At 41.9% G+C, this 138,036-nt stretch overlaps 16 protein-coding genes and 2 long non-coding RNA genes across 26 annotated transcripts; 4 read left to right on the top strand and 14 right to left on the bottom strand.

Annotated features, from left to right (window-relative positions):
* Positions 1-375: 375 nt before the first annotated feature.
* LOC121404659 lies at positions 376-873 on the bottom strand. Its single transcript, XR_005968128.1, has 2 exons — positions 684-873; positions 376-625 (listed from the first exon to the last, which is right to left on the bottom strand). It is a non-coding gene; the product is annotated as an uncharacterized LOC121404659 (long non-coding RNA).
* A 14,207-nt stretch (positions 874-15,080) lies between these two features.
* Positions 15,081-24,111, bottom strand: LOC111074345 (fatty acyl-CoA reductase wat). Its single transcript, XM_022367086.2, has 11 exons — positions 24,052-24,111; positions 23,547-23,992; positions 23,257-23,385; positions 21,179-21,298; positions 20,598-20,696; positions 19,603-19,759; positions 18,249-18,438; positions 17,576-17,719; positions 16,956-17,075; positions 15,421-15,684; positions 15,081-15,256 (listed from the first exon to the last, which is right to left on the bottom strand). Exons 1-11 carry the CDS (start codon positions 24,101-24,103, stop codon positions 15,145-15,147), a joined length of 1,833 nt encoding a protein of 610 aa, XP_022222778.2. The 5' UTR covers positions 24,104-24,111; the 3' UTR covers positions 15,081-15,144.
* A 2,466-nt stretch (positions 24,112-26,577) lies between these two features.
* LOC111082100 (RYamide receptor) lies at positions 26,578-43,899 on the bottom strand. Of its 3 annotated transcripts, none has more exons than XM_041594614.1 (8): positions 43,534-43,899; positions 31,944-32,193; positions 31,293-31,495; positions 29,603-29,751; positions 29,381-29,502; positions 29,068-29,294; positions 28,786-28,977; positions 26,578-27,581 (listed from the first exon to the last, which is right to left on the bottom strand). In XM_041594614.1, the coding sequence occupies exons 2-8, from the start codon at positions 32,014-32,016 to the stop codon at positions 27,072-27,074; spliced, it is 1,476 nt and encodes a 491-aa protein (XP_041450548.1). In that variant the 5' UTR covers positions 32,017-32,193; positions 43,534-43,899; the 3' UTR covers positions 26,578-27,071. The 3 variants fall into 3 exon arrangements, with proteins under 3 accessions (XP_041450548.1, XP_041450549.1, XP_041450550.1); XM_041594615.1 differs by lacking the exon at positions 43,534-43,899 and adding an exon at positions 43,238-43,321; XM_041594616.1 differs by lacking the exon at positions 43,534-43,899 and adding an exon at positions 38,265-38,309.
* A 6,029-nt stretch (positions 43,900-49,928) lies between these two features.
* On the bottom strand, positions 49,929-51,725 carry LOC111074344 (prisilkin-39). 2 transcript variants are annotated; one of them, XM_022367084.2, is made up of 4 exons: positions 51,604-51,725; positions 51,435-51,540; positions 51,032-51,358; positions 49,929-50,432 (listed from the first exon to the last, which is right to left on the bottom strand). In XM_022367084.2, exons 1-4 carry the CDS (start codon positions 51,625-51,627, stop codon positions 50,410-50,412), a joined length of 480 nt encoding a protein of 159 aa, XP_022222776.2. In that variant the 5' UTR covers positions 51,628-51,725; the 3' UTR covers positions 49,929-50,409. The 2 variants fall into 2 exon arrangements, with proteins under 2 accessions (XP_022222776.2, XP_022222775.2); XM_022367083.2 differs by lacking the exon at positions 49,929-50,432 and having other exon boundaries at positions 50,729-51,358.
* Positions 51,726-54,820: 3,095 nt separating this feature from the next.
* LOC111074348 (collagen alpha-5(IV) chain) lies at positions 54,821-68,548 on the bottom strand. Of its 3 annotated transcripts, none has more exons than XM_041594619.1 (12): positions 68,528-68,548; positions 68,152-68,293; positions 61,338-61,470; positions 59,731-60,062; positions 59,420-59,654; positions 58,809-59,357; positions 57,589-57,627; positions 57,311-57,517; positions 57,201-57,245; positions 57,084-57,125; positions 56,902-57,021; positions 54,821-56,826 (listed from the first exon to the last, which is right to left on the bottom strand). In XM_041594619.1, exons 2-12 carry the CDS (start codon positions 68,173-68,175, stop codon positions 54,923-54,925), a joined length of 3,630 nt encoding a protein of 1,209 aa, XP_041450553.1. In that variant the 5' UTR covers positions 68,176-68,293; positions 68,528-68,548; the 3' UTR covers positions 54,821-54,922. The 3 variants fall into 3 exon arrangements, with proteins under 3 accessions (XP_041450553.1, XP_041450554.1, XP_041450555.1); XM_041594620.1 differs by having other exon boundaries at positions 57,311-57,460; positions 57,622-57,627; positions 68,528-68,546; XM_041594621.1 differs by lacking the exons at positions 58,809-59,357; positions 59,420-59,654; positions 59,731-60,062; positions 68,528-68,548.
* A 10,695-nt stretch (positions 68,549-79,243) lies between these two features.
* Positions 79,244-81,221, bottom strand: LOC111081854. Its single transcript, XM_022378008.2, has 2 exons — positions 80,370-81,221; positions 79,244-80,307 (listed from the first exon to the last, which is right to left on the bottom strand). Exon 1 carries the CDS (start codon positions 81,126-81,128, stop codon positions 80,376-80,378), a length of 753 nt encoding a protein of 250 aa, XP_022233700.2. The 5' UTR covers positions 81,129-81,221; the 3' UTR covers positions 79,244-80,307; positions 80,370-80,375.
* Positions 81,222-81,480: 259 nt separating this feature from the next.
* On the bottom strand, positions 81,481-83,298 carry LOC111074346 (succinate--CoA ligase [GDP-forming] subunit beta, mitochondrial). Its single transcript, XM_022367087.2, has 4 exons — positions 83,100-83,298; positions 82,856-83,003; positions 82,684-82,783; positions 81,481-82,582 (listed from the first exon to the last, which is right to left on the bottom strand). The coding sequence occupies exons 1-4, from the start codon at positions 83,148-83,150 to the stop codon at positions 81,613-81,615; spliced, it is 1,269 nt and encodes a 422-aa protein (XP_022222779.1). The 5' UTR covers positions 83,151-83,298; the 3' UTR covers positions 81,481-81,612.
* Positions 83,299-83,355: 57 nt separating this feature from the next.
* LOC111074347 (CAAX prenyl protease 2) lies at positions 83,356-84,614 on the top strand. The gene is made up of 2 exons (XM_022367088.2): positions 83,356-83,859; positions 83,935-84,614. Exons 1-2 carry the CDS (start codon positions 83,442-83,444, stop codon positions 84,438-84,440), a joined length of 924 nt encoding a protein of 307 aa, XP_022222780.2. The 5' UTR covers positions 83,356-83,441; the 3' UTR covers positions 84,441-84,614.
* Positions 84,615-85,438: 824 nt separating this feature from the next.
* On the top strand, positions 85,439-86,882 carry LOC111074328 (bladder cancer-associated protein). 2 transcript variants are annotated; one of them, XM_041594577.1, is made up of 2 exons: positions 85,439-85,469; positions 85,582-86,882. In XM_041594577.1, the coding sequence occupies exon 2, from the start codon at positions 85,668-85,670 to the stop codon at positions 85,905-85,907; it is 240 nt and encodes a 79-aa protein (XP_041450511.1). In that variant the 5' UTR covers positions 85,439-85,469; positions 85,582-85,667; the 3' UTR covers positions 85,908-86,882. The 2 variants fall into 2 exon arrangements, with proteins under 2 accessions (XP_041450511.1, XP_022222757.1); XM_022367065.2 differs by having other exon boundaries at positions 85,440-85,522.
* A 2,165-nt stretch (positions 86,883-89,047) lies between these two features.
* Positions 89,048-100,645, bottom strand: LOC111074330 (putative uncharacterized protein DDB_G0271606). 2 transcript variants are annotated; one of them, XM_022367068.2, is made up of 7 exons: positions 100,394-100,645; positions 100,122-100,228; positions 98,013-98,039; positions 96,516-96,713; positions 90,642-90,889; positions 89,261-90,576; positions 89,048-89,190 (listed from the first exon to the last, which is right to left on the bottom strand). In XM_022367068.2, the coding sequence occupies exons 2-7, from the start codon at positions 100,215-100,217 to the stop codon at positions 89,168-89,170; spliced, it is 1,908 nt and encodes a 635-aa protein (XP_022222760.2). In that variant the 5' UTR covers positions 100,218-100,228; positions 100,394-100,645; the 3' UTR covers positions 89,048-89,167. The 2 variants fall into 2 exon arrangements, with proteins under 2 accessions (XP_022222760.2, XP_022222761.2); XM_022367069.2 differs by lacking the exon at positions 98,013-98,039.
* A 5,974-nt stretch (positions 100,646-106,619) lies between these two features.
* LOC111074338 lies at positions 106,620-108,086 on the bottom strand. Its single transcript, XR_002607807.2, has 3 exons — positions 107,787-108,086; positions 107,013-107,346; positions 106,620-106,931 (listed from the first exon to the last, which is right to left on the bottom strand). It is a non-coding gene; the product is annotated as an uncharacterized LOC111074338 (long non-coding RNA).
* A 951-nt stretch (positions 108,087-109,037) lies between these two features.
* LOC111074329 (serine/arginine repetitive matrix protein 2) lies at positions 109,038-116,011 on the top strand. The gene is made up of 3 exons (XM_022367067.2): positions 109,038-110,169; positions 110,231-114,232; positions 114,304-116,011. The coding sequence occupies exons 1-3, from the start codon at positions 109,328-109,330 to the stop codon at positions 115,373-115,375; spliced, it is 5,916 nt and encodes a 1,971-aa protein (XP_022222759.2). The 5' UTR covers positions 109,038-109,327; the 3' UTR covers positions 115,376-116,011.
* A 142-nt stretch (positions 116,012-116,153) lies between these two features.
* On the bottom strand, positions 116,154-117,880 carry LOC111074334 (cytochrome P450 307a1). Its single transcript, XM_022367073.2, has one exon. The coding sequence runs from the start codon at positions 117,878-117,880 to the stop codon at positions 116,279-116,281; it is 1,602 nt and encodes a 533-aa protein (XP_022222765.2). The 3' UTR covers positions 116,154-116,278.
* A 1,036-nt stretch (positions 117,881-118,916) lies between these two features.
* LOC111074333 (membrane-bound alkaline phosphatase) lies at positions 118,917-121,991 on the bottom strand. The gene is made up of 3 exons (XM_022367072.2): positions 121,833-121,991; positions 119,454-120,604; positions 118,917-119,373 (listed from the first exon to the last, which is right to left on the bottom strand). The coding sequence occupies exons 1-3, from the start codon at positions 121,948-121,950 to the stop codon at positions 119,029-119,031; spliced, it is 1,614 nt and encodes a 537-aa protein (XP_022222764.1). The 5' UTR covers positions 121,951-121,991; the 3' UTR covers positions 118,917-119,028.
* Positions 121,992-122,242: 251 nt separating this feature from the next.
* Positions 122,243-124,119, top strand: LOC111074335 (membrane-bound alkaline phosphatase). Its single transcript, XM_022367075.2, has one exon. The coding sequence runs from the start codon at positions 122,326-122,328 to the stop codon at positions 123,889-123,891; it is 1,566 nt and encodes a 521-aa protein (XP_022222767.2). The 5' UTR covers positions 122,243-122,325; the 3' UTR covers positions 123,892-124,119.
* Positions 124,120-125,252: 1,133 nt separating this feature from the next.
* On the bottom strand, positions 125,253-127,071 carry LOC111074336 (collagen alpha-4(IV) chain). Its single transcript, XM_041594636.1, has 2 exons — positions 127,020-127,071; positions 125,253-126,306 (listed from the first exon to the last, which is right to left on the bottom strand). The coding sequence occupies exons 1-2, from the start codon at positions 127,069-127,071 to the stop codon at positions 125,273-125,275; spliced, it is 1,086 nt and encodes a 361-aa protein (XP_041450570.1). The 3' UTR covers positions 125,253-125,272.
* A 911-nt stretch (positions 127,072-127,982) lies between these two features.
* LOC111074332 (transmembrane 9 superfamily member 3) lies at positions 127,983-130,672 on the bottom strand. Its single transcript, XM_022367071.2, has 5 exons — positions 130,372-130,672; positions 129,730-130,287; positions 128,927-129,660; positions 128,622-128,852; positions 127,983-128,550 (listed from the first exon to the last, which is right to left on the bottom strand). The coding sequence occupies exons 1-5, from the start codon at positions 130,495-130,497 to the stop codon at positions 128,406-128,408; spliced, it is 1,794 nt and encodes a 597-aa protein (XP_022222763.1). The 5' UTR covers positions 130,498-130,672; the 3' UTR covers positions 127,983-128,405.
* Positions 130,673-131,005: 333 nt separating this feature from the next.
* On the bottom strand, positions 131,006-132,174 carry LOC111074337 (chromatin modification-related protein MEAF6). 2 transcript variants are annotated; one of them, XM_022367077.2, is made up of 4 exons: positions 131,963-132,173; positions 131,688-131,901; positions 131,494-131,625; positions 131,006-131,310 (listed from the first exon to the last, which is right to left on the bottom strand). In XM_022367077.2, exons 1-4 carry the CDS (start codon positions 132,107-132,109, stop codon positions 131,096-131,098), a joined length of 708 nt encoding a protein of 235 aa, XP_022222769.2. In that variant the 5' UTR covers positions 132,110-132,173; the 3' UTR covers positions 131,006-131,095. The 2 variants fall into 2 exon arrangements, with proteins under 2 accessions (XP_022222769.2, XP_022222770.2); XM_022367078.2 differs by having other exon boundaries at positions 131,215-131,310; positions 131,376-131,625; positions 131,963-132,174.
* Between the last annotated feature and the right edge of the window lie 5,862 nt (positions 132,175-138,036).

Genomic DNA, 138,036 nt, shown 5'->3' with positions numbered 1-138,036 from the left:
TTGTTTTGAACAATATTCTCCAGGATTATAAGCCCCTATTCTTAAAAAATCGTACCGTTGGTATTCTTTGGACAATTTTATTTATTAGTAGCTTACTTTGTTAAGAATAAATGTCACAAAAGTTTCATGTCTAAAAAAAAAAAAAAAATTTGTTTTAACGTTATAGAAACATTAAAAATGGTACAAAACTTCAACTTTGAGTCGCTATATATTCAGATATACCCATTTTGTCACCTCGAATCAAAATTCATGTAAAAGATAATACAATTTTGTTATCAGCCTATTACTTTTTTTGGATATCCGCGCTACAGGTTTTGAGTAAAAATTATAAGAGTGCAAGCAGTTACCAAATTGCGTGTTTTGAATTTTTTTTTATAATTTGGAGGAAGTGATCTTCTCATCTTGGCCTATAACCTAATATTTGTCTCGTACAAAGTACATTCAAAAGTTTACCATTTGTCGCACAGTGTTATCACGAAAAACTTACATTCTTTAAGATTATTTTGTATAGGCGTTCCGGTTAGTATTATACGTTTTGGCGTTTTTATTTTTGATACGGCAAGACTTATGGCAGATTTGCTATTTTTAATAATATGTCCTTCATCACAAACGACTAAATCTGCACCTGTTAAGATACAAATAATGATTATTTTTAAATTTATGCATTATAAATAAATAATTACCAGGCTGCAATAGGTATTTATGAACTTTATCTCGAACATTTTCTAATTTTGATGAAGTCACGTTCCCTCGATATTTATATGAGTGATAAAAGACAAGTGTACGGAATGCCTCGTAACCCACTAACAAGCAGCCCGCTCTGTTAGCCGACGATAAAGACCATTCTTCCAATACCAGCAGCTTTTCTGCAATATCACTAAAAATAAAAGTAAAAATAGTTCACTAAAGAACGAAATGATGCAAGGACCTGGATCAATTTTAAAAAATACTTTACATTGTGAGTTCCCTCGAACATATTTATGGTAGGCTGAGACAGAATTAAGCAACGACGTTTTCTGTTTTTTGTTATTAATTAAAATTTTTTTTTTATTTTTACTGGAATGTTTTGGTGTTTCTACCACAAAAAGAAAATTACACTCCTCCTAGCGTCTCCTAGCACTTGCTGCTAGCCTCGGAAATCTCCATACTCCACCAAAGACCGGCTCGCGGTGGCGAGAGTGGCTTGTTTGCTGCCCTGTGCTTGCCCCTACATGCCGTTGTCAATGCGCCGATGAGGTTGATTGCGCAGTCCTTTGCGTTTCCCAGGGCCTTAGGAATGCTCAGCACTGACAAGAAGATATCTGGCCTGAGGGTTCTGGCATTGAGGTCGCCCTTGGTTGGTGAGCTGTCCCTTGTGTATGGGCCTCAATGCTGCAGATGATAGCGTTATGGTCGCTAGCCGTGTATGCGCTGCTAAGTCTCCACACTGTTCTCTCAAAGAGATTAACACCAACCCTGCTCGGGAGAAGGTGTGCTCTGATCCGGTGTTTTAATTTGCAAACAGACGATAAAAAACAAAGGGAGATTAATTTTTATGAGCACTCATTCAAAGGAGAGGCAAGTGTACTTCTATCGACCAAAAGAAGCAATTTGTTTGAAAACAAAAATATTAAAAGCGACCTATACTTATTTGAAAAAATTAGACACATCAATCTTGTTGGTCTCAAGCGCATAACCCATCTTGCTGCCACTCTTTATAAACTTTATTTCATTGGCCCTCATGAAGCCAATGAGATGGTTCTAAACGACGAATTTAAAAAATTAAACATCGATATATTTATTCCGAAAAATTTCACTGAGTCTGTGGGTGTCATCAGGGGTATTCCAACAAACATCTCAGAGATGAAACTGCTGGACAATCTTAATTCAATAATTAAGATAAACACAGTTGAAAGAACTTTTAAGAAAACAAAGAATGAAATGAATGAATCTGTGTTCGTCCCAACCGAGACAGTTAAAATTGCTTTTGCGGGTACCGAAATTCCATCGTCCGTTCAAATTTATGACATTTGCTCGCTAAAGGTTACCCATTACATTCCTGCGATTAGGCAGTGCTATAACTGTGGTCGCTTGGGTCATACAGCCTCGCGTTGTAAGTCACAAAAGCGATGCAAGAAATGTGGCAATAACACGTGCAACGAAAATTGCAATACCAACAAGTGCATCTTATGTCAAGGTGATGGGCACAATGCGTTTGAGAGGAACAAGTGTCAGGTGTGGGCCAAAGAAGGCGACATAAATAAAATCATGGCCATTAAGAAACTGGCCAGAAAGGAAGCTCTAAAGCAATTTTCCTTTCAACAAAACTATGATCAGATTCGAGACTATGACAAAAACTTTCCTCAAATGATAAATAAAAATAACAACAACAACAATTCATGTGAGCAAATACCGCAAGTTATGAGCAATAACGAACAAGCCAACCAGGTATTAAAAAAACATTCATATAGCAGCAGAGTGATTCAACGCACTGTAGGCTTTGAGAAACAAAAACCGCACTACTCACTGGAGTCATACACAAATGACTCTAGTGATCATACATATGAATTCCCAAGAAAGGAAAATCATGACACTATTAGCAGTGTCAGTAGCAGCATAGTTCAGGAAATTCTTGAATTAGTCACTCCCACACTGCTTAAGTCAGCAAACGGAACTAAAATAATTCAAAACATCAAAGGAAAATTCCTACAGAGCAGTTCGAAACATAGAAAACATGATGTTGGTAACAATACAAACCTCATCCACTAATATGTCCATTAAGATTTTACAGCTTAATGTACAATCACTCAAAAACAACAAAAATTACATAGAATACACCCTTAACTCTGGTGGATATGGCATAGCCATCTTCTCAGAAGTTTTCTCCCACGATATGTCATACAGAAATCTAATCAACTACGATCTATTGGAAAAACATAGAGATGATGGCTACGGAGGTGTAGCCATTGCTGTTAAAAAAGGCATTAAGCTTAAAAAGGAAGCCTTTAGTTCAGAGCACGATGTTATCATCGCCAAGACATCAAACCTCAATAAAAATATCATCATTGTCTACTTTGAACCCTTCATGAAGACCAACACCTTTCAAGATGCTATTTAAACCATAGTTGAAAAACTGGACGGCAGGAGCAATGTGATTTTTGCTGGGGATTTTAACGCCAGAAACACTTGCTTTGGTGACAATGTCACCAATGCCAAGGGTAGATTCCTAGAGAACTACATGAGTAACTCCGGTTATAATTGTTTGAACGATGGAAAGTGCACCTTTAGACGTCACATCGACAGTCAAAGTGGCTCAGTGTTGGATTTGACCTTTTCAAACTGCAGCGATAATGTCACCTGGAGCTGCAATTCAATTTTTGTTGGAGGCAGTCACCATCATCCTATTTCCATAGAAATTCCGGAGTGCAAAGAGAAGCCCAAGTACTTTCTTGCTAAGAATAGACTGTTTCGAAGGCTAACAGGTGCTACGCCATCAGGAGACATTTCAAACATCACAGAAAGCTTCACAAACAACATTAGGGCCTCCACCTACTCCTTGAGCAACAATAGATGCCCCAAGACTTGGTGGAATCCAGAATTGCAACTGTTGTACTCTAAATATACCGAAGCACAGATCCAGGCACAAAGAGCTCCAAGTCTGACAAGCTACATAAAAGCGGTTAACCTGAGAGTAGAATGGAAGAAGGCAGTAATACTTGCGAAAAGAAACGCTTACGCCCGCAAGATAGATGTACTTAATCAAAAGCCAAACTCAAGGAAAGCCTGGCTTTTCTTGAGAAACATTAAGTCCTTTAATGATCCCGTAAATTCCAGCTTTTATGCAGAATGGTCCTTGCCTTACCTTGAGTTTCTTAAAAGCTAAGTCTCTGTGTTGGCAAAAGTTCATACCTTCTCTGTCAGGCCAGCTTCACTCAACATCAATCCCTTTAACGTAAGTGACCTGTCTGCTGTTCTCAATAGGGGCAGAAACACTGCGGGAGGAATAGATAGAATTACATATGACATGATAAGAGCCCTCAGAAGCCCAGCACTGAACAATCTTTTACAAGAATACAACAGGTTATTTACAGAATGTAGAGTCCCTGATCAATGGCGTACAATCAAAGTCATTCCCATCCCAAAGAGGGGTAAGGATCTCCATATCTATCAAAACTATCGACCTATCTCCCTCATCTCGGTATTGGCTAAAACTCTCAATCTTATGATCAAGAGTCGCCTAGATATGTTCTTAGATAAACGTAACACCATGCCCAGACGATCTTATGCCTACCGAAAGGGTAAATCAGCAGCCATGTGCATAAATGATCTTATCAATACCATGGCCTGAGAGAAGAAAAGGGGAAAATTCGTTGCAATTGTAGTAGTAGACATTGATAATGCATATAACTGCGTTAATCTTCAAACTCTACAAATGCTAATGGATTATGAACACATTCCCACGCAATATACTGACTGGATTGTCAATTTCTTTTCGTCTAGATTCCTAAAACTGGGTAACTTCAGTAAAGAAATCAATGGTGTGTTGCCTCAAGGCTCCTGTCTCTCACCTCTACTTTTCAATCTGTACACCAAAAGACTGCATCAAATCAATGATTCACATATGTCCATTATTCAATTTGCTGATGACTTTGCCATCATCTCAACAGGCAACAACATAAATGATTCTATCAAAAACTTACAGGTAAAGATCAACGACTTTCACCTTCTAAGTCAAGATCTAGGCCTTAATTTCAACCCCAGCAAATCCTCAGTTATGTTTCGCAGTAGGGGAAGACGTGATAACATCGCAGTTACATGCAATAATATCACTTTCCCAATAAAGGAGTCAATTACCTTCTTAGGCAGGGTCATCAGTGCCTGTCAGACAAATTGCACATTGCAAAAATCAGGGACAAATCAGACAAAAGTGAGCTTTTGTTGCATGCTGTAACTACCATCAAAGCTGGACTCAAACCCAAGGTTTCGTCCAACATCTTCAAATCCTTCACCAGATCTCAGCAGGAACATGCCATTACTAGTTTTTCGAATCTAAACATTAGCAACAGCAAGTCTCTTAACACTGCACAGACGGACTGTCTTCGCCGTTGCGGGGTGTGCCTCCCAAAACATCTACGCATCTGATTTTTGCTCTTTACCTCCCAAACACAGAGCTAAAATTCTCACAGTCAGAGAACTACTGAAAGTAAAGTCTCTAAACCCGACCTTGTAAAATGATGTTATTAAATCCACTGCAAAGACTGCCTACACAGCTGTGTACCAAGAATATAGTGATCTTTTCGACAATTATAATGAAGACAAGAAGTACAAACATAGTCCCAAAGCCTTAATTTGTCTGTCAGTCTTTGACAGGAAAAAAACTGACATATCAAACGAAGAATGCAATGCGATATATCAAGCTAAGCTTGAAGAATGGGTCTCAGGTGGATGGAACATTCTTTCCACTGATGCATCCATCAATGGTGATAAGACAGGCATAGGTATCTTAGATTACCCTAGTAACTTAAGCTATATGTTTAGGACTGAAAATAGTTCCTCATCTGTGTTTGCAGAGCTTGTAGGTATATTAACGGCAGTTAAGATATCAAATATAAAAAGACACAGTAAAACTATAATTCTCTGCGATAGTCAAGGCGCCTTAAAGGCTCTGAAGAGAAATGAATCAAATTCATACTTGACAGACGAAATCCATCTCAACATGGACAATTCCTTCACGAGCAACTTTATTGTGCACTGGATACCCGGTCACAAGAACATTGCCATTAATGAAAAGACTGATATACTAGCCAAATCAGCCACTAATGTAGGCAAACTATTTAATCTACCCCTAACATTCGATGAAGTAATAAGAAAAGTTAAAATAAAAGTTCAGACGGATTGGAACAATGAGTACAAGGAAATATCAAAAACCAAAGGAATTTATTTTGCGTCAATTTACAATGAAATTCCAGTCAAACCATGGCATTGGGCTCTCGACTGGAGTGCAAAAAACATAAAGGTCATAAATAGACTGTTAATTAATCGAACCTATGATAACGTTTTTTTTACACAAAATCAAAGCCAGAAACACCAACATTTGCGAAGTTTGCAACGTTCTCGACAATGCGGAACATGAAATCTTCTCCTGCCAACGACATGCTACTATCACGAAAAAATATAAAATTTTTCATCGCTTTAAAGATCTTAAGGATCTATTGCTCACAAAGGAGCCTCTTTTTTTTAGGAAATTGGCCAAATTTATTAATGAGGCTAATTTGGAGTTGTGAATCGAAACACACTGGGTTTTATTCAGGTTAACGCGGTGCCAACGGAAGTCACCTTGAGGAGCAACCTTCTGTTGTTCCTACTTTCTGAGGCAACCTTCTGTTGCCTTACACATCTACACCTTCACATACACATCAATCCATTTCACTACTATTTTGTTAAACTCTTACACACGTCCACACTTTAAACTAAGCATCATATTGTTTAAATTATAAGAATATACCAATGCAACACCATGCATGGTCTCATTAACAACCATCGATAGACAAGAAAATATCGACAGCCCCATCATCGAACTGAAGTACCTGGTCAATGCGGACTCATCGTCGTGCGACCATACAATTTCGCGGCAGCGATTAAATACAAAAAAAAAAAAATGTTAAATATACTGACTGAGTACGGGTATAAGTAGAGTCGCGTCCCCAGAAGCGACTCGCACGTTCCTTCTCGTTGCTACTGCTGCTGCTGCCGCTGCTCATAAGCCACAGGAAAACCCGTAGGAAAACCGTCAATTCCCATAGAAACAGACCCTCCACAGACTGCAACTGACACATTTGCCAATATTGACTGTACACAGTGGACCATCCAGCAGATGACTGAACCCCGTTCTGGAACCCTCTTTCCCCCAGACCTGCTCCCTCCTGGAGCCTGCCCCTCTCTCTCTCTCTCTATAGAGAGTATCCCCTTCCCCGGCGACTTGGCTGCTCATTTCCTGTTCTTTGGGCCTATGCAAACAAAGCCTTTGGTGGTCCAGTGGACTCTCTCTTGACTTTCCGTTCGCTCTTTTTACCACTCATTAGTGACAATTTTCTTGTAGTTGACATTTGCCACGCCCTCTAGTACGTCCCTGCCGTTCGGCTCCCCACCGATTGCGGTTACCAGTTAGCAGGAAAAAGTTTTTGTGTGTAGACTTTCTCTGCGGAAAAGCGTCCGTTCGTTCTCCTGTTAACCCCTTGCCGGCTTTCCGTTTACCGTTGTCGGAAAGGGAAAAAAATAGTTAATTTTTTATGGCAGCTGCAGGTGCAGAATGCAGGATACAGGAGGGCTGATGGGGGCTGTGCAGGAGGCATGTTAAATTTTTTGATGGAAAACCAATTAATTGGAAAAATTAAAATCAAATATTTGCCAAAGCGCTTCAACAACACTTCAACGAGAAAAAACCTCCACAGAGTGCAAAAAAAAAAGAAAACGGTGGCTGCTGGTAGTGTTGCTCTCTTTTTCCAACGTCAGATCCTAAGCATCGTCCTTCATTTATCCTTTACCCCAATGTGTTGCAGGGTGTGTATGTGTGGCAGGATGTTGGGGGAGAACTCTCAATCAGCGCATGTTGGCGCCCACAAAACTCACGTGCAAACACTTTACGACAGAGACCAAGAGGAGGAGACAGCAGGAGCCGGGAGTAGGTGGAGCACTGGGACGAGGAGTACCAGCAGGAGATGCAACAGCAGAAGCAGCTGGAACGTAGGTGGAACACCAGGAGAGCTGGGCAGAAGAAGCTTTGCGTGCTCTCATTTTGAAGTGCAATTTTGCACAGCCACAGATTTTCATCCCACTCTCCAGATGTTTTCCCAAGTATGCGGTAATTAATGCAATGGAGAAAGAAACGAGAGAAAGAGGGGGAGGGCAATGTAGACAGGAACGAGAGAATGTGGGGAAATCAAGGGAAAAAGAAACGACAGAGAGAGGAGAAAGTTACGCAATGTGTGTGGGCCACAGAGTTGGATAAAAAGTGAGCTATTGACCAGATAAAGCCGGAGATAGAAAAGAGGAGCAACGCTTTCAAGTGCCATTACACCTGGAACCCTGTCTGCTTTGGAAGCAACCCAAAGGCTTGTCAGGATAGTGTGGAATGCAAAGAAGGGGATCAATTAGTGGAAAATGGATAAGATTATGTATAATCTAAAAGGGGAAAATGTATTAATTAACAGGAAATTAATAGGGAAAGAGGAAAAGTCAAAAGGTAGTTGCATTTATTACCAGGAAAATTATAAAGAAAGAGGAAAGTGGTTTTCCCTTATTACTAGGAAAATAATATAAGAAAAGAAATATTCAATAATAATATTCTCGAAGGTAAAATGTATAGCAGAAGATGACAGACATTTAAAATTAATTAATTAATACAATAAAATATCGAAAAATTGAAACAAAAAGTAAACCATTTCGATAGCTTATTATTAGTATATATTTACGATTTTATATATTAAATTTTTAAAATTAATCAATCAGTCTATACAAAAATTGAACATTTTCGATATGTGATTCCGAGCTTATAACCTGTAGCTACCATTAAATTTCTTTGATTTCCGTACAGTACTTACATTGCTGAAACGCACTGTAAACCTGCAACCTTTGGCCTGTTCTGCTCTTTTTCCAGCGTTTTTGCCCTTGATGGCAGCACAGTCATAACTCCACTTTACCTCTCGATTATTTTTATGGAACCTCAAGCGTCATTAACAAAGGTTCAAGGTTCAATGCGCCCCATAAACTGTGGCACAATCCCACACCCCAGCATCACCCAACCACTTCTTAACTTTAGTTAAAGATTTCCACAGGCGAAAAGCGAAAAACCTTCGTAAGGAAAATCTTTAAGACACTTTCGGAATGATATAAACAAACACACAATTTGCGCCACTTAGCTGCAAATGGACGAGGAGGCTATTAATAATTCCCATTTTTTTTGGTAAGGTCAACCGCAAAAAAAAACAGAGCCAGCCCCCCATCACATCCCGCCCAGATAATAAGGAAATATGACTTGAGACAGGGCCGCAGGACGGCAGGACACTGAGGCAACTTGAAGGAGAATGGCAAATGGGCGACCGCAAATGGGGTCCAAGCAGTGGGCCACAAGTAAACATAGCCGAGACGATGGGCGGCTTGTAAAACAAGCCAAAAACAACGGAGAGGTGGAGTTGGAAGGAGGGTCTCATAAACAATGTAATAATAAGGCCAACATTGTGCGAAGCGAGCGCCCTCTGGAGGTGGTGGCTGGCAAGTGGCTCCCCCTGTGGGGCATAAATCTTGGCTTAAAGCCGGGGCATTCCCCGTAATTGCAAGCCATTAGAAAAACGTTAATTGTCATTAAATGAGGATACGAAAGGGATAACCATTGAAGAAACAGGCAAGAAAAGGCCGTATAAAAAAAGAATGGGGGGAGATTCCGATTCCCCATCAGGACGGAAGGATAACGATGGAACTCCCCATGTAATAAAATTAGCACTTGTCCATTCAGTCTCTCTTTTTGCTTGGAAAAACTTCCGTTTTGATTCGATTTGATTTCGCATGAATTCAATTAAGTTTTTGTGTTAACATTATTCCATTTTTTTCATGCTTCATTTTTCTCTTTTTCCCGCTCCATCCTCCCCCTCTCTCTCACTCTCTCTCTCTGCGCTCTGTTTGACAGGATAATGAGCTGGATGGATGAACTGTCATTGGAAATTTTTAATTAAATTCCAATTTCCCATAGCTCCTGCCAAACGCTTTTCCTATTGTTTGCCTTTCTTCTGAATGTTCATGAGGGAAAAGGGAGGCATGGGAAAATATGATTGCAAATAATTGCATAGCAAAAGCATATTGTAATGAGAAAAGATTGCATGGAAAGTTTTGTCAAAAAAAAAAAAAGTGAATTATAAATTGGATAGAAATAATAAGCGTTTTTATGTAATTTTTATTCAGTGGAAAAGATTTTTTAGGTTTGAATAACTGGCTAATTATATTTTCTATTGCCCTAAAGGAATTTCCATGTGAATATTTAAATAAAAAGAATGTTAAGTATATCGAAGAAGCATATAACCATGTCAGCATCTTTATCTACTAAAACTTGTAACAATAACCCTCAACAAAGAGCCAAGCAGACCCGATCTCTTGTATATATAATATATACAGATTATTTATCAAATTTATTATGTTAAACCACTAAAACTAATATTTTGGATTAGTTTCCAATTAGCTTTACTTTTGCTTGAAATGTTCGCCCATTTTTTCCAACTATTTCCAACTCTCAAGCTGAGAACTCGAAATAAATCGATAGAGCCTACATCCGTTCCCTTTTTATAGAGAGAGAGAGTTTATCATACGAATAACACTCGAAGGACTCCCACTGGCCATTGACCATAATTGCTAAGCGTCTATAAAGTTTTCCCTTGCTGTGCATGCCACTCCCCCAACTGCACTCCCCCAGGCACTTGCCAAAGGCCAAAAAGTCGGCTACGTGTTGGTTTACCACAAAAACAAAGTGAAAAAAAAAACCGGAAAAACACGGGGGAAAATTCAACTAAAATAGAAGCGTTAAAATATTGCCAACATTTCCGCGCTTTTCCCCAAAAAACAAAAAAAAAATGTGAAAAATCATGGAAGGAAAAAAAGTTTATACGGCCGTCAGGGGGAGGAGCATGACCTCTGACCAGGAGGAGCAGCAGCTGATCCTCGCCAAAAAGCTTTTACAGGCAGACTCCCTATTTGGGAGTCTTGGAGCGGAAATTATGTAAATTTAAGTGTTGCTGCCTCATCCAGCCCAGCCCCCTCTGCACCCGCTGCCCACTGTGTTTGAGGCAATGAAAACATGAAAGGAAAAACGGAAAAAAGGAAAAGCGCAGAGAGATGCCAACAAATAACCAATAAAAAGCAACAAGCAACGGCCCGACGAACCAAAAAAGAAAACATCACAAAGTTTTGGGGCACACAATTTCCCACATTTTGGGTGGAGCCTTCCACCCCCCCTCCGCCCTACACTCTTGTTTTTCCAGGCAACAAAGTTTTCCGTAATTGTTTTTGCATTTTGTGGCGCACACATCGTGAGTGTATAGAGGAGGAGATGCGAGGGGGAGTGGGCAGGAATAGGAGCACAAATGTGTCCTTTGGTGTATTAAAAAGTTTCCCATTTTTTTTTGGTTTTTTTTTCAGTGGGAAAGTCTGGCGGCTGGCAACTGGCACTGGCCCAAAAACATTTGCCCAGGGTATGGGTCCGTGGTCCATTGCCCATTAACATTTTATATGCAATTATGATTATTTTTCCCATTGTGCATTTGCGGTAATCTTTGGGGAGCAACTGTTGAAAGTTGAGGGGGCCAACAAATTTAATGGGCGTCCACTCCGGAAAACCCAGAGACAGAATCGATAAATGTTTGAGGGAAAATGCACTGCCGCCGAATCCCTGCCACATGTTGCAGAATGTTAATTGAAATGGCAAAATGAGGAATTTAATTTCATTGCCAGCACCAGATGATTAAAGTCAATGATGAATTCAATTTCAAGTATCCGATGATTGTTTCCCCTGAATGGACGTTTTCCTCAATTGTTTCTCTTATTTGTGAGGTATTCCGTTGATATTCCATGAGCCAAAATTGATTAAAATATGTCGAAGAAATCTGAGCAATATTTCCGCAATATAAGGCCGAAGCAATCTGTTGTATTTTTTTCTCTCCAAATGCTTTTTCACTCCTTCCCAGAGTACCAAATGGTTCTTTGTTCTACCGCCTCTGGCATTATTTTCTTGGGTAATATGATTTTGGATTCAAGCCATCATTCATTTCATTCGATTTTGCAGTCAGAAGGAGAGACCTTGTCATCACCTGAAGTCCATGGGCTGGCTAGTCCATGCCTGCGTCAAGCTATATTGACCCTCAGCAAAGACCATTCTGTGCCTCTGCCTGTCCCATCCTATTTCTGACCCTTCCCTGTCCCTGACTGACTGCAAGCAGCAGCAGCCATTCTGTGGTCATTAGCCCAAAACCAAACTTGACTTTTACTCCTGGCCGAGATTTTCTGCAGAATTTGCAAGAAAAAAGCCAAAAATGGAAAGGAGAAACGAATGCGAGACGAAGGCAGGACCCAAAAATGTATCCACAAAATGCGGATGGCGACACAAATCTTCTTTATTGCTTGCTACGTTTTGCAATGCACAGACTGTCCTGTGCCACATGCCTCCTGCCTCCAGCCTCCAGCCTCCTGCCTGCCTGGCTACTGCCTGCCTGCTGTCTCTTTGCATGTGTCTGCTGGTGCTCTGAGTGTGGACGTTTGACAAGAGGACATTAGGTGGGGGCTACCAGACAAACAACTAATGGCCATTCTGGGATCCATTTTACCTGCTTGGATCCCTGCCCTGGTCACAGGTGCTTGGGCTTACCTGCTTTTCTGCCTGCTGGTCCATCCGGTTAGGTTGTTTTAAATTAAAAATCTATACGAACGAGATATACATGCAAATATACATATACCTAAACTTCTCGGTTGCGTGCAATTTTTTAGCCCCATTGGAATTAGCAGAGAATGGGTATATCTTGGGTATAGCAATATGTCATTTGAACATTTAATTTTAATACATCTGCTAGATAAACGTGAGTAAAAAATATCTCTAGATAAAAAGGCAATCGGCAGATATTTTATTTATTTATTGTTTATTTAATAAAAAATTATTTGCTAAATATGATTTAAATTGGTCATGTAGAAAATCATTCATATAAATTAGATTTATGTTTTGTAGAGGCAAGAACAGAGCGTGACCCAATGTTGCTTCATGAATATTGCTCATTCGCCGCATTGCCCCTGCATTGGTGCCACATGAGCGATCATTCCATGCCTCTAAATGGAGTTGATGAGAGCATAAGCCGGAGGAACATGTGAAGATGTAGCTTTGGCTGTGGAATGCTGCCTGATGACTTGATTATCACCACTCGCGTGCACTTGCCCCAGCTCTCCGCTGAGGCATGCATGTTGCATCTGTTGCATATGACAGCTGATGATGTTGCACATTTCCTACTTGCCCACTTGCCCCCGCACAAAGTCCAGTTTTTAGCTTCACTGCGTTGCATCATATCCTTCCAGAAGGAAGGATCTCCTATCCTTCTCCCATGTCAGAGCTGCTGCCATGACCAGACTAATTATGCACAAAAGCTGTCCAAAGCAAAAGGGATATGTGAGGGAAGCTCATGAGGGAAAATAGCCAAAACATTCAAAGTAAATTGCTAGGAAAACGGATAGGGAAAATGTGGTTCGATTTGTACTCCTTTTTGTCAAGTTTTTTGTCGAGGGAGGTACTTACCTTATCGAAGGGAAAACAGAATGCCCGTAGGAGCTTCAGCACAGCCCATGCACATGCCCCTGCCCCTGCCACTGCCATGACCTACACTACGCTATCAGGTAGTCAGTAGCCAAAACTGTGCAGCCAAGTGGTAAAAAGTATTCCACATTAATTCAAGCAAAAATAAATTATAAAGGCCAAGGAGCGGGGCCTTCACTTTTCGCTGCGTTGTGCATTTTATGACGTTTAATGTGTTTCTGCTGTCAGCAGCAGAAGTTGCCACTGCCACTACTGCCTCCGTTGCTGCCACTGCCACTGCCGCTGCCACATTCTCTGCCCAGCGTAGATGCAACTTTTTTGCTGTGTGTGTGTGTGTGTGTGTGTGTGTGGCGGCTGTGTGTGCCGCGACGGCGTTGAGTGCATTTTGTTGATTTATAATAAAATAATGTAAAAATATTACACAATAATGAATGCACGGCAACGCGCCCACTCTTTCTCTCCCTCTCCCGGTCTTTCTTGCTATCTCTTTCCTTCGTCAGACGTCCCTTTGCTGTCCCTTTTTCCTTGGGATGAAATATGAAACAAGGAAATACTCGAGAGGTGGAAAAAAGTTTACCCAACGCAGAAGAATATGAAATATGCGAGAAATAAAACTTTTAACTAAAATTATATATGTATACCGTTATACGTTATATATCCACTTACATATGTAAGAGAGTGTGAGAGAGACGGAGGGAGAGGGAGAGGGAGAGTGTGTGTTTGTATTTGTCATGTTGTTTACGCTCACTTCTTGGGCCATATTTCTTCTGTCTTTCTTTCCTTCTCGCGCGTGTGGAAGCTACTTGAGAGATGCGTTTTCGGGACACGCTTTTACAGTGGGTGCTGGAATGCCCTACCCTGGAAGATAGGTCGTTAAAGATTATATAATATGACAAAAAATATACGTAAACTGAAGTAGAATTATAAATAATTCTCAGTAGTTTCAGTAGGACCATAGAAAATCATCAAAAGATTAATTAATTAATTAAGAAAAACATATAAACACCTGTAATATCATATGTACCTGATAGCTTAACTAGTTTGCGATTTGATCATTATTAAAGCCAGAAAGAAGAAGTAGAAATTTTGGCTCTTTGAACACCTGGCTTTCCGCCCCACTCAGAACAATCGTTTGAAATATCTGCTAATGTCTGAAATTGTGACTCGATAAAAACGTACCACCTGTTTTATTATTGTAATATTGATTTCCAATCTTACAGATTTTGAAAACAAATAATGAAATATTAACTTAAGTTTCTGGACATTAAAAAATCTACTCCACAATTTTTTGGTGCTCAACTGTGCATGAGTTCCACAGTAATGCTTGGGTAGAGTATCCAGCAAACTTTGGGGCCGCAAGAACCTTTAACGCAAGCCCTTTCCCCACCCCGTACTCAAAGTCAACACATTCTGGAGCTCACACATTTTGATGCGCTTCCAGATCGTGGCGTCCTTGCAACTTTATCGCACCAGAAATTGCATCATATTTCACGAGACCTCAGCGTGACAACAAAATATATGTGAGAAAAAATCCCCTTACCCCCAATTCACAGAAAGAAACTTCAAGAGAGGTTACATTTACTTACCTGAGCAGCAACTCCCCTCGGTCGCCCCCTCCATAAAACGTCAGTCAACAAAAAAAATTATGAGAGAGAAAAAGTTGTCAAAAGTTGTATGACACTCCCCCCCGTGCCCAGCGTATGAGTTATGCCAGAGAAAAAGTCAAGAAGAGATGAATCAAGATGTTTGTGCTTTAAGAATCGTTTTATTAAGAGCAACCAACTGCTGGTATCATTCTGATTATAATTTATAATGAAACGCGCAGTGAGTGTTCAGAGTGCAATCTTTGGTATAATTTTGAAAATCCTGAGATAAATCTTGAGCATGCACATAATTAATGAAAGACCAAATGTTGTCTTCAGCAGCGTGTGCAGGAAGAGCATCCTAGGAGAAGTAGGAGAAGAGTCCAGTTGTAAGAGGAGTAGCAGTAGAAGCAGCAGGAGGAGCATGCAAAAAAGGCAGTAAACAAAAGTGTAATTAAAAACTACTTAGTGGACCCATCTCGCTCGCTCGCATTCGTTCTCTGTGAGAGGAGTCGTGCGACTCACCTGCGATAAATAGTTTTGCGCTGCTGTAATTTATTATCGTTAGCGTTATCCTTAAAGAAGTAGCGCCTGATGCCGCTGAGGTACGAGCGAAAATATTCGCTCCAATTAATCGTTGCAATGTTGAACTGCAGCAACGTGCGCTCGTCCCGTGGCAACAGCTCGTTCAATTCGTCAATATTCCGATGCGAGAATTTCCACTCCTTCAGACCAAACCAGGCCATCATATCGATGATGCGAGAGATTTTCTTATATGCCTTTACATAGCTACGACAATGAGATAGAGAGGGAGAGAGAGAGAAAGATAGGATTGAGAGATAGGTAGAGATTGCTGTCAATACATTTGCTAATTGGTTGACCCCCAGAGTTCACGAAAGGGCCACCGGTTCTGGTGCTGGCTCTGGCTCTGGCTCTGGCTCGGGCTCTCTGCAGCTACATAAATAAATGGAGAAACTGCTCAGGCTAATGCGCTCTAATTGCAATTTGTTAAATATTACGTATACGTTTTGTTGTCCGACGCTTGCAGGACATAAGGAGCTTGCACAAGTGGGACGATCTCTAAGGTGCTGAAAGGGAACACAACGAAGTGCAGGTGCACTTTCTGAGGTTCAAGACAGGCCGTGCTTAATATGTGCTTTTTTGTAGAATACTAGAATATTAACTTATAATTAATGTGTCAATATTTCTATGGAATATTAAGGCATCATTTTATTCCTTTCAATAACAAATTATATTTCTCTGTTAATCCAGATTTTCCAATTAAAGAGAGACCATTGGTGTTAGAAGAAGAAAAGTAATTAAAAAATGTATAATTAAAGAATTGAAGGCAGATCATAAAGATATATATACTCAATGACAGTGAATGGAATCTTAATATCAAGGTACGTCTGTTTCGACAGATCATTGAATAAATAAAATTAAATCTAATTACACATAACTAAATAGAAAGAATAATTATTTTATTAAATAATTGTTATTAAAAAAATAATTGCATTCGAAAAAGAATTAGAAATTAGTCATATTCATATCTATAATATACTACCTAATAATTCTGTTATTAATATATAAAATAATAATATTCTTATCAAAATTCAAAGTAAAGATGGCCCTTTCCATATTTTAAAACTTTCCAACCCTTTCCATTACGCCTGTCATATGCTACTCATATCGTTCCTGCTACAAACCCCATATGATAGTGGCTATATCCCCTAATGGATACCCTAACCAGCCCAAACCATTCAATTGCCTTTCCATGTACCATTTAAAATCCATTCAATGTAGCAAAACCCCCAAAACCCATACAGAGAATGGATAAGGTGAGAGAGAGAGGAGACAGACACCCGTGCAACAAGAGGGCGAAACAAGGGCAATGACTGCCACCTTGGAGAGCATATTCTCAATATATGTGGGTAGTACACAGGGTCCAGAGGATGATATGAATGTGGCTGTGGCTGTGGGGCAGGGATAGGTATCCATGTGGATGGAGAGCAGCTGGAACGGACGTTGGTGGGCTGTGGTGCTGCGGGGTGTGTACTTACATGCGCTTTTGTCCGGTGACCATGGCAATTAAATCTAAAATATAAGCTGGGATATTGTGCAAGAAAAATGCAATTGCACAATGCAGAGGCTTCGATGGTATTATAACGTACGAGAAGCACCTGTGACAATAATGCGGTCGATCGAAGGATACCGTACATACACATATGTATATGCAGTGGGAGAATGCAGAGAAAAAGGATGTGCATGTGGCAGAGGATTCCCCAACCGTTTGGCATTTCAGTTCGATTTGGTTTTAGTTTGGAAATTCAACCGAAGCGCGCCCGACCCCCCAAAATAGTGGGGAGAGTTTTACATTGTTTAAATCGTATTTTTTGTTTGAAAGTGTTTTTCGTTGCAGAGTTTCGTTTCCGTTTCGGTTTCGGTTTTGGTTGTTTCAAGGTATTAGCAGCAAGCGGGCAGATAAATATTCCATTCGGCCAAAAATCCAACAATATTTAAGCATTGGATTAGAAATGCCATACAATACGCCGGCCATCGTTCGTTTTTTGTTTCGTTTTTTGTGGGAAGAAATTCAATAAAGAATATTTCATTTAAAAATGTTGCAATGCTTTTTCGAGTAGAGCTGGTTTTTGTTTTTTTTTTGTTTTTGTATGCTCACCAAAGCGCCTTGTCGAAGGGCTCGTGAAAGCCTTTGCGCGACAATCGCATGTACTCGCCCCAGGTAATGTTGTTCACATCGGATACGTAGTTGTAGACGGGTAGCTCTGACTTGGAATCCGTTTGCGTGGCACGTATCTTAAATCTGGCAAGTAAAGTATAGATGAAAACAATGGATAGAAGTGAGAAAGAGATGAGATCTGTTGCCAAATGTTTGTTTAATAAAGCTAAATAATTATTTCTATTGCAACCTCAACCTACTTTAATCTCTTAAATATTACATAAACTAATTTATTCTGTACTTTTAGGTATAAATCGGTAGTAGATCGAAGAGCCATTTAATTTGTATAATGTTAAGCGTTTTTCTCCACTCAAAGTACAAGTAAATCTTTCAGCTGGCACTCGCAATCTTAACATCTCCCAAACACTTTCGCAATGTATCTGGTATGCCCAAAGCTTTATAGCGCCTTCATTTCCCTGCCTTTGGTATTTACGAATTTTCCACCTTCTTTTTGTTTATTTTGTTGTTGTACTTGCTTTTCGCAAACATCCGAATGCTATCAGCTTACGGGTGGGAACTCTTTTACAACTCTTTTTACACATCCTTTGGCACCGCTTCCGCTCAACGTGCAGCACCGTAAATGGTAGTGTGTGTGTGTGTGTGTGGCACTAACCTTCTGGCTATATCCCAGGCGGTTGCTATCATGGCATTCACCACATAATCGGCGGGCACCATGTTCGCCTTGCATTTGGCCGTACCGTAAATGCAACGGACGAGTCCCCGGGCGGACCAAGTGCATAAACCTGATGGCCCGTACAAATTATCAGTCCAGCCGGGAAATGGATCCTTGTACGTTGACATTACTGCAAATAAATAAGAATTAATGGCTGCTTTGTTCGAAGGAAGAAAGGGAATGGTAGGGAAGGAGTTGTGTTTGTGTGTGTGTGTGTGTGGAAACGGAATCGCAGTTGCAGTCCGGACTTTGGTTGTTGATTTTAGCCAACGTCAAAGCGATAATGGTTTCAAACCGGTATGGCTAGAGTCCTTTTACCCATTCCCCATTGCCATTGCCAATGCCATTCCCATTCCCATTCCCTTTATGGAACTTCCCTTTCCATTTGCCATTTTGCTAACTGATATGTCCGACTCCCAATTGCAGTTTTTTTCCCTTTGATTTTCCACTAATTTTAAGAGGGTATTGAGAACTAGAAGAATACCTCAGGTAATCTATTAATTCTAGAGATTTTTAAGGTACAAATTAATCATAAATTTAGTGGAAAAATGTTCCATTTTTATTTATGGTTAGAGCATTCAATCTTCTATCAGTTATAAACATATTTTTTGCCATTTTTTTCTATTGCCTTTTTCGGTTCCACTGGGCACAGGAGGCAGCTTAGGATACTGGCTGCTACTGCTGCTGCTGCTCCTCCTACTGCTCCTGCTCCTGCTCCCGATGCCTGCTGGAGGATGCTTTGGCATTTTTGTGTGTTAAAATAAATGAAAATTTGTTTGTGCTTTGTGCCTCGAGAGCATCGGCAGACACTGGGTACCGCACCGCACCGCACTCCACCTACTCCTCCGCCTTTTACGTTTCGTTCGTTACGTTACGTTGCGTTTTGGGATAGAAAAACTTTTTCCACATGCATTTATCTGGTAAACCCAAAGTCCTCTCGCCCTCTGGATGCCCCACCACCACCCATCGAAACTCCCAAACGAAGACAATGCTGTTGGCCATTTTTCACAAAATTTTAAATATTCCTTTTTTTGCTGAAACGATAGAGAGAGAGAGTGGGAGAGAGAGATGGACCCTAGAGTATCTTCTGGCAGCAGGCACTTCCTCCTACTTCTTCCTTGTGTTTGTGTGTGTGTGTGTGTTTTGTTTGCACTCTTGCACATGCCCCTGGGGTATTTGTGCTAATTATCTGACAATTAGTTTGTTAAGTCAAGTCTGAAACCGCAATAAATATACCAGACAAGCAGGCTCCCAGCTCCCAGCTCCCAGCCCCCTAGAACCCACCCCCACTCACCTATGGGCGGTCGAAAGATGCCCGCTGGCATATGGAGTGCCCGATGATTCACCAGATTTTCTGCACATTTCTTGGTCATTGTGTAGGTGTTGGGCATTTGGCCAATGAGGCAGTGGCGCATCTTCTCCAGCGTTTCATCATCAAAGGTGCGATAGATCTGCCAACAAGAAGAGAGAAAAAAGAAAGAGACGCGAATATATTTTCCAATTTAAATGACTCTCATATCAAATATCCAACAAAATAAAAAAAATGATATGCCATGAATGTACAAGTGGTGCCTCCTATACCCTTTCCGGGGAGGAGCACCATGATTATTGTTTGATGTTCCGAACAAAGCTAGCAAAAATAATCCTCAACATCCATATGTGATCTCTTAACAGAAAAAATTAGTTAAAGACCAAGTAAACCAGATCTCAGATTTTTGATTTTTGATTGCGTTCCTCTGTTTTTGTGTGTTTTCAGATTCCAGCAGAAGACCTCAAAAATGGTCTTATTTCTTGGCCGTGTTAGCTTTTGATCAAAAACAGATTCAAATGTTTCTTTTTAGTCGCACTTTTAAAGGAGAGGCTCTTCTGCGGACACTCCCAAATGGTTTATGGTTATTTGAAAGATCTGGAACACTGTTACTTTTACTCTCGCTTAGAAAAATACTCTATGCACTCTTTGACTTTATTACCGATAATGTCTTAAGTATTAATGTTATTTAACTGGCATGTCTTATCCACTTGATACCCTGCTCTTTACATATATGTACATATGTAGAACTATTATACTCATCAAATGTAGACGAACATAGTATAATGTAATGTAAACTCTTCCACAACCTTAAAAAAAACCAGATTCTTCAACAGATAATTTACTTAACACATTTCTATGTATAATACTTTAGTGAACCCAAAACTTCAAGGTAGGGTATATAAACATCGTTGTGGCTGATTTTCATAAATTTTTCTCGTGTTTTTGTCATACATATATTTATGGGGAACATTACGTACCTGTATGATTTTTTCGTAGCCAATTTCGTTCTCGTACACTTGTTCGTTGATAAATTTGCGATTGCAGTTGCAGTACAGTGTCGAAATGTGCACAAACGACTGTGTGTGTGTGCACCGTGCCCAAACCGCCCCCCAGAGGCGTAGGCGTAGGTGTATGTGGTGGTGGTGGTGGTGTGGCATCATCAGAGATCGTCGTTGGAATGAGAATGCATGTCCAAATGTTGATTGAATTGTGTTGGAAATTGTTTGGCCGCGAATCCACGTAAAATATGCAACAACAAAAAATGTTTAACAGAGAAAGACAGAGGGAGAAAAAGCAAGACAGAGTCAGTAAATATTAAAATTTATACATTCATTCGAGACATTTTTGGTTACAAATATAAAACTTTTTGTTTTTGTTTTATTTATGGAATGGATGGAAATCTGGTCAGAGAAAATTTGTGGAAGAATTGAGCTGTAAGCAGCTTTAGGGTTTTGTGTGGAATATCTTGGAATATCTTGATAGAAACTCCACACAAAATTTTTATATTTGTATCATAAATGGGTTGTACCTTAATTTATACCTTTTGCACTATCCTTACCTTCAATTGCTTCATTTCCATGGCCAAATCGAGTATTTTCTTGGTGCCCAAGACATTTATATCAATGGCATCGCTTAGCTTCTCATTGAATTTCACCGATGCCACAACATTGAAGACAATCTACACCCCAAACACAGAGCACAGAGCACCACAGAGATAGAAAGAAAGAGATAGATAAAGCAGAAGACCCAAGAATTGTAATGCATATTAAAAATTGAAAGAAAATTCGGTGTGGAAAGCAAAAGAAGAACAAAAGAAAATGCTCATGCAAAATGCACAAGAGATGTGCATACAAAGCAGGCAGCGACCGAGTGGGCCCCAGCGGCTGTGTGGGGGAATGTTTGGGGTCTGCGTTTTGTGATAACCTCAAAGTCAGGCAACACACAACATCCACCAGATGCAGATGCAGTTGCAGAGCGGTAGGGGTTGGGGTATTGTGGCAGCAGCAGCAGGAACAGGAGAAAATGGTGGAAGGAGGGGTGGGATGGGATGGGAGGAACTGCAGTGCGACGCGTGCATCGAACATCGACAACAAAGCAATTTTAGTTTTAAAACAGTGCAAGCGGCGGACTAAGCAGACCAGTCCGACCAGACCAGGACCAGGCCTCGTCCTGAGTGACTTGTATGCAAAATGTTTTCACAAAAAAAAAAAAGACACAAAAATACAGAGTAGAGGAATAAAAAAATACAAAAAAAAAGCGACGACCAACGGATGCGGATGCGCCAGGCAGTCAGGACGGGACAGCACAGGACAATGGCTCGCGCGCATGCCAAGCACTTGAAGCATGCACAGGAATTTTCATTTATTTATATATTGTGTTTTATAACCGAAGAGCTGCAGTAGGTCCTGAAAGAGCAGTAGGAGCAACAGAATGCTGAACGGGGGCGGGGTGTACGGGTACGGGTACGGGTACGGACTGGAGCTCTCTCCTCTACACATTTTCACAGTTTCACGTGTGGCGGCGGCGGGTTTTCAATTTTTGTTGAAAAGTACAATATATGTATGTATTTATATATGTATGTATATAAATATATCGTGTGCCTCTTGTGATCAAGGGAACAACAACAACAAAAAACTATAAGCAAGAAGGTAAAAGGTAGAATATCAATGATATATCGACTTAAATATACCTGATGTTCAGATTATAGTTTAGAAAATAATCTAATTGGAGGGTGTATACTCGTACGTGTAAGCAGGTGCCTTTCTATCAGATGATTTTAGTATAATTATTTTATTATTATTAATTAATTATTATTAGTTTATTATTATTATTTTATTATTATTAATTTATTATTATTAATTTATTATTATTTTTTCATTATTATTATTTTATTATTATTATTTTACTATTATTATTTGTATATTATTATTATATTTATTATTTTATTATTATTATTTATAGGTATATTGTATACATATGTATATGTATGTTCCAATATGAACCATATATTTCCAAAGCTGTCCCTGGAGATCTTTTCGGTTAGATCTCTTGGATGTGCTTCCTCTAGCTCTAGCTCCTATAATGTTTGAGATCTAAGACTTTAAACAGATTTCCAGCACAGAATCTTCTCCTGCTACTGTTGCACCTAAGCACGAATTTTCTCTGCTAAATCCACCTACTCAAAACACATAGACCCCACGTAATAGTAGGTATTCAAAACGAGAGAAACGAAAGAAATAAACTGACTGGCTGCCTGCTGTTGTCGTAAACATTGCGCCTGCCTTTGGCATGCAACGTTTTACGTATACGTAATGCACAAGCCAGCGAGGGAACAGGGAGTCAGAGAGAGAGAGAGAGAGAGAGAGAGAGAGAGAGAGTGAGTGAGTGGCGGATGGTGGTATGGGCAGGGCAGGACAGGACAGGACTGAAATCGGGGAACCCATCCAGATAGGCAAACACAACAAAAGCCCATGAAAAAGTTGCTCCACACAAAAAGTCCATTGATTGAATTGCCAACAACCGTAGAAATGGAGAGAGAGAGAGAGAGGATGGGGCAATGGGGCAATGGGGCGATGGAGAGAGTGCAGAGGAAGGAGATGTGAAGGAAGGATGAGAAGGAGTGAATGTTACTCTTACCTGGACCTCAGACGAGAGCATTGCTCGGTCGGCGGCATCAATGTCCAGGTCGATGGCACTGTAATCAGCGCGTATCGGATGCACCTTCGCCAACAAATGTGGTGACTCCTCGCGAATTCTATTGAATATCTGCAGAGCAGCATACAAACAGAGTGACAGAGAGAGAGGGAAAGAAGAGACAATGGGTGGGTGGCACATCAACATCGTTGCATTGTCCCTGTTCGCCCTGCTTGTGCCGCTCACAGAATTGACGTGGCATGCATCCCGCATCCTGTGTGGATGACACTTACCGATTCATTGAAAAATCCCTGCAAACGCTCCTGTACGCTCATGTTGTCCTTGCTGCGTATCAGCATGTAAATTTTACGCAATCCAAACGAACGGAGCAATTTCTCTGTTAACACTTTGCCAACGAAACCCGTACCGCCCGTAATGAGTACGTTGGCGTCCCTATAGAAATCCGTAACGGGTGTGCCACTGCCACCACTAGTGCAACTTTCTGTGCCATCATCTGTGGCACTGTTTGTGCTGGTACTTGAGGCTGTGGCTGGTGCTGTTACTCGTGCTGGTGCTGCTGCTGCCTCCTCGAAGAGTGGCTCTTCCTCTGACTGATGGTCCTGCTCTTCCTCGGGCTCCTCCTCTGACTGATGTTCCTCGTGGACAGAAGAAGTACCTTCATTGCTGTTGCTGCTGCTGCGTCTCGATGAGCTGGTTGAGGAGAAGGCCTTACGGTTGGCTAAAAGGGAGAACGGATTGCGGGGAGAATTGAAGAGTATCTGGATGGTATCTGCTCACTTTTATTAGGATTCGCTTCGTGCATTTTTCTATTGACTCTGGAATGATCCATCCGTTCACTTCAAGGGTAAGAAACACATTGAAAACATTTCAAAAATAAAACCCCCGCACGGGGATTTTCTTTTTGTATTTTAATCAATAAACGACAGTCATATATCATGAAAGATTTTCCCACCGTATATGTCCAATTATATGACACAGAGAGACCCGACCACCCCCGCGTCTAACCCAATTATTCTATATGCTATATATCCACACTCCCACTGAAAGGAAGGACATTCATTTCATTTTTAAATGTGTTTGTGGGCTGACATTGTGGTTGCATTTGACCCGATGACCTGGCCTGACCAGCAGCGGATATGTCTGGGTCCAAAACCTCACGCTACATATTGCTTTCTCTTTCTAGCACTTTCCCTTTCGTGTGGAGTCTCTCTCTCTCTCTCTCCTGCTGTACCTTTTTCGTTCGAGGGACATTTTAAACAATGTTAATTATTCAATTATCAACAGCCAATGTGGCCTCCTCCTAGACGGGGGAGGAGGACACACTGTGCCATGCACTGTGCCTGGCCATCACCGTGTCCTTCTAACCAGAGGTGTGACTGTATGTGCATGGTTGTATATGTGAGGGTGCATCCTACATCTGTATTTGTATTTGTATGCATGTGTGGGTGGAGTGCGTGACTATATCCTTCCTTCCTTTCCCCTCGTGTGTGTCACAGTTGGTTCTTGTACATCGCGTGCCACTGCTGTTGCCACTGCTGGTGCCACTGCTGTTGCTGCTGCCTCTCGTGGCACAGCATATGTTGTTTGATTGTCAGCGAAAAATGAGCCACAAGCAGCAGGCACACACACACACACAAACACTGACAATACCTCATTGCGTGACATAGTTGTGGCTGTTGCTGTTGTTGTTTCCTTTCGTATATTTGTTGCTGGCAATATGCAGCGTCTGGCCTTTGTTTGAATGTCTATTAAAGTGGGTAGAGTGGTAGTCGCGTGGTCAAAAGAGTTTTATGCCATAGAAATTTAAAGAATTTAAAGTGTAAATCAATATGAATTCAATAGAAACACTTTAGGTTGGTCAGAGACCTAATCGGGCATGAATTATATGAATTATTGAAAAGACGTGAAGCGCATATGTTTATCTGTTGATTATGGCATAAATTGTTAGCTAAATCTATATATGGTAAGAAGGAATGATAAGTAAAGAATAGAATAGAGTATAATAGAATTCTCCCCATTTAAATGTCTGCTCTTTCATGCATTTTTCATAAATGTTCATAGTATTTATTGGTATTCTGATTCTCTTCGTACAACTTTAACTTACTCTCTCATTATTTTTGTTAAAGCTGCGTTGACTTGTCGCACCTGTCGCCCTGGCCATGGGCTATCTCCAATCGAATTCAATTTGCATTAATTATACCTACATCTATCCAATCTCTGGCCATACGAGTATTCAATGATTATTTATTACCATTTCACACTCTCCACTGGAACTTGGTGAAATATAAATAAAAATAAAATAAAAATTTTAATTAAAAAAAATTAAATAAAAAAGTATAAAACATATTCAAAGATTATCTAGAGATCATCTGGAGACTTTTAATCCTTTCTGCTTACTTTTCAAAATTCCACCTTCAACTAAACTTGCTCAACAGAAAAGCTTCTCTTAAGACATATTTCGCCTTCCAAAGGCTTGAACCTCAGCGAAACCGAAACACCAAGATGTGCTATGTATTCGACACCATCTAAGGGTTAAAAAGCTTCAATTTTTAAGCATCTTGAGCTTTAACGTGGCCTGCCGCGGCATCCGGTTCGAGTCTCCACTAAACTTCACATCTTTTGAGGTGCAACAAAAAGCTTGAAATAAATTTATTTGAAAGCTCTTTTTCGCCTTAGGCCAAAGATACTTTTGATGGGCGGAAAAGTACACTTCCTTAGAGGATCTTTAGCACAGATTTATAGAACATAGCACGCCATAAAATATGCAAGCAAAGAGCTTTCGTTGGGCAGACAAAATTAAGCGGAAACGGCCGGCCATTTGTGTGTTTTCCATTTCAACAATTTATGACCGCTGCATGCCAGCAGCATTAAAAATAATAATTATAGTCGCGTAATAATTCGTAATTAACATTCCATTCCATTCCGGTTTTTTTTACTTTTTGGTTTGCTTAATGACTTGAAATGTTTATTCGTTTTCAGTTTGGTAATTTAATATGAGAATAATTACATTAATTAGCCTTTCTTTTTTTTTGGTTTAATGAAAAATATTGTACACACACGCATACATATATACAGACACGGGGATACATATACATATAATCGGATTTCAATAATTTAATTTAAATGCTAATCTTAATTGTTTTTAGGTGATTATCGGAGCTCGCAAATAATTTTAGTTTCCGAAAAAATAAACATTTTTTATTGTAAGATCGGCTACTTTTCTCCCTCTCTCTCTTCGTGTTTTTTTTCGACTCAATTTGGTTTTTTTTTTGGGTGTTTTATAGACCGTATTGTTTAAATATTTTGAGTCTTATTTGCGAGCTCTGTTTACATAATTAGTTGGTACGTATTTCATTTCAAATTTGATTTGGTGAAAGCTTTAAAGTAATAAACAATCGATATCGTTTTTAAGCAAAGTCTACATAATGTTTGTATATGTTGTGCTTTAAGGAACGTAAATTTTAGCTGTAGTTGACAAGTTTTCCATAATTATAATACTGTACAGGCCCCACCCACACTCACCCACACAATCAACACAAATCCGCTTGGAGCCATCATTATCCAGGGGACTCGCAATCACAATTCATTAAGACAAAAATCACAGATACCAATATCTTTCCATCCCTAAGAGTATAAAAACCATCTTAGAGCTGATCCCATAGAGCTGATCCCTTACTCTCCTGCTGCAGCGGCAAGTGGACACGGGTTACCACCTCGCCGAGAATGCACGAACCATCGCAATGCTCGCAAATGCAGCTGGCCCTGCAGCCCCTCCGCGAATCCACTTTGCCGTTTAGCTACTCGCTGGGTGGCGTGTTCGATGGCAGCTCCATGAGCGCCATATCATCCTCGCACTCGATGACATTCGGATGCAAAGGCTTGAAGTTGTTCCGTCGCCATGGCGGCATAGAGCCAATACTTGAACCTGGAGCACCGTGAACCAATGGACCAACAAAGGTAACCACGCTCTGATGATGATGATGATGGTGTGCGCTGCCTGCTCCTCCTGCTCCACCTCCTCCGTTGTTGTTCTGGCTGCAGAGCAGGCTGACATTGTTGCCGCCTTGAATCCCATTTCGTGGCAAATGCAAACCATTTTTGATGCCATTGTTAGTGGCACCGCCACCACGACCGGCGCCGCCGCCAAACAGATTGCTTCGTATGCGCATCGAGGAGTTGGCATAAGTGGACCTGATGGAGCTGGCACGCGTGTGCATCGAGAAGGTACGCTCGTGGGCGTCGAGACTCGTCTGGAACTTGCAAAAGCAGGCAGCGAATCGCTTATTGAATTCTCGCTTGAACTTCTCCTGCAAATTGAAATCAAAGTTTTGGTTTATTAAAAAAAACGCAAAAGAATCAGTGCCCCCCTCGCTCCCCTCAAGCAGTGCCAGCAGCCTCTTTGGCTAATGAATGTAGGCTATGAGAGCCACCTCCTGTCTCACCCAAAAAGCACTCCACTCCATTTGTCTTTGGCTGACAGTAAGAATAGAATATTTGTTGACAAAAGTTTTCAGCAGGAGGCAAAGTTTATGAGCATTTCGTAGATCCCGCTCCAAATCTATGTACATATCTTTCACACAGACAATTTAAGTGTCACAGCGCACACAGCCGTAGGGTTTTCCATTCGTATTTTTCCTTTTACGGCTGCCTGGCTGATTTTCCCTAGTCCTGCGATTTTTGTGGATTTCTGTCTGTCTCACCCCCTACCCGCAAGTCGTTCGTTTTGCGGCTAAGACGACTGTAGGTGTTTATTTATGGGCTACAGTGGAACGTGGCTTTAATTAACTTTGACAAAGTATTTTTCGCTATTAACGCCAAAGTTATTTTTGTCAAAGAAAATTGCCAATAAAAAGAAAAAGGAAAAAGTTGGATGGCATGCTAATAAATCAGCAAAAAAAAAAAGCAAAAAAAAAATCGAATGTCAAAGCAAAATCGATTTTTAAGTTGAAAAGGAAAATGAATTTAAAATAAACTCTCATTAGTGCGAATGCAGCATTTTCATTAGGGAAATTGTGGGTTGTTTTGGGGAGCTCTTTGACGGCAGCCGGGATGTTTATTTTATTACGAATTTTATTTAAATGATGAGAAATTCATTTCATTCGTTCTTTGAGTTTCATTTTAGGTTTTGCCTCCTCTCTGCTTTTGGTATTGGGAAGAATCGATATTAAAATGGTTTTCGAGTGAGAATACTGTGAGTGCATTTATCCCTGTGTAATTTTGGTCTTGGCAGATAATTTGATGAAAGGAAATCCATTGTAAAAGGATGTTTAACCCCAATAAACGCCAGACAATAGCAAAACCCCACTTAAGGCCAAAAACCTGTAGCAAACTGAGAACCACTTTTATTGCTATTTTATGATCAATTCCCTCTAGTGTTTACCCAACCTAAACAAGGCCCCTGGGTCCAGGCAGCCACAAATCACAGAGCGAGCAAACACACACACACACACAAATACAAATGCAAATCAGGGGACACAAATCACAAATGAGAAATCACAAACCAGAACTCACATTGTAGATGCCATAAATAAAGGGATTGTAGCAGCTATTGCTCATTGCCAGCCAATCGCAGCAGAACCAAACGATGCTAATGAAATGATAGTCGTTGATTTCCGGTATCGTCACATACAGTATATTATAGAGCTGCAACGGTAGCCAGCACAGACCGAAGATAATCACAACGATAATCAGCATTTTGATGACCTGCAATGGCAGAAGCGACGAGACATATACAGTGTGAGTCTAAGAGCGTTTCAGATTGAAAAGGAAATTAGAGCCGAGCTGCTCTCCTACCTTCTTCTTGTTTTTGAGCAGTGTTATGTCCCGTGAATCCTGTGCATTGCCTGGGGCTCTCGTGCCCCACAATCGCACTGCCATTTGAATGTAAACGAAGCTGATGACACAAAATGGAACCAGATACTGGACAAAAACCAGAGAATATCGAAATGTTTGCAACTGGTCATCCGATAGATTTTTGTTCATGCAAAAGTTTCGTGTCACATTGAAGGTCTCATTGTTTTCTATACGAGGTGGATGTGATAAGAAACGAGATTAAGTGGTGCCGTTTAGCCTTAGCCTTAGCCTATGCAAATTGAGTATGACTTACCACGAAACCTTTCGGTTAGCTCCTCCACGCGAAAGGCAATGGCAAAGGGCACGGCAAAGAGCAGAGCCAGCATCCAAATTCCAGCAATTATGAACTTTGATATGAACTTCGTAGGACGTGCCCTGCAAACGTAAGGAGGCCATTTTTAATGAGTGTTTTCTGTGTGTTTCTCCCACAAAAAAAAAACAAAAAAGAAAAGGAAAATATTATAGACAGACTTACCTAAGTGGATTAATGATGGCACGATGTCGATCTATGGCAATTGCGGTCAATGTGAACACCGACACATTGACGCTCAACGCCTGTACGAACGGACAGAAGCTGCACATGAACCAAGGCAGATTCCAGCTCTGCAATAGAGCCGCCTGAAACTGTAATGGGGGAAAACAGGAAAGTAGAGCAATGAGTGCGTTGTGGGATGATGAAATCAGACAGAAAATTTTCGCTCAGTCACAGGGTCAAACATCATTAATGAAGCCATTGGCTCGTCTCTCCATCGCCATCTATCTCTCTCTCTCTCTCTCCTCCATTTCCCCAAAATCACTGCTGTTTTTCTGCTCTAATTCGTGTTTACCAAACTCTGTGCGAGTGGGTGCCACTATGTTTTTGTAGTTGATCCGGATATTTGTCCTTGCTGTGTCCCAGCCAAATTGCAATCATTTCGCCCAGCTTATTGATGGCAATAGCGCTGGCAGCGCTTCTCATTCGTATGTAGTTTACCAAATTAATGAAAATTTATTGCGAAAAACGTACCCACTGAATTGTCAAGCGGGGAACACAAAGAAACTACCGCCAGAGTTTGTGAAGAATCGATTTCAATATATTTTAGCAGTGATGTGCTGTGCTGTACATTGAGAATTAATATCTGTAAGTTTATGCCTATTTTTTTGGTCGAAAATATGCATAAAATACCGATTAAAAATCAGGTCTAAATTCTACCAAAATTTTAAATAAATTATACCTAAAGTTACCCATCGACAGCAGATGCAATAAATAAAATTTTATCAACCAGTTTGTACCTATTCATCTGCGGCACTTTCCATCAAGTTAGCTTGTTATCTTTTCATTTCCTTGTCGTTCGAAGTTTGCCTTGAAAACGTGCTTTGAATAAATAGTAAATATTCTGCATAAATTCGTATATAAAATATGCAATTACTTTTTGCATACAAATATTGTATTTGCATGATAATAATTTCTCTTGAACATAGCATAAGCTGCTGCCTCTTTTATGTCTCGAAGGGCTTAATGGGTTATTTCCCATTCCACGTCCAAGTCCTATCGATAGAAAAATACTCCTAGGTAATGGCTCTTGTCTAAACCAAACAGAACAAAACAGAGCAGAGTTATCCAACATAAAATAATTTGTTACATATAATACAAATTTAATTTGCTTTCAATTGCCTGGCAATACATTTTGTACCCACTTGGCTTTTAGCACTTTATGTCGATGAATGCGAGTCCCATTAACACATAAACCAAAAATCGCATTAAACTTTCAAGTGCTAGGTAATATTCCATTATCATACATAGTTGGGACTGGATGAGAGTTGCGGCCCATGGAATGGAATCGGAAGAGGCTCTTTCTAAATCCAAACATGAACGGAAATTAAATTGATGCACGATTATGCCATCCCTGTGGTCCTGCTGTGCTTGTGTGTATGTGTGGATTATGTACCTATACCGTCTGTCTGATGTCTGTATGTCGTAAATAAATGAAAATCAGGCTAATGTCATTTGCTTGCGTGATTTATGCCCACGCGATTGAGAGTGTGCGTCAGCGCGCAGTGTCAGTCTGCTGGGGGATAAAAATCATTCAAGTTTGAAATCCATCGTTGCGTATGGGTGCGTTTTTGGTCCCAAAAATGAAATGTGCCTAAAATGCCAGTAAAACAATGCGCACACCATAACTCACCTGAAATGGTATGCAAAAGAGTCCTATTATCACATCGGCCAATGCCAGATTTGCAATGTACATGTTCGTTACGGTGCGCATTTGCCTTGTGGTGGCCACCACCCAAATGACCAGGGTATTCCCGATGACAGCCACAATGCTGATGCCGCCATAGAAGATGGACAGCAATGCCACAATTTCTGCAGGTGCGGCATACAAACGTTCTGCAAAATACAATTAAATAAAATAAAATATTGGGCGAAGAGAAGATGAATAGTTGTAAGAAAATTGTCCCCTAATTGGTTTGGTATGTCCCTGACAGTGGAAAGATTAATAAAAGTGTCATCTGTCAGTCTGTCAGTCAATGGTGAAATGATTTACACTCGAGGAAATTGAATTTGTAGTACGATATTACTTGTATGTCAACTGTAGGTGTGGGTGGTTGAATAAAACAGAGTATTTGCTTGCCTTTAGTCACCTTTCTCAATCAACTGAAATTAATTCTATTAAATCGGAAAACTTTCTTGCTCAGCCCATGAATAATGCCAACGGCCAACGGACGAACTGTCAAAACAACAGCTAAACTCTGGAATGTTTTTGATTGATTAGACACGTCATGTCAAGGGCCCAAGGAACCGAAGGGATTAATGTTGGATGCAGCTAGGTACTTACCAAACTCTGCCTCCTCCTCGGCCCCCGGCAAAAAGTCTATGCGTGGCTCCTGCTCTATTAGTTCCATGGCCATGGCACTTTGTTTTCTTCTTCTTCTCCTTTTTGTTTTTTTTTTGTTTTTTTTTTGTATTCCCTAAGAAAATATGTGATCTCCCTTCTCAGCTGCAACTTTGTTGCTGTCGCTTAGCTCTTGGGGTTATTTATGCTGTGGAATGCATTTTATGGATGGTCTCATCATCATTGCTGCAAGCTGCAAAGGAAAGGCAAAAATAAACTCCAGTAAAAATCAATCGATTTCCAAGGCAAATAAAATGGGCAGTCATTAATTCAATGTTCATTTTCAAAAGAGTTTTTTTATGCGAAACTGAAACTATCTGAAACTGAATTTTAAAAATGGCAAACAAAAACAATCTCAACATTCTAGCACATTTTTCACTCTCAGCGTGGGTGGACGTGTATGAATAATGCTTCAGGTACCTTTCACCTGTCGACTTTATCAAGTGAAAGGTTTGCATTTAATAATAGAGAAAGTGAAAAATCCTCATTCGTGTGGGAGCTTTGTCCATATTTTCCTCTCTGGAAAATAGTTTTCCAACGATAAAATGTGTTTTTGTTGCTTCGTTTGGTTTGCATTTTTAGAGTGGACCTAAAATACAGAGACACTCACAAAAAGTTCAATGAATCTACCGAAAATGAGAGTCTCATTTGGGTTTTATTGCCCATTTATCGGTTGGTTAACATTGTGCCGGGCGACTTGTTAATTTATTCACCAAAGAGTCAACATCATGGTTGATAGACTTGTTAATTAATTGGGCAACTAAATGGATGTTTTATTTCCCATACAGAATTGTTGTTGGCATTAGCATTGTGTTTGCCTGGGGGGTAAAACTACAGGATGGCGCATAAACTATAACAAATTAGCGGCTCAATTACCCTGCTTTAAATTATGCTTGCTAAAAGCTTCCTCCCTTCCACTAGTCCCACAAATCATAAACTCCCCTGGTTTCCTTTTACTCCACTCTCTCCATAATTTACAGGCTGAATACCACATTTAATAAGAGCATACATGCATAAATTGTACTCCATTTCCCTTGTGGGTGCAACTTCTAACATACAATATGTGGTGATATTTTTACAGAAATTATTACCCCTCCCTGGATTTGGCATTCGCCTCCTCTAGCCTCTTCTGTATATCCCCAAAAGCCACCTACAATCCTAAAATTAGAACCATTACCGTAGCTCAACCAAAGCTGGATATAATATGGCAGCTTAGGTCCTAATCCGATACGCTGCAGATGAGCTTTTTCCATTGTAAAAAACAAACTACGAGTGAAGCTGTGTGGAGTGCTCTTTCCGTTGAGTGTTTTGCCACCACAGGCCACTAACTTATTCTGTTTCTGGCGCTGCATCACCGTGAAAGGTATAAGGCTCCGACATGGCTAGACCACATGTGTGGCGGCGGGGTTCTGCCCCTACCACTATGCAAAAAGTGGCATAACATTTTCCAGTATCAGATGGAAAAACCAACAATCCGTTTAAGCTCGCCAGTCAGAAAATGCAATTAGTCTGTGGCCACATTTTCTAATTAACGTCAAAGAAGAAATCTCTTGTTCTTTTGTGATGTTTGGCTTGCGCTTCAATTTTCGATGGTCAACTTCAGGCTCATTTCAAGACATCTTCAAGTATTTTTTTCCCCCAATTAAAATCACTTGAATACAAAGCAACCAAAACGAAAGATTCATGTCAACAATTAATTTCTGAATTTCACAGACACTTGACTTCACTCGTAGCACGTTTATCGTCGCTTCACAGGTCCTCACCTGTGTCCGCCTCCTTCGCATTGAATCACAAAAAGTTAAAAAATTTGAATGGAATTTGATGGATGCTCAAGCAGCCGAATGATATTAAAAGTGTATCCTATTAGATGGTACATCAAAGTGAAAGTTTCATATTAGATTGGGAAAACGTGTGTTGACGCCGTCAAATGTCAGAGACCGGAGCCAAAGAACGATCTCAGTGGCTGATGTGATATGAAAATGTCACCCCCCTGGGTGGCTTTTCCTTTTTAAATAACACATACGACACATAAGCTGGAATCGAGCCACATTATGTCGCAAGGCTTAGACAAGGCTCCCACTGCTGCCCTTTGCATAAAAACAACAATACAAAAGGCAACAAAAAAATAATGAAAAATAAAAAGGAAGTCATGGAATGGCAATGGGAATGGGGTTAGATATGTCCAATAAAAGAGCAAACTGTAGGCAATTTTCGGAGGGTTTGGGCAGCTTAAGAACTAAGCGTGTCTCTCAGGATGCTCTTTGTTTACAATGCCAATGGACTCTGGACTCTAAGCCTAAACATAGACGACATGTCGGAGACGACATAGTAAGAGTCAATTGTGACGCTTTCTGGTCTTTGATGGGTCTTTGGGGAGCATGGAGAATGGTTGCCGGTGGAGTCTCCGTCTATGCTTAAATAAGTAAATAATCACAGTGTCTTTGGGCTTCAATTGTAATTAGAAAAGCTTAAGGGCAATGCTTTCCATTAAATGTGGGGGTCAATGGGGTCATAGTGGGGACTCGTTAATTAAAGTAACTTACAAAATATTCACTGAGATTTTCCAACAAAAACGTCTTTTACAATTTGCAATTTACAATTACAATTCGTACATAATTTAACACAAACAAAAAATATACGATTTATACTTAACTTTGGTATAAACTATAATCTATTTATGATCTAAATTAAGCCTATTTTTGTGTATGTATTTATGTATATTAAATATAAAAAATTAATTGAGTAACAACAGCAATCAATGAGGTATAAATAAGTCAAGATAATGTCTTGTATATACGCATATTACGCATAAGCTCTACAAAATTTTAGTTATACATTTCACATAAGTCATATTTCTAAGTTACCCTGAAACAACTACAGATATTTAAATTATTACTCGCATTCCGAATGCTGAACATTCAACCACAAAGTGGCCAAACCCCCCAGTAGGTAACGGCACAAACAGAATTCCACACTTCATCAAAGTTTACTACCCGAAACTTAGTTTTTCAGCATTTCTTAATTGTTTGCCTTTGTTTTGCTGTGTTTACTGTGGTTTGACATTTCTGTTCTATTTTTAGCTCCATTTCATTCCAGTGGTTTTTGTGAAAGTCTTTTTTCCCGACCAACTTTTACTCCTTTTGAGCCACTTACTATTCCCGTGAGACAGTGTCCTGTCTGTCCCTCTTTCAATTATTATAAAATTGCTGGCCACTTGAGTATTTTACACCGCAAAAAGCAGCATAAGAAGATGAAAATGAGTACCAGAGGAGGAGAATCCACAAAGGAGCAGGTGAAATTCCATTAAAAATACATAAAAAATGTAATTCCCAATAGAGCAGGTAAATTATTTGATGACAAAATATTGGCTAATTTATGCGAATTGCTGCGATAAGATGCTTACCACAATCGCTGGCCAAGATTGTTGAGAATGGCAACAGCCATTCCTTCATTGTAAGCTGGTTGATAGAATGCAGGACAACTTTTTGCCCACCAGACTTTTCGCAGACTTTGCTTGTCCTTTTTAAGGTTTGTTCCTACCTTCTGCCCTTTTGCAATCTCCCTACTAAAAGTATCCATCAAAAGGGACAAGTTCAACAGTCTCTCATTACTGTTCCCATAATATCCTGTCCATTTGTGGGCATACTTCGCACAGCCCAAATTATGGTATGTGGTGATCTAAGGTCCTTTCCAGAAAATTAGCAAAGCATGAAATCTTTTGCAAATTTGTTAATGGCATTATTTCTGACCATCGGGTGCAGTGCAGAGGAAAGGATTTTCTTAAAAAGTGCCCCTAGGAGGGAGTGATTTTTAGGACACGTGGCAGCTTCGCGATTGCTTTGGGTTTACAATTGTGGAGGCGTCTACTTGGGCAAAGAAATTAAGCAATTTTTGTACACTTTTGTGGCATAATTAAATATGGTAAAATCGTGTAACCTTTACGACAGTTTTTTATGCATTTCACGAAGACCGTGACTTATTTTTTTTAGCCGTTTCTCTATGTATTTTAAAGCTCTTTCTTTCGATATCCACACTGATCAAACCTTCAACTTTATGGTTATTCTTTCCTAAGAATTTCTCCTCTCCCTTCTCATGATATGGAATTTTATTTGAAGTACATATATTTTATAAACTCCCACGAGAGAAAGTAATTAAAAAGTTTTTAAGATTCATGAGTGTCTAGACCTTTTTATACGCAAAATATAGAATTTCTTCTTCGCTGTTATTTTATCCAATTACTGTTCATTTTCTTTATTTTTCACAGCCTCTCAAGCATCTATCTGTAAGGCCTACCCTATCCATCAATAGTTCTTAGTTCTTAAGCCATTAATGTTCTGTTTTTATTGCCTCTCACACAGCACGAAACCAACTTTAATCCCAATTCTAATCTAATAAAAAACAGAGAACACAATGAAAATAAATAAAGGAAGGAAAATGGAAAAGGCGGAAACAGAATTAGAAACAGAAACCAACGCAGAAGAGTGGGGATATTTTTGGCACACATTTTGTGTGTGTGTGTGGTGGGTGGGGGATTAATATAATTGTAATAAATGTGAATGTTACCCGCAGGTGCTGTGCTCTGCTGTGCTGTTAGCAGAGAGTAGGATGGATACCAAAAACGATGAGGAAGGAAACACACGCACTTTCTAATAGGGATTACCATCAAACGAATCCCTTATTGCACACTCATTTGAGTTTTAGTTAATTGCCAGAACACAGCCCCTTGGGGGCGGCAACACTGCACTATCTTTGTATTTGAATCTAACGCTTTTCTGGCAGTCAAGACTTTCACTTTGCAGCACTCTCACACTTTCACTTTTGCGCTTTTAAGACTTTCACTTTCGTTGCATGTGAAGCGTTTCTCCTAAATGTAGTCCTTGCTGTACGAGTATCCTTTATCAACTGTTTTTTTGGCAGGAGTTGGTTCGGCGCACAACTGTTGAACCCCCCAAAAACCGAGCGACATACACGAGGAGCAATGCGAGCCGAAGCGAAGGAAATGTTAAGGAAAATCGAGGGAAAAACTCAAGTCGTGGGCACTCGACTGGCGTCACGTTAATAACACAACAAGTTGCACTTCAAACTTGTTCAAGTTCAACGTCAAACAGGTTGCGCCTGCCTTGCCCCCAAAAACAAAAACCAAAAAAAAAAAAAAATTTAATAGAAAAAATGAAGAATTTTTGCCCTATAAATTTATGATGCTCATTTCCATTTTGCTGCAACAAAGTTTATGCTGATGAAGCTAAGTGAAAAATTAGGCAGAGAGGAAATGTAATAACCAATTAAAAGAGTGTTTTTTATTCAAGGAAAAACCTTGGTTTTTCTTATGTGGAATCTCCTTAACAAATATTGCTGAAATTCCAAGTACTCCTTGGCTTGGTGGTTAAGGCTTTTTCCTCTCAGTTTCCCCACGGGTTTCAAAATATCTTTAACGTTTCCATGTCATCAGCTTTAAATGTTTTCCGGCACCTGGCATCAGGAACTTCCCGACCGTGTGCTCAGGCTTCCATTTTCACCTACGGAAGTTCTCTGAATGAGAATTAAAATACGTTTTCAGTCAAAGTGTCACAACAGATATATTTTCCGGGTGTTTCCTTGATGTATTCAAATGTTGTGTCAGCAAATGTGTGTCGGAAATTGAAAACAGATAATCTTTAATGTTTGATTTATGATTGATGTCAGCCGTGGCATTTTAGCAGTTGAATTCCCCATAGACCATAAATCAACATTGAGTGGCAGCATCGTACAGCTCATTGAACCCACAGATTCTGTAGGAATGTCGTCTAAGCTTCCATCTACCATGTGCTATGATGTTGAAACTATTTTAAACGAAATATTTGGCACGTTTCATGCCATAAATGAAGTGGTCCCCCTTTCGGTTGGTTTTGGTTTTTATTTATTCGAAATTTTCTAAGCAGATCACGTTTTTCCAAACTCCCAGACCACATTTTCACACACTTTTACATCAAACCACAATCTCACCCTCGAAGACCAATGAAAGGCGAAAGACCCATGAATAAAAAGGGTTTTTTTCTAGCGAAATTTGCAAAACTTTCATCGAAGAACACACAAGAACATATGGTAATCCAAAATACCTAAATGAAGGAACCATATTATGTGAGTTTATTAAGAGGGAGAATTGGCTACCACTTTGATGCCTTTTTAGATGTCTTTAAAGTGGAATTAATAGAGAGAGGCAGAGAGAGATAGATAGCTATGTTTTAGGGTTACGCAGGGATAGGTATTAACTAGTCTAGCCACCACCTTCACGAACTCCCGTTCTTGGCTGACGATTCGATTTGGGCGGTCTTCTAGTTGGTGCTCGGGCTCTGGTATTGGGTATAATTTGGTTTGCTGCCCACGTGGGCAGGTGCAAAATGTGCTCCTGCTGTTGAGTGGATGATTAGATTGAAACATATTTTGTGCTTGTAAATATTGATTTCATTTGAATGCCAGCATGAGGGCTGCTTCAGACATTCCTGACATGGCTCATGCCCCATAAAAGAGCCTCCATCAAGCTCAGAGATTGTGTACCTCCTCCTGTGCTCTTTTTCCACCTCCTTTTGACTGGCATTTGATGTATTTCAAATGAAATGAATTCCAAGTGTGCCAAAATCATATCAAAAATACACAAAAATGCCAATCAGCCACTCACCACCACACATATGCTGCTGGAAAATGCAATTAAAGTTCCAGCAACCATCAAGAGGAAATCGCCTGAGCAAATGTACAAATTCTCAAGACTCTCAATTTGTCAAATTATTTTCCAATAATCTCTTGATTCCAGAGAGAGGGAGAGAGAGAGAGAGATTTCAATTTATTTGAGAGGAGCGGATTGCCTTTTGGGTTTGAGTTTTGCATATCGACCGATGTGAACATTACTTGCATCGCTAGGCACTTGATGAAGCTATTGAAATGCAGTTCAAGGCTCTTTTCATGCCTCAGAGGAGCAGTCAAAAGAGCAAACAGTGGAGGAGCGTTCCGAGCAGACAGACATTGCAATGCCAATGGCAGACATAAATCAAGTTAATCAGCAGTTGCAAAAAAAGAACAATTTGAATCACTCCCCAGTGGCACGTGGACACGAAGGACACAAAAGATGTATCAATTTGTCAGGTAGCAGCAGCCCAATGAGTCTCTCTACCAAAACAGATACGTCTGCGGCTGAAATATATCAAATATTCAATGGAAACTAATTGTTTGTCCGATGAATGCTTTGAATATTTATAGAATGCTCCCCCCTTCCCGACTCTCTCATTCAATGTCAAAGTCTACAACTAACTGATGGATATATATATACCACAAATCTAGTCAATGATGACATTGTTGTTGTGGGAGGGTCATGTGGGGATCAACCATAAATATTTAATGTTGTAATCTTGAGAAAAAAACAATCCAAACTGGCAATAATTGGAGATGAATAATTCAATATGATTAATGGATTCATTTGCCAGAGTATATATGTATGCCCAGTCAGGTGTGTGATTTATTGTTAACGAAAATGCTGAAAATTATGGAAAATATCCTTAGAAACACTCTGATATCTTAACCAAAAACTCAATCAATATGCAAATACCGATTAACGCTCCGTCCATCATTTCCCAGAAAAAGTGTCAACAAATTTTGTCATAATTAATTCCGAATGTTGGCTGTTGAATTGTTTTCATAACATCTCCTCCGCTTGAGCGCAAAATTCGTTTGTTTGTGTTTCGTAAGAAAATCAATTTGCAGCTTTTTGTTTCTCATTAGCAAGGATTTAAAGCAAAAGTTCTTTCTCCCTCTTCAATTGATGAAAATTCAACCATTTCCATGCAACACTAAAAATAGACTTGAAATGGACAAGCGGGCGGAGGGAAAACTTTCTATTTGTGGAAAAATGTCAAAAGACGTTCAAATAATTGTTATATTTTTCACCGTCCTCTTTTTACTTTCCCCCCACCCATGAGCTTTTCTTGGCTTTGCGCAGAAATCTTCTATGGCTTCGGAAATTTGCATACCTCAGCTAAGAGTTTCTTTCATAAGCGTAGGGGGGATGCTGCTGCCAACTCTTTCTTTTGGAAAAGCGTGAAAACACGCAAAAAAATGACACAATTTTTCAATAAAAGTCAACAACGAGTGATGGAAAAAAAACAACTCGGAAAACATGTGAAAATATTTACGTGGCTGAGTGCGTGATGGCATCAGCAGCAGAGTATGAGATATGTGACTTTCTGTTGATGAAAATTTTAAGGCAGAAAACGAGAAACAAAATTTGCAGTGAAAAACTTGTAGAAAAGTTGTGAGAAGAGTTGTTTTAATCAAAAGTACTGAAAATGTCAAAATTTTAGAGAATTTTTTATTGTGAATAAGCTTTTATGCTCCTCTTAATTTACCCTTGTAAGAAGCCTTCTGATGCCTCACAGTTTGCCTTCCGATTCCTCACAGTTTGCCTTCCATCCATTTCCTGGCGAGTCGCTGCCGGCCAAGGACGAGCTCCATTGTTTTTGTGCACTCATGAGAATTTTCGGTGCCTTCCCAGTTCCATTGTGACTGTGCTCTCAAGAGAGTGCGTATTGCTAACACCGAATTCAAAACTGTCCTTCACCCTGCTTGCCTGACTTCCACTCCCCTCCAGTGCCTTTATGCTGTCGGTAGCTTCCTTTTAAGGCACCGGACACCGCCTGTCAGTACTTTTACGTTATTTACCATTCCAGTAATTAGTCGGTGATCTCATGGACATGCGCTGGATCGCTGCCGTCGCAGTTCCTTTGTTAATGTCCTCTCATGAGAGTGTTCGCCGCTCCTCCTATCTTCTATTCCATTCCCTCACTCTACCTCTGGCTTACAGAGGTGCTCTGCTCAATTAGCCACAACTCTCGCTGGTCGCTTGTTCAGGGAATTTGCCACAATCGAACCATTAAATTTTGATGTAATTATAAATCATTTAAAAACCTTTCAAAATTGTATCCAAACGTAATCGCTTTGCCTTAATTGCGGAGCCTTTAAGCCATTGAACACTTAACATTTAAACTCCTTGAAAGTTCTTTACACTTTGCAACTTATCGACACACATCCTTGAGAGGACATTCCCTGTAATAACCCACAAACATCTTGAACTAACGTTCAGCGACCCGCGAAAAAACAATCTCAAGCCGAGCCATGGGCCCTCCACGCTTTCGATTCAATTTGAAGTTGAAGCTAATTTTTGCAGGAGCGCATTCATGGCAAATGGCATTTGCCATTACAAATTCCAGCTGTTCCTTGACCTTTTCAAAGGGGAACAATGACAGCGAAGGAGGCTGCTGTTGTCCCCTCCATCGGTGGAACAACAAAGTCCTAAATGCTGCCTTAAGAAGAGCAACATTCCCATCCCCAAGGGTACAATTAAGCGCATCAGAAGCCCTGTACAGAGCTCCATTGCAGGTGCTGGAGTAAAAAAGAGCAACAAGAAACAAGGGGTTCTCTTTACCGAACCATAACAATACTAAACATATCGAAATATTGGAACAAAGACAGCAAAAAAACGAAACACAGGCAGGCACATCAAAGGAAAAATACACAGGCATTGTTTGCAAAAAAGTCACCTTTTTCTTGTAACGATTTTTCCAGCCAGAATTCGTTAATTTCAAACGCCCATAAGTCGACTTTATTAATATTACCTGCGTAAATTGAAATAATTTACAGCCAAGAGCCATGGACTTTCTGGGGCATAACAGCAGCATAAATTATGTACCTTCAAGCCATGATGGATAATTGTAATTAATTCTGTTATGCGATATGCCAGGGAAATTGGTCGTGTTGCTGTTCTGGAAAATGTGTGCTAATGAGAGTGTATTCCATCAAAAACACTTGAGAGAGATAGAGAGAAGATCCCATCGCTTGGGTTAGCAGTTAGCGGTTTTACAGCAATTAAATTACCAGAAAAAAAAACCTCAGCAAAAGGCAGAGAAAATATACCTTAATATTTAAGAAAAGCAAAACGAACATTCGGTGCAGAGAATAAAAGCTAGAAAAAGGGCCAAAACATGACAAGAAAAATCCATTTGAATCCGTGTATCCTTTGCGGGCTTTGAACTTTTTGTTTAAATATTTAATGGGAAACATACAGTAGAAGCAGCCTTTGACGTACACGAATATGTATTATTAATGGTAGAACTATAAACTTTAATTATATGGAAACCTTTCGTTTCCCTTTTCCTGCTTCCATTAAGACTTTGCTTTGTGTGGAAAAATATTGTATGTGTTCTTTTATTCTACATAACCCCCCAGTTGGGTTTGTGTTGGAAGGAGGCAGGAGGCAGCCTTTAAGATGGTTACACTGTTTATTATTTTCTTTTATTTGATTTTGTCTTTGGGGAAATTAACACACCTTTGGGGCCTTGTTGCATTTGTAATAACACCCAGCTACAACCAATTACAACTCTAATGGAAATTCTCGTGCTGTTGGTCTTGTCCTGGCAACGCAGTGCCTAGGAACAGTAAATGTAACATGTTTATCAGGAAAAAAAAAAGGTGAAAAAGTGTGGAAAATGTCAAAAAACAACATTTTAACGGAAGAGCTACTCGCACTGGCAAAGTCAACAGGGAATCAAAATGGCTACTGTCTGTCTTTTGTGTGCTTTTGAGTTTGGTCTGACTCGTGCCTGACTGTTGTTGATACTTGTGGCTGTGTGCTTGAGATACTTTTAGCTGTCTTCTGAGATACTTGCAGCTGACTTTTCGGATACTCCTGGCTGACTTTTGAGATACTTCAACAAAGCAAATAAGAAAGGATTGTCAAGATTGTCTTACAGTCAAGGGAAATCCGCATTGCTTCTCTTTTTCATAGAATTCTCATCTCAATTAGCATTTCCTCCATTCTGTTTTTGTTTGAATTGAACTGAAATATTTATGCAACTTTATTTCATGCGGCTTTTTATTTACAGGTAAGTGGGAGAGCCAAAAACCCACAGGAAACATCCGCTATGCAAATATTTGGCTATCGCAAGTAAACACAGCAAAAAATACTTAATATTCTAAAGGGGAACACTCTGCCGCTACACTGTACATCCACGTGATAACGGCTGCACACAAAATTCCTTCATAAATTCCACTAAAATGGGCTTTAAATTGAACCATTTAAATAGATTTGTATGTGTCTTTTATGCGAGAATTGAATGAACAATAAGTGGCCCCCCATCACCATTTCTAAAAGTATTTAATATGCTTATTGTGTTGCATGTAAATGCATTTAATTGTAATGAAAATGGCTGTTTTACCATTTTACGGAAATCCATTCATATAAATTAACTATAGATACACGAGGTATTTGTGGTTTACAAGGGTTTATGCGTACGTTAGACGGCTTGAAACAGGAAGAAGAAAACGTTAAAGAAACGTTAGTCATATCTTTCAGAATATCTTTCTACAGAAATTACAAATATATTTAAGATAGAAAAATAAATTCTAATAACACTTGTAAATCCTAGGAATCTACATACGGGAAAAGGGGAAAGGAAGATTTTAAGATACATTCCGAAATATGGGATATCTTTCAGTCGTAACACATTCTTACTTATTTTTTTGTTTACTGGCCTGGATAAAATATTAATTACTTTGCCGTTGGATTTAAATGTTATTGTAATTATTGAATGAATTTCTCATTTGGTTATTTCCATTCCTTCCACTCTTTTGAATGATCTCCTCGGCTTACGAAAATTCACAGAAATCGTATCTGAATGTTCACACTGTCGAATGTGTTTTTCATTAAACTAATTTTCACTCGCGCTCACTGGTATTGTTTTTATGTGTTTTATTTTATTATCAATTTAAGCGTAAATTGCAGCCAATGTCGACGACTGTCGAATGCCAAATGGCGGAAATTCGATTGAATATTTGCCAGAGACACACAAATTTTCGATCGCGAGCCACTAGAACCAACCGCACGATGAAAGCTCACGGAACCAACTGATGGCAGCTCCACTGCCTGTTAATTTGTGTTTTCTTTTCGTGCCGGCTTGCCATTGATGCCCTCCCTACCCCAAAACACACACGCACAGATACAAATACACAGTTACTCTGGCACAGCACAGATACACAGATATAAAGAGGGGCAGGCGCGTATTTTTTTTATAAGAACTCTGACGTATGCGCGGAGTGGGAACCACCACACAAGAAATTTCAGGTGCAGCCCAAAAAAAAATCTTAATCAATAAACAAAAAAAAATAGACAAAAAATCCAAACAGCAAATTTCCAGGCCAGGCCGGGAGTCTGGGGCGTGTCTGTTGTTAACTGTTTTTTTTTTATCGTGTGTGGATATTTACTTACTGATTACCTGAGGGGAAAAAAAACTTTGATTATGCGAAGATAAGTGAAAGTTTCGATTGTGGCAATTGCCATTTAATATTAGATTAAATGTGTGTGACTAGTGGATTTTTAATGGATACAAGTACGCGTACGAGTATTTGGTATCTATCATTATTGTTATCTCTCCCAGACACCATGCACGAGTTCTCTCCCAGACACTCTCCATGTAGCTCTCACTCCCTCTTGGCTAATCGTTTGGCTAAATACTTGTAATTAAATGTTTAATTTGTTTTAGCCACCGATGCAGCAGCAGCAGTGGCAGACAGACCGTAGACATTATACACTCTCAGAAAATAACCAATGGAAATTCAAGTGCAAAAGTTTACACAAAAGTTTTCCTTAAAGAACAAATTGTTAGGGCAAATACAAACAATCTCTTCTATTGGTCATAGATTTAGGCGACAGACACCCTATATAGAAGGCACATTCCGGTTGCCAAAAACATGCACAGGATATTAGGTACCATGGCCTTTGAAGCAGACACATATGGGTTACAAGGTCTGGGCCTTGGCAACACAATGTGTCCATCATTGACACATAATTTTGTAACCCAAACGAACAATGAATGTCCATCGCATAGACACGACCCAAAGGCAAATGAGTGAGGACCAAAAATAACAAAGAAATTGGGGAAAATTCATAGAAGAAATGTGCCACAAACAAACACACACCTGGGGCCATTGACCGTCACAAAAGGGCAGACAAATTGAGGCAACATTAAGAGAATTAAAGGCAACACACTATCAAGAGTATTTCTAGGGACAATATTCACCCTGCAGCATTCTTCTTTGCACCAGAAATTCATTAAATTTAATTAAACTTTGAATAAAAAGAGCTTCACTTTTCCTGCCTTTTCTCAGTGTATAATAGAATTCAATGCCCCACCGAGTACCCTACAGCAATGTAATCAATTTAATTGCCTCTCAATTACCCGAGAACTCGATATTCGAATATTCAGTCAAAAGTTTGTACAAACATTTTTCCCATTCCAATCTTCAATCAATTAACGGATACAAAATAGTTTATAAATGTGTAATACACCAGATACACAGCTACTATATTGAAGAATACTTAAGATTGTTATTCAAACAGTGTCGGCCGCTGCCGCTGCTGGTGTGGCATCATGGCGTCCATTAGCATTGCCATGTGAATTGAATTAAAGATTCAAACTAATTTAACTCTTAAATTTCGCATTATCATTGAAGCTATAGAAAACTTTGAAACTGGTATTTGTCTTTGGGGCCAGAACACTCTGTTAATTTTTCCTTAATTAATTAAATTATTACTTTATTTTAGACGATACTCGAAGGGTACTCAAGTACAAGGGGTATATTCGATGTAGAAGCGAAACACTATACCATATATATTTTTGATCAGCATCAATATGGGAGTGGATATTGCCATTTAGCGTATTGATCTCAGAGTCTTTACACTCCAGAGATGCCGCCAATTAAAATCACGAAATTATTCAGAAAAATGCAATATCATTAAGAATTATCTTATCTACTACAAGGCAAAATAGGTTATCTACAAGCTTGGATAATTGAACACCTGCCTTCGAACAGTATGCAAAGCAAAGCACTGTCGAGTACCGATTTATATTGATTGATTTATATTTATATATAAACTTAGCACCTTAGGGTATCATCGTGTCCAGAAACGTGCGCCTACCACTCAAACGTTTCGACTGGTTTTATTCTACTTTATTTTATAGCAACTCGGGAAATTTTAACCCAAAAACATTTTCATTGGCTCAATCATTGAGCATCACGGCAGTCCCCTGTACACAGATAAATTTTCTCCCCATATGTATATATGCTCAATAAATTGATTGATTTACCTGTCTCCGGGGGGAGTCTTTTCATTGATTATTTGACTTGCGAAATGAGCCTTTTGATGGCCGCCTCTTCCTGAATGAAAAAACTCAAGTGAAAAATTTCACAAAATGGGTTTTATGCCCCTCAGAGTTCCACTTAAATTTTATTTGGATTCGCCATTTTTTGTATTGTTATAATTAAATGCATTTATGCATAAATTCCGCATCGCTGCAGAAAGCGAATGTTAACAAGCGATTGGCTTTTGATTTACATCCTTTAAATCGATTCCATTGAGTATGCAGACATTCGCTCTCCCGCGTTCTGTTAATGGGAAAATCAAACAAAACAAAACAAAAATGGGAATATGATAATGATTCTGAATCATTTATTGTCTGGCTTCCGTCCGTCTGATGAAGCAATGCGATGCGACGATGGCACGTGCTAAAGTTATCATTAGTTTATTTTGCAGAGAAATATTTCATATTTCTCTTTAAATTTTCCCAGTCTCTTTTCGGCATGGACTTTGGCATGCTGGGGAAGCTCAAGCACGTGGCGCCCCTTTTGGGGTGGTGTTAATTGGTTAAGCATGCCATATAAATGGAACTTGCTTGGGGAATCAAATCAAAATATCTCACACAAAAATTGAGACAAAAGCCAGCAAAAAGCAGCTAATTGTTGATTATCAGTTCGATTCGTATCTGAGTATGTTATGGGGGTAGAGGGTACAACTGTCCGTAAATATCACAACTTTTTTTTTTTTTTTGAAGGTGTGTGCTATGCTAATAGATTAGGAGTTCTCTTTTAGCCATAATATAGAGAAGAGTTTGTATTTCTTCCAGACGCATTAATAGAGTTTGAAAAGTGCCATTTAATATTTATTTTTTCATAGCTATTCATCAATATTAAGCATACGCTCTGGAGACCTACAAAAATGCTAGGAAATGGTATGCTTAAATTGCTTTTTAACCTTTTGCGCATTGAATGTCGCTTAACCCCTTGAGAGTTGGGGATTATCATAAATTTAAGGCACACAATTTTCAGACCCTCTTTTTGTAGATACAAAAAAAAAAACAAAACATAAGCCTCTCATTTGGCTGAATGTCAAGTTTTCTGCCAACTTAATTTATGCTGTAGGTATAACGGATGATAAGGATAACGACGGACGAAGGATTCCTTTAACTAGTTCGTTGGAAAACGGAATTCGTATACATTTTATTGCTTATTTATGCTTTTTTCTGAAGAAACTTTTTCCTTGAGAGAATTACTCGTTCGAGTCGTGAGGGTCCTGTACTTGGCGCCAGCTTCATACACAATTTGAGCTGCAGTTTGAAGTTCGTTGAAGCAATTACCACACTCTCGCCTGGGTGTGGGCGGCTGCAACAACCAGAAGCCGTCGCAGCAGCTGCTGCAAATTATGGACTGCCATGAAAAAGTTTTCGCCATTTTACTTTCATTTTGCCCATCCCTCTTCCATTCTTAAAGCAGCAGATAAGAACGTGACAGGAAGCAGCTTTTGGGCTGTGGTTTGGCTGCAGTAAATTTTCACAAGTTGGCCTTTGGCGCTTTCTTAAAATTGAGATTGGGAAATGTGTACTTAAGGACTTAAAATTATATTTAAAATATGTTTTAAGCAGTTTTAATATGTATTTAAATGGACTTAAAATAGTCTTTGGGATCAATGCGGATACAGTAATCGGTTTAATCGGCGTGTCCAAAGGCTGGGGAGCAGAGATTATTGCTACCTTCTTGCTCGTGAGATCTGCTGAAAAAGGTGAAGTAGGAACGAAAGGGACCTTTACCTTGTGGAGTACCTCTAGAAGAGGCCTTCTAGAGGCTTACGGAGTTGTATTCGTTGCGTGGACAGTAAGTTTGCAAATTTTGTAATACTTTTCCCTGCATACCTAAATACGGAAATATATGCCATGCAAATATTGGTTCAGAGTCCAAGCCGCTTTGGCTTCCCATTTATCCATTTATATGCAATTATTTTTTGCATTATTTATTGTTGTTGTTGTTTATGGAGCCCAGCCCAGGGCTTCGTTTCGTTAATTAAAATGTTGTTAACATTAGATTTTGAACGCGTGATGCAGCGGCAGTCGGCCGTTCGGCATTTAATCTGAAGCCGCTTGGCAAATAAATAATTCCATTCCCCGCAGATATATGTATGTATGTATTTTTATCGGCTTCAGTGGTGTTTTATTTATTGTAGTTTTTCGCGTGCGGGGCGCTTTAATTATTTCTTTATTTCTATTTGCCTTTAATGTAGAGCACAGCATCGTGTATCGTACATACATACATCTGGGGGCAATAACAAACATTGAAAAATGAATTAAGATCCAAATAAAAAAACAGCAGCAGAAATAATAAAAAGAAAAAATAACTCATTTTTCGCTCAATTCCATTTGATGCCATAATATTCAGTTCTTTAATGACCTACGGAATCGCCGCTTGCTTGTTGTTTTTTTTTTGTTACTCTAAACAATTTGCAGATATACAAATATGCCTTACGAACTGTTTACCCATTAAGAAGGGCATTCCGTGCCTGTTGAGGTGCTTGCCAGCCAGAAAGGAAATTTCTTACGTTGAAGTGTTTTTGCTGTGTGTATTTATCCTTCCCTAAGTTTAAAGTAGCAGATCGGAACTATCACGATCGTATTACTATATGATATAGCTGTGGTATATACATTTACAATAACTGAAACAAAAAGTTCTTGTGGGGAAAAAAGATATTCACAAAATAAACACAACAAATATTTAAAAAAAAATCGGAAAATTATAATTATATTATAATTGACAATACTATTCTTAGTGGATATACTTTTTTTTAGTTCAGAGTATATTAAAATCAATCTTGTATGTGATTTCTATCATATATAAATAAAATTAATTAATAATTTTCTTGGGTGCCAAAAGCGACTTTGCCCCTTCAAATACAAATTTCTCTCATAAATATACTCGTATGTACCCCTTTATATCTGTAAAAACGTTTTTCAAGGGTATCCATAGCTTTGTTCCCCCGCAAAGATACTCGTGCTCTTCGGTAGCATTTCATGCGCATCATCAAATTATGTAGCTTTATCTCTGGTACCTCAGAGGCTTTGTATCTTTGTTTCGGATTCTTCTGTTCGTTTTTTTATGACTGCACGGAAGGAAGCTGCGCATTCAAATGGAACTAACACGAAAATAAAATACAACATGAATGGAAAATGAATGTAGAATTCCTTTTCGAAGTGTTGTCATATGTGTTGGTCGTTCTTGCTCGAAAGGAAAATTACCCAAAAATATAAAAACAAAACTCAGTTTTATTTGCTGTGGAATTCTTTTTAATGTTTGGATTTTTGTGATTTGCCAGAAATCTGCCAGAAGTTGGTGAGTTCTTGTTCAAAACACATTTTGATCAACATTTTCCCCATTGTTTTCTCTAAAATGTTTCTTTTGGCCGAAGAGTTGTTTTGGCCAGAATGTTGTTCTCGGAGTAAAATTTAAATTAAAGTAAAATTTTCCACATAAATTGTATGGGAATTTAGCACAAATAAAAAGAAGAATATATTACAACCATATTTTATTTTTCATTGTGAATAAGTTTCTATGAACATTTAATGTAAAAACTTCATAAATATATATTCCTTGGAAATTTGCAAATATTTAGCAGCTTTGCTGCAAAAAGGTCAATCTTGAAGCCTTCCTTTCCAAAGGAAATCCTTTTTTTTGCTTTTATAACCTCCGGGTCTTGTGTTCGTTAAATTAATTTTTCTCGAACCCCTACCCCACACACAGACACACACACACACACTCGTAAATCCTTGCATAAATATAGCTTTATTTAACAAGAGAAATCTATTAGCTTATCACAAATAGCTCTGCTCTCTCCTCTCAGCAGCAGCCCCACATGCTCGTCCGGAATGCATTTTCCGCAAGGCGAAATTTCCAGGAAAACTTCAGCTTCACTGCATTTGCGAGAGGCGGCGGGTGGAGCAAGCGGTGGGTGGGCGTTAAGGACAGGGATAACATAAACATGACTTTACTTAAAATGCAAAAAAATATTTAAAAAAACAACAAGAAGAAAACCTGATCTCTCCAGTAAAAACTTGACGTAGATGTGGGTTGGAAAAATTCCAAAGGTTTCTGATGTTGAAGTTCTTCGTTTTTTTTTTTCTTGCCGTACAAGAAGTTGCTAATAAATTGTTTATAAAAGTTTTACGATCTTTTTTGTATGTGTGGATTTTGTGGGCGTGCTGGAGCGTTACATCTGAAAAGGTTTTTGCTCTTAGCCGTAAGTCTGTCTGTAGCCTGAAAAATAATAACAGTAGAGGGGTTTAAGGCATTAAAAAGAGTTGCACACATAAAAACCATAAGATACTTTAAGGCGGCAACTGTATCTGAGAGATACAGCAAAACAAGTTAATGCATGAGTGAATGAATGAATGAATGACAAATGAACACATTTTGAGTGTGCAATTGGGCATATCTGTTTGTAATTTAAATGTTTTACGACAAGCAACAAAATGAATTATAAGCAAACATTAAATTAGTAGCACATTCTGTTTTATTGTTATAGAATGAAATGAGAGTGGAAAGAGAGAGAGAGAGAGAAAGAGAGGATTAAGAGATTATTAAAATATATAACAAAAGGCAATAACAAGGCGACAAATGACATATCACACAGAAAGATACTTAGTCATAGCCGCGATACGAGGAGGAACCATAGTTGGAACCAGAGCCATTGCTTGAACCATAGCCAGAGTAGCCATAAGAACGATCTGGCGACTGCTGGCGATGCTCTGGCAGGCCCAAACGGTCTGTATTCTCATAGTAGCCATAGCCACGATTCCTTTGGCCCTGATAGTCGCGCTGCAAATAGCCTGAATATTGCCTTAAGCCGCCATTACCTCCATAGCCGCCATAGCCGGCATAGCCTCCTTGTGAGCCCAGGATATTTGTTGTGGGATAATAGCTGCCGCCCGTATTCGGATAGCCGCCAGTCGTTGGATAGTAACTGCCTCCAGTGGTGGGGTAATAGCTGCCTCCTGTAGTGGGATAATAGCTGCCTCCTGTAGTGGGATAATAGCTGCCAGGCGTCGGATAATTGCTGCCTGAATTGCCGTAATATCCATTGTTGTTGTAGCCATAATTATAGCCAGGATATGTCGTTGGTCGCTGATAATTATAGCCATAGCTTGGATATCCGCCAGTGCCGCCACCAAAAAGATTCAAAACTAAACAAAAGGAGTGGTTAAAGAATAAAATATCTGTAGTACTCTCATGCGCAGCTTTTCCAGATCTACCACTCACACTTTGCCGAGGTCTCTGCCGTGGCCAAATCACCTCCGGTGGTCCTGGTTGTACCCACCTGTGCGGCAGGCGGGCTTAAGCTTCTGGCTCCTGCCACCATCAAGCACTGACAGAGAACAGCTTTTTGTTTATGGAAATTAACAAACAAATTGGACCACCAAACACTCACCATTAGCATAAACAGCTTGAACATTTTTGTGCGTTTTCTGTGTGTTGCTAAAAAAAGGAACTTATTTGGATTCGGAGAGCTGGCCAAAGTGGTAGCCAAGACAACGTCTATTCACAGCGACTGTTGTACGTTAAATAATTCTGCTTCTCAGACGGAGAGGCCAATTTATATTTTTCATTTTACGGCTGAGTTGCTACGTTCCTCAAACTTCAAGTCGCGCGCTTACCCTCCCCCCTCTAGCAGAGATACAAAGATACAGCCAACGATACCGACACACAGAGACAGAGACAAACAAAGACTTACCCGAACCCAACCCCACCACCGCCACCTTCCACCACCACTTCCACCGCGAACTCTCGCACTTGTCGCACTTTTTGTTGTTTTGTTTTGTTGTTTGTCTCAAGTTCAGTATTATTACTCATACGTCATGTAAACATGGCCAAAACGATTCGTACCTGGAGAGAACTTCTGTTTGAGAGACTGAGAGAACTGCAACCCTAAATGATACTCGGTTCTAGGCACTTTTCTGTGTGTGATTATCTGTTATTATTAAATAATAATATTCGCAAAGTGACAAAATAAATGCCTCATTTTGGAGTCAGTGCGTGTTTAATTTTTTCGTAGAGCTATTTATCTTTCACAAAACTTTAACAAACACAAATAGTAAAAAAACAAAACAAAAACGAAACGAAACGAAACGAAACAACCTCCGCTTCGATAATCCTCACTTTGTTTATCCACAGTTCACAGATCGAATTTCTTTCAAGTGGGCCGCTCTTTGCTTGCTTAGTATATCTTTAATTCCAATTATCCACAGAAAGTTTGTTGCACAAATATTTACAAAACTTGACACTCGAATGGTATGTGTGTTGTGTGTGTGTGTGTGTGTGTGCTGTGGCTTGGTCTTGCATAATTTTTAAACAAAACCAACAGAATCTAGATTTCATAATCATTGTGGAAGTTTCATTCATAAAAATGCAAGTACCGATGAGCCCTAAACTGAAGAAGAGACCACGCCTTAAAGTGGGATAGAAACAATGTGTGAAATGTTATATGGGGGTTACCATGCGGGCATTACAAAACTTCAGCTATTGACTTGTCACAAAGTCGTAAAATCCATCCAAAGACACCAACCAAAAAACTGGGTTACACATCAATTTCAAGGCGAGACCATAGGCAAAATATTATGCAAAGGTAAAACAATTGTTTAAAGATATTTTTGGGTTGGAGAAAGAAGACATTGGGCACCTAAGAAGTAGAGTCAAACAACAACAACAACAAAAAGTACAGAGAACACAAGCCTTATCAGCATTCCCTTTTTGGCTCGTTCCTTCATCCGCCTTTGGCATATTGCATCTATTTTGTTTTTTGCATTCGGTCCCTTGGTCTGCATGCATTTTCTTTTTACATTCTACCGAGTCTCCCGAACTAGTCGCGTTCGCGTTTACGTACGCATTTTCTTTATGCATTTTCTGCACTGCATGAATTTTTTATTTTTTTAATCCTCTGTCCCTGATCCTCGGTCCCTCAGAAGGCATACCATACATATGTAAGTACTTGGTATATTCTGTTTTTGCAGCTGTCTGCTTGTACCCACTCGTAGCACTCATAGTAACAGCAAAAGAGTTTTCAAAAAACAAAAAAAGAATAAACCGTTTTCATTTCCAATTTTTCTGGGTTTCCCTCCTCTCTCTCTTGTTTCTGATTTATTTCTGTGATTTCAATAACCAGAATTTTACATTGAATACCATTTAAATACTGCCACAATAAGCGGCGGGAAACGCAAATAGCAAGTTTGCAAGAAAAATAACTCGACCAAGGGAAGACCCTACCACAGAGACCTTCTACATATATCTACATTTCACAGAAAAGTCAGGCATTCTCGAAAATTTGAACAGAATTCCCACTTATTTTTCCAAAAAGATTTATATATTTTCCTTTTTCTTGGAATGTAATATGCAACGTTTTTTGGCCTGGGAAAGCCTTATTTTTGGAATTTTCGGGGCGTGTTCTAGCTAAAAGTGATTTTTCTGTTGCATTTTCTGTTGCCAAAAGAAATAAAAAAAAACAGCGTGCTGCATCCGTCATGCTTCAGTCAGAAAAAACCTAAAATGGGGCCACGACTCAGTGAGGAAAATGGTTTTTTTAATGGCATTCCCAAAAGTAAGTCCGAATTTTACATTCATAATAATTTTACATAATCTCTATTTAAAACGTTCAGAGTGTACTTTTAGGGGTTTACTTTTTTTTGAGTACGTCCATTTGTATTCATTAAAATAAAGTTACACGAAAATACGGCGTGTGGCGCCACTATTGCCATCGCAATAAGAGAGAGAGGGGGGGAGAGAAGTGAGAAATGTTGAACAATAAGAGTCTTCATCTTTATAATATAACAACTCTTGACTTTAGAGATCTTGGAATAGCAGGCCATTGCAGATTCGGTAGAGAATTCTCTGCCCAATGGTATTCAAATTAAAGAAAAGACAACAATTTATTGCTAGGGATTGGATGCGATTTCAGAGCGGAGTCGCTTGGATCAGGTTTCTTTTTCTGCACTGATGCCCTCACAAGGGATTTGGCCGCCTTCGAAGGTGATTTGGCAAGGGATTCCAAAATCTTTGTTCAACATTGCTGCCTATTACCAATTGACTGCTGATCGAAATCGTTAGTCTAGATGATCCACTAAGGAAAACCAAAAGGAATATAGCACTGTTCCATTCAGCTCACATTCTACTCTCGTGCCAAATTGGCTAAGCTGCTCCCTCTCATTGTGCCCGCCCGCTCTCTTCCAGTAAGACTCGTTTTTTTATTTTTCTTAATTTTTATTTAATTTCATTTAGTTGCTCTCTTGACATATAACAATTCAATATTTCCGTCTCAATCGTTGATTAGAGTAGATATTAAATAAACTAAAAACTAAAGTTGGTAAAGACATAAGGAAATAAAACGAAATCAAATCATAAAAATAAAAAATAATAAAAGAATACACAAAATGCATAATAAACAACATGTCACAAAACAATTTTCTTTTTTACAATTTTCTTTCACATTTTGCATCGCTCTCTTAAGTGGGAACTATTTTCGTTTACGATTTGACAGGCAGTTTTAACACAAGAAACAATAAAAAAGCAAGCGAACACATCAATGGATTCTTCAACTTCAAAACACTTAGACGCTAAGACTGGAAATTGGATTAGTTTTCTTTTCGGGAGTGGGAGGTTTGGGAGGTTTGGGAGGAGGATTCTGGAACGGGATTAAAAGCGGGATCTGGGAGAGGGTTTTCTTTTCGCATCGTCAGGGCGTTGTCAGGGCCGTTGTCTTAGTTCGTAGTCTCAACCTTGATCTTGTCGTCGCTTGTCTCCTTGAGCTTTTCAACTGGTAGAGGATCAACGAGGACTTTAGCTTCCTCAGAGGCGGCTGGTTTAAGCTCTTCGGAGGAGGTGGCGGTTGCTGGTACCGGTTTAATCTCTACTTTAGCTTCCTCAGAGGCGGCTGCCACTGGCTTGACCTCTACTTTAGCTTCCTCAGAGGCTGCTGGAGCGGGTTTAACCTCTACCTTAACCTCCTCAGAGGCGGCTGGTACTGGTAGAACCTCTTTAACTTCTTCAGAGGCAGCAGTAATGGGCTTAACCTCTGCTTTCGACTCTTCAGAGGCAGCAGAAACGACTGGAGTCTCTACTTTAGCCTCTATAGAGGCAGCCGCAACAGGTTTAATCTCAACTTTTGCCTGCTCAGAAGCAGCAGCAACCCTGACCTCCGCCTCGGCCTCGGCCTTCACCTCCGTGGCCTCCTTTTCGCTCGTCTCGCGTTTCTTGTGCAATCTGCTGGGCAAATTCTGTGTGCATGAGCAAGGGCACATGCACTGATCCTTGGGCGCGCCACCCGTGAACACCGAATGCAGGCTGAAGGCATTCGGTATGGCCGCTGGCTGTACGCCCAGCGGGAAGGGATCGACAATGCTGTTCTGCTGCTTGCCGCTTGTGTATATGGAATTCTCATCGCAATTTGAGTAGTACTCCTGTGGCAGGATCACCACCGGCATGAGAGCGATGACAGCACCCTTGGGTATCTTATCCGGCGGATAGAAGGCCGGCTGGCCGGGTGCTTGGGGTATCACGGGCAATTGTGTGAGTGACATGGCATTGATTATGCTGCCAAAGTTCGCTTGTCCATTGAAGCCGGAAAATTGTTTGTTAAAGTCAACGGAAGCAGGATTTTGGGGATAGTTGTTACTAGTGGTAGAGGAGTGGGTGCTTGTGGTGCTTTGAGTGGTTTTCGATGAGTGGTGCGTCTTATCGCTGCAGACACAGGTGTCGCCGCTGTTCGGATACGCAGGCACATGCAATGGTGGAGAGGGACGTGGCGTTACTTTTGGTTCAACAACATAGGATTGTTGTGGTCTTGTCGTCGTTGTCGTCGTCCTCGTCTGCTGTACGGGGGGTTGTCTGTACGGTGCTGGCTGTTGTGGCACCTGTGGCGTATGGTATTGTATGGGTGGACTGGAGACCTTTTCAAAAGGTCTGGGTGTGGATGGCTGATAGGCAGTAGGTCTGGCAGTCGATGGCTGATAGGCAGTAGGTCTGGGAGTCGTTCGTGGAGTCGTTTCGTATCGTGTCACCACTGCAGGAGTGGGCGGTGCGGGTGTTGTGTATGGTCTCTGTGGTACTGTATGGATATCAATATTACCGATTGTTACTGGTGGCCTATTATCCTTCTCAATAATGATAGCCGGGACCTTTGGCTGTACAATCGTTGTCGTTTGGTATGGCGGAACGGGAACAGGAACATTGGGAACGGGAACGGGAACAGGAACATGGTGTTGGGAAGGTGGTTGAGGTTTTTGTGGTTGTGGGATAGAAGGAGGAATATAGGTTAGTGGTGGCTTTGCTGTGGTTTTGGATGGCGGATTTTTCTTTTGCACATAATCGCTATTGTGTTCGTAATTGGGTTTGAAATTGATCACGGGTGGTTCGATCTTAATGGTTTGTGAGTAGGATGGTGGGGGTGGTATCGAGATTTTACCGGGTTGATCTGGCGGCAGGTATCCGGGCGTGTCCTTGTCCGAATGCCTGGGATCGGTGGTTGTGGGCACACGGTTGTTGTTTGGTGGTGGTGGCCCCGGTGGTCCTGGGCGGTCGGGTCCGGGCGGGCCTGGACGGTCAGGTCCTGGTGGGCCAGGACGCGAGGGTCCTGGTGGGCCGGGTGGTCCTGGGCGTGTTGGTCCTTGGGGAAAAACAAAACAAATTTTGGTGTTTATTTTTGTGGTCATATTTTATGAGTAGAATTCGGTTTTCTCACCTGGTGGGCCTGGAGGTCCTGGGCGTGTGGGGCCGGGTGGGCCGGGCGGTCCATATGGGCCTGGTCTGGTTGGTCCTAGAGGGCCGGGTGGGCCAGGAGGGCCGGGTGGTCCGAAAGGTCCTTTAAAAAGGATTCATTTAGTTTTTTTTTTATTTTTAAATGAAGTTAAATCTGAGAGCTACCTTTAGGTCCGGGTCTAGTAGGTCCATTAGGCCCGGGAGGTCCTAGATTTGATGAGATTCGAACAGAAAATGTCAGAGAGATCCTTAAGGACTATGGATTCTTTTTCTCAAGCTTACCAGGTGGTCCAGGTGGGCCGGGTGGTCCGTTGGGGCCGTTGGGGCCTACAAAATGTCACCAAAGATTAGAGAATCATCCTATAGATGCGTCCTTTCCCTGTTTTACTTACCTCCAGGTCCTTTGGGTCCTCCGGGGCCGTTGGGGCCATTGGGACCGCCTGGTCCTACACCGCCGCCGGCGCCATTGCCGCCCTCACCGCCGTAGCCGCCCTCGGGTCCAACAATGTGGACATACGGAGGTGCTGGCGGACCGGTGGGGCCTTCAACGTGAACATATTTACCCGAATCGTCGTGATAATATTTGCCATCATTAATACCTAACAGGCGCAGAAATAAGGATATATATGAGTACGCTACTCGAAAGGATCTGTAGAGCTTGTGTGCTTACCGTTGTAACGTCCACTTTCACCCCTATAATTACCGTTGTCTGGTGGGGAAGAGCGTAGGGGGGTTGGAAAATCGTTCGATTAGTAAACAGTTCATAAAATGGTTTTCAATTCAAATTAACTACTAGTACAACTACTAGCTACTCTAATCACTAACTACAGTAATCAGTAACTAAATTACAATACAAAAAAAGTGCTACAGAAATAAGGGAACAAAAAACAGAGGGGAGTCCGCGACAACCGACACCACAAAAAATCATAACAACAAAAGCAGCAAAAAAAATATATCAAGGATAATGATTTGTTAGTATCAATATCTATATAGCATATGGGTTTTAGATTAGACCAGAAATTGATTAATGGGTATCGAAAATATACAGATATATCGATTGTAAGTGTGTTAAAGGAATTAAAGGAGTTCTTTGGGTTAGTTTTTGTTCCATTTGCTCAAGCAAGTATTTATCTTTCTTTTTTTTTTTGATAAGGTGCAATTATTGTACAATATATGAAAGTGTATGTGTATGTGTGTGGGGTGTGTGGTGTGCATGTGTGTGTGTGTGTATTTCTGAAGAATCGGTGCAAGCATGATTGATATATATATACACATATATCAGTGTTTTGTTTTGTTTTTTTTTTTTAATGAGAATTTGTATAAAAAATTCTTTTCATTTTCAACTTATTTTGTTTTCGGTGCATATAAAATATATAGAAAGGATATACATATATATAGGATATATATAGTTTGTGGAATTTGTGCGCTCGTTTTGGGGGGGGAGAAAGAGAGAGAGAGAGAGGTGCTCTAATAAAAATCGTGCCCTATTATCGCCTAAACATATAGTATATATCGGTGTGTGTTTTTGGTGCTTTCTGAATAAAGAATATTTGCCAAAAAAATAAATATCAAAAGAAAATTGTGTAAAAATACAATATTATATTGCTGATCTTTGGCTGAAAGTAAACGAAAGTAAATCTTAAAATAGTTTAAAATTTTAATTTAATAATTATCATCTAGGAAGAGACATAAACATAAGTTAAGGGAATCGCTTAAAGAACTACGAGAAGAACCGTGAAAGAAGCAAAATTTGAACGAACATTTCGGGGATCGTATCGCTCTTAAAGTTCAATCATGAGTAGAAGACTCTATTCTATATACTCTCTATATCCTCCACAGCTCGTTCAAATTTTGATCTCCAGGTGGGGTTGTTGTTGATGGAAGGCTAACCTGATACGTATCCAATGGCCCCAGGAAAACCGGTATCGGTGTGCGTGTAGGTGCTCGTGTAGGTACCCTCACTGCCAGGACGATAGCTGCCGCCAGCAGCGACTCCAGCACCACTGCCCGTGCTATAGCGATCGCCAGCACCGACGCCGTTGCCATTGCCAGTGCTGTAGCGATCGCCCGAGCCAAAACCGGAGCCGCTGCCGGCACCAGTAGCATCGCCATTGGCATTATATTGACCCGATCCTAATCCTGTGCGATCTCCATCCTTGTATACCGGTTTTCCTGAGGCTCCGCCTCCCGCGCCGACCGGGCCCAAGGGACCTGGCGGTCCAGGGGGACCAGGGGGGCCAAAGGGGCCTTTGGGACCGTTGGGCCCGTTGTTTCCCTTTGGACCACCAGGGCCGTTGGGCCCAAATCCACCGAATCCTCCATTGCCGCCTCCTGAGCCGCTGCCGCCGTTACCGCCGTTACCGCCGTTACCGCCGTTGCCGCCGTTGGGACCAACCACATGGTTATAGGGATTGCTATCCGGCTTGTATTGGCCATCATCTAAAAGAACACGAGAGACTAGAGTCCGTGGCCGGGAGGGGATCGGAGAGATCAGTTCTCACTGTTGCTGTTGCTGCCCGGTAGCAGGGTATTCACTGATTGGAAGGATGGCGCCTGATCCCCGGGATATTCGCGATGCGTGTGTCCCTTGTCGGTGCCAAAGAGTCCTGTGCCCTGGGGCACTAGCGGACCGGTTGGCTTGTGGATGGGCAGACTCTTCTGGTCGGAACCCTTCAGTACCGGAATGTTCACCGAGAACGAGGGTATGGCATCGTTGCTACCCTCCTTTTTCTTATACTAGAAGATCGATACATATATCAGTGAGGATTTGATCTAGAGACAGAGTTCTCCTTGTCCTCCTTCGCATCCTTACATCATTCTCCACAAAGTAGGGCACACCCGACTGGGCGCCGTCGGCAAACTTGCCACATCCAATGGGGAAATAGAGCTCGTGCCACTGCAACAGAATGCCTGGCGCCGAGGGACCACCATCCGTCTCATTGTACAAATGCGGCGGGAATGTCTCGACGGGTTTCTCTGGCTCCACAGTCCTATAGCCATGGGCATCGGCCACATAGTGTGTTGCACGGAGCAGATGATAGGGATCGATCAGACCATAGCAGCCATAGGTGACGCCATCGGGTCCACGGGTCTCGTGATGGAAGTTCCCTGTCTTTCCCACATCATAGCCATAACGATAGGCATCTAGTTTTTTTTTTTGTTCGATCGTTTACGAATTTGTTTGTTGTGGTTTTTGGTTTGTTGTTTGTTTTGTTGTTGTTGAAAGAGTAATGTTTTTAGAGGTATAACTTTGGGTTTTGTGGTGTGTGTGTGTGATTTTGGTGTGTGACAAAACCTGTAAAATGTATTAGATATCCCTAAGAATCTATATATCTATCTATCGATATCGTCTAACATCCTGACTGACTCTCTTCTGAACCTAAAGAACTATCGTACAATGCGCCGCAAAGGTTTCGTTTAACCACAGACATTTTAATAATAAGATGCTGCAAAACATGCAGAAATTTGTAGTATTTCTTTTAGCTTTCTATTTCATTTCAGAGAAAAGTTCCAATGGCAACGCTCTCTTTGGCTCTCAAACTAGCATAAAACTAGCTCGTTTGCATTGTAGCATTTTTTGGGCTTCCTCGTTACACATCTTATTATTAAATTGCCTTTGGAGGAATAGTCCTAGACATATGAGATTTGTTTTTAAATAGTATATAGAAAATGTTGGTGTTTTTGTGTGCTGTTGTTGTTGTTGAGTTGAGTTGCTGTTGAGTTTTATTTTTTGTAAAAAAATTTTTTTACTATTTTTTTTTTTGTTGGGTTTTTTTTTGTTTTTGTTGTGAGAGGAGAGTATGAGTATGCAAAGCTTTTTTTTCATATAAAATTTCATGTTTTCATCAAGAAAAGTATGTAAAAGAAAGAGGGATAGTTGCATATAGAAGGAAAAGAGACATATAGAGTGTGACAGAGAGAGAGAGAGAGAGATAGATAAATGGTTGTTTGATTGATTGATTTGATTGAGCGTATATATATATATATTTACAATTTGAGTCTACGATTTCTACTGGGGTGAAATTTTTAGTAAAGCTGCTACAAAAGAACATACTACAAAGGACATTCTGATGAGGAACGTAGTGGGTGGTAGGGTGGGTTGGTAGAGGGTATACAAATACTTAAGACTAAGGTACTACTAGTACTAACAACTACAATTAACAAATTGGTTTTATCTATGAAAAAAACACTAACTAAACTGCATGGAATGGTTGGGTGGATAGTGGGGGGTTTTCATAGGATAGTTTACAAATACAAGGAGGTTCTACGAAAATACTTTACATAAATTAATGGATTGTTTTTTTTTTTTTTGGATTGTATGTTTCTTTGGAGTGGAATTTATAAGCAGGCTTATTACAACGTTATAGACAGCGGCGCAATGGTTACGGGGAGGATAGGGTTAACGTGTTCGTCACTTACTTGTGTCAAAGTTTGAGGAATAATATTGTGTATTCGTTGTCTTTTGATCGTTTATATCGAGTATAAGACGACGATTCTCTGCATCGAATTTGGCAGAGTAAACGCATTGCACCAAGAAGATGCAAGCGACGACCTGGAAAAAAAATCACAAAAGAAAAATGATTAATGGTAACAGCTGTTGAAAAGATTTGTCACATTCAACGCACGCCCCCACACACACACGCACACTCAGACCACAAAGTGTTCAAAATGTAAGACTTTAACTACGGTTTTGACTCTGCCTTTGGATTTGCATATGAGACATGGATGACTCAAACAGACAACAACAACAACAAAACCAACACAAAAAACTTGGAAGTTTTGAGCTCGTTTCGACAGTCTCGTACCATCCCCGCAGCAGCCCCATTTAGATCCGGTTCAATTCGTTACCAAAAAAAAAAAAAAAATGTCCCAAATGTCAAAGGCATAAAATAATCAAAGCACAGCATTCCTTCTTGTGGCTTCACTCGTCAAAAAACGGTTTGACAGCAGACGGTTTTCGATTTAAGACTAGAACTGGAACTTGATTTTATATGCTAATTTGCTTCGATTTGTCACAGTCGCTGCGAAAAATGTCAGACACTCTTGCTAAAATGACTTAAAGTTGAAAACCAAACTTGTGGTTTGGCTTGGCTTCCACTGACAGACAGTTTAATGGACAATTAACCGAGTTCTTAATGCACTTGTCGACATTTTGGAGTGGCACTCACTAAAAGTGATTATAATCAATAAATTCATGGAAAGTATGCCACATAATCCAGGGCTTAACTTCGATTGGTTAAAGTTTTTGGTTTGTTCTTGGATTAGCATAAATTCTTCATGTCGTTAACTTAATTTAATACACAGTTCCGGCTTTGTGGCCTGACCATTTCCTTATCAGAAACGAGTTGTTTTAGTAGAATTCATAAAACGCAATCAAGTCATATTTCTTAAATATGTCTCTAAGCGGCAGAAGGAAGACGACAGTCACACGAAGAAGACCTTCACATTATGCTAAATACAAAAATAGTTCGATTGGTTTATGATCTTTGATAGATTGAGAGCCTCCTCTTCAATCAGCCTCTAATTATGTGCCTCCATCAGCTCTTCGATCGATTCGATGAGGGTGTGTGTGTGTGTGTGTGTGGGTGTGTCTGGAGGGTTTGTCTTAAGGTTAGTGAGATGCCTGGTAATTATTTTTCCAATGCGATTTGCTCACTGACAAAAAACCAAAATCAAGCGCCAACCCGATCTCCTATCTCAATTTTAATATTTTGCGCTTGCGTTCTCTGCTTTGTATTTTCAGTTGCGACCGAACATGAATGAAGTTGTCTTACAATAACAACAACAAAACACGAGACACGCAAATGCAAAGGTGTCTTTTTCTTGTTGTTGTTGTTGTTGTTGTTGTGGGTGTGGGAGACAAAGCTTATCGCTTTGCGGAGGCTTTGGCTGCCTGTGGATCGAACGAAACAAAATCAAAAAGGAGACAAAAAAAAAGAGGGCGCATTGCTCAAGAGTACCCACTGTCTGCAAAAACCGAATCGAATTTGTCTTCTTCTTCTCGCACATTGCATTGTGTCCGTAAAGTATTTTCGAGCTCTGATTCACGATCACAATTAGCTAAGCGTTACCTAGAAATCTCCCCAAAGCGTACTCTCATCCTGCACAATCTTTTAACACATAAAATAATCTCCTCCTAGGGTAACTAAACTTCGTTGTCTCGGTTTTTTTTTTTTCATTGACTTTTGTGTGTGTCTCTGCGGGTTTATCTTAAGGTTAAAAAGAGATGCCTGGTAATTATATTGGATAACAATGGTTAACACCCGCTATACATAGATTTGCGGATAAGGTCAATAATTTCTTGTCTAGTTTTTTTTTTTATTGTGGGGGCAAATAAAATGAAAACCAAACCATGTGAAGGAAACCAAAGACAAAAGACAAATGAATTTCTCATAAAACACACAAATTTATTTGACCATCGAAAACGGCATCGAAATATGAAATCTCATTAATGCAAATTGGTGGCATCGTATCGGATTGGTGCGTATACATACATATGCAACTAACTGTCTTTTGATTGGCATATCTTCAAGTTTAAATTGTTGCCAAATCAACTGCTGCTCCCATATCTCCATGAAAAATATCAATAAAAAAAGACTGTAATTTATTATGCCATAATATCAAACAGCTGCTGACAACAGAGGTCGTTCTCCGCCTCTCTCTCTCTCTCTCTATCTCTCCAACACCCCCGATGGCAGGCCTCTGGGAGGGCTCACATTTTTCATAATAAATAAAGTTCAAGCCTCGGGCAAAGAGTTCAATGAATCATTGAGTGAGTGTCTCAGGGAGGGCTGGTTTCAGAGTGTATTACAAAAGTTTTTCATAATTTTCATGAGATTATTGATTTTTAACTTCGTTTATCGACAGTTGATTACATTCGCAGGCACCAGCTGAAAAGTTTTTCCGGAAAACAAACGTGTTGAAAGTTTTCTTTGGGGCTTAAAAGTCGGGATAAGCTGCAGGTGTGGCAAAATGATTGACACTATGTGTTGTGTCCATCCAAGGAATAGTAGGGCTATAGAGGGTACTTTTTATGCCACACAAAATTGATCAGAAATTGCTGGCATATGTTACCCAAAAAGGTCTAAAAAGTATGGATAATAAGCTCTGTAAGGATGAATGAACGTTTAAGAGGTTTTACATGTTTTCTATTGAAAAGCCAATGAAAAATCAATTGTTCTAGGAAAAATTTTATGGAATGTAAATGGCGTATTTGTTAGTTTTTTTTTTGTTTTGCTTTTTCGTTACATTTTGACTTTGTAGGACAAGACCATCCACTCCTTCCAAGAAATGCTTCAAACTTTACCCCTGATCCATTGCTTTAGTGTTTGCACCCCTGTTTTTGGGTTAGGCCACAGACTGATAAATTCATTTGTTATAAATAATTAGTCTACACTTCAATTAAGTGAATGGGGGCTGGCTGGCTGCTGCTGCTGCTGCCAAGCCTCAAATCAATTTCCAATCAATTATAAAAGCCAAACTTTAAGCCTGAAAAAAATGTGGGCCACAAAGAGACACAAAAGAAGAGGCATAACTTTTAGTTGAGTTTCAGTTTGGATTTCAGTTTGAGTTGCAAATGCCGTAAATCAAGTGGCACGTCAGGTCTGAGGCGTTGCTCACATAGATCATTCCAAGACAAGTGGCTAACTCTGTGGCGGCATGACCCAAAAAGCCACAGAACGCTACGCCTTGAGAACGAATTCATGCATCAAGCTTCAAGCGTTCTTACAATGAGCCAATGAATCTTTTGCCAAGTTTTTGCCATTTTTGCATAACTTGAAAATTTATTAATCGACTTATTTGCACGCACCAGAGATGTTGCTTTTTCTGTTAACATGATTTCAGCTACAACATTTTCTCGATGATTATGATGATGATGATGATCATTCCGGCGGCTCCAAAAACAAAACCGGTTAAGACATCTCCATCTCCAGACTCTTGACTGCTTTTTGCCCTTTGGCGGTTTTAGAGGCGAAACCTCAAGTATTCAATACGTTTCAAGGTCAATCTGGCATGGGACCATATGCATCCGAACAGAGAGAAATATGTTTAATAAACAACTAAACAAAAACAAAAAAATGCAACCGATTATGCGGCGGGGAATCTCTGACCTTAATCGATGACACAAGTTTGTGGGATGCAGTTTCGTTCATTCGGGTGCTGCGCTGCGCTGCGCCTGCGCCTGCTGGCATGAAATTGTGAAATTTCTTTCGTTTTTGTGAAATCGAAAAAAAAATTAACATGAACCACAAGGCATACAAAAATGTCAAACAAACATCTTTTAATGAGCGCTTTGGCCTTACCCGGCAACAAATATCATCAGTTGCGATGACAAAAGAATTATTAGAACTTGGCAAACTTTTGTAACCCACCATAAAAATCTGCCCAAAAAAAATCTGATTCGATCGATAAAAATTCGATTGAAAAACAGGTCGAACCAGATATTGGGGGGGAACCTTTCAAGTTCGAGTTCAGCGAGTTGTTTTAATTAGCAGCAGTGTCTAGAAGTATTCTACCAGAGCAGAACCAAAAGCTAATGGAGTTCATTCCACAACAGATCTCTCAAAAACAATGATGGGAATGGAATGTACATTTAACTGTCACTGGACTTCCGTTCCCTTTCCAAATCAGAATAGATTTATGGGAATAATTAAGAAATAAACCGTTTCGAATACTCTGGCATGCAGTTATACATTAGTTTTGGGAGTGACATCATCTTAACTTTAAATAAAAATAAAAAAACTTTTACTTTCAACTTTTGGCATTTTGTGGACATTCGCATAACATTTTTCGTTCAAGCCAAAGAGAGCGAACGAAGACTTCCTCCTCTGCCCACAACAACAGTCAGCCTTTGTCTCTCCTAATCGCTGGCTGGCAATCACCACAAAAGCTCATTTGCATTTCTAGATTTTTCATTATAGATACACACACCACACACTCTCTATATATCTATAGATTTTGATATTAAAATTAGTCAAGATATCCATATATTAGTGGCAGACAAACCACAATCTTTTGGGAGTCTTTAAATATCGAAAGTTACGCAAAGAAAAAAAACCCGATGGAGATGAAGAGTTTGAACGAAAAGAATGCTTAGAATGGGTGGGCAATAAAAGTGAATGGGACGTGGCTTAAAGTTCTATGAACTCTTATGTAAGAGGTTAAAGAACAGAACTTTAAACCGGGAAGAAGATGCCAATTTACTCTTTTAAATTTGATGTATTTCTTTAATGTTCTATTTTGGCTTGCGCTAACTGTAAACTTAACCCATACAATGTCGCACATGTTTAACACTCTTAACACTCTCTTTTACAACCGAATAAATCCCCCTAATTTATTTCAAACTGTTTATGAATGCCAGACACTCCACTCATGAGTACTTACATTTTATGACTCAAACAGAACTCTTTGCCTACTACTGTGTCCCGTCCGATTAAATCTCTGCCTCTCAAATAGCAGATGAAAATTCTGCACACTCTTTAAAATTCCACAAACAAACTTCAGCTTTAGGAGTGGGAGCGAAACGCTAAAGAAATCCCAGAATTCTGGGCCAAAATGATACGATGGCCTGTCAACGCTTGTTGCCGCAGGGCATAAACAATCTTTTTGCTCCTACCACTCTTTTTTCGTACGTGTCTGACAGAAATAAGCCGCATGCTGTCGTGATAAATTCTCTGAGCCACAAGCTTAACCCTAAGCTGGAAAAGAACGGGTCAAGGGACCCCGGAGTGTGTCTGTGAGAGACAGAGAGGGGCAAGTGCGGGCCTTTTGACAGGTGACAGAATTCCCAAAAGCCAACAAAAATTTGTTTCTAGTGCGAAATGGAGATGATATCGCGGCATCATTATGACACTTTATATATACATTTTTGGGTATCTCTATCTTTTCAGACAATTAGCATACTTTGGTTGCATATTATCTAAGAATTTGCTGGGGTTTTAATAAAATTAACACTCTTTTTGGATAGTTTTTTGTTTGTTAATGAAGCAAGTCCTTGACTTTAAATATCATATGATTGTACCGCAACTTTCTCAAAATTCGTACTCAAACGGAACTAAGCAAATCATTTGACTTTAAATAAACCCACAATCACAAATCCCCACAAAAAAAAGTAACAAATGATTCAAAATCATTTGCATATCCCCTCCGATAATAGCATTTAATACAAATTTATGTCTCACTTTTAAGCAGAAATTCGCTTAGCTTTTGTTTGATTTTGTTTTTTGTGTTGTGTCGGCGCATTTTTGGCCATTGACGCATCTTCTATGTAAAAAAAAAACTTCACAAATTACGAATATCGATTGGATTTCAATGACAAAAACTGGGTAAAAACATGGGCAAGACGTTTTGCGTTGCGGCTAAAACAAATACTGGTGCTACTCATCGAATAACGCTTACGAAATTGCCGGTATTCGTATTTTGTTTGTCTAGTAAAATGCCGGGCCTGATGATTCGTACAGACCATTTATTTGCCACTCTCGTACGTATTCATTTCCCTTCAACTAAGTTGCATTCAAGCAAATACTTGTGCAAATAAACCGAAAATAGTAACAAAATTTGACCCGGACTTGTTGTCTGTCTGTCTGCTCATCAAATTTGTACTACACAGAAGTCATCTCTGTGGATATGAAATTGGAATCATTCGTTAATGAGTAAGGGGGCTCTACAAATACTATAGCTATGAGTAGTTGTAGTAGTACTCTCTGTCTGTACTTTTGCTGCATTCTGATGTACTCTCGAAGCCTTCAAATCTTAACTGCGGGTAGTTGTTGCTATGCATATCGCATTTTTGTTTGTTTGCAATCAAATATTCGAGTCAGACGCATTTTTTCCCTCTATTTATTTGGTTCTCTTGTTTGATTTTTATTTTAGCACTTGCCAAGTGTTGAGGACAACCGGAATGGAGTTCAATAATTATGAAATAAGGTAAGGAAATACACAAAAATATTTGAACTATATATAGGAAAAGATATCTATAAAATGTATAATTTCTGAACTTTTTGGAGAATAATTCGAAATAACGCGAAAAAAATATATAGAAATTATATTTTCTAAATATTTTATTTAATTTTTTTTCAATTTTTTTAAAAACTTATAAGAAAATATTTTCGTAAATCTTCAAAAAAGATTATAGTCCTTTCTTTGAATATCCTGCCTCAAATTTTTAAAGATTTTTAAATATATATTTTATACACATTCAAAAATGTTATTATTATTTTATTTTTTAACTCACCATGCAACAAACTGCACGCGCCATTTTGCAACGAATTTTTTAAGTTTTTATATTTGACACAACGCAACGCTCCAGTAAATATTTATTTAGGTATATTATAAAATTTACAAATGGAATAAACTTGAGTTATCCAATTTCCAATCTTGAAAAAGAGAAGAAATATTCATTATATATTGAACACAGATTTCACACTATACAGTTTTTCCTTTCGGTTTTCTTTTATTTTTTTTTTATTTATCCTTGCAATTAGTACAGTTCTTGGTTGTTTTGTTCTTGCATGTGAGATGGATCACGGATCTTGTGAGAGATCTTATGAGATCTCTTGGAATCTTTTGAGTATGTATTTACTTTGGGGAGCCTAAACTAGAGCTCATACCGTGGTGACCGATCTGGACGAACTGAAGATGAACGCAACGCGTCTTAGCCATATAAACCAAGAGGCAGACGCAAAACAAAACAATAAAAAAGAAACACAAATATAAAAAATAAAGACAGACTGAAATCGAATTTCAAGACGCGCTCAACAAAAATGTACTTGAGAGCAGCAGTCGCAGCCGCAGCAGCGCGTCTCCAGAGTCAGAGTCAGAGCCAGAGCTTGCGTTTGTGGCTTAAAGTGCGTGCGTGTGTGAGTGGAACGGGTTTTAAACATATGATTTTTATACCCTGTAAAGAGGGTATTATGATTGCGATAATGGGCACTGAGTAGCATCAATATCTGAGTCGATATATGCGTCTGTTTGAGGCATTTGTTTTATCTATTTATATGGACAGATTGTCATATTTAGCACATCTCTGTGTGGACAACCCTCAGGAAAATGTAGGTTCTGATTTACCGTTACTCAGGCAACGTTCCACGAGGATGTCTCCGAGGGGTTTTGAGGTAAAGACCCGAAGACCTTTTGAGAGCAGATCTGCTACTAAACCTTTCGCAAAGACACTTCTTAAGACCATAGATATCTCAAAAAGGTTTCTAGAAAATTTTTTATATATTAGTTTGCCAAAGACAACCCAAAAAGATTGCCTAAATCATATGAGTGATCATAGGACCCATCGAGCTTAAAGGGTAACTAATATTCGACGCTCAAAGCTACCCTTCATGGCTTTCGTTAATTTATTTGTCCAAGCGCCGAGGAGAGCGATGAGCTTGAACGAACTCCCAGCCGGAACACCGGATCGTATACTTGATAAATCTCGCACTTCACCGAAAGAACTCTCTCAGATCACTCTCTTTCTTTGAGATCCTCTCTTGGGGAGGATCTGCTTGCGTGTCCCAAGAATTTAAGTTCACTTTCAGGTTCTTCAGAGGGGGGTTCATTAATATTTTAAGATATTTAGCTTCTTTTTTTTTTTTAGTTTAAAATCTTCTTTTTTTGGATGTTTTATTGTTTTGTGTTTTGTTTGTCCCGCAGAACGTTTTCAGTTTTTTTTTTAATTGAAAATTCGAGTTTTTCGTGTTTTAGTTTGATTTAAGTTTATTCCTAATCGAAAAATGATATTTCAGCTATGGATCGATGGATGGATAGATATTTGTTGCTATTTTCTGATAGTTCTCTTACTATTTAGTTGGTTTATTGATTTAATTAAAGCTTTTGGATATCACAAAAAAAAAATCAAGCATAAACGACTGGCTGCACGAGAAATCTTTTGATTTCCGTATACTAATTTTTTTCGTTCCTTTGATATGCAAGAGGCGGCCATCATTATTAGAATTAATCATTGATCAATGGTATTTCTATATATATATTTTTTCTATATTTTGAAATGAACTCAGACACGACACACAGTAGCCAGCCACAGTAGAGATTAACCTCTAGAATGCTGTCTAGTCTAGGAAATTGCCTAACTTACATTTTAATCCATTTGGCCATAATTGAGACACCTTTTCCGACACGTTTCCGTTTGATAATCCGCTTAGACGCGGACTACGAATGTTTTCACGTTGAGTTGCCTGACATTTAACGCACTTTTGTGCGGATTAATTTACGGTTTTAGCTGCGGGAAATATCTCAGTCTGTTGCTGCTCTTGAGGACAGCAATTGACACACAAACTAATCGGCTTCTTTTTCTTCGCTCACTGGGGCGCATAAAACAGGATGAATTTAATGACAATGTTTAAGTCAAGGCTAAATTCGAATCGAATCGAGACATTTTATACATATTGTTAACGATTAAAATTAAGAAAGAAATCGTATCTGGCGTAGGGGCACACAGCATGCACATCATGCAGCGCAGCTGGGGATATCGATGGGTGCGAGTATTCGTATAAAAGATGCACACACACGTGGGATTTTTAAAAGAAATAATGTGCCAAAGGCAATACAGATTGGTCCCTGAACCGTATAGCATTCGAGGCTATTGCTATTCATGGAAATATATAGGACATTTTTTGCAGAAATATTACAGTATGAAATTGGACTATCATTCAAAAGAGATTCATTCAAGGACATCAGCTGTAGCTTCTTTTTACATATTTTAGATCGTGGCAATGACTACGCGCACGCTTTCCAGGAAGCAGTCATCCTTTTCTGAGAAAAAAACCACGGATCCATGGCTTGATGTTTCTTCCTTTAAATGTTTCTTGAGGCGAAGGCTTACATTGACACTGACTGAACACTTCCGAACCTTCAATAATTATTATTCAAATTTAATCTTGCAGTAAAATGAACAATAAACCTTCTGGAAGTTTATTAAAGTATCATTCCACAGAACACTAAAACACTTGCACAAATTCTCGAAATTCCTTTTGCCGTGCCAAGTATCTTAACCCTGAAAACGTGCTCTTTAATCCCACTATCTGAAAAGCCTTCGACATTTGCAGAGCATTATTGAAATATTTTAAGTATTTTTTTTTTGCATTGCAAGCCTCGAACTGTGCCCCAAAAGTGGTTAAAAATTTACAAAAACAGGAAAAACAAAAGTAAAGCATTTAAAAACTGATATTTCGTTTCAACTTTGTCTTAACTTTAGTTCATATGTAAATGCATTTTTGACAGCTGCTTCATTGAGTGCTAAATTATTAAACATAATTTGGAGATAATCAAAAAAAAAAAAAAGAAACCAACGCCAACGGCAAAAGTGAGTCAAGTGTTTTTTTCGGCATCAGCAAAAAAGGGACAAAGAAATTGTATAGCATATATATTTAAATTGTATTTAAAACCAAAAATTTAAGCTCCAATGGAATTTAAATATAGTAGGTATACTTTTTGCTGTATATATAATATATATATTTTTTTGTTGCGAATTTTCAGCCCCCACACAATTTTATGATCACATCACACAATACACGATCGGAGGCTGTTGGCTGTGTTGGTCGGAAACGACCTTTGAGGAGAACAAAACCACACCGAAAACCCAATAGATATTTAGCTATCATCAGTCGCAAAACGAGTTAAATTTAGAGTTGATCAAAATTCATAAAGTGGCAGAAATATCAAACCACAAATCGAAATAGAAATATCCGACATTAAGATACGTTTTTAACAAGCCAAACAGTCTCTCAAGTTCGATTTGAACTACGCAGCTTCCCAGCCAGCCCCCCACAAGATCAATATTTCGTGTTGGAACAAAACAGAATTCGCGGCGACCAAAAGCCACGCAGATTGGCCAACAGTTTGTGACCAAATTTAGAAAGCCTACCACCATAAAAAAGAGAGACAGAAAAGTGTGGCAGGCAGCAGAGGCAGAGTTGTTTTTGTTTTATTTGTGTAAATACCAAATGTCACTGGGTTTGTGACTCAAGAGGCAATCAGTCGGTGATGCCTGGCTGCGGGAATGCAAAAAGGCGTTTAATCGGAGTCCATAAATCGTTCAACCGAATCGAATGAGTCATGTTGCCTGCGTGCAGGGCAAGTCCCTTGATCCCCATCCAGAGCGTGTTGCATGTGGCATTCGTTGACCTTCAATTCGGGAGACACTCTTACACGCATTGCCAGTGTCCCTTTGCTGCTGCTGCTACTCCTGCTGCAGCTGCTTCCGAGTATTCCGAGTTGCACGCATCATCGATGCTCATGCTGAATGCTTATGTAACCGAAGTTGAATGACTCCCTGCCCCGTTGCCCTTGTGAAATCTCAGAGATGAAATCAACTATGAAATCCTGCTCTCCACAGCTCTCTTTTTTTCCAGTGTGTTCTTTTTGTGGCATTTCCGGACGTTGCTTTAAATTTTTGTCTTGATTAAAAAAACGCCCAAGTAATGTCCGTAATCCTTAAATGTCATGCTGCAGCTGCTGAAAGGAGAAGTTTGTGGAATGAATGGCCTCCAAGTGAAAGGGAAACGAATGCCCGAATGCCTCACACAGATACGCAGATCCGTAGATACATATACATCCGCTGGAATATCTTTTTGGGTAGCCACAAATTAAACAAGCTGAGATACGATTTACGATTTAATTATATCTTATAATTCGTTGGGAATATTTCTAAGCTTAAACAATGTAAGATTCGCTGGTACGCAGATAAAATTATTACTTCTAGAAGTTCTTGTAGAATTTGTGCCTCCATTCGAACCAATTTTGGATGATGTCACTTGGGTGTTTCATTAAAAATGCATTAGTCAAGTTTTGTATTAATCAAAAGTACCAAACCAAAGGCCTATGACGTGATCTGAAGCTAAAACAGTAGGGAAGTGAGGGCAAATGGGTAGGAAAATATATCTTTTTAAAGAATTTACTTATTTTCACATAATTTCTGAGTTTTTTTTCAAGCTTTTGCATATATTATTTGGGGAGTGTAAAAGACTCCAATTTTACACTTGAACAAAAGCGGATTGAGTAGAAAGAGGTACAGAATTTATTAGTTGATGGAACCTACGAACAAATTAAAATTTTTTTAGAATTTCATTATAATATTTTCACATAGTTTTAATACTTGATTAGCAACCGACCAAGGGGAACTGCAGCATGACGCGCGACTTGTATTAAATGTACGATCTATCTACCTTAATAGTTCATTCTTTTTGTATGTTAACACTCCTACATTTCTTCAAAATCTTTACAAAAGATTCTGCAGCATTATTATACAACTTTCTAAGAAAATATTCATACATAAGATCGCAGCACAGCATCAAATATCTGACACACATTTTCAGACCTCTCTTGGGCCCAACTTTTGACACTTTACAACCGCTCCTGTTAACCGGTCCACTGCCCATTACAAAAATTCGTGAGAATTTCACTTGAGCCAAAAAGAATTTGCGGCCAATTAAAACTCAAGATAATATCAAAGACAAATGACAGTAGAGCCTCATCTGCCAGTCTGCCTGACTGTCTGTCTGTTTGTCGGGAGCAGTGACAGCCCGCAATTGTCGGTGGCATAATCCCCTTGGCCATTGGCCATTGGCCATCTTATCAATGATATCAGACACCCAGAACTTGTTTCTGTTTCTGTCTTGGCCAAGGTAGAGGTTGCTGGTAGTAGCAGCTGCTAACAGACATAAACAAATCATTTGCATACAAATTGTTGCCAAGTCTTTGGAATGGTGGGTGGGGGAGTGGAGAGAACACACATAAAAACTTCATGTATCTGAAATTATAGCTAAAATTTAGATGGATGAGGGCGGGGCTACACAGGTGCTACAGGTGCAGGGGATGTGGAATGAAGGTTAAACATGCCCCGGACAAAACTGCAAACAAATTTCCTTCATGTTGTTGCAATTAATCAAAAGACTTTTGCTGCGACACCAAAACCAGAGATTTAGCCACTTCCTAAGAGGTGGTTCCATATTGTAGTAGTATATACTCGTACTTCCGTTTGGGGTTCGAATTCGATTCGATTTGGGTTTATGGGTGCGAGATACACTTTGACCAGAGCTTAAGCGAGGCTTATGTTGGCCACAAATATTCGCTCAAGTATGTTAAATATTGTTTCAAAATCCAGCCACAGCATTAATACTATAAATATTTATTAATTTATAAGCGGAGGCATTTGTTTGATTTATGAAACCAAATTAAACTCAAACAACAACAAAAGTGAGTCGGGCTCAACCTTTTAGTGGAATTTTGTGGGTTGTTAAAGAGAAGGCCCATATCTGAAAGGTTGCTTTGTGCTTAAAGTCTTTGAAACAGAGCCTTTTTACCGGCTACCTACGTATGTCTCTTGAGATTGTAGCTTGAGATTAGCTTACAGGGGGCAGAGCCAAGGGGCTATAGCAATAGCAGGCAGCACCTACAATTACAATCACAGGCGAGCAATGATGAACATGAGAGACATTTTGCTGTTGCCTTGCGACACAATTTCTGAGCTTTGACTGCAAAGGCGCGGGAGCAGACGGCATTTACTCAAACTCTCACTCTACGCTCTCTCCCTCTCGTTGTTAATTGAAACAGAATCTCTGCCTCTCAGGCAAGCAGACATAATTAGTGTAAGGCAGATGGCAAGCGATAGAGAATGTGTCAAAGTTCCGCTAGTATTTTGGCAATTCCTCTTGCCACACTGCAAACCCACAGGGAATGCTTTTTATTGTGGTTTGTGAATTGTGCATCTCGGAAAACTAAGCTAAGACATCTGTAATTAGTGAAAGGGAGATAGTAAGAGAGGTTGATGTTTGGCCATTTCCGTTTCCATTTTGCAGATCCACAGGGAATGCACAGGGAATGTTGCTTTAAGTGTGTCTTGATGTGTGTGCCTACAGTGGGTCACAAAAATGATAGGATACAATGTAAATACTTACTATTTAATTCGTTCGTATTATAGATCTCGCCTAAGTAAAATGCCAAAGCCATAATAATATCATTAAAACCAATTATAAGCATACCAACCCCAAATTCCATACCCGCTCAAAAGAGCATCAACATCTTAAAACAAAACAAAACCTCTTAAACACCACACCTGCTCTTTAAGATAATTATCAACGATGATTTATCGACGTGCATACCTGGTCTACAGGAAATACCAACCGCAAGAAAAACCTCAAATGGAATTCAAACTGAAGCAAAAATTAAAACCAGTGGCATTGAGGTTTCGCACAAATAAAAACACACATTAATCTTAAAATCTGAAAATAAAGTAAAGATTAGTTCAAAAATTAAGCAGCATTTAAGCGGTGATTTCTGAACACCCGAGCACAGCTCGGGTGTCACGAAAAATTTTACGATCCATTTCAAAAATAAAAGCAAAGAAGAATTAGCATAGAAATAATTCAATTAGTCGCATTTTTGGAGCGCCATTAGCACAAAAACCTTACTTAATATCGGAACATAATAAAAAAAGCTGTGCAAAATCAGAAAAAGCTAAACCATCAAAAAATCAAGAAGAACTACTCGAACTTTTATGATTGGCACACAGCACACAGCACAGACAGACCGCATTCTAATTTTTTGCTAAAATAAAGTTCATTTGGCAAAAAAAAAAATGTATTCTGAGCAAAATGTGCGCATAAATTAGAATACGAATTCGAATTCGTTCCACACTGGTTCGATCGGTTCGATCGGTTCGATGGAGTGTTAATAGGACTTTTCTTTTAGAATTTTAGGCAAGTTTCTTATCTAAGAGTGTTGTGAAATGTATTTTACATACAAGTTATGGTTATTGTCGCTTCAGCTGAAGCTCCTCCCAAGAAACCATATCTAACGATGTGGATCAGCACTATTTTTATGTCCCCCAAAATGTTGTGTGTCCGGATTGGCCACTTGTTTGGGTTTGGGCTTTTGACTTTTGGCCATTTAAAATGATAATATCTCGATAAAGAGAGGCAGAATTATGGTCATTGTGGAGGGATACTGGTTATTGTTGTGTCATATAATATTCTATAACAGACAAGACACTTCTCCCTCGACAGTCTGCCCTCCCTTGTTCTATTTTAGGAGGTAACTGTGTGAAGTTCAAGGAACTTGTTGACGCACGCACATATAATAGACAATATATGCGAAAAAGGTGAGACTTTAAATGCCTAAAAATCAACGGGTGGTCTGACCTAAGCGGCTGATGGATTTGTGGTTAACCAATTGAAAAGAAAAACTTGTTAGAACTTGTTTCACTTTCAAAGAAAGCCTTAAGCTAAAGCAAACTCGTATTCTTACTTTCGTTTTGGCCAAGAACTTTCTTTGCAAGCGAGCAAAAACCGAACAGGAATATTTCAAAAGATATCTTTCCGCTTTCGGATGCTCATTGAAATTCATTCAACTTCCAGCCATTTGGAAATGTTTCAACTTATTGGGATGCATATATTAATGGATTGAAACTTGCTTTTGGCAGACAGACACTAACTATAATCCCCCCAAACCCCAAACGCCAAACAAAATCCTTGCTTAATCTTGTTTAAAATACATTCTGAAAAAATACCCATCCAAAAACAAGAATTCAAATAAAAACGCCATTAATTATGTACGTCAGCAAATGAGAGACATTCTCCTGTTCTGATCTTTAGGATCTATGTGTGGCGGACCATAAAAGGAAACCTTTTAGGCGATTGATTAAAGCGGACAAGTTAATCTAGTAGCCGCCGGCAGTAGTCGCTCCTAATGGGCCTCTCCTTACCCTGAACCAATTTGTGTAAATTGACATTCAAATGTCGTTCTATTTCGCAAATACAATGATGCCCAAAAATGTCTACAAACTTTTTAATGACCTTCGCGCGCGGCAGACTCAATCAATATTTATAGATTACCAGCAGAAGCAGCCACCAAGACAAGGCAATAAGTGGATTTTTAGAGGAAAGTTTGCTTTGCTTTGCGTGTGGCACAAACAATAATCAATCTAATGGTCCATCTGTCCATTGCTCATATTTATTATAAAAGAGTTTATTTTTAAGAGTTTTGCGTAATCGCAGGCGCATACTCTCGGTTTCGATTTAAGGTTTTTCTCATCAAATACCAAACAAAAAAAAAATAAACGAAATACCATCGAAAGTCTTAACTCTTAATTTCAATGTAGAGGCTGGTTACGCGTTCATTGACGTTCGATTTTGATTGAATATATTATGCAAAATGTTGGCAATTAATCTCTGGGGCCATCGAGCAGCCGCAGCCGCCTAAGAACAGGTCTATTGCCTTTTGTTAATGAAGCAGCAGAAGCAGCAGCAGCCATCGGTTCTGTCGGTTTTTGGAAATTAACTTTTTTAGATTCTCGTTCTTCGTCGTAGCATTGATGTTCTCAACTGTACGTCTGGTATCGTATTGTATCTACTATACTATCGTATGTGGATAGATAGCAGCATTTTATGCAAATGGAAAATCTTGAAACATCTTTGAAACGAAATTAAGCAAAAATTTATTCTGTCTTCTGTTTCTTTTTTTTTTTGTTTTTGTTGCTGAATTTATTTATATATTAATTTTAATTTATTTGCTTAAATGTATATCTCTTTAGATAACTATATATATATATTATAATGCCTACATATTTGTGTTATAATCTTCCGTATTTCGGACAATTCGGAAGATTGTTCATGCTAATTCCCCATGATATAACGAATCTTAAATCAAATTTAATTACAAGACTGCTCCAAAATGCGGAGGGGATTTATCAACTGTAGCCTGTCCATCAACCCTGGGGTGCCAAGTAAATCCGAGCAAACAGCTCGACAATTTTCACACACAGTTTAAGTTTAGTTAAAGCCGCAAAGTTCTTAATCCGTTCCGTGTAATAACTGAACTAAGCGGCTCTATGTTTGTCATGCTAACGGCATGTGAGGTCATCATACAGAGAGTGAGAGAGAGAGAGATAGATACATACAACATGCCTCTATATACAGGGGGGATTGGTATTGCCATAATAAAATCCGTAAATAAATTTGCGTTTAGCACATATTTTTGTGCAGTCTTAGCAGGCCAGCCAGCCCCAAGGCTGCGATTGAGTCAGTCAGTCATGAGACAGGCATCCGGTTTGCTTTGAATTTGTTTTGTGCTAATCAGATCTGTAGCGATTACCCATCCATCCATCCATCCATCCATCCATCCATCAATCCCAACTGTATTCAGCCCGATTTCACGCCTCAAAAAGTCCTCACGAAGTTTGTCAAAATATATATCTCTCTTTCTCTCTCTCTCTGTGTTTCAGTCGCTTCCTTTCCATACTGTCTTTGCCATGTCAGGTCACAAATATGTGGGTGTGTGTGTAGTCCATAACTCTCGCTTAATTATGCCTTTATAAGTCAGCGGGGTATATTAATATATTTCAATTTGTTATGGTTACTATTTAAAAGAGTTTTTAAGTGATTGCATGAACCGCTGGCCAGATGTGTTGACAAAATGATCTAATACTCGTAGTTTTGTTAGCACTCTTTTGTTTTTCGAAAGGCCAAAAAGAGCCTTCAAAATATCAAATACGAATATTGAACGAGTATTTCTTTGGGAGTTAAATGAACAATTAATCAACTGGAGTGGAGGATGTCACAGAGCGATCTTTGAGGCCTTTAAAATATTACATTTTAAGCGGCTGGCTGTAATCTGACTAATGAGAATAATCAAAGTGGTATTATAATATATTATATTTATTATATTTTTTATTTATTATATTTATATTGGTTTTCGATATGGGCTTTGATTGTACCTCAGAGAAAGAAGTATATGTAATATCAATTACTTAAAAAAAAAACTATTAAAACAAAGAGAATGTTTTGGACTTATTTTTATTATTTATCTAGTATAAGGATATATAGAAGGACTCTGAGAACAATTAGGCACAGAAAAACGCTTTGAAACGGCTATAGGTTTGATATTTGCAGCAAATACTGGGCGTATCAATTAAATTCCTACATATTGATTTCCCTATTTTAATCATATTGCATTTCTGCTCTCATCTTGACGTTTTTCATTCACAATTTCCCAATTTAATGACATGAAAACCTGACTTCAAAATGGTTTGGCTTGACAGACAGACACATGGCACTGGCCCCCGCCCCACACACGTCATAATCTGATGCCATATCAATTGTTACTCCAGACAACCGATGCATATCCATGCATAGCGATGCATTGCCTCAGAAGCTGCGCGCTACACCCGTACAAAAGATTTTGATTTTTCCCAAAATGTGCAGCGCCATGGGAAAAGCAAAACTTCATTGTTTGCCTCCACTCATCCACTCTTGGGGTCCGGGTCCGCCTTGAACTCGCACGCATGGCAATGCAACTCAGAGAGTTGCATTCAAATATTGTTATTATTTTATTTTGTATACAATAAAAACTTTATTCGCTTTGTACATCAAAAATGTTACACATATTATTGTATATGGGATGGGGTCAGGGGGTTGGGCGTGTTTTGTATAAAGATGGTTCGTTTTTTGTTTAATACATTGCTAAATACATATGCAAAACAGTGCATTGGAAATTGAAAAAAACACTAATACATATACGTACATATATGTATACATATAGATTTATATTCAAAAATATTCGAGTATAAAAGGGATGAATTCTTCTATTCACTTTGTTTCTTACAAGTTATTGGACGTTTTTGCTTAGGTTTGTTTTTGTTGTTTTTGTGTTGTCTGGGTTCTTAACTAAGGCACTTTCATAGCAGAAGTTTATGCAATTCAAATGGGTTGGTGGGGGGGAAGAAGGGTTTTGTGTCGCAGGTCTGTGTGTGGATCAGGTAGTCGAATCTAATAGTAATATGTATGTATGTATTTTAAGCGCTATAAACTATACCAAAAAAGCTTCTCTAATTAAGGCACGAGTGTAATATTTCGTTGCTAGTTCAGACAGAGCTCTGCGACTTTACAGCAAGGTGTAGTGTACTATGTATGTGAGTGAAGGGGGTGGCAATTGCGGGTACGGGCTACGGGCTGTGTGCGCGGGCGTTAATTGAGCGACAAAGTTTGATATGCAAATTGTCATATACTCTACACATAAATAAATGAGTCACTTTTGTTTGAGCTTCTTTGCATAAATACTGCCGAAGGAAGAAGATTTCATTGCGGATACATTCAGTCTTCATTTAGAACTTTTTGTTATCGTCTTCGTCGTCGTCGGATTGGATGGATGATTCATAAGTACCATAAAACTGAAAGTTTCTTCTGATGTGATGTGCTGGGTTATAGGGTATTCGACGACAGTCTGTCGTCGTCGTCTGGCAATTGCATAAACATTTCCAACTAAAAAAAAAACTATATTTAATTATTATGGTGAGAATTCTTCGTAGAAGTTTGTGTGTGTCGTGGGGACGGAATGTTGTTGCTGTTGTTGCTGCGGACGCTACTGCTGCTACTGCTACTGCTGCTTGTTGCTAAAAGACAAAGAAGGTTAAGCGTCTGTGTCCATGGCTTAGATATCCCCACCCCCACTTACCCGTAACTATCCGCGGACCAACTCGAATCGAGTCTGCGACTCTTTGAACTGCAAACGCTTGCGTTGCTGCACATGCGCTTCGCTGAGGAACAATGTGGCCGCCACCAGGGTCAGCACGGTGCCCACACAGGCCAGGATGAAGGACCAGCCGAACCAGTTGTTTGCATGCTCCGGCATCCAGCCATTCCGATTGCCAAAGCCGGCAAACACAATGACGGCAATGGCTGCACAGACGCCAGCGCCGAGCAGTACATAGCCAACGGATCGGATCAGTGTGATGAAGTGCTTCTGGTCGGGTCCGGCGCACAGGAAGAACACCAGCACACCAATGGCACTCAGCAGCATGCCAATGAAGGCGAGCGTGTAGAAGAACTGTGTGGCAATCATGAAGGCTGGCAGCAGGAATCCGCGTATCTCGTCGTAGCCCGTGGTAAATGGGTCATACACCCAGCGACATCCCACAAAGAACCGTCGCTGGCTATCGTCGTTGACATCTGGGAGCGAACGGAAGCAGTGCACCCACAAGCCCAGGCGATCCAACTTGGCGCCCGTAATGCGGTAATCGCTGACCAGCCAACTGGGCGTTGCAAAGGCAATGGCGATGAAGGCGAAGGCAAAGATGAAGACGCCAACGCCACAGCTGCCGGAGAGGGTGCGTCGCTTCATGTTGACGGTGTGCTGCTGCTGATGCTGCTGCTGTGGGTGTGTGGGCAGATGCTCCTGGGAATCCTCGCGTGCAAAATGAGACGACTTTTGCATGCTTTGTATGGGAATTTTTGTATTAATTTCGCTGATTTCGATGGAATGTTTGTTTGGTTGGGCTTTGGGTGTGGACTAGGGATGGGATGTGTTGACAATAATTAGCTATCGATAGCGCTAGCGCAGAGTTGCATCTGCGATGCTGTTAACATGTGCGCTTAACAGTACACTGTTAACATAAGCTGTTGAGCTGCTGGCGCCGCCACATTTATTTACTAAAAATTTAAATATTTCGACTTTATGCAGTCCCAAACATATGCAAATTAATAAACGGATATCTCGTTAAAATCTCCAGCTAAATGTGTGTGAAATTTTGCGCTCTCTACGACTCATAATTGATAAACCAAGTTAATTTTGGTAAAATTAAAATATAATCTGGATTATATTCTTCGTTAAAAGACTTACAACTAGAAGGCCTGTCCAATGTAAATGCTAAAATGTGCGTCTGGAAGACATTAATCTCGCCATTCTACTCTCCCTCTCTCTAATTCAAGGCAGCCACCGACTTTTGAGCGGCATCATCCAAGTCACTGGCCGTTTGAATGGGCAGTCCCGAGTTCTTTAGGATCTCGCGTGCCTTGTCCACATTCGTGCCCTCCAGTCTGACAACCAGGGGCACGTTCAGCTTCAGCTTCTTGGAGGCAGCCACAATGCCATTGGCAATGGTGGCACAGTTGACGATGCCTCCGAAAACATTCACCAGAATTCCCTTCACTTTCGGATCGGCTGTGAGGATCTCAAAGGCCTTGGCCACCTGAGCCTCATTGACGCCGCCGCCAACGTCCAAAAAGTTGGCCGGTGAGCCGCCATTCAGCTGAATGATGTCCATGGTGGCCATGGCCAAACCAGCGCCATTCACCAGACAGCCAATATTTCCATCCATTGCCACATAGTTGAGGTTGTATTTGGCCGCCTCGACCTCACGGGGATCGGCCTCCTCCTCGGTGACGTCCATGGCAAAGATATCCTTCTGCCGGAACTGGGCGTTGTCGTCAAAGTTCAGCTTGGCATCCACCGAGATCACCTCGCCCTTGTCCGTCTCCGCCAGTGGATTGATCTCAATCTGCACGGCATCCACAGACTTGAAGAGAGTGTACAGCTTCTGGATCTCCGCGGCGCAACGCTTGACGGTGTCGCCCTTGAACTCCAGAAATTTGGCCACCTCTATGAGCGTGGCCTCTGGTATCGGCTTGCCAATGTCCAGGGGCACAGTGAGGAGCTTCTCGGGCGTCTCCGCGGCCACCGCCTCAATGTCCATGCCCCCAGCCGGCGAGGCAATCAGCACGGGTCCATTGTGTTCGCGATCCAGCAAGATGCAGAGATAAGTCTCTCGTGTGATGTTTACGCTGCGAGCGACCATCACTTTGTTGACCAGAATACCCGATTTCGGTGTCTGTTTGGTTATCAGTCGATGGCCGATCATCTGTTTGCTCAGCGAGAGCACATCGCTCTTGCTGCCGAAACGAAGCGAAGCGAATCCGAATAAAGACAGAGAGAGAGAGTGGAAAAAGGTCAATTAATCGTGTTATCTGCCGCTGCCGCATCCATATCTTACTTTGAGGTTATGTGGACGCCTCCCTTGAAGCCATTGTCGAATGTTCCCTTGCCACGGCCGCCGGCCAGTATCTGCGCCTTCACCACATACTCGGGACACTCTGCACACGATTAATTAACAGCCAATTAATGCAGTGATTACATAAACGTCGACCGGTTCTTGTGGGCCTTACCGAAAGTCTTGACAACATCCGCATCGGCTTTGGAGTTATCCAAGACCTTGAATTGCTGGATGGCCACGCCGTACTTCTGCAGCAGATCCTTGCTCTGGAACTCCAGGAGATTCAGCTGACGCACCTGCTGCTGCAGCACCAGCGGATTCTACATCGTGGGTGATAAAAACAAAGAAGACAAAGGTCAACTCTCATTTTCTTCGGTTTTGGTACTTGAACAGATGTTGGGGCGCCGGGGGGAAACCTTATGAACGAGCTGGCGTGTGCAGGCGGCTGCTTTCATCAGGAACGACATCTTGGGCTGCACTGGGAAGGCACTCGCTACGACGGATAATTTAATTCAATTAAATTTTATGGCGCAGCGCACTCTTTTGGCGAATTTATATTGTTTAAAAAAACGTAGCCGCCAGCGCCGTTGTTGCTTATCACCAGAATGCGAGGCTGTAGCGCTGCTGTTACCATAACAGAGCACTGTTAGCAGTGCAGTGACTGTCCAGTGCAGCCCTGGTCGTGGAACAGCTGTTTTTGTGTACTTTTTTCACGTTATCTCTCTGGGTACGGAGAATGACGAATAAACCGCATTTATATGTTTAACGCGAGCGAGATGGCACCCAAAACCACAATACCGCCTGTGCTGGTTGCTTTTGCCGGCCAGGGGACACTGCCGGGGATACCCATCATCACCTCGGTGACATGCTGCTTCATTTTGGCCGTGCTCTATGTGGGCAGCCTCTACGTGTGGAGCACAAAACATAATCGGGACCATCCGGCGACCATTAAGCGACGCTTCGCCAGCGTCTCGGTGGTGATGCTATTTGCCCCGTTCTTTGTGTGGTACTTCTCATCGCCGGAGCTGCTCAGCGAAGAGTCCTTTGCGACGTTGCTTGGCTTTCGCTCGGAGGGCTTGTGGCAGGCTGTGGTGATACCCTATGGCCTGACAATGCTGCTGTTCATGGGACCCATCTTTGTGAACTGCCAGAACGAGTCGATTGGTTCCTACTTTGGTATGTTCTGGGACACAAACCGCCATGTGGCTGGGTCTTCTCACCTTTGTTCGGCTCTCTCTATCTATCTTCTAGATGTGGACTACTGGCGCGGTTGCATCCACAACATCATTTGGGTGCGCAATCATGTGATGGCACCGCTCAGCGAGGAGTTTGTGTTCCGTGCCTGCATGATGCCGCTGATCCTGCAGAGCTTTTCGCCGGTGACGGCTGTGTTTATAACGCCGCTCTTCTTTGGCGTCGCCCATCTGCATCACATCGCCGAGCGACTGAGTCTGGGCGTGGAGCTGAGCACCGCCCTGCTGATCGGGCTGTTCCAGTTCATCTACACCACCCTGTTTGGGTTCTATTCGGCATTTCTGTTCGCCCGCACTGGCCATATAGTGGCGCCGTTTCTCGTCCATGCATTTTGCAATCACATGGGTCTTCCGGACTTGCAAGATCTCTGGCAGCAGGATTTGTGGCGGCGTGTGCTGGCCGTCGTCCTGTATATAGTTGGCCTGGCAGGCTGGATCCTCCTGCTGCCCATTGCCACCAATCCCTCCATCTATGGGAATACGCTCTACTGGAATGTGTCGTAGGATTGTTAATGTGTGAAGTTGATAGCTAAATTATTTTGTGTTTTCTGACTGTGGCCATAGAATGACAAGCGCGCTCATCTGTACTTATGTATCATGTTTAGATATTAATTGCATATCAAACAAAACGCAGACCTATATATAAATATACATATATATATATCGACATGTCTTCCGTGCAATTTAAACAAATAAAAAATAAAATAAATAAATCATCAAGTTTTAATCAAGTTCCAATCTATTTTTATTAAGGTACTTTTCAAAATGACCGCCAAACTCCATTCAGTGCACAAAAATTCCGAAATTTTTCGGTAATTAAAGGAACTAGGGTATATCGTATATAGTATAAACTCATAGCTGAAACCTGGTTGACCAGCAACAATGACGTCACATTCCGGTAGACACTTACTTTGGCCGGTTTTGTTTGAACCTTACTATGTAAACAATCCAATAAAAAGAAGTTCTAAAAACTAGCCAGTCTTGTACAAAATTTATTGATGAGTTGCATAAAATTATTTGTTTAGGGCTGAGAGTCCCAGCTAGCTAGTAATATTAAACGGAATATCAAATTCGAGGAATATCAACGTTGAATGTTTTGAAAAAAACAATCGATACTATCGTGATAGTATCGGGCTCAAATAATTATTAAAAAACCATTGAAACCTTTTAGGAACTTGTCCATTGTAAAAATTAGTTGCCACCTGTCGATTTTTTTACGAATGTGTCTCAGTATTTCATAGCAGCCAATCCAAACATATCAAAAGCGCAACGACTGTAGCTCGATACTATCCTGATAGTCGCAAAACCGTCGATAGTAGAGGCTAGCAGTACAATATCGATACTATCGATAGAGCCCTCGATGGTTTGACACCTCTAACATGCATTATTCGGGCAAAATATGCGATAATTATAAAGAAACGAACAGCAGGAGCCGACTCAATTAGCCAAAAACGCTAGGAACACGGAGTGCAACCGGAGGAGAGGCCAACACACACAGGATCAGCGAGCGAGCGAGAGAGAGAGAGAGTGACTGTAAGGCGTTGTTGTCTCTGGTTGCTTTGGGCCCAGGACAACCAGTCGAGATAGTAATTATAGAACGATTAACTAAGCCTCGCCCCCTTTTCTTACTTGCAACGCACTGCAGCCACGTCAACGCTGCTGGCCGGGAACACTCATCCACGCACCCCAGACACGGAAAACACTGTCACTGTCGGCCACATCACATACACGATGTATTGCCTGCAATGCCTGCTGCCGGTGCTCCTCATACCCAAGCCCACGAATCCAGCACTAATGGAGACGCATGTGATGTTCATAGTGCTGTATCTGGTGGGCTTCTTTCTGGAGCGTAAGCCCTGCACCATCTGCAGCCTGGTCTTTATCACCGCCGTTTCGCTGATCTGCTACAGCGGCGTGGGCAACTGCATCTTCTGGGGCAACTGTGAGGGGCATCAGTGTGAGAATGGCTAGAGTAGAACAACCCAAGTGTTGTCGGAGCAGCAGAGTAGTAGTAGAAGTAGGCAACGAAATAGAATTGGTGTGGAATGCAACAGGAGGAGGAGGACGAAAAAGAGGAGTGCTAATCATAATAATAATTATTATAACATGAATTTACGTTCGCGTTGTTACAGCTTTACATCCTAACGAAAACGGAAAACGAAACAAAGCGAAAGAAGATAATTTTGCACAAAAATACAAAAACTGAAAAATCGGTGATACATGAGTGAGTGAGTCCGACCAGACGGCGGTGTAGACAAGGAGGAGGAGGAGGAGGATTATAGAATGTTGTTCTGTGTGTTGTATTTCATTTATAATCAACTGTTGCCCCAACCACCCCCAACCCCTCCCCGAAAGAAACATCTGTCATTCTTTAAATGTTAGTCATTCTGCAAAAAATGTGTTTGTGTTTTTTTTAAGGCTTAGACGAAACGAATTTAATTTCGAAATGTTTTTACCAAGAGCGCCACAAACAAAACAAAAAATCGTATTGTACATCACGTAACCAGCCCAAAACCCATCCCACCCCATTCCCCCCACTCGTCAATGCAACTTAAAATTAGTCATAAATACTTTATATATATAAATACATATATACACTTAAAGCTAATTATACAAATACAAAACAAAAAGGATAATTGTAAAGATAAAGTACTGTACTGGTCTGAGCCAAAGGAAGCTGCTGCTGACATCGGTTGTTGTCCGCCACCACCCCCCTTGTTGTCCATGTCTTGTGTGCACATTGCAAATTGTATATACCGGATATAATATCTTACACACTGATTATTATATATTTATATATACACATAACTGATAAATATATATGTATGTATATTCTTAACGGACTAAAAAAATGACAAATGTTTGTCATATATGATTTTGAGCCGCGAATGAGAACAGAAACAGCAAGCATGTCTAGAAACATAGAGAAATAAAATATATAAATGATGCTATTAGTTTAAAAAATATTATTTGGGGCTATAGTACAGATATAGACACGCACACGCTATTGGGTTTGATGTTTGATTGCATTTCAAACGAAATATACTAAGAAACTTCTCAGAAGTATATCTTTGTTTGATAAAAGAATTATTACTTACTGGACTTCAGGAACCTTATTGAAGAATTCATATGACTTGTTTATCCTTTGATTAAAGTTATTTTTGCGCTCTATTAGAGAACGTAGGCCTCAACAGAAATGAAGGGAACTTTGACATTGCATCCGTTCCTGGTAAATAATTCAACATCTATCGCTGTATTGAAATTCCTTTTTTTTTTCAACCATTATAAGTAGGATGCATTTTAAATTGCTATGCCAATAGTCCAAGGAAAAAAATATACAATAGCGGACATTGAAATGTGGACACTCAAAAGTGGACACTTTTTTCTGTTTTATAAAGTTTTGGTATGTTTCCAAAGAAAAAAAATTATTTAACTAAGTAAACAATTTAAATACCCAAGGAAACACTCCAAAAGTTAGAACACAAATGTCCTTGTTTTCGAAAGAATCCTTAAATAAAAAATTATTCACTTTTTCATACAATTTTCATATATACAAAAAAAAATTCATTACAAATTTTTGGTAAGGAAAAACAAAATTTATTTTATTGCATTTAAGAACACGACTATTAGAAAATACAAAAATTTGTTATATTAATATTTAGTTGAACCTCCTCTATTTTTTATAACCAGTTTTATGCGTGATGGCTGGAATCTATTACATTCCTGATGATTTCGATTGTAATATATTCATTCCACACTTTTTCAATTATCATATCCAATTCTGACAATGTTTTGGGTCTCTGCTTCGTAATGAAAACCTTCATAGCGTGCCAAAGGTTTTCGATCGGGTTGAGATCAGGACTATTTCTTGGCTACTCCAACGTCGAAATTCCCATTTCTTTTAAATAATGTATTATTGAAACTGGTTTTTATTTCTTTTCAAAATATTCTACATGAAAATGAGACCATTTTGTTTTCAGAAGACTTCAACAGACTCTTTCGGAGTCAAAAACCTGTTGAGCACGCAGTTTTTTTTTTTTTTACATTAGTCAATAACAAAAATTTATCTTCATTGCTTAGAAGGGCCGGGAGTGGCTCTATATGTTTGAGAGAAATATGATATGTGTTGCCATGATTAAGTATGATCCGATCCGTATTCTATGGTTGGATTTTCCTCGATCCTGCAACATCTTTGCCCAAACAAATGGTCGTGGTATCGACTAGGGGTATGGGGTAAAACAGGCCATTGACGAACAACAAATCCCGAACCTTTGTTGGCTTTGACTCTCTCGTTTTGACTAGGCCTAAAAAGCAATCCTCGTACCCAAAAAAAGAACACAAAAATTCCGATTTTGATTTCCAATTATCCACAATTTTATTCGCTTCAAAATTTGTGTGTGTACGTGTGTGTATAGTATATATATTTATGTATATAAAAATGTACAAATTTCTCACATCGTTTTATTTTGCTGCTTAGTTTTTTTTTGTTTATTTTGGAATTTGATTATATCAAAGGGATCGGATCAGATCGGATCATCAGCAACAGATCTCAGCAAAACGCTCTCTCTTAATTTACTAAACAACTACACAAGACAATTAATTAATTAAAAATACGATAATAATTTATGTACAAAAATTTCCATCGGATTTATTTGTGTGTGTGTGTATGCATTTTGTGTGTGTGTGTGTGTGAGAAAAACAAAACTGTAGACAATTCAAAACAACAAAAAAAGTACTGAAAGAAAAACTATTTTGGAAAAACTTTCACAACTTTCATTCATTTTTCACATTTTGGAGATTCACAGGAGATTTGCTTTGCGTTTTTTTTCTTTTTCTTTTTTTTTTTGGATTGTGGAATGTTTGTTGGTTTTGTTAGACACGCAGATACATAAAGATATATGTCAGAAGATATATCGGATATACATAAATCATATATAAAATATACAAATATACGAGGGGGAGACATATAGAAGAAGGCCACAAAATATTTTTTACAAAATGTGTGTTGGAAACTCTTTTTGATTTTCTTTTCTTTTCTTTTGGTGTTTGTCTGAGAGGGGGGGTTTTTTTTTTAGGGGCAGGCTGCTACAAATTGAATTCGATCTTTTGGGGGTGGTGGGGTGGGGTGTGGTTTAGTTGACTCCTTGGCTGCTCCTCCTTCTACTCCTCCTTGGTTTCTCGTCGAGATTCGATTCGCACAGCAGCAATCACAGGCGTGGTCTTCTTGTTACTTAAACGGAACGAGGCTGGACGACTGGCAAAGCAGAGAGCGAACATTTAGTTGAGCATATTGAATGCATATTGATCATCTATTTTATACTCACAGTGTGGTCGCTGCGACTCTTCGGCGGCAGCTCCTGCCTCGATTGCCTGCATCATGGGCACGGGAATGCGCACGGGCTGGGCCAGGCTGCGGCCATAGACCATGCGGCCGAACTGCAGCTGTGGTGGCTGATCGGGCATGGGCGGGGTCATGGTATCACGTGGCTGCTCGGGCAGGGGCTGCAGGATCAGACGCTGGAGGCGCATCTGGGGCTGCTGTTCCACCTGTTGCTGCTGCTGTTGCTGTTGCTGCTCGGTCGCCTCCTGCTGCTGCTGCTGTTCGGTCGACTGCTGCGGCTGCTCGGGCTGCGTCTGGGTCTGGGACTGGGCCTGGGATTCGGTGGTGGCCTGCTCTGAAGAGCTGGACGAGACGTCAGTGCGATCATCCTCCTCGCTGGAGGCGTTGCCCTCATTGGAGTCGGTGTTCTCCTCGGCGGCCAGGCGGCGCAGTTCGTCGGTGATGCGATCCTCGGCCATGCTCTGAATGCTGCTCAGATCATCGGCGGTGATGCCGAAACGCTGCAGAGCTATGGCCAGTGGCATGTGCTGGATCCGGATCTGTGGCAACTCGCGCTGCTGTGGCATCTCACGCTGCTGCTGCATCTCACGCTGCTGCTGCATCTCACGCTGCTGCTGCATCTCACGCTGCTGTTGCATCTCACGCTGCTGCTGCATCTCGCGCTGCTGCTGCATGTCACGCTGCTGCTGGATCATCTGCTGCTCGCGGTGCTGGGCGGGGATCTGCATGGGCACATCATCGGCGACGTGGATCTCGCGGAAGGGCAGCTGCTGCATGTGGATGCGCAGGGTCTGGATCTTGGGCTGCTGCTGCTCCTCGGAGGACTCCATGCGCGGGGCCTGCATCACCTGAGGCGGCATCGGGGGACGCATGGGCAGGTGCTGGAATGGGGGCGGCAGCTGGCGGATGATGATGGGTCCCTGCTGCTGGGGCAGCTGCTGGTGCTGGTGCATCTGCATGGCCGGGGGCATCATGCGCTGGGGCATGTGGGTCAGCGGCATCTGGTCGGGCATGCGGCCGAATGGAATGGGCACGCGCTGGAAGGGAATGAACATGGGGCGCATGGGCTCGGCATCCTCGTCAGAGTCCTCCTCCTCCTCGCGCTGGCGCTTGGCCTCCTTCTCCTCCCGACTGGCCTCATCCCCACCATCGCAGAAGATCGAAATGCGTTCGCCGGTGATGCGGGCCTTCTTGGGATCTGTCGTGAGGTTCACGCCGAATGGCAGGGCCACCGTCTTTGCGGGCGTGTCGACAATCTCCTCGGCATGCTTGCGCTCGACCACGCAGTTCATGCGGGATCTATGGAGAGGATTCAGGGTCATAAAAAGGGTCAGGCCTCAAACAACAACAACAAAAATACAAACTTCTTGTTGTTGCGCAGAAGGGCGGCGGCCAGTTCGCTCAAGTCCAGCTCGAGCGGCATTTTGCCGGGCAACTTCTGCAGCTCGTCGGTCTCATCGCTCTCCGAGTATGAGTTGTCCTTGTCCGCCGCGCTGTCCTTGTCCGAAGAGTCTTCCTTTGCGGACTTGCGAGCCTCCTGGTCAAGATCTTGCAGCTCAGACTCATCGGCAGAGTTGGGTCCGCCCAGGAGAGGTTCAGCGCGTGGCAGTTCCTGAAAAGGTGGCACATAAAAGAGAGATTATTGAGAGGGGAACTAAAAAAAGACTTTTTGTCATTAAGAAATGTTTATATGTGAATATAAATAAATTTACACCTTCTCCATCTTCAATTCTTGCGAGTTTCAGGCCTTACGAAGCTTTCTTCGTATGCCAAATATTATCTGCGACGCAATTCGGAGCCACACATTGCCCTCTCACTCGCTCACTTGCTCTGCCGATCCTCTCTGAGCGAGTCTCCCAGCAAGTTGAGTACAGCAATGGAATAGGAAAACGACAGGAATAACGGACAGCCAAGGCACATCAGATAAGGGAATACACAGCCAGCAGAGTAGATCAAATACGGAAAATAATTTCGTAGTTAACAGATCAAAATACACGGAGATTCCGATATACACAAACCCTCATTATCTTTGCCCCTTTTAATTGGATTGTCAAATAGGAAGTCTTAGATCATCTTATGTCATCCTCAAATTGTTATAAAAATTACTCACAATTGGTTGACTGTAACAGCAATTGTTCAATTTTTCAATTTTCTAGCAGTTTTCTTGACTGTTTTCCACTGCTGCTTTCGGGTTTCGGGTGGGTGCTGCTTCGTGCTCGAAACAATGAGAGATCCGATGAGCAGCAATGGATGTGGCAGAGTCATTTGCCTGGCGGAGATGTGACCCCAACCTACATACGGACTCTCGTCAGAGTCGACTGCGACTGAAACCAAGAGTAAAATGCCATCGAAATAAACTTGTTTGTTGTCTGTCTGTCTGTCGTACAACCCCGACAGACTCTCGAGAAGTCTAAACAAAACAGCAACAGAAATTACATAATCACAACAGTACCCAACAAATGTCTATGTCTATGTGGCTCTATGAGGCTCTGGCTCTGTGTGTATCTAGGGGATACGTGGCTATGCATACTTCACGCCCAGCCACAAAACAACAAAACAGCAATTCAAATACAATTTATTTTATTTTGACGCTCATTAATGCCAAAACCATGAAAAAGGGAGGCTGACATAGTACTCTATAGTGAGGTGGAGAGCGAGAAGTGTTATGGTTTGGATAATGCCTTATATATCCGGTTTGTGGATCGCTTATTTTGCAGGTCATTGTGTACTTGACAAAATAAAAAAAAAAGAGGTTGACATTGAAACAGAACTGAAGAGATCTCTCTGAATGGATTTCCTATGCTTATTAAATTATGTCTTTAATTGATTCTGAACTGTGGAGGGGAGATATATCTTGGATTTCCTCTACATAGATGATTGTCTATCGATTTCTATTGATTTCTAGTGATTTTTCTCCATATATTAACTAATGATTCAAACAACAATATGTTTGCTTTGGATGAAAACTTTGCTTTGCTTGAACTGAAGTATAACTAATATTCTGAATATTTTTTTTTTAATTTAAGCTTCCCAATTATATATCTAAGTACAATAATAAAACATTTATTTTGCTTTTTCATTCCGAGAAGTAATTTAATTCCTTTAAAGAACTCTGGACTTATTCCTCTTGCTGTGTATTATTTTGTACTTAAAAATATTTACTCCTGCTTAAATTTCCATATATTATGGGTCTCAAAGTGCTAGAATTTAATTTGCAATATTTTTGCCACTGTTAAACCAAAGGCTAAAGTCTCCACACTGCCATTAAACTTCCCTAATGTTCATCATACAAGTACAGTTGCTACCCAAATGAGTACAGTGATAACCATTTTAAAGTTCATTTGAGCAAAACTTTAACCACAGACACAAATTGCGTTCGTTCAAAGAAATCTCTTTTCACAGCTTCCCAGAAAAACCGCAGCAGCAGCATGTCTGTCTGTCATTAAACCTGTCTCCAAAATGCAGATTAAACTCGAATCGATTCATCGCGAAATTGAGTCAAAAACCTGAGTCATGTGGCATGCAGGCAGCAGGTGACACACTAACTGAAAATTTCACTTTAAAATATATGAGTTTGTACCTGAACAAAAAAATGAAAAACTGGCAAAACAAAAACACACACACAAACTGAAAACGAGAGGCAGTGCAAAAGCCAGACCCAGAGCCAGAGCTGAAACCAGTCAACAAAATCCAGTCTAAACCTCTTCCGTTGCTGCTGCTCAACCGCTCGCTGGCTTTAGTTTTTTTCAAGGCCAACAGCGGGGCTAGCTCGAGATAAGAGATCTATTATAATACAAAGAGAACATTTGTTTGCCCCTAATTTGTTTTTTGTGGAAACGCACAGAGACGGAGATGCGAGACGAGACGAGCAGAGACATGTGGAGAATTGACTGTCGGTTGGACGGGCTGTCGAGTGGCGCATTAAGATGACAATTAAATGATTACAAATTGAATGCTTTGTGCAATTAAAATGACAGACAGACAGACCAGACAGTAGGCATTTATGTGCAAAAAAAAGCACAAAAAATACAAAAAAAGATTTATTTATAGCCCACGGAACGGGGGACTGACGCAAGCCTGCAATTTGAAATTCTAGAGGCATTTCAGTAATTTCTTTAGGGAAATCATCCATAACAAAAATAAAAATCAATTTGCATAGCTCGTATGATAAGTTTTTCTCTATCTCTCTCTGTCTCTCTCTGTCTCTGGCTTGTATATATGTATCTGTGTGTAGTTATATCTTTGTATCTCTATATCTTCGAGTACGGGTACGGCGAGTACTTGCTTCTTTGTATCTCGTATCTACAAGTACTCTGACGTATGTGTGTGAGTCTTACATAATCGTCAGGCCAAAAACCATTTGCTTTGTCCCCAAAAAAAAAGCAATAAAAAAAAAAAAAGAAAAAAAAACAAATAAAAAGCAGAGAAGCAAAAGATACCAGCGAAACGAAAGACTTAAGCGCGCAACTCGCCTTAAATGGCAAACAGTCAACAGGCTATGGCCAAAACCACAATGGAAGGGGTAGCTCGCTCTCTGGGTCTTCGTTCGGTCTCCAATTCCCAGTCCCCAGTCCATTGGTCTTCTGTCGTTGACTTTTCGCTTTGGCTGCCCCGCTGACTGTTTGCTTAGTTGGTGCCAAGCGGCGCCAGACCAAAAACACAAAAAACTGACAGCCAAATTGCAATATGGCCAGGCCAGGCCAGGCCTGTTGCAAGAGCGATGGCCACGTGAGAAGATTGATCTTCATCTGGGGCAGATATTCACAGACTGAAAGAGGGTTTGTGTGTGCCTCATATTTAAGCAAGACAAGATACGTCATGAATATGCAAGTCTTTTCAAGAGCTAAAGCTTACTTTTATTTATATTTAGAGAGGTATTAAGGCACACAAATCTGTGCTTAAAACGAGTCCTAATTAAGGGTAGAATCAAACAAAATAGAAAACATCTGTTATAAAACTACAATCACATACAGGTTTCGACTCTAATGCCACCGACTCTGACTCATCTTTGTGTTTCATTTGGGATTCATTGGAGTTTTTCAACTGTGAGGTAAATGTTTGTAGTATTGGCAATGGAAGGATTTTGGGGAGCCTAAAGAACTGTCAAGGAATAGAAAATGTCCATTGAATGACTTTGAAAAGCTAAATCTAAACAATTTCAAAGAAAGCTTTGATTTCTTCAACCTTTGGGACATTTTTTTCAATGGATTTATAGTGGCTTAAGTGATGCTTTAGCTTAAATTGTTTTATTTTCTAAGATCTATGAGCAATATTTATGATGTAGTTTAAATGCCATTCTATTTAGAAATCGTCAGTCCCTTTCCCATCGATTTTTGCTTTAAGGAATACAGACAGCTTTGTTCCAATTATTTTGTACTAGTGAACCCCTCTCCCATCTATCCAGAAATACAAAAAAATGATTAGATATTGCTCAAATTTGCAATCATCTGCCTCATTAAAGGAAATCGTACAGACTTTCACGATCTTCAGAGCCATCTCTAGTGGCTGCTGTTGTGGCTGCTGCTTGTTGCTGCTGCCTCTTCTGCTATTGCCACAGCTGATGATCTCTGGCATTTGGGAATCCACATTCAGCAGCAGCAGCAGCAGCAGCAGCAACCACAATATGCTGCCGCGCCCACACGCCCGCTGCCTGGGAGAGGAGGCGCGCTTGAGTGGATTACGGTTTGTGTATGGCGTATGGCGTATGGTGGGGGCTGCTTGCAACATGTTTTTGTTGCCTGCCTGCCGCTTGCTTGCTGGCTGCTGGCTGCTTTCACTTTGTCTGGCATTTGATTCGCAATTGTCTGCCGCACCGTTGCTGCTGCTGCGGCTGTTGCTGCTGCTGCTGCTGCTACTGCTACTGTTGTTGCTTTGGTTGGATGATGGTGGATGGTGGTGCTGCCTCTCCTGGTTATTATGTCGCAAGCTCCACCATTTCGGTGTCCACTTAAGCGTCAAATTATGGGAATTTCGCTTGATTGAATTTATCGTTGCATTCGTTCAGTCATTCACTCACTCACTCACCCATTCGTTTACATAAGCCACAGACCCCGATCGAATTGGGTTGAATAACCTCATCCTCATCATTGGACATTGAAACCAATTGCAATCTCAATAGACAGACCCAGACACCAGACCATCTAACTAACTTTCCACTGACTCTCCTACTCTAATTGAATATTGATGACAGTCCGCCAACTCCCCAGCAAAGTCTCGGTCATAATTAACTTTGAAATCACTTGGAAGCGATTAGCGAATTGTCATTAAATTTAAATTATGAGAATTATGCGCCCTGCCCAGTCATCCAGCCATCCAGCCATCTATATGGTCATAAATGTAACCATTTTATGGTTACTTTTTGTTATGGCCATTCGGTTATATCGCTTATATTGTATCTGTGTATCGTTATATGTATGGGTGAAATTTCACAAGGAAGCACGCAATTGTCTTATGAAATTGCTTATTCAATCAGTTTTGATTAAAGAGGTGGGCATACATACATATATGGAAAAAGGTATACATAGTATAAAATGTAGGAAGTCTTTTATTTTTATAACCATTGAAATGCTCGTACGCTTACAGCGTAGAAATAAAAATAAAATGTCAAATATCAAACGAATTTCCCACAATTTCTGCTCAGACATTTTGTTACTTTTAAGAGAGATTTTGTCTCTACTTTAAAAGTATTTTTCTATGGGTTTTAAAATGTATTTCCTCTAAAAGAAACCCTTAAGTTTACCCACGAAATATGCATATTATTTAACACAAATTTCTACTCGAATTTCACAATATTCGAGAGAGAATTTAATTTCATATTTCCAGTACCGGTACACTGCCTGTCACAGGTCTACAAACCACTTTGGAACTAATAGCGCATGCAATGCTGGAAGGGAAATTACACACGGAATACACATATTTTTTTGCTGTTTTTCGGCTAACCACGAGATTGTAACTACATATTCCGGTAATTATATTTAATATTCGAATAATTTTATTTGGTGGTGTAGGGGCGTGGGCAACCAGTCTGTGGCGTGTGTGTGGCAGAGCCAAACCATCCGAAGAGCTACGCGTATCATTAACCAACCGATCTATACGTGTACAATGTATGTACATATATTATTTTTTTAGCTGCAAACACGATACGGTATATAGTACGAGTATACCTGATAATCATTGAGGCATAAAGGAGGATATGTCTGATGTTCATTGAGGGGGAACAGTGGGTGGATTGGACTTACCTTTCCCACCTGCTGCAGGGTCTCGAGCATCAGCTCCTTCTCCAGCACCGAGTCGAGGGCCTGGACCTGATCGCACGAGGCCTTGGCCTGCAGATACGAAGAGGCCAGAATGAAGGAGCCCAGAATAAAGGCTGAGGCGATGACGGTGAAGGCGGTGATCTTGGCGATTTTCACCGAATTCGCCTGACGCTTGTAGGCCTGTAAAAAGAAAATCACAACAACAACAACAAAAGCAAAAGATTAGCCATGAAATATATTTAATTTTTGTATTTTTAGTTTTTTGTATGCAATTTGAATTATTGTATCTACGAGTACGTGCTGTTTTGTCTATGACCTCTCTGTCTCTCTGTGTGTATAGTTTTTTTTTTGTTTTGGGGGTCAAGCGGGTAAAAGCGCCGCGACCTTACTCTACAAATTGTTTTGTCTTTAACCGGGCCGATCACGTTTCCCCCTCGAACTTAATGGCAGACTTGAATTTTATTTAAAAAAAACACTGGAAAATATTTGAGTCAGCAAAAGAAAACATAGAAAAAATGCCTTTCAAGGGTTTTTCTTTGTTTTTTCTCTGTCTTTTTTTGTCGCAAATGTTTATGGAAAGCTGGAAGTGTAGTATTGAATATTGAATGCCAGTTAGATCATTGCAAATATTTGTTTATTTTTGTTGAGCATCTCTTTTATTTACTTTTCTTTGAGCACATCTTTTATTTACTTTTCTTTGAGCAGATTTTTTATTTGTTTTTCTTTTTTTTGTGGCTCAGACTCTGGCTGTGGCAGTGACTAATATTGAACTTTCCGCTTAAGGTGCAAAAATTTACAAGTTGATGCAAAAAGCATGAAGATCCAATATCAACAAGAGATTCGAGTTTTGTATATACATACATATATACAAAAGAAAGAAAAACATTGAGATTTGAGGTTGGTTGATTGCATAACAGGAAGAGGCAGGCGGCAGGCGGCAGGCAGAGTCGAGGTTCGCCGCAGAAATTGAGGAAATGCCAAGCCCAAGAGAAAACTCTTGAAGAGGCTGTCTGTCTGTTTGTCTGTCTTCTTCACTTCACTTTGGTTGTACATAGTAGGTGCAGTCAGGTGAGGCTCCTCTTTTTGGGTTGTGTGTGTGTGTATATCTATGTCTTTCGAATGTATCTGAGGTATCTGTGAGCATCTGTGCTGTGTGCAGCGAAATGTGCAATGAGTATGTGTGTGTTTTTTTAACACCTTTACGTGCGTGGCGTGGCGTGGCCCCAAAATGCAAGTTGCGAAAGTGAATTTTGTGAGTGAGTTACGGCGGGGGGGGCAGAGAGTGAAGTGGCGTAGAGTGAAGTGGAGCAAAGTGAACAGAGTGAGTAGAGTGATCATCGTCATGCAGTGAAGTAGAAGTGAATGGATCCAACCAACTCTACAAATCGTACTCTAATGCGTGGTTTTAATCTGTGGTTATTTTTGGTTTTTTTGTTTTTGTTTTGTTTTTTGTGCAGACAAAAGACTTGAACGACAAACCTGATGATTAAAGTTAAAAAATCCCATCTGTGGTTGGTGTTTGTTGTGTGGTTTGTTCGTTTTTTTTTTTTTTGTGTATTTTTTTTTGTGGGATACAGGGAAAATTTCATTTTGTCAATCACGGTTTCAGATGCGGGTATTTCAGGGGGTGTTGGTTTTGGTTTTGATTTTTTGTTGCATTCACAAAACGATTTTTGTGGTTAACACACACACACACACATAGACACAGAAAGATACATAAAAACAAGAAAAATACAGAGAGAGAAAAAAAAAACGGTTAATGAGATTGCACAGTCAGGATGAGAGGATTGGTGGTAGAGGGGATAGAAGGGGACAATCGCTTAGTAATACTTAACACATATGAATGGGAAAAACAAACAATGCAGAAAAGGGAAAGCTTTTGGCCAAGGGTCTGTCTCTATCTCTGAAGGCCAACCACCCAAGTGATTGACTGATCGATGGCTTGACTGATGATTGGTGGTGGTGCGGTGTTTTGAGTTATTAGAAAGGTCACAGAGACCAGAGAGCTCTATAGATCATGTTTTCACGAAGGGAAATCCCTGGCTTGGAACATCTAGAAATGATTGCGAAACTAATGATGCGAAAAATGGGGAAGAACAAAAGATTTGGTCTGTAAATCCCACCGCTAAATCGTTTTATTTTTAATGTATTAATTATATACTTCATTTGAATAATTTTTGGTTTTAAAAACAAATTTTAAAAACAAATATTTCCGCAGCGTCACCGGCTGTTTACTAGTCATATAATTAAAGCCCTAAGTGCTTTCTCAGTGCTTTAAAGAATTGCGCTTTAGGGCCATGCATTGATGATTTAATCGGAGAAACTGTGTCCCGCTGCACACCTTGCCTTAAACACCCCACAAATGCCATTTTGAATGCCAGTCATCGCCTAAACCTTTCGTTTTTTCAGCGCCTGAACAAATACGCTTTAGATATTATTTTTTTTTGTGCCTGCCTGTCCTTCAGTTCACCTCCACACACACGAGCAGAGAGTGCACTCCATTGTCTGTCTGTTGGATAACTGTTGGCTTTCACTGTACCAAAAGTTACAAGTGGCAGGGAAAGGGGGTTAGATCTGTTTATGGCTGATGCGGATGCTGACTGTTGAATGCCAAATGCAAACAAATGAAAAATGCAAAAATGCAATTTATGTAAATTTTTCATTTTTACCCACACACAGTGACAGCGAGAGAGAGATCTAATAATCTAATATATATATATATACCTACAGATATAGTATGGCTGGGGAAAACGGGTTGAACAAGTCAAAGTACGAGTACTAATACTATATCTTGGCATTTGTTGTAGGTTTCATTTTTTTTTTTCCTTTATTAGCGAACGTCGTGACTGAAGTATTTAGAGGTCTCTTGTGGGTCTGAGCTGGTTTTCTATTTGTCTAACCATAATGGGTAGGTACACAGATCCATTCACACCTTGTCTCGAAGAACCTCAGCGATTGCTGGTGTAAGTATCTTGCAGATATATGGATACTGCGGCTATGGGCTGTCTCTCTGTGTGTCTCCCATGGAAATGTCAACCAGCAATTGTCAAAGCCACTCACGTTGCATGCACAATCCAGACAATAATAATTTTTAAAATTGCACATTAAAAAGAGACAGAGTGGTGGGTGGGGAGGGGAGGGTAGGGAAGGGTGTGGGGATTGCAGCAGCAAATTGCTTATGCATGCAGCAGGCTTTCCTCTGCCTCCTCCGCCTTCTCCGCCTCCTGCTGGCTGATTGGGTGAAAATGCTGCTCACGTTTGCAGCTGCGTGCAGACGCAGACCGTCTGCGTATTGCGCATACGCTCTGTGGTCCGCAGGCGGATGTGCCAGCAAGTATGACCCTGGTACCCACTTGGCTGGCTGCCGAACGACCCATCAGCCCATCGAACTCAAAATAAATCTCGGCCCAAAAGTGGCGCAAATAATTGCCAATCAAAATGGGATAAAATGCGAAATTTTTACGTAATTAGTTGCGCCAATTTTGTCAGAGAACAAAAATGATAAGTAGGTGTAGGTAAGAGGGAGGGAGGGAGGTAGGGAAAAATAGTTGCAAGGGAAGTGCTCTCTACTGTACGGTGGGTACTTACCGGTGGCGGCTCACTGGCGGTGCTATAGACCTCGCTAGCCGCATAGTCGGGCTTCATTTGCACAGTAGCCATGGAGACGGTATCCTTCTCGGTCATCTATAAATTCACTATAAATATGAGGATCTGATTAGATTTCAATTGGACTTCAATATATCCTTTCTATTTTGCGCGACTATGCAAGGACATTGCCTTTAGTTCACATTTGAGCACAGTTTCTCTTTCCAAACACTTTTTCACTTTGAGTATTTTTTTTGTTTTTCTTTTTCACTTACATAGACAATTTTTTCCCAAAAATTCGAATAAAAGTAAAAGGAAGTTTTATAAACTTTGCAGGCTTGTTGTTGTGGTTGTTGTTGTTTTGTTGGTTTTCTGTCGTTGTTTTTGTATATTTCTTGATGAGCGAAAAAGTTGTCTGACCAACTTTTCGATTTGATGGGGTATATTTTGGTTGGCTTTTGAGGGGGATAACGGAATACTACGTCTTTGCTGGTCGACTGCCACTCGCCGTCTGAAGCCACAAACGCGTTTCATTTCAGATTTTTCTACCAGATTTAAAACTTTTTTCGACGCAAACCGCAGTGGCAGAGTGGCAGCGACTGAGGCTGAGGCTGAGGCAGCGACTGCAGCAGGCACCCACAGACACACAAACAACACGTACAGGTAGCGGGTAGAGCGAGCGGAGGCAGCAGCAGCAGCAGTAACGCTGACAGAGACAGCTGCAAGATCAGCGGCAGACAGACACGAACCGACACGAAATAAAACGAAACGAAAAATAAAAGTAAAACAACAAAAAGCACACAAAAACAACGCACACGAAAGCTAGCTTAAACACACACACACACACACACATACTTGGAAGCGAGCTTTGCATTCGAGCTTGTGCAAAGCAAAAACAAAACAGAGAGAGACGAGTACTTTGGGTACTCTTCCCGATCCGATCCGATCGATTGGTTCTATGAAAACGTTATCAGACATGCCCAGACACAGACATGCTCATATTTCATTGCAGGAATGTAAACACAAAAATCGAGCGTATTATTTTACAGCTGCTGAGGCTTATCTTTCATTAAACAGAAGTTTTCAGTACTAAGAAAACTTGGCATTTATTGGAAATGCTGTCTGGGTATGTCATCCAATGGTACATATGTATGTCATTCAATGGTACATATGTATGTATGTACACTTGTACATATGTTTTTGATAATATTTTAGATTGCCAGAACAAGCTTTCGCTATATTTTCTCAATTATAATTAAAATAACTAAAGCTAAAAACAAAGAATTGTTTTTACTAAGAATCATTCGTTTCCAGTTAAAATGAAAGCGTCGATAAACAATTATAGGAATTTCAGCTGGTTAATCTAGTGTAAATTACATTCCAATACAAATGAGTTCCACTTAGAAAGAAAAGAAAAAAAAGAAAAGAAAAATTTGAAATATTATTCCATTAAATCTCTTAAGTTTTGTTGAATTATAATTCACCCAAGTATAGTTTCTATATTAAATGTCCATATATATTCTATTTCTATCTTATATATAATAATAATTATCAATAGAATAAATAAGATAGAAATTGAATATATACATATGTACATTTATTATAGAACTCTAATTGTTCTAAAATCTAACCGTCATTACAAACTTCTAAAAAAAAATAGAAATACCCTAAGCTAAGAAAGGAAAAAAGTACTCGACTCTACATGAACAGTGGTCATAAAGCTACTCCCGTGACGACAATGATGAGTTTCAGCAATAAGTGAATTAAATATAATAATAATAAACATAATTATATAAAATGATTTTAATGAAACTCGTAGCATCTAAAGAACTTTTTGTATACCCATAACTATTTATATTTGTATAACTTCAATTTGTTTTTCAACCTTTCTATACCCAAAACAATTCGTTCGGCATTCCCTCAATTAGTTGCAGCTAATCCAATTTAAAGGGCGACAAGCAGAACCAATTGGCATATAGAAACGACATGCTTTAGCCGTATAGTTAGGGTATGGTATGCTGTGGTATGGCAAAAAGCTCGACACACTAAAAATTAAAGGTACTTCGTACTCCGCCAACACATTCACATATTCATGCACACACACAGACATAAATTAAGAAACTGAACAGATCTCGTACGAGCACTCGTATAACTTGCTCCCCGACTTAAAAGTTGTTGGAACCGCTGCTGCTGCTGCTGTTGCTGTTGCTGCTGCTTCAGCTGCTGTTGCAGCGACTCTTTCTTGTTGCTTTTGCACTACAACTTCTTGTTTTTGTTGCTTACGAAAATACACAAAAAAAAAACATTAATTTTTGTTGTTTTGTATTTTTCCATTGTTGTAATAATTGTAGTTGGGGCCGACCAAAAGCAATAATGCACTTGTCCCCCTGCCCCCATACAGATACAGTTTTTTTTTGAATACACACTAGTAGTCATATTATAGGAGATACTATTTATATATATAGTAGGTATAGTATATGCTATATAGACAGCGTTCATCTTGATTGCCAGCCGCCTGCTGTTTGCTTAGATTATTCATAATTTCAGGCGGCATATGGCTGTCACTTTGGGGGCAGCACACAAATCAAAACAAATCTAAGGTTACGGGTCGAGTCTCCAAAAATTTACTGGGAATTAAATGCTAATGATAATGCTACTCCACCTACACCACCGACATTGCTTATACGCCCTGTGGCCAATCCGTTTTTTGTTTTCTATGATTGTGTTTTGATTTTTGTTTTGTCTTCCTTCGTCTTGTCTGATTTTTGCTGGTTTTTATATCATGCTAGATGCTCGTTTATTATCTATTTTTGGTGACCCAAGCTAAGAGCTTATGTAAGCTGGAGATCTGTTTGTTATTTTTTTTCGGACTCTTTCTCTGTTAATTGCATAATTTTCTGGGTTTATGATTAAAATGTCACAAGCCAACGAACCAACGAACCAACCAACAGAGTTGGTCAAACTCTCCAAGTGATTAGTCAATAGAGTGAAAAAAAAGAAGAGTGTTTTTCTTTGTCTGTGTTTATGCAACGCCCCTCAAGACAGACAGAGAGAGGAGGTGATGGGAGGGGATGCTCACTGTGTGGGTCTGTGGTCTGTCTGGGTCTGGGGGATCATCCTCCCAACTGGCTAATCCCATGGCTTTAATTTACATTTTCATTTTACTTTTTGCCTAGCTTTTTGCCGTAATTATTAATTAGAGTTACATTTTTGATTGTGTTTTCTCATTGCATCACAGATTACATCCATTGCAAAAAAAAAAAAAAGGGGAGAAATGGGAATGGGAACAGTTGAATCTTAATTTCATGGATACAGCTTAACAGCTTTACAGCTGGCAATGTCGAGTGACATTTGTTCTTCAACCTAAAAACAGCTTTAACAACTGGAATTCCCCCCCCGCCAGCAGCAAAAGCTAAAGATCTGTATGCAAATCGGATTCGGCCCCGAACCCAAATGACCTGCCCTACCAAATGTAGATTTCTAGAAAAACAACATTAGAAATTTCCAATTCCAATGGCTTTTGACTGAGAGGTAAACAGAGAAATTTATTCTAGAAATTAATATGCGCCTTTGCCACGCCTCTGTCGTCTTTTTTCTGATCAAGAAATTATTTATTAAAAATATTTATTAAGCTACTGGAAATATTTTGAACGGCTACAAGTCGTAAAACTTATGTCAAAATTTATAGAATTATCTAAATTAGCAAATGTGAGATGAGTCTATGTCTGCCGCTCTGGCTGTTGCTAATTTTGTGAGCTTAAGCCTTAGATATATATATATATATACTCGTTCATATATGAATGTATGTATCTGCACCATTCGTACCATTCAGGGAAGGGCTCTCAGGCTTTACGATCTGTGGGGTTTTTTTGTTGTTTTGTTTTTTCACCGACTATAAACATTTCTACTCAAAGATGCGCTAGGCTTGACTCGCAAATTGGCACCCGGCTTTGACTACGACTAAAGCACCGGCTGGAACCGCTCTACAGATTCGGGGTGTGTGTGGGGGGCGTCTGGGGAGGTACCAAGCGGCGACGTGGCACCGGTCTTAGGCTTGGGAATTGTGTAAAATGGAAACAGCAGCAGCAAAAAACAAAAACAAAAACTCAAAACGAGCAAAAACAAAAAGCAAATTCAATGCAGCCATCAAACGGATACACACACACACACACAAACATGCACCGGGAGATACATGCGAGTATCTCGAAGATACAATGAGACGCCGCTGCCTAATAACTGAGGTTTGTGCATGCGCAAAATAAAATCGAAACAAATCACAAAAAAAAATCTCATAAATAATAGCCACAAAAAACAACCAGCCACAAAAAGTAAGACTTGTTTAGTAGTAGAAGCTTTTGATACTCTCACAAATGGGTTGTTCAAATATTAACAAATTAATACTACCACAAACACAGAGCATGAGATAGTTATAGAGGCAAACTTGGGCCCGGCTATAAATCGAATTACCCGCTGCAAAAGAGTATCCCCGACAACGAAAGGCTACAAAAGTTTGCGATCGTTAGCGCAGCTCTCGTCGCCGTTCGTCGCCATTTTGGCTAAAATTAGCTAATAACAATAAAAAAAAAAATGAAAAAATAGAAAAAATTAACAAACAAAACCCCAAAAATAAAGGTAAACAAGCAAACCAAAATAAACCCAGCAAAATAAAGTTACGAACATACGAAGAAAACCAAAAGAGAAATAAACAATCCAATGGGCAGGGCGAACTTTGATGGGTTTGAGACTGAGACTGTTTGCAAGTGAATCTTTGAGTGTGGAAATCAGCTTGTAAAATGATAGGAAAACGCGTAATACCGATCATATACATTAATTTATTAATTTATTAATTTTGCTTGATTTGTTAGTAGCTAAAATGAATAAAGATCTGCAGCAACCTCTACCAATTGTAAATTAGTAATAATTTTTACGGACATTTATATTCTTTAATAGTTTGAAAACTAGTTTTCCTCTATTACTTTACACACAATTCACTTTAGATTTCACTTCATTAATTATAAATTTTTCCTTACTTCATTAGTGGGGATACCAACTTCCTATATTCCCCTCGGCTAATACGAATATTTCAATCGCATTTGATGGGAGTTTGGTCACGGGAGAGTGCGCGAAGCGGCGACGAGTAATTACAAATGAATTTTCAACTGTTCAAAGATTACTTCCACGGGGATTTTATTTTATTTATACACGTAGAGTACAAAGGTAAGTACCTACATACATATATATTATCTTCATATAACAGAGTACATATGTACATATATTTTTGCTCAGGATCATGCGGATCAAGTGGTTCTTGCCGTACACCTTAGAGCCTATAGAAAAAAGGTATATTAACTATAGTATGTCAACTAGTTTCTATATTAATTTGCCCTCTCGCTGATCACACAGAAACTGCGTTCTAAGAATCCATAATTTTTTGCCCCCCTTTTTGTGTGTCCGGGCTATTGGAACGAACGTGCGACCGACGTTTAACACCTTAATGTTAGAAAATCCCAACTGGAACCCTCCTCCCCCTCTTACGCTCTCTCTCTCTCTCTCTATCGCTCTCTTTGTGGCATCCTTTTGCTTGGGGACCGGGCATTGGGCATGTGATGAAAGCATGCTCATAAAAATTAAGCCAATTTGGATAGGAACAAAAGAAGTTTTTGTATGCCCAGCAGCCCGTAAATTGATGGGGGGGAAGAGATCTGAAGATCATTCGTGTTGTTTTCGGATTTGTTTTTCTTTCTCTCTTTGTTTCTTCCTTCCCCTTCATCTGCCTGTCTCTGTCTCTCTAAATATTGCCAATTAGCGACGCTTCTGTTTGGAACGATCTGTCCATATCTGTGTATGAATGTGGTGGGGTGTACCTGCATATGACTCGTATAGTTTTGGTATGGGTACGCGCCTGGAATAGTTTGGATTCTGTTTATACCCTCACTAATGTGGTTCTATGTTTTTTTATTTATGTTATAGCATTTGTAAAGCAATAAAAACCAACCAAATATAGGAACAGTATCTACAGAGTTAGCGGCAGCTAAAATGTAGCATATTCTCTCCGTAATTCTCATAACTCAAATCTCAATTAAATCTAAACCAACTTTGATTGCCTTATTGTATTATTTCTGTTAATTTTTACCTTCTAAATTACACTCAATAATGCTCTCTAGAACCTTTAATAAACCTTAGAGTACAGAAATCATTGGCTACCTTTCAGCTCCCTCTCTCTCTCTCTCTATGTATCTCTGCCTCTCTGGCTCTCTCTTTTGGCTTACATTGTGTATTCCATTGCAATTATCACATTTTTTTTTTTTCGAATGGCGAAGTTTGTTAGTTTTCTAGTTCAAGCTTGGATCGCAGCGAATGTCAATGACTCGTCGTCATTGCTTTGCTTTTGTGGTGGGGGGCTTTTTGGATTGGAACCTGCGGCTGGCCAACAACATTTACCACCTTACCACCATCTACTCTGCCATTTACCATCCTAACCATTTACCATTTACCGCTCTCATTTGTCACAGCCACAAACAGAGTTGGAGTGCCGTGCCGCCGCCCTCAATGTCCATCGAGCGTTGCGCTTTTAACGCTTCTCGGGTATTAATTGCCAACACTACCAGAGATCATGAAAATAAATATACATATATCGCATATTGTGTGTGTACGAGTTTATAGGAAAATTAGCTACATTTGTAGCCATACATATTTGGTTAAATGCGGCATTAAAAAAATGTTAATGGGCAAGAGAGTTGTGCTGTGCTCTTGCGGCGTAGAGGAAGTTGGGTACTAGAATTTATAGATAAAACCCTTTGAGAGATGAGCAAACTAACAGAAGCAGAAAAATAAAAAAGAATCAATCTGTTTTGTTTGTGGATTCCCATCTTAATGTTAAAGCAATTGTTTCACCTTGGACTCTTGCGTTTCCGTCTCCATTTCAGGACAAAGCGACATCCCTCAACAGTCCGTCAAGGCTTTCACACCCAGGTGCCAAAAATTTGTGAAGTCTCGTGGTCGCCAGCTACAATGGGGGTTTGGGGTGCCGTACGCACCACAGCAGCAGCAAGTCAGGCAGGGCAGTGAAAAGTTTGTTCGAGGGACATCCCAGTTGAATTTTCGACATGTTCCCAAACAATGGTGGCTGTGTTTTTTATTGCACATTCACTTAGCGGGCTGAAGATTTTCAAAATGCGATAACAAGTCGCATTTCGGGTGTCGTCTTGAGGCCTGACTTGTGACAAAGCTGAGAAGAAGAAACCGAAAATTCGTTTGAGGGGAGCAACAGATTACGGCGATAGCAATGAGGGGAGAGACCAGCCAGCAGCCAGCAGTCAGCAGACGGAGTGAGGAAGGTTATTGTGGGGCGCCGCGAATTAATTTGCACCTTTCGCCTCTGCCTCTGCCGCTGTCTCTATCTCTGTCTTTGTCCTCTGCCGCCGCGCAGTCGCTGCACAGCAGCAGCCGTCGTGTCGGAGAAAGTTGCATGCAAATCCACAATGAAAGAAAAGCTTTGCTGTGGGTGGGGGGGTAGGAGGCAGACACATGACGTGACGGGGCGGGACAAAAAACAGTGCAGCATCCCATCCAAAGACAATTTGAGGCGCTCTCTTCTTTTTTTGGTGTTGTTGTTGTTTAGCCATAGGCAACCTTTTCACCACCCGCCCCTCCCCTCAGCCAACCTACCGATCAGCCGCTGGGCAATGTCATAATCTTTTGTGTGGTGCTGCTGCTGCTGTGGCTTTTCCACCGTTTCGCTTGAGTTACATATTTATGTGTGCCTTGGGTGCAGCAGGCCCAACGGTAATTTGTAATTTGTCATTTATTTGCACTTCGCATTTGAGTGCGCCGACCCGCTCGCTCGCCCAGCCGACAGCCGGCAGCAGGAAGCGGAAATAAGTGGAGTTTGCCTTAGCCCGACTGCATTTCGATGTTTGATTGCGTTTCACACAGTTTATGATTACCGCAAAACTCGTGATGCATGTAAAAGTCGTTGGTGAAGTGAAAAAAAGTTTGAAAAATAATTTAAATGTGCAATGTTAAGGTGGCAACGCTGCAGGGCTGTCATTTGTGTGCTGTTGGGCGCAGATATTGGTTCTGTTAGCGATTGTGCTGTTATGTTATGCTGGTGCTGTTAGGTGCAAAGCACAAACATAATTGCGTTCGTGTTTTTTGTCGGTATATTTACGGTATATTATTATATATATAATTATGAAATCGATTTTAAAATTCGAGTAATTTGATTTCCGTTCATGGACAGAGCGCGATTAACCCATTGTTGACCAGTGGGTATTTCGATTAACGCACGAATATTATGAAACTTGAAACCTTTTTTACCCATTTTAGGTAAAAGATATCGCGGTAATATTTTCTTGTAATCAAAGAGGAAGGATGAATCTACAAGAAGAATATACAAACAGTGATATTTTCCGCGGCTTAATTGAGCATTTTCACCGTTTAAATATGGGGGGCTTCAGTGGGTTAAGTCTTTTTCTCTTCGGTATATTTATGGTATATTTTGAAAATGATAATATGATGATCATACCAGAGTTTAAGCTCGATTTAGTAAATGTTATATGTATAAATAATAACATATTTATGTTACGATGCTTGCATAACAAAATATTCATAGTTATCCGAATTTTGCTCGTTTTTCACTACACTCTGAACCAGCAATTACAATGTGTGGTATTTGAGAGGTATGTTTCTGAGCAGCGGAAAAATAAATACCTCACACATGTACATATTTGTGATTTCAAGTTGCAAGTGGAGTGCACATAAATAAATAAATATCGAAAAATAATAATCATAACAAATAATAAAAATACTTTGTATGCTGGTATATATCGACTGAAATGTAGAAAAACCGCCAGATTTGACGGGGAAAAAAAAAAAAAAGGAATCGGCAGCACTGCCGTCTCCCACCCTGGCGCGCCGTGCAACTCGTCCAAATCAACATCGACCTGGCTTTGCTTTTCAATGATGATTGATAAAATGGCATAAACATATATTTAATACATGAACCGGAACCTGCGGAGGTGGTTGGAGAGCTGCAATAGATGACGTCGGTCCGTAATCCGCAGCCGCATTGATTGTACCTTTACCATATCGCCTTCCAGCGTGGACCAACAGCGACAACAGCTACAACAACGCGGCGCCGCCATTGAAAGAAAAAGCGTGTGTTCTAAACAAAAACGTTTCGAGGCCACCGACAAATTGATGCAAGTATGTCACTGACGACGGCGACTGCAGCAGCAGCAGCAGCACCAGCAGCAGCAGCAGCAGTGGCAAGAGGTGACGTAGGCGCAGGAGGAGCAGGATCAGCGGCACTTGGCGGCCTTGTCAGGGAGTTGCAGCCGCCGCAGCATCATATAAGGGCAATCGATGAATTGCAAGATGGTGACACGAGCAGTCTGGAGCCGGGCGAGGTGGTAACCCCGCCCCACCTCAACCACGACGGCGCCAGTAGTCCCGCGCTGAGGAAAGTGCCGACCAAGGAGGCGAAGAGCAAGACATTGCGCAAGCTGGCACAAATCGATACGGACGGCGGCAAGGTGCGTGCTCTCGCGGAGCGGGATGGCGTCAGGCGCAAGGAGGCGAAGGGGGGCAACACGACGTCGCGGGCACAGGAAAATGGAACTGCTCGTGCGCCCTCCGAGGATCCGGATGACAGCGAAGGTTTGTACTCGGACACGGACTCCTCGGGCGAGGAGCAGCGGAACGTGGAGGATGTGCAGCAGGCCAGAAAGGAGAAGCAAGCCGAGGCAGCGGCTGCAGCCATGCCACAGGCTGCCCCGTCTGTCGGCCCACCATTTCTCGGCCACAATCCGCTGCGGTTTCACATGCGACCGCCGTTCTGTGAGTTTCCACGCATGGGATTCATGCCGCGGATGCCGCGCGGCGGCTTACGCATGCGCCCGCCCTTCTTCAATCGGCCGCCCAACCGCATGGGCGCGCCCAATATGGGTGGCGCCCCGCCGCCAGGATCCTATGGACCAGCATTGCCGCCCGCCCAAGGATCACCCGGCGGCAGCTCGGGACCCAGCAAGCAATTGAAGTCGGATTCGGAGTACGTATTTGAATTATTTGTGACGGAGATCTAGGTTTATAATCTTTTGGATTTATCGCAGCTGGACGACGACGGAGCCGCCCATACAGTTCAACTTTAACCTGGTCCCGGACTGCTCCATAGCCCAGCACAAGGCCTGCCAGGAGAAGGCGGAGTCAACTGCCATGAAACAAGCGCCACTCAAGTCCAAAGAACCTGCCAGCTCAGATGCTCTGAGGAAGCAATCGAAGGGCCGATCTACGCACAAGCACAAGGAAAAGGCGGCCAATGAGAAGGATGGGGAACGTGCCAAGGAGAAGCAAGCAGAAACGCCCAAGCAGAAGACTGGGGAAGCGACCAAGCAGAGCAATAGGAAAAGTTCAAAGGATAAGCAAAGGGGAAAATCCAAGGATAAGTCTAGAGATAAATCCAAGGAAACATCTAGAGATGTGTCCAAGGAGCGGCACAGAGAACGATCCAAGGATCAACCTAGAGCTATATCAAGGGAACAGCACAGAGAATTATCGAAAGAAGTGTCCAGAGATATGCCCAAGGAACAGTCCAGAGAAATATCCAAGGACAGGCACAGCGACAAGTCCACAGACAGGCACAGAGAATTATCCAAGGAGACAAAGCCGATGGAAGCCCCACGAGAAAGATCCAAAGATGACAAGAATAGTGTGAGGCGACCGAAGGAGAGCTCCAAAGAGGAGCACAGAAATCATGCAGAGAAGTCGAAAGATCTCTCAAATGACAATCAAAGGCAACAGCCCAGGGAGCACCGCTCGAAGGAAGCAATGCGCGAACAATCAGCTGAAAAGCAACGACGACGAGAAGCATTGATGGATGGCAGGCCAAGGCCGCGTTCCAGGGAAAAATCCACTGCAAAGTGTTCCAAAGAAAGCTCAAAGGATGACAGGTCCAGGGAGCGTTCGGGGGAGAAGCCAAGCGGATCCTCGAAGGAAAAGCTGCCCAAGGAAAAGAAGCTGGAGCGCACGAAAACGCGCAGTCGAAGCAGAAATCGTTCGCCCAAGAGTGCGGATAGAACGCCACCGTTGACGCCTCCACGCGAACTCCTGCTGCCGCCGCCGCCGACGGCTGCTGCTGCCAGTGAGGCGTTGGACATGGATGAGAAGCCAAGAGGCTTGGATATATTCGCCGAATCACCGCCAAGACAGCACCACACTGCCCCACAGATAGCACCCGTTCCCAGCGCCGACACAGTCATCCACCGGAGTACAACGCCGCCACTGACAGCCACCGCCAAGGCAGCTCCGCTGCTGAAGGCCAGCGAGATTCACAGTCGCATCGGGGCCCTGCTCGAGGACAATGATCTGCACTTGGAGGCACTGCTGGCCACCAAGGAGCAGCTGCTGCGCCGCACCAACGAGCACAAGGAGCGCAAAGAGGCGCCCAGGAGTGCCCCCCAACCAGAGGTGCAGCAGCAGCTGCAGTTTGCCAGCAGCGACTGGGAGACTGCGGATCCTAACGTGACGCGCCGTGTGAATCCGTTCAGGAAGCAGGAGTCAGTATTAAATGAGCGCAGATCAACGTCTCGAGCAGGCGGTGGTGCTCTGGGGAATGGCAGCGCCTGGCAGCACCGCAGCCAATCGCGGGAAAAGGAGTCGTCCAGCAGTAGCCATCAGCAGCGACGCAGCGACGAGTACAAAGAAGTCAACATTAAGATTGAGCGGAACATCTCGCCGACGCCGCTGCCCATGCCAATGATTGATGTCAGCCAGATCAAGCTGGAGCGCAATGCGACGCCGCCATTGGACACAGAGATGGAGATGCTGGTGCGGAATGGTGCTGTGGCAGCCAATGCGCCGCCACCGCTGGCCCCAGCCATGGCAACGGAGCAGCAGGAGAGTCCCGACACCGACGACTACATTGACAACTGGGAGAACGATGACTCGTTGAGCAGTATGCCCAAGACTGCCGCCAGCACCACTGCTCCACCATTGGCTGCTGTTCGTCCGCTGTCCTCCTCCATGGAGGAGGCAACAATCAGTGGCGACTCGACCGGGGATGACACGAATGACCTGTGGAATGCCAAGAGCACGCCGCCACCCAAGCCCAAGACGAAGCAGCCAGCAGCCATTCCATTGGGCGGTGCCAGCCAGGAGCATCTGGTCAACATCTATGACAAGTTTATGAATAGTATTAATATGTGCAGCGAGGGGCAGACGGCCACGGCCACAGCCACAGCCTCCAAAAATAGTTCCTTAAGCAATTCCACTGCCGAGACTGAGACTTCCTCCGGTTCCGAGTCGTCGACCAGCAGCAGTAGCTCCGACGATGATGATGATGATGATGAAGAGTCCAGTACAGCGGATGACGATCAAGATGACGACGAAGACGATGATGATGCTAATGCTGAGCAACAGGAGGCGGAAGCGGAAGCGGAAGAAGGTAACCTTTCGGTAGAGGCAGCCCTAATCTCTGTGGGATCCGAAACCTCTCTGGAGGATCCCCCTGAGAAGGAGCAGCAGCAGCACCAACAGCAACTGCAGCTGCAGCAGAAGAAGAACAACGTGAGCAAAGATCTGCGCAAGCTGAAGAGCCTCGAGGACAATCTGGCCAGGATACAGATGATGCGCGAGAACTACGATTCGGGCGATGAGATCTCCGAGGAGCTGCTGAAGATGGAGTCGCTGTTCCTCATGCAGCGCAATGCCATCATGGACAAGTATCGCAAGCAGGAACTCAAGTCCCAGCAGGACGGGCAGGAGACGCAAGAGGCGCGCTCCCCCACGCCCGTGAACAACATCTTCGATGACAATCGGGAGGCCATCAAGCTGACCCTCTCGCCACTGAAGCTCACCCGCAAGCCGGCCATCTTTGACAACGACGACACGGAGCATCCGCAGCCATCGCAGCAGCAGCAGCAGCAGCAAGCCGTCAAGGTGAAGCTGGAGGTGGGGCAACGCCAGCCGCAGCAGCAGCAGCCACAAATCAGCAATGTGAGGCGCCCCAAGGAGATAGCCATTGTCAAGCCCACCATTGTGGAGACGCGCAACAGGCCAAGGATTCCACGGAGCACAACGCCAGGCGGAGGCAGGCGACCGGGCAGAGATAGAACTCGCTCCAGATCGCCGTCCAGGAACCGAGAGCGAGCCTTTCGGCGCGGCAGTGTGCGCTCCAACAGGGGAAAGGACTCCTCCCGTTCGCCCAGCCCACGGCCGCGCTGGCGTCCCCCTTCGCCCCGGCGGGCGGGTATTCGCCTGGCGAAAAAGACGGCCCTCAAGCGGAGCCACAGCAAGAGCGTGAGCCGTAGTCGGACGCGTAGCAGGAGTCCAAAGCGCAGCAGAAACCGCTTCCAGAAGGTGTCGGGCAACCGACGACGCGTCTCCGTGTCGCCAGGTCCAGTGAAGCCACCCCGGCCCCGCTCACCGCCCGCCCATCGAAGGCGCTCCTACAGCCGAGAGAGGGGGGAGCGGGAGCGCGAACGCGAACGCTTGTCGCCACGATCGCCGCTGCCGTTTAGGCCGCCATCGCCGCCCATGCGACGCAGTTGGTCCTCCTCGCACTCGCATTCCCGCTCACCCACCAGAAGAAGATCCCACTCCCGCACGCGCTCCTCCACCAGATCGCGTTCCCGCTCGCCCTTCGACGGACGCAGGGAGGACCGGGACTTTGCCGACTACTTTGGGGAGGATCAGAGCCTGGAGGCGGCCGCCTACTACTACAACATGTCGCTGCTGCACGGAGAGGCGACGGGCGAGGACTACGACACCTATGCGGCCTACATAGACTCCGCCTACCACATGGAGCAGGCCTACGCGCAGCTCAGCGAAGCGATGGACATGCCCGCCGGCGTCTACGGGGGGGAGTATGGTGCCCTCATGGAGACATCTCCGGTGCTGCGTGAACTGCCCAAGGCGGGTGCTGCAGCTGCTGCTCCTTCTGTTTCTGAGCTGCTGGAAACGAAGGTGCCGCCCAAGCCTGAGGCTGAGCTGCCCAAAGATGCTGCTGCAGCTGCAGCTGCTGCGCCTGTGGCGGCGGTGTCTGTGGCTGTTCGCAAGGGCAATGTACTGGAAATTGTGCCCACGGCCAACGACAAGGATGGCGAAGAGAAAGACAGGTAAGCGAGAGAGTCAAACGAATCCCTTGGGATTGCTGCTATAATCTGTCCACCCACCACCGACCCCACAGGAAACCCAAGAAGCGTGTGAGCTTCGTGGACAGTGTCAAGCCGAGCAACGAGAGCGACGGCGAGGATCGCGTGATTGTCAGCCGAGCCGTGGAGCGGGCCATGCAGGAGTACCAGGAGCGACGCGCCAAGGCAGCCGCCAGGCTGCAGCGACTGCGCGATGAGCTGCTGGCCGCACCACCGCCACCGCCGCCCGTGACGCCGAAGCCACCGGACCAGGAGAAGGCGGTGCTCGTGCAGAAGAAGTCCAAGATGCGCTACTTCCACCTGGATCCGCACAAGCGTGAGATTGTGGTGTCGCACTCGCGGCTCATGCGTCCGCCCGTGCCCCGCTTCGATCGCAAGCACTTTGAAATGCTGGTGAAGACGGGCCGCCTGCCGCCGCTGCCACACGGCTTCCTGCGCCATCGGCCGCCACTGCTGCCCCCGAATGCAGATCCCGCCACCAAGGCGGCCATGCTCAAGGAGTACTTCAGCAAACATCCGCCGCCGCCGGCACAGCGCATGCAGCTGCGGATGCCCATGCGCCTGCCCCTGCCCTTGCCCCTGCCCCTGCCCATGGGTATGCCGATGCCGATGCGGATGCCAGCGCGAATGCCCATGCGAATGCCGATGCGCATGCCGCTGGTCATGCACGAGGGAATGATGCCCATTCCCATGCACAATGGCGTGCCATACTTCCTGAGTGGACCGCCGCCCTCCTCACCGCCCGTGTCGATGCCCATACCGGTGCTGGGTGCCCATCCGTATCACAGCTATCCACAGCCCGCTCCGATGATGCCAGCGCCAAGTGCCGGACTCCTGCCAATTCCTCTGGCTGTGGCTGTGCCTGATGCCAGCTCCTCGACACCGTCGCCGGTGCCCTTCTTTACGCCACCGCCACTGCCCACGTTCACGGTACAGCCGGTGCCCACCATTCGGGAGATTATGCCGGTCGATATACTGCAAAAGATTGGACCGCTGCCAAAGACACTCGATCTGGATGGCGGTTCCACGCCCAGGGCGGACGAACTGAAGCTCGATGTCGCAGAGGAGCCCTTGGGCGAGGTGCAGCTTCTGCTGGAGAGCCAATAACAGTCCGAGTCTCCTCCTCCCAGCTCGATCTTCAGTCTTCATTAATTAGCAAATAATTTTAGATAATTTTCTCTACCCCCCCATCCCACACCCACTCTTTTTCTGTAACCCAAAACCTACCAAAAGGTTTTTTAATTCTTTTTTTTTCACACAACATTTTTTTTTTATAATTTGTTTTCAAATTAATTTTAACGGACTAATCATGTGAACAAAACGCATTTATATATAGGATTCTTAACAGATTTATTAGTGGCTAAGATAACGCCTGATTCGACATTTCACATTTGTCTACGGATTTCTAAAAGAAAACAAAACAAAAAATTGTAAATATATTCATTATACATACATACATACATACATACATATATATATATATATATATATCGGATGAATCCACAGAATTAATTCACGTGTAGGTACTATGCAAATTGATGGATGGATTGAGATTGAGTGCCCAGAGTTCAGTTTCCAGGGGCATCTCTCAAGCATAAACAATCATTCGATTCGACAAATTGTGGCAATACATTTCTTTTGATACTAAGCATTAGACCTAAGCGGAACACTAGAAAGAGTAGAGTATATTTCTCGTCTTCTGAAAGCTTAAATTATTATATATATATTTTATATGCGATTCAATTGTCTGATGCATTCATTTATACTCGTATATTTATTTTTAATTTTAAATATTAGTGTTTTAACTATGATTTAATGCCAGATGGATGCGCGTTGGACTACTCTCTCTCTCTCTCTCTCTCCACTCTCCTTGTACTTCCGCACGTTTAGCTCTTAAGTTACGGCGGTGGCGGCGGCCCCCCTTTGAGGTTGTGCGCTGCTCCCATTTTCGCAAAGTTATAGCCAAAAAATATAAAACAGAACTTCACACTGCCCAGATCGATGCTATGCCTATGCCCTTCTTGTGAGCAGCAAGGGAAAGCACTTGGCTGGCAATGCCAGGCTGGCGGGCGTAATCCTAATCGTTGTGGGATCCCCGCTGGACACATTGTAGCACTGCAGAAGGTTGGCCAGCAGCAGGAAGCCGAATCCTCGCACCAGATTCTGGCCAATGCATGTCCTCTTGCCAATGCTAAAGGGCAGAAAGTGTGGAATATTCTTGCGGAGTTGCAGCTCCTTGCGATCACCCTCAATGCCCGAATCGGAATCTCTGGAGTCTCTGCGTTCGGTTGGTTCCTCCAGGAACCTTTGCGGCTCAAACTGATGCGGCTGCACCCAGTTCTCTGGACTCTTGTTCAGCGCATAGTTGTTGATGAAGACAATGGTGCCAGCGGTGACGCCATGGCCAGCGATCACCGTATCCTCGGTGGCCACATGCGGCACAATCGGTGACGAGGAGTAGCGCAGCACCTCAAAGATCGTGGCCATGGTGTAGGGCATTCGGCTCATATCCAGCAGATTGATTTGCCGCTGCCCCTGGCCGGATATGGCATCCACTTCAGCCTGTATGCGCGTGCCCACCTGCGGATGCCTGGCTATGTAGGCCAGGGCCAGCATCACCAGATTACCCACCGCCGAGTGGCCACCGATGAAGTCCTCCAGCATAAAGATGATCGTGTTGCGTGAGACATCCTTGTCCTCGATCAGACTCTTGAGCAATGCGTCGGTGAAGTCGCTGTCCGGCTCATCCACATCGATGTGCAGCTCCCGATGGCTGATGATCCGATCCATGATGAATTTCCTAATGGTGGAGGACCAGTGGACGATCTTGTTCAAGTGGCGCTGATAGAACGGATACAGCCAGGGCAGAAAGTCCAGCGGATGTCCCTGATTGATCTCCCAGAAGATCTCATCAAAGTACTGCACAATCTTGTGGAACTCCTCGTCGTCGTAGTCGAACCGCTGCGAGCACATGTACTGGCTGAACATATTGGCACAGGCGCGCAGCAGAAACGTCTTCACATCGAAGGGCTGCCCGGGCACCATCCGCGCGTCTATCTCACGGATAAAGTGCTCCATTTCCTCGCAGCCGATCTGCGACATTTGCATGTAGAACGAAGAGGACTCGCGTGGCGAGCAGTGGCGCCTGGCCATGTTGCGTCGCTTCTGCTGCAGCTGCGACCAATCGCACAGGGCCAGCGAGTTGCTCCGCTCGCCTCCAAACAGCTTGTGATAGCGCAAAAAGTCCGGCCGTCCGCTGACCACCTTTCCATTCTGATTCAGCACCTCGCGGATCAGTTCCAGATTGCTGACCACCAGGCAGCGGGTATGTCCGAAGGTCAGCGTGTAAATATCGCCATATTGCTGGGCCAACTGGGTGAACCCCTCGAACGGATTGTCCCTGTACTTATCCAGCACATGCAGGTTGCCAATGATGGGCCAGGGCCTGGGCCCGGGCGCCTGCTTAAATATTTGCACGCTGCCGTTTTCCGCTGCAGATTTGCCACTCCTTATGGGTACACGCACGCGTCTCAGGCATTTGTATAGAATGCGAGTGTAGGACGCGACTATGGTGGCCAATAAAATGCCCAAAATCGAATAGACAGAAAACATTTTCGCGTAGTTCCTGCCGGTTCGGGGTATAAACAGCGACTGCTGCTGGCCAAGCCAATCGAATCAACAGGTAAGCTATGCTAGGGAGGGTCCTGCCAGAGGCTTTTGGAATTTTCTGGGCATACCTGGAACCTTAAGTCCGAGTGCTACCTGTAGCAGGGTTTGTTTTTCCCTTCGAAGGGAATTGGAACATGAATAATCGTGAAGGAAAGACTGATAAGAGAGAGAGAGAGCGGTACATGTGGTTTATATACGCATATATGTATGTATATATTTATTACAGCTACAAGGGCTGTCCGAGAAATAGTCGAGAAACCAGCCCAAATAAACCACAAAAACACAATTCTTTTTTTTTTAATTATTGTTTTTATTTTTTTAATGTAGCTCTCTATACTTTTTCCAACATTTTTCTCATTTTGGTATCCTTTCCAAAAATTAGAATTTGTTTTTTGTAAGATGACTTGATCATTGGACTGAAATCTCTTACCGCCGAGCTATTTATTTAGGCTTGGCAACAAGAAACAGTCACTATGTGCTACATCCATAGAATAGGGCTGGTGAGGGCGCCATTCGTAGCCTCGTAATTCATGGATTTTCGCAATGGAAACTGAAAATGTCTGCAGTTGTCGCGGCACCCATCTGGTTGTAAACGAAGGAGCAGAATCACCTAAGGTAGAATCCAGCTCGTCTTTAATTTTGGGTTGAACTAACACCTTTCCAATGAAAGTATTCAATCGCATAACAACGCTGACGAATTTTGTCCATGTTTGCAAATCAATTTAGAGCCTTCTCTACAAAAAACTGCGCAAGGTAAAGGCACTAAACTTCGAACTTAAGCTTTTAATAGTCGGTACTTCCGCTTTTTAATATTTGCTGTGAACATTGCTATGTTAGGTTGGCTATTTCTGGGACGGGACAGCCCTCGTATTACTTATGGATCATGAAGGCTTACAAATCAGCTGAAAATGCGCTAGCCAGAAGCACTGGACAAGTTTCCATTTACTATAGTTTTAAGCCATGAATACTCGCAGAAACATTGCCATTAATTATTTATTTATATTCCTTACTCCTATTTGGACGCTTTTTAAACTAAGATTTATTTATATTTATTTTGCTTTTGCTTTCTATAATCAGACTTTATTTTGCAATTACTCATTGAGTTTATCCTCGGAAAAGGGACCCATGTTGGCGGCAAATGCCATCATGGCTGGAATGCTGCTCTGCTCGTAGTTGCCAGTGAACAGGTGCTCGAAGGGGCCAGAGGCAAAGACGCCCACATCCTCGGCGCCATGGGTCTCGCTGGTCAGCGGCACTGTGGCCTGGAAGCGGAATTCCGGCGCCGTTGTGTCCACATGGGAGAGATCCAGGCGTCCCGCGGCATTGCTGTAGGTGTTCTCTGTGTTGCCAGGGCCATTGGCATACGAGAGAATGGTGAAGGGCAGCTCGTCATCCGCTACATTGGGTGCCAACGAAAAGATGTTCTGGCGGCGATACTAAAGGAGAAGGAAGGGTGCGACAGGAAGGACTGGTTATAGCATTAATTGGCTGATTAAAGTCTGAACTGTGAGCTTACGGGATAGCCATTGATGGACATGGTGTGCGAGTGATCCGATGTGACCACAATCAGAGTGTCCTCCTCGTCGGTTAGATCCCTGGCCAGCTTCACGGCCGCAGCAAACTGCTCGGTTTCCTCCAGCGCCTTGTGGGCCAGCGTGGCATGGTGGGCCATATCGATGCGGCCGCTCTCCACGAACAGGAAGTAGCCCTGATCGTTGCGACTCAGCAGCTTGATGGCCGACTCCGTCATGTCGGAGAGCGAGGGCTCCGCGTACTCCAAGTGCGAGCGCTGCCGATCGCCATGGTAGGGCAGATGGGAGGCATCGAAGAGACCCAGCAGATAGTCCGTCTGATTGAGATCCGTCTCCTGGAGGCCCTTCAGCGACCACACATACTTGCCCTTGGCGCCGAGATTGGCCTTGTCCTCCTGCCAGTCCTTGATCAGATCCCGACCATCGTTGCGCAGTCCCCAATTGCCCTCCTCGTCGTGCATCATCTGATCCCGGAAATAGGATCGACCGCCGCCCATGATCACACGCAGATCCCGGCCCACGTTCCACTCCACCAGCTGGCGGGCAATGTCCGTGTTCAGCTCGGTGCTGCAGCCAGAATCGGTGATCAGACCGTCGTGCTCCCAGTTGCGCTCTGCGGTGTGCGCGTAGACGCCAGCCGGGGAGGCATGCGTGACGCGTGCCGTGGTCACCAGTCCCGCCCACTTGCCCGCCTCCTGGGCCCACTGGGCAATGCTCTGGGTGTGTGTGCTGGCATCGGCGCCATGCAGACAATCGGCTCGCTCCACCTGGGCATTGACGCCAATGGTGCCGTAGTTGGCCTTGACGCCGGACAGGTAGGCCGTGGCCGTGGTGGCCGAGTCTGGGGTGCGCTCGTTCACGGCATATGTCTTGGAGAGGCCCAGGTAGGGGAACTTCTCGAAGTACACCTGCTTGTTGCTATCCCCGAGGAAGGCACGTGTGGCCGCAATCGTGTGCACCGACATGCCGTCGCCCAGGAACATAATCACATTCTTGGCACGGTTCTCGTTCAACTGTTTATGGGTGGCCAGCTTATCGGCCAGTATGGTCTGGGCCTTATCGTGCCAGAAACGTGTTTCCAGCTCCTCGTCAAGTGCCACAAAGTCGCGTGATGGCAGCAGTCTCGGATGTTGGTCTATTTTTATAATCAACCAGCAAAACAAAATATGATTGAACTTTGTATTAACAAAAATATCTAATCGTTGGATAATCAATCATAATTAAGGTTCGTTCATAAATATTCAATGACTTTATCATTCTGCATTTCTGTTTTCGATTCAATAATGATCTAATCCTGGACATCAAAGAGAAATATGATAGCGAGTATTTGCGCCTAACCCTTTTTTCCTACAGAACTCGAAGTAGTGACAGCATTTGAATTCGATTCCTGCATGAATCCACATGCTCATTCACTGCGTTCGATCATTACGAATCCTGCCTTCAGTCAGATTCGAATCACTTCGAATCCGAGCACTGCATGTCCCGAAAACATAGTTCGGATTTTGTGTGCCTTCGGCTATGCACACTCGGCTATTTTTTTGCACTAATAAAAATGTTTAACGTTAATGATGCTTATATTTGGCGCAAAAATGTCCCTTGTTAAATCTGAAAGAAATTTTTGTTTCAGTGTAAAGTAACGCACACTCACACAACTAAACATTTTTAGCAAAAAACCAACAAATCATCTGTGTTCTCTCCACTGGAAAATCAAGTAAAGAGAGTGAGAGAGAAAAAAAATTCGAACTGAATCCGAATCGATTCGAACGGGCACGTTCATGCATGGCTCTAATTTGAAACTCTATCCTGTCATACCCAGCTCCAACCGATTTCTCACTGTTTTTAAATCCCTTTACACAAAGAGCCTAGACGTATATTGAATTTCTGGAATCTCCTTAAACAAGCCAAACAGATCTAATCCCTCCAAAGCTTATCTATTTATTCCCCAGACTCTTTAACTCTATTTTGTTTCGTCACGATTATTAAGCTCTTTGCTAACTAATGAGTTTTTCAGTTGGCACTTGGCAACTCCTTGGCATTCATATCTGTACGTTATATAACCTTCCGATTTGGTATTAATTTATGAGCCCATCGTTCAGTTTGAAGATTTCCCGCTCGTTACATTTGTAACGTACTTGATTCTTGCCATTATGAAATAATTAACTTGTTAAATTATTTATGTCGAATGTTACTCGAAAATAGATTGGCCGATTAGATTCCCAGGCTAATGGGCGAACAAGATTTCAGTTAAAGAATCGTCGGGGTTACGCGAATTTCGATTGGTTGTAGATAAGTTTTTGGGGGTCTTAACGAACGCTAGACGAACGCTTTCGATTCGTAACATTTACCGAACGGATGCCACTTACCATTCTCCTGCTCCTCGGTTAGGCCCGCCCTCACTTTGGGGCGCTGCGCTGCGGCGGAGACCAGCACTAGAAGCGCCAGCAGTGAGCACAAAATGTGGAGCACAAAAGTTTGCTGCATCTTCAGACGGTTGCCGTACGACTGTCCAAATTAGACGAAACGAATCGGTTATATAGCCTCCGATTTTGCACCCTTTGTTCCTGTCCGGCTACACACTCGTTTACGATGTGTTATATGATTGTGTTTTTGTGATTTGTGGAATCTAAAGTGGCCATCGATTAATGATTATCTCGAGTGGCTAGTGGAAACGTGAGTATCACGGTCTGGCCGAAGGAGGGGCCCCATAAATTCTGCCAACTGGCCACCTCACACGAGCTGCACATGATCCGGATCGGGGGCTATATAGCGGCCTGTTATGTGCTGAAAAAGTACAGTATTCACTTGGCTAACGCGGTGAAAGCAACGCAAAACGCCAGAGAGAGAGAGAGAGCGGAAATGACTCTAACGCTGACACTGAAGTTCTTTGTGGGCCTGGGCCTGATGATCTGCCTGGCCCTGGGTGCAGCGGTGCCGCACAAGGCGCCCGTGGATGAGGAGGAGTCCATGCATCCGCATCTGGCACGGAGCATCCGCTCCCGGACGATCAGTGGCGAGGAGACGCAGGCGTATTGGCACGCGGCCAGCAAGCAGCTGCTGCGTGAAAAGCTGAGCCAAGTGCGGAACACGAATCGGGCCAAGAACATCATACTGTTCCTGGGCGACGGCATGGGACTGGCCACGCTGGCTGCTGCCCGCAGCTACATTGGCGGCGAGGAGCAGAAGCTCTCCTTCGAGGAGTTCCCCTTCACGGGACTCTCGAAGACCTACTCCGTGGACAAGATAGTGCCGGACAGTGCCTGCACCTCGACCTCCTATCTGTGCGGCGTGAAGGCCAACTACGGCACCATCGGCGTGAATGCGCATGTGCTGCGCGGCGACTGCCAGGCGATGGCCAATGCCAGCAATCATGTCTTCTCGCTGGGCAAGTGGGCGATGGATGGCGGCAAGGCGGCCGGACTGGTGACCACCACACGCGTCACCCATGCCTCGCCCTCGGGCGTCTATGCCCACACGGCGGATCGCGAGTGGGAGAACAATGCCCTGCTGGAGGAGGGCTGCGGCGAGCAGGCCGCGCGACTGCAGGACATTGCCGAGCAGCTGATCTACGGCGAGGTGGGCAGCCGGCTCAAGGTGATGCTCGGCGGCGGCAAGCGGAACTTCTATGATCCCGAGTTCTACGACAAGGGACGTCGCACCGATGGACGCAATCTGGTGGAGGAATTCGAGGGACTGCAGCCCGGCAACACCTTCGTGAAGACGCAGAAGAAGCTGCTGAAGGTGAATGCCACGGAGACGGGTCGCCTGCTGGGCCTCTTCAGCAGCGGCCACATGCACTATCACGTGGAGCAGCTGGCCGATCCGGAGAACAACGAGCCCACCCTCGAGGAGATGACCGAGAAGGCCATCGAAGTGCTGGCGACCGAGGAGCAGGGCTACTTCCTGTTTGTGGAGGGCGGCAAGATTGACATCAGCCATCACGATACCATGGCCCGCATAGCGCTGGACGAGACCGCCGAGCTGTCGAAGGCTGTGCGGAAGGCGCGGGAGCTGACCAACCCGGAGGACACCCTCATTGTGGTCACCTCCGATCACTCGCACACCTTCAGCGTGGCCGGCTATCAGCCGCGGGGCAGCGACATCTTTGGAGCGGCCAAGACGAACGGGCTGGACAACAAACCCTACCTGCCACTCAGCTATGCCAATGGCAAGAGCTTCGAGATGTACTACAACACGGAGACGAATCAGCGCGAGGATCCCGTCAGCGTGGCCACCGGCGACTTTGAGCAGCTCTTCCCCGCCATGGTGCCCCTCGAGTCGGAGACGCACGGCGGCGAGGATGTGGGCGTGTTTGCATCCGGTCCGTGGGCCCATCTCTTCACTGGTGTCTACGAGCAGAATGCCATTCCCCACATGATGGCCTTTGCCGCCTGCGTCGGCGATGGTCTCACCGCCTGCGACTGACTGATTGACAGCCAGAAGGACTCTTAATTAAGGTTTTGCCCACTTGACGATCCTCACGTCCGCTTTATCATCCTCAATGAATACTCAAAAGATTGACAGGCGACTAACGCCCCGCCCCGCACCGACCCGCCCCGCTCAAAAGGTGCTCAAGAAACGAAATTAGATTGGGGATTACTTGTACATAATATAAGACGTTATTTCCAATCAATAAATACCATACCTATATACATACATACCAATACTGTAAACCATATAATCGGATTTACTTATCTTTTTTTTGTCGCTTTTTTAAGATTTTCGCATGACGTTGAGGAACTTTAATGACGTCGAGGGTTTTAACTATGGGATACCATATACTAATCCACTGTACGTCAGGGTGTATTTCACACTACAGCTGGAGATCTTTGCGAGTCACGCAAGTGGCTTTAGTAATCTTTGACATTATGATGAAATTCATTTAATGCAGGGCTCGACACGGTCATATCTGTAGAGGTTTAGTGTATTACAGTGGCTGGAAGCAATGTAAAGTCCCCTTTTGCCACAAATGCACTGCAAAATATGTGAATGTGTGCGTGCCGACCAGTGCTTTAATGACGTAGAAAGCTGTACCTTAGGGCGGATAGAAGAAAGAGTGCGCTGTACTTCAGGGCAATCTGCAGTATCAAGATAGAAGATACTTAGCAGAAAGAGGAAGAAAAAGGGGAATAGCAGCAAGAGTGATTGAAGAAAGAGGAGCGCAGATCTCTTAATCTCTGACATATAAAACCCATAGCGTCACATGATCACTTGAATATTTTCTTTTAGCCCAACTGATTTCCTATCATTAATCGTACGCACGAAAAAGATATGTTCTGATCTGTGACAAGCTTATCTATACTAAGAAATGTAACTCGAAAATTCTGTGAACTGCATCCGATGACGACAAAGAGCAGAAAGCGAGAAGTCTGCTGTCCAATGCCCGCCTAGCTGGACGTTTGATAGGCATCAAAATCTCAAAAAAAAAAAAAACCAAGTGACAAGAGTCAGCGAATCATGTGGCAATATAAAATATATTGTGCCTAAATAAATTCACAATCTACGAGTATCTGCCTATTTTGAAGGCCAATCGTTTCTGGGAAAATCCAATTTGCGACTTTTTTTTCTGCTGGGAGTCGTATCTAATGCCTGATGGGGGAGTAAGTCCGCTCTCGGATCTTATCGTATTATTACCAAGAAATTCAATTTGCTGCTTTGATTTCCAAGAGTGTGGGTTGGGTGTGGAGTGTGTAAAAACGCAGTTCCGAGCACAGCAAATTATAAATAGAAGCAGCCATTCGCTTTTAAGATATTATCAGTACTGTTTTTGCTTTATTTAACTTATTTAAGAGGAGCTCCCTTTGTATCAGAGTATAACCGCGTATCGATTGCCGCTCCTTGGCTGGATGAGCGTGGCATACTTCTCCTTCAGCTCGACCAGAGCCCGCTGGAAGCTCTCCATGCTGCTGCCCAGCTGGTTGGGATGCTGCTGCTGCGGTGCCGCGGTGGGTCGTTCGCCCAGCAGAAGGATCCGCCGCCAGTCGCTGGCCTCGGAGTTGCCGCGCAGGAAGTCCTTGCCTCGATTGCCCGTCACCGCGAACACGGTCTCGTCCAGAGCGTCGGGTGTTATGGTGGTCTGCTGCTGCTGTTGCTGCTGCTGCTGTTGCTCCCCTGTCGTGGGCTGTGTGGGCGGTGGCGTTATCGCCGACAAGGAGGCCGACGTGGGCTGTGGCGGCGGCTGTGGCTGTGGCTGCCCTGGATTGGTAGTTGAAGCACCCAGGGAATCAAAGAGTTCATTGGGAACATCCTTGGGGGGATCGATACGCAGCACCTGGCCATCGGGCGAGATGTGGTAGAACTGGGCACGTCCCGACAATCCCGTTGACGCACCCGAGGGAATCACTATGATGTTGCCCACGGCAGAGGTCAAAGCAGAGGCGGCATTTCCTCCTCCCACCTGAGTGGACAAGAATGGTGATACGGGCACTCCCTGGGGAGGAGGGAAATCCCTGAAGGGTCGTGGCGGCACTGCCGGACACGGGAAGCAGTATCCAGGTGGGCCAGGGGGTCCAGGCAGGCCTCTCGGTCCCGGGATGATCGGCAGATTCGGCGTGAATGGAGGCGTCGGTGGATAGGGCCAATAACCGCCACCAAGGCCACCATGACCGCCACCACCAAGGCCACCACCGCCACCAAGGCCGCCGCCGCCGTCGCTGCCAAAACCTACTCCAGGCGGTCCAGGAGGTCCTGGGGGTCCTCGCTCACCAGCTGGACCAGGATCACAAGAGCATTTCACCAGCGAAGCTTGAACCCTTGAGCAAATGAAAATGCCTGAAAAATTAAAGAGTTTTTTTTTAGTAAAATAAAGTACGGATGGTGCCCCACGGCCCCAGTGTAAAACTCACCCAAAAGAAGAACAGCCAAGAGGTCAGAAGATCTCATGATATCGTTTCGTTAGTGACTGAATAGAGAAAAGTTTTGGGCAAGGGCTTTTATACGATGAAGACCGCCAAAGAGGCTGGCCATGGAGAAGCATTTAAATATTTAAATAAAATGGGGAAATATATTTTCCCGCATCACTTTCGTGGCCCCTAACAGTATCGAAAGGGAAATGGGCCGCAGATCAAATATGGAAAAACGCTATCAACATCCCAATCGGTTCTGACATTTATAACACATAATTTATGCAACAAGGTAGAAAGAGAGACCCCAACCACCTTTTTGGGCTCATAAACTGGGTCAGCAGGGTTCTTATTCCGGTGCTTACAACCATCAAGAGTGCATCAAATGTCAATCAAGTCGTAAAATTTGTTTAAATCAAACCATTTATGTGGGTAGAGTTGGGTCTTGGCTTGGGCTTGGGCTTGGGCATGGTGTCACATTAAACCCTTCAGTCAATGAGTTTTCTTTTTCTACTTCAAACACTTTCATGAAAATTCCAGCAAGCGCCGTTATAGTTTTTATCAAAATTAGCATAAATCAGCAAACCAAAAAATTTGGTTCTTGTTCGGCTGGAAATGAAAAAGGTTCTGCTACATATCGGAGCATTCCATTGACTAGACAAAATGCCATTGAGAATGTAAAAACACGCGTCATTAGTGCCACACTCGTACCACTCCACTCCATTTGAGTGGAGACTTCCAGGGAGTCGCCGTGCGACGACATTGGGCCCCTTGACGGCGCTTTTTGATAAGAGCGAAGGGGTAAAGACCGACGACAGGCACAGATCAGATAGATAGAGGCATTGAATACCCATAGAAACTATCAGGTGTGGCTGTGCCACAGACAAAGGGAACTCCAACTATTGTTCGAGTATAATCCACACCACACTGCAGATTAACTCTATACTTAATAGCCAAGGTTAATGTCTGCCCAAAACACTATCGAATAAGCCAACAAATAAATATAAAAACGTTATCAATTGCGCTGTCATGGAATAATCCAAAAGGCTGCCTCCCCGCAAATTCAATTCCAACAAAAGCAAAGAAAATAAGAAGAAATTGTCGCTTGAGGAGCAACTAATAAAGAATAATAAATAATGGGCAATGTTTTGAGAGCAAATTCCACAACAACAAGCATTTGAGGGTCAATGAAATGAGAGCTGATTAGGAACGATCTGGGAGCAGAATGCAGCGGGTTTTGATTGGCTTTCTTCATGTTGAATTTATTTGTATTATTTATTAGATTATCGACTATCGCTAATCAGCACATTTTCTTCTGCATCGTACATAAACTTAATTGGCGCAAACAAGTTCAAGTCACATTTTGTTTTGCAATTGCATAGATTTGATAAGTTTTTCTAGGCATACAATTTAAATAATATACATACCTATGTATGTATGGGTATATCCATAGCACAGACATGGCCACAGCACGCAATTAAAGTTGGAGGGTTTTTTTTTTCTTTTTAAACAATTTGTAGAGCAACAAATACTTTGAATTTGGAGCATAATTTAAGTGTAGAAAATTTAGAGTTACATAATTAAGTATTTTGGAGAGAAAATTAGTGGATAAAAGAAAAGAGCTGTACACATTTATAAATTAGTTCGTTTAACGCATTGATTCGATCCAAATTAATTGCCAACAATTTAATGAAAACATTATTAAATGCCACTCTTAATTTACAACTGATTTGACACTTAATTATCTCCCTCCGACTGTTACGAAACGCACTGCACTGTGCCATGCCTATGCATAGATGCAATTGAATATTTAATCTTTGGTGCGAATACATTGGACTGGCATTCATTTTCACACCAACATGAGAAGTGATCTCTGAGAAACAGAAAGTAGGTAATAAACGGGGGCAGCAGACCACCACAACACAGCGTGCGTAGGAGGGCAATTGGAGCAAGAGAAAACACGCACAGAATATTGTTAACTAAAACTCTACTAAATAAATACAATAGTAGACTGTTTCCGATGATATACAGATCTGAGTGGGGGAGGGGCGGTGTAGGTGTAGTTAGTGTAGAGCGGTTCAACGGATCTCCTTCATCCTAGTCTATTTTCACATTGGAATAAATTTTGCGCACAAACAGATTCGTGCCCACATAGCCGACGGTGCCACAAATGATGCCCAAGGCGCCACTAAACAGGGCCATGTAGCCAAAGTAAAAGGCCGTTTGGAACAGGCCAAACATTCTGGAAAACACACACACACACAAAAGGATTAGTCAATCAATCAATGCATAAAGAGTAGAGACTCCACTCACTTGGTTTTAAAGAAGAAATAGTAAAATGAGTAGGCATAAACGTAAATGGAGGTGGATCCCGCCGCCATGAAACTCGTCCACTGCCATCGATAGTCCTCCGCGTTGAGCAGAAAGTACGTGCACACAATCGTCACACAAACCGTAACAATCGTCAGGATGGTGAACACCAGCAGCATAAATCCATAGACATAGTAGATTTTGTATGCCCAAAATGAGGTGAAGATGAAGTACCTGAAAAGGGGATGCAAATATACACGATTAGAGAATGTCTCTGGGATATTCCGAAGGCTTCAGCTTCTTCTTACATCTCAATAAATATGGAGCCAAATGGCAGCACTCCACCCAGCAGCACAATGATCAGCGGCTCCATGTACCACTTCTTTTCGGGTATGGGTCGCGGCACTGCATTCACGCGACAGGGGAAATCGGGCTGGCCATCCAGATTGCGGCCCACCACTGTGCCCACGAGGGTCAGCGGCAGGATAACAAACAGGCAAATGCACGTGACGGCCACCATGGTGCCAAAGGGAATGGCACGCGACGCATGGTAGCCAATGGCAATGAAATTGATGAGGAAAGCCGTACCGCAAACAGCCACGGGCACTGTGAAGGCCGAGGCCAGCATCTGTCTGATCCAAAGGCGTCCACCCAGGCGCGCATACAGCGATCCGCCAAAGTATCCGTTGATGGGCGAGGTCGCTGCATACACAAATATCGCCGTGGACAGCATGGAGCCGCGCTCCGTGTACAGTTCGCCGACAATGGCAAACATTATGACGCAAAACACAACAGAGATGAGCTGATAGCCGGCGCCGACCAAAGCTGAGAAGAGCAGCGTGTGGGGTGGGGAGCGGAAGACATCGCCATGGACCTGTTTCCAACCGTACTCATCGCCCAGATCGCGCTCCATATCGTCCACCTCCTCATCCTTGCTGTAGCGGGCATAATCCTTGCGCAGAGTGCGCATCAGAATCATGGACACGAGCCCCACCAGGAAGATGACCATCATGAAGCTGTTGAAAATGCTGAACCAATGGATCTGTAAGAAATGAACGCATAAATACAGCATCAGGGTCAGCATGGATGATGTCATTTATGTCTCTCTCACTCTGTGCTGGAAGAAGTTCGGATCTAGATACTTGTCGAAGCGGTTCTTGAACTCCACCTTGGCGGGCTTCCAGTTGACCTCATACGAGAAATTGATCTGTGCCCCTGGCTTCAGTTCCTCCCGCCCATCCGTCGTCAGCGTAATGTCCACAATCTGCTGTCCATTGTAGCCAATGTCGAAGCGTTTGTGCGTGAAGATGTAGTACTTGCCATCGCGCTCGTCGCGCTCGCCCACCTTGCCCCAGATGGGCAGGCCATCGATGTACATCTGGTACCAGTACTCGTTCATCACCGCATACGTGAAGGCCTTGACGCTCTCGTCGGCCAGCGTCACCATACAAATGGTCGAACGCTGCACGTCCGTCTTGAAGTCCATCTCGTAGCCACTGAACTCCAGCTCCACGCCCTGCAGAGCCTCGCTCAGCGTCTCGTGGTAGTGCGAGATGGACGACTTTCCGCCGCTGCAGAAGGGCAGCGAAAAGTAGGCATATGTCTCCTGTCGATTGTGGTACGGCCCCACCGTGTTCATCCACAGGACCACCTCCTCTCTGTCATTGTACTGGAATGGTAATGGTAATTGGATTGAGCAATGCAGAATGAAACTTGGTCTGCAGTTCGTTCGCCCGGGTGCGGGCAAACTCACCTTGTGATTGTGCTCGTCAGCTTGCGACTGCGACACGTAGCAGCTGCCGACGACGAGCAGACATAAACAAATTGCACGGAACCGTAGCTGCTGCTGCTGCTGGTGTTGTGCCACCGTTGTTCCCATGCTGGCGAGAGGTGCGTGCGTGTGTTTGTCGACGTTGAAGGGTTTGTTCAGCAGGAGCCTGTTCCTGTGCCAGGTGTCGTTGAGTTCCCCCAACAGGATATGATGTCAAATATGTTTTTTTAAATAATAATTTTTGCCGACAGAAAAAAACTAGAACCAGTGTGACCGCGGACTTATCGATAAGACCCTCAGAAATATACCGAAATATACCGTCTCATTTTAAATATATACCGTAAATATACCGAGGAAAATCATATTCATCAAATTTGATATTCGATTTAGTTTTACTAGCTAGTTAGGACTTAAACAAGTGAAAATATAATTTTATCAGAGAGATGAATCGATTTTCTGCAATATTGGCTAACTTTGGGGAGTATGGCACTTTGTGTACCCTTCAATAAAGTTAAGTCTCGATCCTGTTTGGTATCTGCAAGAATATCATAAATTGCAAAGCAGCAAATGAATTGAAATGAAAATCTAGTTTAATTCTACATTTCGTTTATTAATTAATTGTAATTAATAAGTAATTTCAAATTGTTTGAACTCATTGAGTGATTTGTTTTGCTTGTTAACTGTCCGTTTGTGTGGTCCATCCTTATCATCGATGGCGTATCTTCTTGTTTATGTGTCCGCTCTTCTTCGCCGTTGCACTCGAGCTGGATGTCAGTTTGCTTTTTGTCGTGGAAGTGGGTGTACCCAGTACGTCTTTGTTGGTTCCTCCGGAACCGCTGCTACCCGTACCGCCGCCGCCACCGCCTCCTCCTCCTCCTCCGCTGGCAGACAGGCTTCCCTCGTTGCGATGCGAGGGTGAATCTGTGCCGAATAAAAGTGCGAGACATTAATGGGCGCACTTTTCGGGATATCCTAGCCATACATACATTCTCTTTTGGGGTTAATTACAAACTAATTTTGTGTTAAACACTTCTTAGTAAAATCTTATGTTTAAAGGAGTCACCACATCCAACTCATCTGGATCTGACGGCATCTCGACCTTACCCTTTTCATCTTTTGGTGTGCTCTTGATTGTCGTTGCCCCGTCATGGGCAGTTGTGGTGTGCTGGTTCATTGAGATCTGATTGTCGCTGGAGTCCTCATTCGTTATGGAGTCCGATTCGCTGGCACGCTCCGCTGCCAGATACAAAAAAAGATACATAGAATATGGTGGTTACCTACAGCCGTTCTCCACTTACGATTACATATAGCCATTGAGGTGATGCTGGACTTGGAGAACAGGCGTTCCGCTTCCTTGAATTTGCGATTGCGCTTGTCGGCCTTCGAGTTGGTGGCTTTGTTGGAGGTGAGGTAGCGTTCCCAGCCGCGTATTATGTTGCCGCACAGTTGCGTGTCCTCCAGATAGGAGCCCTCGAAGGCATATATCTGGCGCTCCAGATTGGCCAGTTGCTCCTGTGGGGTCACAAGATTGCTATAATTATTTGTGTATAACTCGTGCCAGTGCGTGTCTCACCGAAGTTTCAGCCTTCTTTTTTATGAGGTCCGCCAATTCCCCGCGCGAGTCCAGTGTGCCGCCCTTTGCGTTGGAATTCGTTTTGCCCGACTTTTTCGGCTTGTTCCCGTTCGTTTCGCTGGCATTTTTACTTGTTGGCGAGCTCATTTTGTGTTTAATTTTTATTTTGTTTGTTTTTTGTTTGTGTTTTTTTTTTTGGTATTTAATCGCTGCCGTGAAATTGGAATGGTCGCACGACGATGAGTCCGCACTGATGGGGCTGTCGATATTTTCTTGTCTATCGATGGTTGTTAATGACACCATGCATGGTGTTGCATTGGTATATTCTTATAATTTAAACGATATGATGCTTAGTATAAAGTGTGGTCGTGTGTAAGAGTTGCACAAAATATATAGTAGTGAAATGGATTGATGTGTATGTGTAGGTGTAGGTGTGTAAGGCAACAGAAGTTTGTCTCAGAAAGTAGGAACAACAGAAGGTTGCTCCTCAAGGTTAACCCGACCTGAATAAAATCCAGTGTTTTTTGATTCACAACTCCAAATTAGCCTCATTAATAAATTTGGCCAATTCTCTAAAAAAAAGAGGCTCCTTTGTGAGCAATAGCTCCTTAAGATCTTTAAAGCGATGTAAAATTTGATATTTTTTCCTGATAATAGCATGTCGTTGGCAGGAGAAGATTTCATGTTCCGCATTGTTGAGAACGTTGCAAACTTCGCAAATGTTGGTGTTTCTGGCTTTGATTTTGTGTAAAAAAACGTTATCATAGGTTCGATTAATTAACAGTCTATTTATGACCTTTATGTTTTTTGCACTCCAGTCGAGAGCCCAGTGCCATGGTTTGACTGGAATTTCATTGTAAATTGACGCAAAATAAATAAAATAAAATAAATAAATTCCTTTCATTTTTGATATTTCCTTGTACTCATTGTTCCAATATTTTAACTTTTCTTATTACTTCATCGAATGTTAGGGGTAAATTAAATAGTTTGCCTACATTAGTGGCTGATTTGGCTAGTATATCAGTCCTTTCATTAATGGCAATGTTCTTGTGACCGGGTATCCAGTGCACAATAAAGTTGCTCGTGAAGGAATTGTCCATGTTGAGGTGGATTTCGTCTGTTAAGTATGAATTTGATTGATTTCGATTTCTCTTCAGAGCCTTTAAGGCGCCTTGACTATCGCAGAGAATTACAGTTTTACTGTATCTTTTTATATTTGATATCTTAAGTGCCGTTAATATACCTACAAGCTCTGCAAACACAGATGAGAAACTATTTTCAGTCCTAATCATATAGCTAAAGTTACTAGGGTAATCTAAGATACCTATGCCTGTCTTATCACCATTGATGGATGCATCAGTGGAAAGAATGTTCCATCCACCTGACACCCATTCTTCAAGCTTAGCTTGATATATCGCATTGCATTCTCTGTTTGAGATGTCAGGTTTTCTTCTGTCAAAGACTGACAGACAAATTAAGGCTTTGGGACTATGTTTGTACTTCTTGGCTTCATTATAATTGTCGAAAACATATCTGAGCATTTGCTGGGGTTGAAATTAAGGCCTAGATCTTGACAGAGAAGGTGAAAGTCGTTGATCTTTACCTGTACGTTTTTGCTAGCATCATTTATGTTGTTGCCTGTTGAGATGATGGCAAAGTCATCAGCAAATTGAATAATGGACGTATGTGAATCATTGATTTGATGCAGTCTTTTGTCGTACAGATTGAAAAGTAGAGGTGACAAACAGGAGCCTTGAGGTAACCCACCATTAATTTCTTTACTGAAGTTACCCAGTTTTAGGAATCTAAACGAAAAGAAATTGACAATCCAGTCAGTATATTGCGTGGGAATGTGTTCATAATCCATTAGCATTTGTAGAGTTTGAAGATTAACGCAGTTACATGCATTATGCATTATCAATGTCTACTACTACAATTGCAACGAATTTTCCTCTTTTCTTCTCACAGGCCATGGTATTGATGAGATCATTTATGCACATGGCTGCTGATTTACCCTTTTGGTAGGCATAAGATCGTCTGGGCATGGTGTTACGTTTTTCTAAGAACATATCTAGGCGACTCTTGACTTGACTCTCTTGATTGAGAGTTTTAGCCAATACCGAGATGAGGGAGATAGGTCGATAGTTTTGATAGATATGGAGATCCTTACCCCTCTTTGGGATGGGAATGACTTTGATTGTACGGGCCTATCATCTTGTTGGAGATTGAATTGGGACCTCCTGGAGAGTACGTCATAAAATTATGGTATAAACATAACATCGCCGTATAACTAATCATCTGAATAAACTGTTTACTCGCATTCGCATTATTTGTAATTTCGCGGGTAATTACACGACGTTCGACTTGAAGTTGAACTTTTGATTGCGCCGCAAGGATAAGGGTATGAGGTGTGACGTATGACGTCACAAAATTCAGAGCTTTCAAGAAAAATACCCACCTCACCACATAACTCACCGTGCGGGATTTTGTGCTGTCACACAAACATGGTATGTTTATTCCGTCGGGGTTAGGGTGAGGTCCTTACGAGGCCCTTAAAAAATGTTTGGCCGTCTTAATACTGGGGCCATACCTTGCCATGACCCAGTTGAAAGAGAGCACTCAAAACGCTCGCTCATTTCTGTGTTTAATTGTGAGCCACTATCGATAGTATCGATATTTTGATACGTTTTTGTGGCGTTGCCAGACTCGTACAATTCGTAGTTGCTGCGGGCTGCCATACCATGATATTTTCTGATATGAAATTCGTCAATTTTGATATTCCGTTTAATATTACTAGATAGTTGGCCCTCTCAGCCCTAAACAAATAATTTTATCCGATAGATACATAAATTTTGTTCAGGATCGGCTAGTTTTTAGAACTATTTTTAATGGGATTGTTTAGATAAAAGGGTTCAAACAAAAACGGCCAAAGCATAAAACGGAAATGTTGAGTAAATGTGACGTCAGTGTTGCTGGTCAACCAAGTTTCTTCTATGCGTATGTACTTTTGTATACCTTATTTCTTTTAATTGATGTTAAATGTTTTGTTCCAAGCTCCATTGAAACATTATTTATGATTTTATACTAGATTGACATGTTTGAGTTTTATATATATGTACATTTATCCTGGTTCCGATACCTATTATTGGAACCCGTGAGCTGCACAATTTCGTTTATATCTTTAAAACAGAGACTGAGTAGTTTCTGCATTAATTGGAGCCTGAAATTAGAAACAATATCTCAAGTCCATAATATCCATTTTCCCAAGGAATGCAGATTGTTGCTCATTCCGTGACAAAGTTGCACAACAATGCTGCCTCTTCATTTCCACATGATGCTGAATTTTTTCCCATACAAATCAAATGAATCTTCATTCCAAATAAAACCCGTAATTTTAAATAATAATCATTTCTAAATTTCGACGATAATAATTTGTATCAGACTCGCCGGACAGTCTTCCAAACACTTGATTTCTACCAGCATGTGGCCGAGCAACATTCCACTTTTTTTTCCCCCGTCAAATCTGGCTTTTTTTCTACATTTCTGTCGAAATATAGCAGCATAAAAAGTATTTTTATTATTAATTATGATTTTATTATTTTTCAATAGCATAGCCTTTATGTGCATTCATATACTAAATCGAGCTTTAGCTATATATTTTTATACAGATATGTATTTAAACCATACACCAGAAGCCGTAAAATTTCCTTTTCTTTAAACAGGTTCAAACCTCAGCCAAAACTCAAAACTTGCCGCTCCAATTTTTTTTTTAAATATTTGTTTATATTTATATATATCTTTTGAAAATAAAGCAATCTAATTTCATAACAAATAACAAAAATAGCACGAATTTTTAAAAATGATTTCAAAATATCAGCGAAGGCGCATCGATAGTTCTTGTGTGGAAACTATCGATGCTTCTGATCGATGGTTTTTATGCTCATGAGCGCCATCTGCTGGAGTTTACGTGTAAGCTCAATAGAGCGGCTAAAATTTGAATTTCAAAATGAACTAAATATAAATAAACTTAAAATTTATTTTCAAAATATGTAATTTAATGCTTGTAGATATCAATTTTAATGGATCTAACTTTTTATTGTGCTAACAGTAATTACCCTGTAATTTTCATATTTTTCTCAAAAATGTAATTTATAATTATCCACCGCCTGCACTTTATATTCAATTTTCTTTGCCGTCGCCTCTCTGCTCTTTCTTTACATGCGTATTCCCCAAACAATAGACTGGGCTCATCTTAAGCACCATCGTCATCATCATCGTCGTGTAACGATCTCCATGGTGGCGGCTTTCGTAGTTTATTGACCCAAGTTCCCTTCTTCTTTTGGTGCCCAAAGTTTGTTGAACTGCCGAAAAAAAAAGTGAAGCGCTACCGTTCTAGCTGTGCCGTCGCTCTCTCCCTCTTGCCTCTCCCTCTCTTTTTCTTTTTCCATTTTTCTTTACCTTTCCCACTGCGTAGGCCTTTCGCTCTCGTCTCTCCCTGTTTCTATTTTGCTTGGCTTCGTTTTGGGCCTCGGCTTTATGGCGCGCGCCTTGCCTATTTCACTTTCGTCATACGCGGCGTATGCGTGATTTTATTTCGCATCGCATCGCGCACTCGCTTTTCTTTGTTGACCAACGCGGAATGAAATCTGCTTGGAAAACGATATCAAACCGAAGACGAATTCGATTAGAAAATGAAATCATAATGCCGCGCAAAGAAAAACCACTGGAAAGACAGCAAAAGCGAAACGGCAACGACCGTTGCAAGTCTTTGACTAAAACAAAGTCTGCTGCCACGTTCCACTAACAGATAGACTGACGGACTGACTGACTAACTGATTGACTGACGGACTGACTTACTGATGGACTGCCCGCCTTCTATGTGTGTCAAACATTGGCGAGCGCGTTCGCCAAAAGCAAAAAAAAAAAACTTTCATTTTATTTAAACAAACACACACAAGGCGCGGCCGCGGACGCGTCTACGGCCTGAGCCGTGGTCTTGGACTTGGAAAAACTTATTTTCATTTCGGTTTTAAGCAAACATCTTGCCTTGCCCCTTCCTTCCCCTTCCCGCCGCTGTTGCCAATTGACTGCAGTTTACAATAATTTTTATGATGAATTGCTTGGCCGCGTGTGAAATCTGCAGCAGGCACCAGGCAGCAGGCAGCAGGCAGCAGGCAGCAGCAGCAGTCGCACCACTGGCTGGGGGAAAAGTGGAAAACTGCCAGAAAAGTGGAACACAGCTAAAGAAGCAGCAACAACGTTGCAAGTGCAACGGCAGCGACTGCAGCAAACAGCAACAGCAGCGGTAGAGGCAGAGGCAGAGGCAACACTCTCGACTAATTAGCTGCGTTTTAGAAATTCAGGCGGCAATGAAAACAAAATCGAGTTCAATGCTTGCCACGATGACGCTGTTGTTGTTGTTGCAGTTGTTGCCAGTGTGTTTTCGACTTTTCCAAGAATTTCACATATAGCAGCGCTTTCCCGAGTGAAAATGAGTCTGCTAGATTTTGGACAGAAATGGAAAACTGCTTAAAAATGTAAAGCAAAATTATTGACTCAAGTAAAAGGAAAGAAAATGCAATATTTCAACAAAGAGAAGGCAAAGCTATGCCACAGAAAAATCTATACTAAAGCAAGCTAAGGAAAATTAAGAATTTATAAAATATCAGATAGAACGAAAAGCTTAAGAAAATTATTAAATCAAAGACAATTAGACAATTCTAAGCTTAATAATGGCACCTCATTGATCGATCGAAGAGCAGGAAATCAAAGCTTTAACCCTTTTGTGGGCAAGGGCAGAGGAAGCGGTAGCGGCAGCGGCAGCGGCGCCAGCAGTGACATCATACACGTAGCAAGAGATAGCAACAGAAAATGCACTTGCTGTAAAGCACAGTCACACACTCGCACGCAAAGCTCTCTTAAATAAGCGAGCGCGCGCGCGCTCTCTTTTACGCGATGCTCTCTTTTTCTTGCACTCGCACAAAGTGCGCTCTCTCTCTCTCTCTCTCTCCTCTTTCTGTTTGGCCAAAGCTCCAGTTGTTGTTGTTGTGCAAAATGCCGGAAGAAACTTGATC

The sequence above is a fragment of the Drosophila obscura genome, unplaced genomic scaffold, assembly GCF_018151105.1.
Source record: "Drosophila obscura isolate BZ-5 IFL unplaced genomic scaffold, ASM1815110v1 contig_30, whole genome shotgun sequence".
Classification (NCBI taxonomy): domain Eukaryota; kingdom Metazoa; phylum Arthropoda; class Insecta; order Diptera; family Drosophilidae; genus Drosophila; species Drosophila obscura.
Note: the sequence above shows the minus strand (reverse complement) of the source record. Positions and strands in the feature narration are given on the sequence as shown.

Bases quoted from the DNA above. Each gene is read 5' to 3' on its own strand.
- LOC111074345 (XM_022367086.2), bottom strand. From the start codon at position 24,103: ATGGATCATTCCAGAGTCAATAGAAAAATGCACGAAGCGAATCCTAAT. The intron at 21,299-23,256 runs GTAAGAGTAACA...TTTGGGGTGTAG, and splicing joins TGCTCTCGTCTGAGGTCCAG to ATTGTCTTCAATGTTGTGGC. The intron at 15,257-15,420 runs GTGAGTCGCACG...TACTTCTCCTAG, and splicing joins CGCAAAACTATTTATCGCAG to GATGCTCTTCCTGCACACGC.
- LOC111074330 (XM_022367068.2), bottom strand. From the start codon at position 100,217: ATGACCGAGAAGGATACCGTCTCCATGGCTACTGTGCAAATGAAGCCC. The intron at 98,040-100,121 runs GTAAGTACCCAC...CACCAACCACAG, and splicing joins CCGCCAGTGAGCCGCCACCG to ATGGGATTTTTTAACTTTAA. The intron at 90,577-90,641 runs GTTTGTATTTTT...TCCTCTCCATAG, and splicing joins CTTCTGCGCAACAACAAGAA to ATCCCGCATGAACTGCGTGG.
- LOC111074347 (XM_022367088.2), top strand. From the start codon at position 83,442: ATGTTTAACGCGAGCGAGATGGCACCCAAAACCACAATACCGCCTGTG. The intron at 83,860-83,934 runs GTATGTTCTGGG...TCTATCTTCTAG, and splicing joins GTCGATTGGTTCCTACTTTG to ATGTGGACTACTGGCGCGGT.
- LOC111082100 (XM_041594614.1), bottom strand. From the start codon at position 32,016: ATGGCCATGGAACTAATAGAGCAGGAGCCACGCATAGACTTTTTGCCG. The intron at 29,752-31,292 runs GTGAGTTATGGT...CCCCCATTACAG, and splicing joins TCTTTTGCATACCATTTCAG to TTTCAGGCGGCTCTATTGCA. The intron at 27,582-28,785 runs GTGAGTTCTGGT...TTCAATTTGCAG, and splicing joins TTATTTATGGCATCTACAAT to GAGAAGTTCAAGCGAGAATT.
- LOC111074334 (XM_022367073.2), bottom strand. From the start codon at position 117,880: ATGTTTTCTGTCTATTCGATTTTGGGCATTTTATTGGCCACCATAGTC.
- LOC111074329 (XM_022367067.2), top strand. From the start codon at position 109,328: ATGTCACTGACGACGGCGACTGCAGCAGCAGCAGCAGCACCAGCAGCA. The intron at 110,170-110,230 runs GTACGTATTTGA...GATTTATCGCAG, and splicing joins CAATTGAAGTCGGATTCGGA to CTGGACGACGACGGAGCCGC. The intron at 114,233-114,303 runs GTAAGCGAGAGA...CCGACCCCACAG, and splicing joins GATGGCGAAGAGAAAGACAG to GAAACCCAAGAAGCGTGTGA.
- LOC111074336 (XM_041594636.1), bottom strand. From the start codon at position 127,071: ATGTCGTCGCACGGCGACTCCCTGGAAGTCTCCACTCAAATGGAGTGG. The intron at 126,307-127,019 runs GTACGAGTGTGG...CTTTTGGGTGAG, and splicing joins CACTCAAATGGAGTGGAGTG to TTTTACACTGGGGCCGTGGG.
- LOC111074348 (XM_041594619.1), bottom strand. From the start codon at position 68,175: ATGGCGCGTGCAGTTTGTTGCATG. The intron at 61,471-68,151 runs GTGAGTTAAAAA...TTTTTTTTCCAG, and splicing joins CGCGTGCAGTTTGTTGCATG to GTCGTCGCTTGCATCTTCTT. The intron at 57,246-57,310 runs GTAAGTAAAACA...GACATTTTGTAG, and splicing joins AGGACCCAAAGGACCTGGAG to GCCCCAACGGCCCCAACGGA.
- LOC111074337 (XM_022367077.2), bottom strand. From the start codon at position 132,109: ATGAGCTCGCCAACAAGTAAAAATGCCAGCGAAACGAACGGGAACAAG. The intron at 131,902-131,962 runs GTGAGACACGCA...GTGACCCCACAG, and splicing joins AAAAGAAGGCTGAAACTTCG to GAGCAACTGGCCAATCTGGA. The intron at 131,626-131,687 runs GTAAGTGGAGAA...TGTATCTGGCAG, and splicing joins CTCAATGGCTATATGTAATC to CGGAGCGTGCCAGCGAATCG.
- LOC111074333 (XM_022367072.2), bottom strand. From the start codon at position 121,950: ATGCAGCAAACTTTTGTGCTCCACATTTTGTGCTCACTGCTGGCGCTT. The intron at 120,605-121,832 runs GTAAGTGGCATC...TTATAAAAATAG, and splicing joins AACCGAGGAGCAGGAGAATG to ACCAACATCCGAGACTGCTG. The intron at 119,374-119,453 runs GTAAGCTCACAG...CTTCTCCTTTAG, and splicing joins TGTCCATCAATGGCTATCCC to TATCGCCGCCAGAACATCTT.
- LOC111074335 (XM_022367075.2), top strand. From the start codon at position 122,326: ATGACTCTAACGCTGACACTGAAGTTCTTTGTGGGCCTGGGCCTGATG.
- LOC111074332 (XM_022367071.2), bottom strand. From the start codon at position 130,497: ATGGGAACAACGGTGGCACAACACCAGCAGCAGCAGCAGCTACGGTTC. The intron at 130,288-130,371 runs GTGAGTTTGCCC...TTACCATTCCAG, and splicing joins CTGACGAGCACAATCACAAG to TACAATGACAGAGAGGAGGT. The intron at 129,661-129,729 runs GTGAGAGAGACA...CATTTCTTACAG, and splicing joins CGAACTTCTTCCAGCACAGA to ATCCATTGGTTCAGCATTTT.
- LOC111074328 (XM_041594577.1), top strand. From the start codon at position 85,668: ATGTATTGCCTGCAATGCCTGCTGCCGGTGCTCCTCATACCCAAGCCC.
- LOC111081854 (XM_022378008.2), bottom strand. From the start codon at position 81,128: ATGCAAAAGTCGTCTCATTTTGCACGCGAGGATTCCCAGGAGCATCTG.
- LOC111074346 (XM_022367087.2), bottom strand. From the start codon at position 83,150: ATGTCGTTCCTGATGAAAGCAGCCGCCTGCACACGCCAGCTCGTTCAT. The intron at 83,004-83,099 runs GTTTCCCCCCGG...CCCACGATGTAG, and splicing joins CACGCCAGCTCGTTCATAAG to AATCCGCTGGTGCTGCAGCA. The intron at 82,583-82,683 runs GTAAGATATGGA...TCGTTTCGGCAG, and splicing joins GGCGTCCACATAACCTCAAA to CAAGAGCGATGTGCTCTCGC.
- LOC111074344 (XM_022367083.2), bottom strand. From the start codon at position 51,627: ATGTTCAAGCTGTTTATGCTAATG. The intron at 51,541-51,603 runs GTGAGTGTTTGG...GTTCTCTGTCAG, and splicing joins TCAAGCTGTTTATGCTAATG to TGCTTGATGGTGGCAGGAGC. The intron at 51,359-51,434 runs GTGAGTGGTAGA...CCTTTTGTTTAG, and splicing joins GGCAGAGACCTCGGCAAAGT to TTTTGAATCTTTTTGGTGGC.